General features: G+C 40.0%; 1 protein-coding gene, 2 non-coding genes and 1 pseudogene across 3 annotated transcripts; all 4 read right to left on the bottom strand.

The window, feature by feature from the left end:
- Positions 1–34,337: 34,337 nt before the first annotated feature.
- TRNAV-UAC (transfer RNA valine (anticodon UAC)) lies at positions 34,338–34,410 on the bottom strand. The gene has a single exon. It is a non-coding gene; the product is annotated as a tRNA-Val (tRNA).
- A 6,382-nt stretch (positions 34,411–40,792) lies between these two features.
- On the bottom strand, positions 40,793–41,500 carry LOC137764593 (proteasome subunit alpha type-2 pseudogene; annotated as a pseudogene).
- A 39,825-nt stretch (positions 41,501–81,325) lies between these two features.
- AP1S3 (adaptor related protein complex 1 subunit sigma 3) lies at positions 81,326–134,241 on the bottom strand. Its single transcript, XM_068543758.1, has 5 exons — positions 134,124–134,241; positions 97,082–97,260; positions 94,748–94,856; positions 86,582–86,719; positions 81,326–81,690 (listed from the first exon to the last, which is right to left on the bottom strand). The coding sequence occupies exons 1-5, from the start codon at positions 134,124–134,126 to the stop codon at positions 81,655–81,657; spliced, it is 465 nt and encodes a 154-aa protein (XP_068399859.1). The 5' UTR covers positions 134,127–134,241; the 3' UTR covers positions 81,326–81,654.
- TRNAK-UUU (transfer RNA lysine (anticodon UUU)) lies at positions 81,853–81,925 on the bottom strand. The gene has a single exon. It is a non-coding gene; the product is annotated as a tRNA-Lys (tRNA).
- Positions 134,242–144,179: the final 9,938 nt, after the last annotated feature.

Raw genomic sequence — 144,179 nt, 5'->3', positions numbered from 1 at the left:
GTTGTTCCTGATCCTAAATACCGTGAACCCTTTTACCTCTATTACCGATCCTGTCCTTTCTCTCTTTATCCTTCTGCCAGTACGCCCCCTCGCTACCCTATTTTCAATCTCTCCTTCACTCCCAACTTAATCCTAATAATATGTGATTCCATCAGCATGCTCACCTCTAGCCATTTTTTTAAAAAGAAAAATTCCCCCTTTACCCTGCATCCCTACCGGCTTCCATGCTATCTGTGTTCTCTCCGTCACAGGCAAACTTCCTGAAAGAGTAGTCTCCACTTCCTGTCTCTTCTTCCTTGTCTCCAATCACACCCCAAACCATTAAACCTGGCGTCTACTCTCATCATGCCTCTAAAGCAGCCTCACCGTGCTTACTAACAACCCCCTCATCACTTAACCCAAGTCACTCTGCAGGCCATTTCCCACTTGACCTCTTGGCAGCATTGGCCACACTATTGTTCACTCCACTGTCGTTTCCTTTCTGCTTCACAGGTGGTTCCTACATCCTCTGTCCATCCCTGTGGTACTGGGGGATCTCAGGCTTCTTGCTGAGTTCTCTTGTTATATTATAGATAAACTTCCTGGGAGATACCACTTATTCTAATGCTCTCAGTGATCATCTGGGTGGTATGTAGCTGAGTGCATTATGGAATAGACTATCTGGGTTTAATTCTAGATTTTACCACTAACCATTATTTATGTAACTTAGGCAAGTTACTTAACCTCTGTAAGCCTCAATTTCCATATTCGTTTGAAAGGGATAATAGTATTTACCTTGTAGAGCTGTTATGAAAAAAGAGATAATGAATATAAAGCACTTAACAATGCCTGTATGTAGTAAGCCCTCCAATGGTAATTTTTATTATTAATTTAATTATGCTGATGACTTTCAAACTGCTTGTTTGATCCAAATGTCTTCTAAAATTCAGGACCATTTATTCAATCGCATATTCAGTAACTTGACGGTGTCTCATGGGCCACTCTAACTCAAGATATCAGAAACTAAAACGATCATAATTTTCTTTAATAGATTTATATGGGAGTATAATTGCTTCATAACACTGTGTTAGTTTCTGTTGTACACCAAAGTGAATCAGCCATATGCATACATATGTCCCCAGATCCCCTCCCTCTTGAGCCTCCCTCCCATCCTCCCTATCCCATCCTTCTAGGTCATCGCAAAGCACCGAGTTGATCTCCCTGTGCTATGCTTCTGCTTCCCACTAGCTAACTATTTTACATTTGGTAGTGTATATATGTCGATGCTACTCTCATATCGCCGCAGCTTCCCCCTTCCACCCCGTCTCCTCAAGTCCATTTTCTATGTCTATCTCTTTATTCCTGCCCTGCAACTAGGTTCATTGGTACCATTTTTTTTTTTTTTTAGATTCCATATATATGCGTTAGCATACGGTATTTGTTTTTCTCTTTCTGACTTACTTCACTCTGTATGACAACTCTAGGTCCATCCACCTCACTACAAATAACTCAATTTCATTTCTTTTTATGGCTGAGTAATATTCCATTGCATACATGTGCCACATCTTCTTTATCCATTCATCTGTCGATCAACACTTAGGTTGGTTCCATGTCCAGGCTACTGCAAATAGTGCTGCAATGAACATTGTGGTACATGACTCTTTTTGAATTATGGTTTTCTCAGGGTGTATGCCCTGTAGTGGAATTGCAATCATAAGTTTTTTTATTTTAAAAAATAAAAAATATATAAATAAAATAAAAATAATTTTTTTAAAAACCTAAAAAAAATCATGTGGTTTAAAATAATCATCTTCCTTCCCATTGCCAAATATGTACCTCTTCACGTTCCTTGAGATTGTCAACCTCATCCTTGGGATTGTCCAAGTCAGAGGTGTGAGATGCATCCCTGAGTCCTCCTACTCTTTGACCTATTCCAAATCCTCTGCAATCCACCTCCTGAGTCCCTCTCCACCTTTCCCATCATCACTGCCACCACCCTGGCTCAAACCATTATCTCTCACTTGGGTGACTGCTGCAGAGCCTTGTAAAAATCCATTCTTCACTTTGAAGTCAGAATGTTCATCTTATAACACCACTCTGATGTGAGTGTCTCACATCGCCTTCCTCCTTAGCCTTTCCCTGTTCTGCCCTCACCTTCCAGTCTTCATGAGTTTTTTTTTTGTTTCTCAAGTATACTGTGTTTGTTATGGCCTCCTCAACTCACATGACACTCTTTGTCTTCCTCAGCCCCTATCTTATGCCTACTCTTACTTCACATCTCCACTTAAGTCCCATTTCCTCTGGATGTCCTCCCTCACCACTACCCCCTGACTATACACACCCTGAGTCAGATGGTCCTGCCATTTGCCACAAAATTACCAACTATTCTTCCTTTTCAAGGCATGGATCATTTAACTTCCTTACTAGGAAACATCAGTGAGAGCAAAGTCCTTGTTCACCGTGACATCCCCGCCATCTACCACTGGGTTGGGCAATTCAGAGAAGTTGTTCAATGAGTGAGTGTATTTTCCTTCACCTTTTCTTTAATTTTCATCCTGCCTCATTTTCATTCCTCAAACCCAGAATACTCAGTTATTTTATGTTATTCCTACCCACATACTTCCTAGAAATGTTTCTTTCATCAAATTCTCTATCCTTTTAGTTCCCAAACCAGTCTAACACTAGAATCATCACAGAGCTGCTCACAAATAATCTTTCCTGGTCCTGCTCATAGACCTACCCAATCAGAACCTTCAGGATGTTAGAGTTTTAAAATATCCCAGGTGATTTCGATGACTGCCCGGTACTGAGAACCCCTTCTGTATATAATTTCAATAAGGCCTGGCTTACAGATGAATGTTTCTGGACATAGAATTGCTCAGTCAGACTAACTAATCCAAAGTGAGATACTAATGAATTAGTGTGATTCCTTTCCCAGGGGATCTAAAACAACGTAGTGCTTTATTCTAATTAAAGCCACTGTTTCCAAAAGCCACTCAAAATCTAAATTTAATGGAGATGTTTTGGGGCAGGTTGGTGGGTATTATTACACTCAACAATATTTATCTGAACAACTCTGGTGTCTTCATTTCTGGGCCAGTCAGTCAGAAATAGAAATATACAAGATGTGGAGTTTACATTGTAGGGGGAGGACAGTGACATGTACATGGGCAGGCATACTATATGGTGAAAAGACCAGAAGAAGTATGAAACTGCCGTGGAACATAAAAGTGCTATTTGGGCTGAGCCTTGAAAGGTAGGTAGTACTTAATATGTGGATTTGGGATAAAGAGTATTCAAGGCAATAATAAGGACATGAACAAAGGTCAGGGCAGTAGAAGAGCATGTTCAGGAAATAGGGAACTTCTAGATCCAATTGGAACATGGAGGAAGGAGTGGGAGTGAGGTGGAATAGAGTCTATGACAGATGGGAAATGAGACGAGATAGTTAGATTGGAGTTAGATTAGGGTGGGCCTTGAATGCTGAACCAAGGACTTAATTCTGTAAATGCAATGGGGAAACATTAAAATTTGGTGTTTTGAGAGGTAGGGGTAAATACGGGGCTATTGTAATCAGATATTTTTTTACTCAGCAAAACATGTTGAGTGCCAGCTATGTACAGCATTATTCTAGGTGTTGGACCAGTGGTGATGAACAAGACAAAATGCCTGTTACATTACAGAGTATATCAGGAACTCTAGCTTGGAGGAGGTAAACACTTGGATTACTGAGCAGATCATTGCAATGGTTTACCTGCTAGACAGTCAAGATCTGAACTAAGGATGAGAAAACAGATAAGAAAATGAAATAATGGATTGGTGTTTTAAGAATTCTTAGAGAAGTTTGCAATCAGTCAAAACCAGACTGTTCAGTGTTTCCCTAAAGAGGACATTGGAATTGATTACTATAGACCTTGACTGTTGATGCTCCGAGCCAGAGACTATTATTCCAGTGGTAACAGATATAATTACCGAAGTTATGAGTCAAACATAACTTTTGTTTTCTCTGAACAAAGACAAAAATTAATAACACTTCAGCTTTCTTTTTGGAAGTTATGGAACTTATCCCTCTTTTAGGCTGCTCTAATGGATGTGCACTAAGACACCTAAGAATAAAAATGCTCACTATAGCCTAGTTTTTTACACTAGGTAGGTGATTTTGTTTTTGTTTTTTTTGCAATTAACAATGAAAGAATGTCTTTCATTACCATATACTCTAATCCTTAGAGTGAAAGTTCACACATGTTCACACGCAAAATATGGAGTATGGGTCATTTTTAAAGATCTAACTTTAGGTAGAGATGCTGATTACTTCAAACTGAATCATCTCAGTAGATCTGATCACAACTCTGCTACTAGTGTCTATTTAATCTCAGTAGAAAATTCGTAATGAAGCTGAATAACTTGACCTGAGCATACTTTAAATTTCCACTTTATTATTTATTTATTTATTTATTTATTTTTTACTGGTCGCGCCGTGTGGCTTGAGGGATCTTAGTTCCCCAACCAGGGATCAAACCCACGCCCCCTGCAGTGGACATGAGGAACTCTACCCACAGGACCACCAGGGAATTCCCTTAAATTTCCACTTTAAAATATTTAAGCCAACTCATCAAAAAGACAAGAGATAACAAATGCTGGCAAATATGTGGAGAAAAGGGAATCCTTGTGCACCATTGGTGGGATTGTAAATTGGTGCAGTCACTATGGAAAATAGTATGGAAGATCCTCAAAAAATTAAAAACAGAACTATCGTATCATCCAGCAATTCCACTTCCAGGAACATAGCCAAAGGAAACAAAAGCACTATGTTGCAGAGATATCCACACCTCCATGTTCATAGCAGCATTATTTACAATAGCCAACACATGGAAATAAACTAAGAGTCCATGGATGAATAAATAGGTAAAGAAGTTGTGGTATTTATACAATGGAATATTATTCAACCATTAAAAAAGGACGCCCTGCCATTTGCCACTTGGGACAACATGGTTGGATCTTCAGGACATTATGCTAAATGAAACAAGTCAGACAGAGAAAGACAAATACTGTATGATCTTAGTTACACATGAACTCTAAAAAACAAATAAGCAAACTCATAGAAAAAGAGAGCAGATTTGTGCTTACTGGAGGCAGGAGTGGGGTGGGGAAATTAAACGAAGGTGGTCAAAAGGTACAAACTTCCAATTATAGCATAAATAATTGCTAGGGGTGTAATGTACAATGTGATAACTATAGTTAACATCATTGGATGGTACATTTGAAAGTTGTTAAGAGGCTCAATCTTAAGAGTTCTCATCACAAGGAAAAAAATCTTTTTTTCTGTTTTTTGGCACCTAAATGAGATGATGGATGTTCACTAAACATATTGTGATCATCATTTCATAATAAATGTTAGTCAAATCATTATACTGTACATCTTAAGCTTATACAGTGCTGTATGTCAATTATATCTCAATACAACCAGAAAACTTAGATTGAGAAAAATAAAATAAAACGTTTGGGCCAAAATGTAAAAGGCATAAGTGTATACAATTTGCTATATTTGAATGATAAAGGTGAGAGCTGTCTCAGAAACCCTATGTATGCTGATTTAATAACCAAATATATCAATATTCTGTAATAACTTAAATGGGAAAAGAATTTGAAAAAGAATAGATACATGTATATGTATAACTGAATCACTTTGCTATACACCTGAAACACAACATTGTTAATCAACTATATTCCAATATAAAATAAAAATTTAAATATAAACAAATAACCAAATACAAATCCATCATATAATCAACCCTTGCTGAGTGGTTAGTAGGTACACAGCCCTGGGCTAGACTCTCATTCAGCAATGTCTCTGCAATGGGCAGAGAAGCCAATGACTCCATGAAGTCTCCACTTCAGCTCAGCATTCATCTGTTGAGTGTCTCCTCTGCTCAAGTGCAAAAGCACACCTTCCTTTCCAACCATTTTAATAACAAAATCCATTCTGGCATTGATTAAAAGTTCCAGTCACTCTCTAGAAGAAGATTAGCATGACTCAACATTATTCCAAACATTTATCTAATTAACCTTTTTCCCAAGCAAGCTAGTTAAGAATATGGGGCACATTTGTTTGGACACAGGATTATCCAACATGTTCCAACAGCTCTTTGCAAAGCACTATAGCTTAATAAGATGGTCTTACAAGACAAATTTCCTAATAGTTTCAGAACAGTGTGAGCAAATCTCAGAGAACAATCTGGATTTTTCAGATAGATATGGCCATTTTAAGCTGAATGAACATCTGAGTTATGTACTATTTTTATCCCCATGTTACTGATGAGGAAACAGATGCAAGAAGGGTTAAGTATCTTTCCCAAAGTCATAACTTGCTTACTTTACATAAGATGTGACAGCTTGAGAAAATTGTGTAGCCCTCCTCACCTTTAGGTGCATTTGCTATAAAAAAATGTGATATAGTTGAAACTGAATAAAGGACCAAGAATGTAAAAGTCTTCAAGGGAAGTGAACAATCTTTCTCCCTCATTCAAGTAAGTGCAGATAATTCAGAGATCCGTGAGAGAAAAGAGCACTACTTGGAAAACACATTCAGCTAATCTTTCTATGGTCTTTGAAAAGCATCAGCAACACTTCACCCCTATCACTGTACAGCTGGTTGAGACTGACTCAGAGTTCTTGGTTGTATCTATTGTGGGAATGGAATCACATTTCTTTAAAACAGAAAGTTGAGTGACTTTGAAGAAGAGATGCAATCTAACCTCTAATTAACAAAAGAAGACTTGCCTGCAATGCCAGGGATCTGAAGAACAAACAGAATACATTTGCATATTGATTAAATGAGCATAACTCTACCAAATGGGAGAAAAAATTCCCCAAAAAGGCAAAAACCAATTTTTTTTCCCAAAAACCATTTTTTTAATCATCCAAGCTCAGTGCATGGCATTGGTAGACTCTAAAAAGTTCATGCGACACAGGGATCACAGACAACATACTCAACATTGAAAGCACTGAGGGTGGTCAAACAACCAGAATAAGAACATGATAGTATTAGAAGAGAGGGAGCCTGAGACAATGAGAAGAGAGATGAAGAAGATGTCAGCCCTGGAGGCTTCAGATATAAAGTACCACCAGCCCTTTCCTTTTCCAAGGACAGAAGACATCAGGAGACATTTTACCTGCAAAGATTCACACAGCAAAAAATGAAATGCATGGGGAGAAACATTTTAAAGAGTTTTTGCGTAAAGTACTTGCTACCATAAGGAGGGAGGAGGGAAGGAAAATTAATGAAGAGGAGGAAATAATCTGATAAAAACAAACACAGGTAATGTTGAGAGATGTACCCCTGGAATTCTTTGGCTTACAAAATGCTTCTCAGTATTAGGCAAGACACCCCACAGAAATAACTAATTCAGTACACATGTAGTTCCCTTTGCTCTGTGTGTCCTTGGTCTCTTCTTTTGCTTGGCAAACTTCACTTTCTTCAAGACTCTGCTCAGACATTATTCTCTCAGCACACTGTTAGTTTGCACCCTCACGAGTTCCCCAGGTGAGATTCAAAACTGGCCCCTGCATGCAGAGGGCAAGGAGAGACCAAAGAAAGAGGCAGACAGCTCCCAATTGGTAGGTGGCAGATTTAATAAACAAGGGAACTTATATATGAGTCTTGTCTTGGGCAGCTGTAACACAAGTAGATTTCTGCACCTGTTCTCCAGAATCCTAAGACTTTACATAGAGGCCTTAATGGGGTTCAGCCAGGTATTCAGTCCAGATGGTATCAACAGCACCTCTACTAATCTCCTGGTAAACTTGTATTTCAATATTTGTTTCTGTGGTTATCTGCCCCAATTGGCTGTGAGCTCCTTAAAAGCCAAGACTTGCCTTAGAAATGTTTGCATTCTCATTGCATACGTATCATATTGCTTCTCACACAGTATGAGTTCAACAACTGTTTGTGAATTATGGTGGCAATTCTATTAAAAATACAACATTTATTATAAGAAATGAGAGTGTGGATTAGGAACCAAGATGGCGGAGTAGAAGGACGTGCTCTCACTCCCTCTTGGGAGAACACCAGAATCACAACTAGCTGCTGGACAATCATTGACAGGAAGACACTGGAACTCACCAAAAAAGACACCCCACATCCAAAGACAAAGGAAAAGCCACAATGAGATGGTAGGAGGGGCACAATCACAGTAAAATCAAATCCCATTACTGCTGGGTGGGTGATTCACAGATGGGAGAACACTTATACCACAGAAGTCCACCCACTGGAGTGAAGGTTCTGAGCCCCACGTCAGGTTCCCAACCTGGGGGTCTGGCAACAGGAAGAGGAATTCCTAGAGATTCAGACTTTGAAGGCTAGTGGGATTTGATTGCAGGACTTCGGCAGGACTGGGGGAAACAGAGACTCCACTCTTGGAGGGCACACACAAAATAGTGTGTGCATTGAGACCCAAGGGAAGGAGCAGTGACTCCAGGGGAGACTGAACCAGACCTACCTGCTATTGTTGGAGGGTCTCCTGCAGAGGCAGGTGGTGGCTGTGGCTCACCGTAGGAACAAGGACACTGGCAGCAGAAGTTCTGGGAAGTACTCCTTGGCATGAGCCCTCCCAGAGTCCGCCATTAGGCCCAACAAAGAGCTTGGGTAGGCTCCAGGGTTGGGTTGCCTCAGGCAAAACAACCAACAAGGAGGGAAACCAGCCACACTCATCAGCAGTCAAGCAGATTAAAGTTTTACTGGGCTCTACCCATTAGAGCAACAGTCAGCTCTACCCACCACCAGTTCCTCCTACCAGGAAACTTGCACAAGCCTCTTAGATAGACTTATCCACCAGAGGGCAGAAAACAGAAGCAAGAAGAATTACAATCTTGCAGCCTGTGGAACAAAAACCACAATCACAGAAAGAGAGACAAGATGAAAAGGCAGAGGGCTATGTACCAGATGAAGGAACCCCAGAAAAACAACTAAATGAAGTGGAGATAGGCAACCTTCCAGAAAAAGAATTCAGAATAATGATAGTGAAGATGATTCAGGACCTCGGAAAAAGAATGGAGGCAAAGATCAAGAAGATGCAAGAAATGTTTAACAAAGACCTAGAAGAATTAAAGAAAAAACAAACAGAGGTGAACAATACAATAACTGAAATGAAAACTACACTAGAAGGAATAAATAACAGAATAGCTGAAGCAGAAGAACGGATAAGTGACCTGGAAGACAGAATGGTGGAATTCACTGCTGCGGAACAGACTAAAGAAAAAAGAATGAAAAGAAATGAAGACAGCCTAAGAGACCTCTGGGACAACATTAAACTCAACAACATTCGCATTGTAGGGGTCCCAGAAGGAGAAGAGAGAGAAAAGACCTGAAAAAATATTTGAAGAGATTATAGTCAAAAATTTCCCTAACATGGAAAAGGAAATAGCCACCCAAGTCCAGGAAGCGCAGAGAGTCCCATACAGGATAAACCCAAAGAGAAACACACCAAGACACATAGTAATCAAACTGGCAAAAATTGAAGACAAAGAAAAACTATTGAAAGCAGCAAGGGAAAAAAGACAAGTAACATGCAAGGGAACTCCCAAAAGATTAACAGCGAATTTCTCAGCAGAAACTCTACAAGCCAGAAGGGAGTGGCATGATACACTTACAGTGATGAAAGGGAAGAACCTACAACCAAGATTACTCTACTCCGTAAGGATATTATTAAGATTCGATAGAGAAATCAAAAGCTTTACAGACAAGCAAAAGCTAAGAGAATTCAGCACCACCAAACCAGCTTTGCAACAAATGCTAAAGGAACTTCTCTAAGTAGGAAACACAAGAGAAGAAAAGGAGCTACAAAGCAAACCCAAAACAATTAAGAAAATGGTCATAGGAACATACATATCGATAATTACCTTAAACATGAACGGATTAAATGCTCCAACCTAAAGACAGAGGCTTGCTGAATGGATAAAAAAACAAGACCCATCTATATTCTGTCTACAAGAGACCCACTTCAGACCTAGGGACACACACAGACTGAAAGTGAGGGAATGGAAAAAGATATTCCATGCAAATTGAAGTCAAAAGAAAGCTGGAGTAGCAATACTCATATCAGATAAAATAGACTTTAAAATAAAGAATGTTACAAGAGACAAGGAAGGACACTACATAATGATCAAGGGATCAATCCAAGAAGATATAACAATTATAAATATATATGCACCCAACATAGGAGCACCTCATAAGGCAACTGCACCTCATAAGGCAACTGCTAACAGCTAACAGTTGCCTCATAAGGCAACTGCTAACAGCTATAAAAGAGGAAATTGACAGTAACACAATAATAGTGGGGAACCTTAACACCTCACTTACACCAATAGATAGATCATCCAGAATGAAAATAAATAAGGAAACAGAAGCTATAAATGACACAATAGACCAGACAGATTTAATTGACATTTATAGGACATTCCATCCAAAAACAGCAGATTACACTTTCTTCTCAATTGCACACAGAACATTCTCCAGGATAGATCACATCTTGGGTCACAAATCAAGCCACAGTAAACTTAAGAGAATTGAAATCCTATCAAGTATCTTTTCTGACCACAATGCTATGAGATTAGAAATGAATTACAAGGAAAAAAACGTAAAAAACACAAACACATGGAGGCTAAACAATACATTACTAAATAACCAGGAGATCACTGAAGAAATCAAAGAGGAAATCAAAAAATACCTAGAGACAAATGACAATGAAAACACGATGATCAAAAACCTATGGGATGCAGCAAAAGCAGTTCTAAGAGGGAAGTTTATAGCTATATAAGCCTACCTCAAGAAACAAGAAAAATCTCAAATAAACAATCTAACCTTACACCTAAAGGAACTAGACAAAGAAGAACAAACAAAACCCAAAGTTAGCAGAAGGAAAGAAATCATAAAGATCAGAGCAGAAATAAATGAAATAGAAACAAAGAAAACAATAGCAAAGATCAATAAAACTAAAAGCTGGTACTTTGAGAAGATAAACAAAATTGATAAACCATTAGCCAGACTCATCAAGAAAAAGAGGGAGAAGACTCAAATCAATAAAATTAGAAATGAAAAAGGAGAAGTTAAAACAGACACCACAGAAATACAAACCATCTTAAGAGACTACTTCAAGCAACTCTATGCCAGTAAAATGGACAACCTGGAAGAAATGGACAAATTCTTAGAAAGGTATAACCTTCCAAGACTGAACCAGGAAGAAATAGAAAATATGAACAGACCAATCACAAGTAATGAAATTGAAACTGTGATTAAAAATCTTCCAACAAACAGAAGTCCAGACCAGATGGCTTCACAGGTGAATTCTATCAAACATTTAGAGATGAGCTAACACCCATCCTTCTCAAACTCTTCCAAAAAATTGCAGAGGAAGGAAGACTCCCAAACTCATTCTATGAGGCCACTATCACCCTGATACCAAAACCAGACAAAGATACTACAAAAAAAGAAAATTACAGACCAATATCACTGATGAATATAGATGCAAAAATCCTCAACAAAATACTAGCAAACAGAATCCAACAACACATTAAAAGGATCATACACCATGATCAAGTGGGATTTATCCCAGGGACACAAAGATTCTTCAATATACGCAAATCAATCAATGTGATACACCATATTAACAAATTGAAGAAGAAAAACCATATGATCATCTCAATAGACGCAGAAAAAGCTTTTGACAAAATTCAACACCCATTTATGATAAAAACTCTCCAGAAAGTGGGCGGAGAGGGAACCTGCCTCAATATAATAAAGGCCATATACGACAAACCCACAGCAAACATCATTCACAATGGTGAAAAACTGAAAGCATTTACACTAGAATCAGGAAAAGGCAAGGATGTCCACTCTCAACACTCTTATTCAACATAGTTTTGGAAGTCCTAGACACAGCAATCAGAGAAGAAAAAGAAATAAAAGGAATACAAATTGCAAAAGAAGAAGTAAAACTGTCACTATTTGGCAATGACATGATACTGTATATAGAAAATCCTAAAGATGCCACCAGAAAACTACTAGAACTAATGAGTGCATTTCGTAAGGTTGCAGGATGCAAAATTAATGCACAGAAATCCCTGGCATTCCTATACACCAACAATGAAAAATCGGAAAGAGAAGTTAAGGAAACATTCCGATTTACCATTGCAACAAAACGAATAAAATACCCAGGAATAAACCTGCCTAAGGAGGTGAAAGACTTGTACTCAGAAAACTATAAAACACTGATGAAAGCAATCAAAGATGACATAAAGAGATGGAGAAATATACCACATTCTTGGATTGGAAGAATCAATATTGTGAAAATGTCTATACTACCTACAGCAACCTACAGATTCAATGCAATCCCTATCAAACTACCAATGGCATTCTTCACAGAATTAGAACAGAAAATCTTACAATTCATATGGAAACACAAAAGACCCCCAAAGAGTCAAAGCAATCTTGAGAAAGAAAAACAGAGTTGGAAGAATCAGGCTCCCTGACTTCAAAGTATGGCACAAAGCTACAGTAACCAAGACAGTATAGTACTGGCACAAAAACAGAAATATAGATCAGTGATACAGGATAGAATGTCCAGAGATAAACTCACGCACATATGGGCACGTAATTTATGACAAAGGAGGCAAGGATATACAATGGAGAAAAGACAGCCTGTTCAATAAGTGGTGCTGGGAAAACTGGACAGCTACATGTAAAAGAATGAAATTAGAACACTCCCTAACACCATACACAAACATAAACTCAAAATGGATTAGAGACCTAAATGTAAGACCAGACACTATAAAACTCTTAGAGGAAAACAGAGGCAGAACACTCTATGATATACATCACAGCAAAATCCTTTTTGACCCACCTCTTAGAGAAATGGAAATAAAAACAAAAATAAACATATAGGACCTAACGAAACTTAAAAGCTTTTGCACAGCAAAGGAAACCATAAACAAGACAAAAAGACAGCCCTCAGAATCAGAGAAAATATTTGCAAATGAAACAACAGACAATGGATTAATTTCCAAAATATACAAACAGCTCATGGAGCTCAATATCAAAAAAAGAATCCAGTTAAAATATGGGTGGTAGACCTAAATAGACATTTCACCAAGGAAGACATACAGATGGCCAAGAGACACATGAAAAGATGCTCAACATCACTAATTATTAGAGAAATGCAAATCAAAACTACAGTGAGGTATCACCTCACGCCAGTTAGAATGGCCATTATCAAAAAAGCTAGAAACAATAAATGCTGGAAAGGGTGTGGTGAAAAGGGAACCCTGCTACGCTATTGGTGGGAATGTTAATTTATACAAGCGCTATGGAAAACAGTATGGCGTTTCCTTAAAAAACTAAAAATAGAACTACCATATGACCCAGCAATCCCACTACCAGGCATATACCCTGAGAAAACCATAATTCAAAAAGAGTCATGTACCACAATGTTCAGTGCAGCTCTATTTACAATAGCCAGGACATGGAGCCTGCCTAAATGTCCATCGACTGATGAATGCATAAAGAAGATGTGACACATATATACAATGGAATATTACTCAGCCATAAAAAGAAACAAAATTAAGTTATTTGTAGTGAGGTGGATGGACATAGAGTCTGTCATACAGAGTGAAGTAAGTCAGAAAGAGAAAAACAAACACCGCGTGCTAATGCATATATATGGAATCTAAAAAAAAAAAAAAAATGGTACTGATGAACCTAGTTGCAGGGCAGGAATAAAGAGGTAGACATAGAGAATGGACTTGATGACATGGAGTGGGAGGGCAAAGCTGGGGAGAAGTGAGAGTAGCATCGACATATATACACTACCAAATGTAAAATAGTTGGCTGGTGGGAAGCAGCAGCATAGCACAGGGAGATCGGCTCGGTGCTTTGCGATGACCTAGAGGGGTAGGATAGGGAGTATGGGAGGGAGACTCAAGAGGGAGGGGATATGGGGACATGTGTATGCATATGGCTGATTTGCTTTGTTGTGCAACAGAAACTAACATGGCATTGTAAAACAATTATACTCCAATAAAGAACTATTTTTTAAAAATGACCCAGATTATAGATTAAAATACAGATTCCTGGAGTCCACCAGGGAATCTACATATTTTAAAAGTGCCCCAGCTTTTAAAAATTAATGGAAAGTCAATTTGGAAACACTGACTTAGGAAGTAAAAATGTCACAAATCAACTTTTGGTAAACTAATCTGTAACTATTTAATGACTTTTCAGCAAAAAATAATCGAAGTATGTAATCTTTACTTTTAAGCAATCTTGCCACAGTGCTGAAACGGTCATATTTGAAATAGGAAAGATTTAAATAATCCATGAGATATTTTTGTCTTTGAATCACCAGTTCAACATTTTTTTCAGTCGCTTGTCCTACCTGAGTTGTTTTGAGTTATACACACACCACTTCCATCTCAATTTCAAATGACATAAAATTGAGAGACAGAAGTAAACTGGACTGTAGACTCCATAATGATATATAAGGGTTAACGCTCCTCATTACGAACTAATTAGGCTAATTGCCTTCTCAGAAATCGAGATTTGAATATACTATAAACAGTGACAGTTTATTCCCACATGACTAATGCTACGGTTGGAGTTTAATCAGCAGTTCCATTATGCTCTCAAATTCAACCTTCAAGTTCAGGCAATCTTTCTGGGCAAAAGCATTAGCAAAGTTGCAGATTGTAATCATGTCCTGCCCAAGAGTTTCTCAACTTTCAGTGACAACATGACCTAGTGCCAATAGTACTGGGAGAATTGAAGACCTAGGTCAGTGAGTTCCACTGTGCCCTTCTTTTTCTCCAGAATGGGAATCACCGAGGACCACCAGGGACAGCTTTGAAATCTGCATTTCCACAAACTACACAAGGTAATTCTGATGTGAGAACACTGCTGAAGATTCTATTTTCAACTTTGTCACTAAATGTATTGGCCAGCATAGATAAAGTACATAATCTCTCACGTCTTGATTTGCCAATCTATATATCAGAATAATGACATTTGAACCTTTCTGCTAGGAATACTGGAGAGAGAACATTAGTGAATTACATTTAGAAATTGAAACTGAGGATTATGTTTAAAAGAGTAGCATAACCGGTTTAGCATTAGAAGAATCTGGATCCAAAACTCAGTCTACTGCTTACTCACTGAACTTGCATCTAAATTTCATATCTGCAAAAAGGAGATAATAATGCCAACCTCATAGAATTATATGAGATTAAAGAAGATATTATATGCAAAGTGCTAGTCTTATGATTGTCACATTGTGGATACTAAAAAAAAAGTAGATGTTACTAAGGAGGAGAAGAGCTACAAATCTTGTGGGTTTTTATCAAGTAAGAGTGAGAAATAAAATTATGTTGTCATAGCCACTAATATTTTGGGAATGTTTGTTACCCACTGCATATAACTAGCCCCTCCTGATTGATACAAAAGTCAATTGATGGTAGAGTGTTTTGCTTTTAAACAAAGGAACTACTAGGTAGGTACAGCTTTCTTTATGAACTTTGGTCACTCTGGATATAAAACTCTTTAACAATGAACCATCTGCAAGGAAGTTACACGCTGATCCTCTGCTTATAAATATCACTTGCAGAGGCAAACACGAAGAGCCCCTGGCAGGAATACATCTCTTGCCAGATGTTAAGTTTCATATTTAACCAGACGCCCTGTTGTTTTTATTTTCCAGCTGCAATTCGTTTCTCACACTCATGAGGATGAGATCTCGAGACACCATAGAAACAAGCCTCTCTCAGTGGAGAGTTTGCCTCTACCCCGGGATCCCAGACTCTCTAGAAAGCATTCTATTTGCCCAGATCCATCAATGCTTCTACTGTGTGAGACACCAGCAGCCCAGTCTCCACTTGTTTACCGCCCTGGCAGCTCTCAACCATTCCTCCTTGAGGCGGGGAGGACCCCTTGAGTCTTGTCAACGTTTGTCACGGATGAGGAGTTTGCATGGGAAGACGCTGCCTGACGTGTGTCAGGAGAGAAAAGTAATGATAAGAAACCACCAGGAGTGTAGCATAAAGCCTATTATTGTTACAGATGAACACCAGTTAGGAAAACAGAGCAGAGGGGTTGAAGGAACACAGAATTTGGAGTCAAAAAACAGGGGTTTGAAACCCAGCTCCTCCAGTCCTACCAGTAATATACCTAACATTTGTTGAGCACTCTCTAAGCACATTACATGCATCATCTCACTTAACCTTCACAATTACACATGAGATGGATTCTACTGTATCATTACCCTGGTTTTCTAGACTGGGGAACTGAGGAAAAATGAGGTGTACTGCAGACAAAAGTGTTGCTTTCAGTTCATCAAACAATGCCTTTTTTTAAACTCCTATAATGGTCAATTCTTCTGTACATCTGCCAACTATATTCAGGGAGACAGGATTCTGAAATGTCTGTGTAATTAATTTCTGGTACAATCAAGGGACAGTGGGTCGGTTAGGAAATATCTCCTGCCAAGCAGAGCAGTGACATTTACTAAAGGTGAGATGTAAGACAGCAGTGTGTGAGTATTAGATAGAATTCAGCAGAACTGGACAGAAATAAGGCTACATCATTTACAGGCTAAAGTGAGTTGGTCAGTTTCTTCACACTGGGTTGAATGAGCATTTCCTCAGATATTTCCCTCCAAAAATGTTCCATGTAAATTAAAAATAATTTAAATAGCTCTAGACATCTTACCCTACCCATCTGAAACCTTCAACAGCTCAGTACCCAAAGGAAAATGTCCATAACCCTAAACAAGGAACCCACAGGTCTTCACAATCTTCCCCAAACGTACCCTTCAGCCACCCTTTATCTTCCCCCCAAGCACATACACTGACCCTAGGTCACAGGACCTCGTACCTCTGTTACCAGAACATGCCTTTCCCTCCATGTCTTTGTTCATGCTGTTCCCTCCACCAATTATACCTTTTTCCTAACCATTGTCTGTCAAAACAATATCCATGTGTATTAGGGTGCTAGGACTGCTGTAACAAAGTGTCACAAACTGGGTGGCTGAAAGACCAGAAATTTATTGTCTCACGATTCTGGAAGCTAGAAGTCTAAGATCAAAGTGTTGGCAGGGTTTATTCCTCCTGATGACTGTGAGGGAGAATCTGGTCCATGCCTCTCCCCAGCTTCTGGTGGTGTTCTGGTCATTTTTGGCACGCCTTGCCTTGTAGATGAATCATCCCGATCCCTGCCTTCATGTTCCCATTACATTCTCCGAGTGTGTCAGTGTCCAAATCTCCCCTTTTTATCAGGACACCAATCAAAGTGGTTTCGAGACCCACCCCACTCTAGTTTGACTTCATCTTAACTAATTACATCTGCAAACACCCTATTTCCAAATAAGTTTACATTTTGAGGTACCAAGGCTAAGGGCTTTAACATAGGAATTTGGGGGAATACAATTCAACCCATAACACAATGGCTCAATTCTTACATCAAAAACTACCACTTCATTTAAAAATGCTCCCGCCTCAAAAAAAAAAATCCCCAAATTCCAAGGCAAGTTGTAAGTTCCTCTCCTCTGAATTTACAAGGTTGATTCACATTGAATGACTTTCAAATGTCTTATGGTACATCATACACTTCTGTGTTTCCTAGTTGTTCACCATGTATGTTTTTCTCCTGAAGGTAAGATTGATGTCTTGTTGATCTTCATATTCTCTTCATGAATAATACCTCAGCTGTGTTTGCAGTATAGAATTTTAATCTCCTCTTCATTCTCGTGTAGTCACTTTTTCATTCCTGTTTTTCTACCAAGAAGCCACACTCCAGAGGGTGTTCATTCCCTGGCAACATACATCACCACAGAGCTAAGCTGGTGACATACATGAAGTAACCACATTCCTTAACATTTTAACTGATGTTTTAGAAGCTTTATCATAGCAGCACAGACATTTCTCACAAATAAAGCCACTTGGTCCAGAACACCAGGCTAGTGTCTTACACAGGTAACTATACACATGTTTAAATTCTTGCTCTACTAGCAGAATGCCACTAGACTTACCATAAAGAATTGACGTATTTAACCTGCTAAACCTGCAGCTGAAGACAAGAGCCTCTTCAGATTCCAAGGAGCCTGTGTTGTGTGGCTTTTTCTAATTGACACTAGTAGCATCTCAGACAACTAGGGGGTTTATAGGTAAGGATTGCAGAGGATTCCAGAGACTACTACTTCTAATGTTATTTCCTTTCCCTGAAAAAAATACACATTTAATCACAGCATCTACATAAATATTAATAAGTTTATGTTCATGCACGTGATGTAATACCTTAAAAGCAGCATTTAAATGCCTGCACCTAAAGCTAGTGTTTAAAAGACAAGAAAGACTGATCTATTTGAGATTCCTTACCTTTTACTCTTTATTTCTTGCATATCTGTTGTTATTTAGCTTATCTAAGGTTGCCAGCCTGTTTTACTCTCTCCGCTTTACCCATTCCTTTCACAGATTTCCAAGAGCCAGCATGGAGAGGATGGGATGTCTTCCTGCTACCCCATCTGTCCCTGGCTTCACTCTTTGTACAAGAAGCTTGTTAATCAGGAGAATCTTAAATATAAGTCAGTGATTCTTATCCCTGACTGCATATTAGAATCACCTTGGGAGATGTAAGTGATTCTGATCTCTCAACCCCAAATTTTCTGATTTAATTAGTTGTGAAAAGGGTCCATGCACAAGCATTGCTTTGATATTTTTGAAGAGCTTCCCAGTGATTCTAACATTCAGCTAGTTTAAGAACCGCTGAATTAACTTTAGCCTGTATCTCAAAACCATTGTTTCTGAATGTGTGATCCACAGACTTCCTGCATCAGAGTCATCTGGGAAGATTATTAAAAAGGTAAATTTCCAGGTCTTATCCCAAACCTACTGAATCAGAATCCGTGAGACTGAGGCCCAGAAATCTGCTTTCAACAAGTTTTAAATGATTCGGAAAACTCGAAAATGACTGTTCTAAGACAGTAGTTTCCCAATTTCTTTTGCTGGGGCTTGTTTTTGGTCAATTTTTATCACTCAAAGGCAAGACCTAGGACATGCCATGATACACACTGTTGGTTGGCTGACCCAGTAGCCAATTTTAGCCTGGTTCTCCCACTTGCCTTCCAATGTAGATGCCAGAAAAGCTGAATATTCACTTTTGTAGGATCTCTCTCAGCTACTACAAATATGATGTCACTATGACCCAGTTTGGCAAATAACTCACAAGGGGAGACCTGCTAGTGTGACTGGGAAACTCTTGCTTCTTTATAAGAAGGACTTGTGCAAGCTACATCCTCCTGGCTTTACCTCTTCCCTGTTCTTTCTGCACCTTTGAAACTGGATGCTATGCCATCTTGTGACCACGGAGGAGCAAGAGAAAAGACAAAAGACCAGCACACTATGGCTGAAGAAGTAAAACAATGGAACGACGCTGGCTGGTTGATATCATTAAGAAGTCCTCAAATGATTTCAGCATTCCTAACTGATAAAGGACTTTCCTCCATAATCCATTCCACAGAAGAACCACATTCAAAGAAGTATGACACATTAGAAGTCTCAATTTTTATTCCTTTTCAAGCATTTAATATTGTCCAAGAATTAGTCTACAAAGCCTAATATATAAACCCTTGTACCCCAGTCTCCACCTCTACTTCCACCCTGTCTAATCTTGGAGGTCTTTCATTCTACTGCCCCCCACCTCAAAAACAGAACTATCTTAGCCAAGTCATCTTGCTTCACCTTGAGGTCCCTTGAGTCTTTCTTTCCTGCTCACAATGCTCTGTCCTCTCTCGGGGGACAGAGTACATTCACCGGTTATTTCCTTACTCACCTAAGAGAATGGGAGGAGCAAGAAGAATTCAAGAAGGGTACAGAGAGTGGAGAAGCTGTGGACACTTCATTTTAATGATTTTTAACCCCTCACACAAAGAAACCTAAAATGTAAAAACGGCACAGGCTTAGAAGTTTTAAAACTGAAGACACACACCAGTCAGAATGGCAATCATCAAAAACTCTACAAACAATAAAGACCCAGCTCCACTCAACGACTAGCAAGCTACAGTGCTGGACACCCTATGCCAAACAACTACCAAGACAGGAACACAACCCCACCCATTAGCAGAGAGGTTGCCTAAAATAATAATAAGGTCGCAGACACCCCAAAACACACCACTGGACATGATCCTGCGCACCAGAAAGACAAGATCCAGCCTCATCCACCAGAACACAGGCACCAGTCCCCTCCACCAGGAAGCTACACAACCCACTGAACCAACCTTACCAACTGGGAGCAGACACCAAAAACATTGGGAACTACAAACCTGCAGCTTGCAAAAAGCAGACCCCAAACACAGTAAGTTAAGCAAAATGAGAAGACAGACAAATACACAGCAAATGAAGGAGCAAGGTAAAAACCCACCAGACCAAACAAATGAAGAGGAAATAGGCAGTATACCTGAAAAAGAATTCAGAGTAATGATAGTAAAGATGATCCAAAATCTTGGAAATAGAATGGAGAAAATACAAGAAACGTTTAACAAGGACCTAGAAGAACTAAAGAACAAATAGAGATGAACAACACAATAAATGAAATTAAAAATTCTCTAGAAGGAATCAATAGCAGAATCACTGAGGCAGAAGAACAGATAAGTGACCTGGAAGATAAAATAGTGGAAATAACTACCACAGAGCACAATAAAGAAAAAAGAATGAAAAGAATTGAGGACAATCTCAGAAACCTCTGGGACAACATTAAACGCACCAACATTTGAATCATAGGGGTCCCAGAAGAAGAAGAGAAAAAAAAAAAAAGGACTGAGAAGATATTTGAAGAGATTATAGTTGAAAACTTATGTAATATGGGTAAGGAACTAGTCAATCAAGTCCATGAAGCACAGAAAGTCCCGTAGAGGATAAATCCAAGGAGAAACATACCAAGACATATATTAATCAAACTATCAAAAATTAAATATAAAGAAAAAATATTAAAAGCAGCAAGGGAAAAACAACAAATAACATACAAGGGAATCCCCATAAAGTTAACAGCTGATCTTTAAGCAGAAATTCTGCAAGACAGAAGAGAGTGGCACGACATATTTAAAGTGATAAAAGGGAAAAAACTAAAACCAAGATTACTCTACCCAGCAAGGATCTCATTCAGATTAGACCAAGAAATTAAAAGCTTTACAGACAAGCAAAAGCTAAAAGAATTCAGCACCACCAAACCAGCTTTACAACAAATGCTAAAGGACCTTCTCTAGGCAGGAAACACAAGAGAAGGAAAAGAATTACAATAACAAACCCAAAACAATTCAGAAAATGGTAATAGGAACATACATATCGATAATTACCTTAAGTGTGAATGGATTAAATGCTCCAACCAAAAGACATAGACTGGCTGAATGGATACAAAAACAAGACCTGTATATATGCTGTCTACAAGAGACCCACTTCAGACCTAGGGACACAACAGACTGAAAGTGAGGGGATGGAAAAAGATATTCCATGCAAATGGAAGTCAAAGGAAAGCTGTAGTAGCAATTCCCATATCAGACAAAATAGACTTTAAAATAAAGACTATTACAAGAGACAAAGAAGGACACTACATAATGATCAAAGGATCAATCAGAGAAGAAGATATAACAATTGTAAATATTTATGCACCCAACATAGGAGCACCTCAATACATAAGGCAAATGCTAACAGCCATAAAAGGGGAAACTGACAGTAACACAATCATAGTAGGGGACTTTAACACCCCACTTTCACGAATGGGCAGATCATCCAAAATGAAAATAAATAAGAAAAAACAACCTTTAAATGATACATTAAACAAGATGGACTTAATTGATATTTATAGGACATTCCATCCAAAAACAACGGACTGCACTTTCTTCTCAAGTGCTCATGGAACATTCTCCAGGATAGATCATATCTTGGGTCACAAATCAAGCCTTCATAAATTTAAGAAAATTGAAATCATATCAAGTATCTTTTCTGAGCACAATGCTGTGAGACTAGATATCAATTACAGGAAAAAATCTGTAAAAAATACAAACACATGGAGGCTAAAAAATACACTACTAAATAACCAAGAGATCACTGAAGAAATCAAAGAGGAAATCAAAAAATTCCTAGAAACAAATAACAATGAAAACACGACAACCCAAAAGCTATGGGATGCAGCAAAAGCAGTTCTAAGAGGGAAGTTTATAGCAATAAAATCCTACCTCAAGAAACAAGAAACATCTCAAGTAAACAACCTAACTTTACACTTAAAGCAATTAGAGAAAGAAGAACAAAAAACCCCAAAGTTGGCAGAAGGAAAGAAATCATAAAGATAGGATCAGAAATAAATGAAAAAGAAATGAAAGAAACGATAGCAAAAAACAGGAAAACAGAAGCTGGTTCTTTGAGAAGTTAAACAAAATTGATAAACCATTAGCCAGACTCATCAAGAAAAACAGGGAGAAGACTCAAATCAATAGAATTAGAAATGAAAAAGGAGAAATAACAACGTGACACTGCAGAAATACAAAGGATCATGAGAGATTACTACAAGAAACTCTATGTCAATAAAATGGACAACCTGGAAGAAATGGACAAATTTTTAGAAAAGCACAACCTTCCGAGACTGAACCAGGAAGAAATAGAAAATATAAACAGACCAATCACAAGCACTGAAATTGAAACTGTGATTAAAACTCTTCCAACAAACAAAAATCCAGGACCAGATGGCTTCAAAGGAGAATTCTATCAAACATTTAGAGAAGAGCTAACACCTATACTTCTCAAACTCTTCCAAAATACAGCTGATGGAGGAACACTCCAAAACTCATTCTACGAGGCCACCATCACCCTGATACCAAAACCAGACAAAGATGTCACAAAAAAAGAAAACTACAGACCAATATCACTGATGAACATAGATGCAAATACCCTCAACAAAATACTAGCAAACAGAATCCAACAGTCCATTCAAAGGATCATACACCATGATGAAGTGGGGTTTATCCCAGGAATGCAAGGATCCTTCAATATACACAAATGAATCAACGTGATAAATCATATTAACAAACTGAAAGACAAAAACCATATGATCATCTCAATAGATGTAGAAAAAGCTTTCGACAAAATTCAACACTCATTTATAATAAAAACCCTCCAGAAAGTAGGCATAGATGGAACTTACCTCAACATAGTAAAGGTCATATATGACAAACCCACAGCAAACATCGTTCTCAATGGTGAAAAACTGAAACCATTTTCACTAAGATCAGGAACAAGACAAGGTTGCCCACTCTCACCACTATTATTCAACATAGGGTTGGGAGTTGTAGTCACAGCAAACAGAGAAGAAAAAGAAATAAAAGGAATCCAAATCGGAAAAGAAGAAGTAAAGCTGTCACTGTTTGCAGATGACATGATGCTATACATAGAGAATCCTAAAGATGCTACTAGAAAACTACTAGAGCTAATCAATGAATTTGGTAAAGTAGCAGGATACAAAATTAATGTACAGAAATCTCTTGCATTCCTATACACTAATGATGAAAAATCTGAAAGCGAAATTAAGGAAACACTCTCATTTACCATTGCAACAAAAAGAACAAAATACCTAGGAATAAACTTACCTAAGGAGACAAAAGACCTGTATGCAGAAAATTATAAGACACTGATGAAAGAAATTAAAGATGATACAAACAGATGGAGAGATATACCATGTTCTTGGATTGGAAGAATCAACATTGTGAAAATGACTATACTACCCAAAGCAATCTACAGATTCAAATGCAATCCCTATCAAACTACCACTGGCATTTTTCACAGAACAAGAACAAAAAATTTCACAATTTGTATGGAAACACAAAAGACCCTGAATAGCCAAAGCAATCTTGAGAAAGAAAAATGGAGCTGGAGGAATCAGTCTCCCTGACTTCAGACTATACTACAAAGCTACAGTAATCAAGACAGTATGGTACTGGCACAAAAAAAGAAATATAGATCAATGGAACAGGATAGAGAGCCCAGAGATAAACCCACGCACATTTGGTCAACTTATTTTTTGGTAAAGGAAGCAAGAATATACAATGGAGAAAAGACAGCCTCTTCAATAAGTGGTGCTGGGAAAACTGGACAGCTACATGTCAAAGAATGAAATTAGAATACTCCCTAACACCATACACAAAAATAAACTCAAAATGGATTAAAGACCTAAATGTAAGGCCAGACAGTATAAAACTCTTAGAGGAAAACGTAGGCAGAACCCTCTATGACATAAACCACAGCAAGATCCTTTTTGACCCGCTTACTAGAGAAATGGAAATAAAAACAAAAATAAACAAATGGGACCCAATGAAACTTAAAATATTTTGCACAGCAAAGGAAACCATAAACAAGATGAAAAGACAATCCTCAGAATGGCAGAAAATATTTGCAAACAAAGCAACTGACAAAGGATTAATCTCCAAAATTTACAAGCAGCTCATGCAGCTTAACATCAAAAAAACAAACAACCCAATCCAAAAATGGGCAGAAGACCTAAATAGACATTTCTCCAAAGAAGATAGACTGATTTGCAAGAAACACATGAAAGGATGCTCAACATCACTAATCATTAGAGAAATGCAAATCAAAACTACAATGAGGTATCGCCTCACACAAGTCGGAATGGCCATCATCAAAAAATCTACAAACAATAAATGCTGGAGAGGGTGTGGAGAAAAGGGAACCCTCTTGCACTGTTGGTGGGAATGTAAATTGATACAAGCACTATGGAGAACAGTATGAAGTCTCCTTAAAAAACTAAAAATAAAACTACCAAATGACCCAGCAATCCCACTACTGGGCATATACCCTGAGAAAACCATAATTCAAAAGGACTCATGAACCACAATGTTCATTGCAGCTCTATTTACAATAGCCAGGACATGGAAGCAACCTAAGTGTCCATCAACAGATGAATGGATAAAGAAGATGTGGCACATATATTAAATGGAATATTACTCAGCCATGAAAAGAAATGAAATTGAGTTATTTGTAGTGAGGTGGATGGACCTAGAGACTGTCATACAGAGTGAAGTAAGTCAGAAAGAGAAAAACAAATACCGTATGCTAACACATATATATGGAATGTAAAAAAAAAAATTGGTTCTGAAGAACCTAGGGGCAGGACAGGACTAGAGACACAGACGTAGAGAATGGACTTGAGGACACGGGGAGGAGGAAGGGTAAACTGGGACGAAGTGAGAGAATGGCATGGACATATATCCACTACCAAATGTAAAACAGATAGCTAGTGGGAAGCAGCCGCATAGCACAGGGAGATCTGCTCGGTGCTTTGTGTCCACCTAGAGTGGTGGAATAGGGAGGGTGGGAGGAAGACACAAGAGGGAGGAGATATGGGGATATATGTATATGTATAGCTGATTCGCTTGGTTATACAGCAGAAACTAACACACCATTTTAAAGCAATTATACTCCAATAAAGGTGTTAAAAATAAATAAATAAATAAAAAATTTTAAAAAGGTACTAAATGCAGAGTATAATTTCCATAGGTAAAAAATGTCATTAGTACCAGTTATTAGTTCATCTATTTTAGTAAAATGATTCTCCTTAGAAACTGATTTTCCTTTGTTAAACGTGCTGAACCCAAATAAAATTGAGGGCTTGTAATTACCAGGAGAAGGAAAGATCAGCTGCATTCATACTGTTCCATAGGCTGTCCTTTTCATTTCTTCCTTGTGAATCATATGAACTTTAGTGCGATCTCACACCCATGTTTTTCATTAAGGAACAGCTGATGCATTTAGCTTTCCTTTTATGACTCGGTCTAGAGAACACTATGATCTGGCCCCTGGGGTTTCGAAATAAACAAACTACTTTCTCATCAATATTGAGATAACCTCAGAGAAGCTGAGAGATAGGTTTTACTCAGCATAGGAAAAAACCAGTACATTTTACAAAAACATATATATATATATATATATATATATATATATATACATATATATACACACATACATACATATACAGCACGGTGATAGAAGTTGTCTGCCAAGATGTGTGACACAACACCCACCTGGGCTTGCAGGTCAGGAGGGTAATTTTCTCTGACACAGCATCTTCCAGGGTCAACTCTGAGAGGGAGGCTAAGGACTGATTTATCACCTGCATTGGGAGTACTGATTCCCACTGCTCTCCCGATTCAGGCAGTAAATCACCTATACGTTTTGTACCCACATTATCATCTGAGGCACAATTTGATTCTAACTACAAGGTGAGCAATACTCAGGACTCTGTGGGGCTGAGGGGCCGGGATCTGTCTCCTTCACTGGTGGGGCAACATATGTATAGCCCCCCATCCCCATAACCATCTATATACTTTCCCTTTATTTCACAGTCTTGCTTTTCCTAAAATATTCTCAACATAGCCTTCCCTGTTGAGTTAACACATTACTCTTTTTTTAAATAGCTTTATTGAGGTACAATTGATATACAAAAAACTGTGTATATTTAATGTATACAACCTGATGAGTTTAGACATATGCATATACGTGTGAGACCATCACTACAATTAAGGTAATAAACATATCCCTCACCTTCAAAAGACTCCTCCTGCCCCTGTGTGGTTTTTTCTTTGTTGTTATTGTGTGTGTGTGTGTGTGTGGTAAATACACTTAACATGAGATCTACTCTCTTAACAAAAGTTTTAAGTGCACAATACAGTGTTGTTAACTTTAGACAACATATTATTATAAAAATATTGTTGAAAAGGAGCTACATTTGCAGAGTGTGCTCAAGGAGAAAGACTGTTTATCCTGCTCTTCCCCTAGCAGTGCTTCTTCTTGTCATTAACAGATTTTAAATGGTCACTAAATCATGTCATCACTGTCCTAAAGAAAGAGAAACTATAGGATGTATTCTTTAAAATGACTTTGTATGGACTCTTGGAACAAACTGAGATCTAAGCTATATGGACCCAAAGTCTTATCCTTTCCCAGAGGTTATTTCTTACCCCTAAATGACATTCATTCAGATGAAGAAGGCAGGGTTTTTTGTTCATTACAAACAAGTACAAATACTGTTAGAAAATATGTCCCAATCTATTCTTAGCACCTTTTGAAGTCTCTCAATTTCATAAAATCTAGCACACATTGTTTCTACTCTTTCCTTGTCATTCAACCAAATTTTCTCTAAGGTCTCCTTCTCCAACACAGGAAATGGAGATTGACTCAGTCTGCACACACATACCAAACTAATGTCTTTATCATCCTGACTACAATACAAGAATGAATTCAAGTCATCTACGTCTCAGACTCCTGCCTCTGTGTTTTGAATCCAGCCACCTTGTCCTCTTAGGAATGGCTTTATTATCCCATCTCAACAACTAGCCCTTCTCGCTGGTAGAGGGGCATTAAGATGTGACAGGGGAGGAAATTATTGTTTTGGTGCAGAAGCTAAATCCAGGAAAGAGAGGGATAATTGTCAGGTAACTTGAGGTAGGTAACAATTGAAAGGGAGTGGATTTTTGACTCAGTTGTAAAACTTGACCTCAATTATGGGAAAATTTCACATCAGTTCCAAGCACAAAGTTAGTTTACTTGGATTGTGTTAGAGGCAGAAAAGGGGATGTGAAAGTTAGAGAAAGTTTAAAGGAGGACAAGTATGTAAGAAAGGAAAATGAGGAGAAAGAGCCTGAACCATTCAGTTAATGTTTAATGATAACTCATGGTGCAGCCCATGAGTCACTTAATATATTGTTGAAAGAAAATGAAGATGCATTTAGATACCTCCCTACCTAGTTAAAAAGAACATAAGGTACTTTGGAGTTCATCATGAGACATCTTGCGTGGATATGATGAACAAAGATGAGTTATGACTCAGTGACTAACTAGAGGAAATGAGTCATAAGATGGAGCCTGTAGCTGTTTGAGCTTCTGCACCAAAATCAGCCAATATGACATTCAGTTTGTAAACTTACTGAACACTATTACTATTGTTAATATATTCATTTATCAACATAACATGCATTTCTTGATCCTGTAACTTGAGATCCAACTTTATAATGAAGTTTTCTCTCAAGAGCCAAGAGATTTTTATTTTCTTTTGTTTTTTTTTCCAAGTAAACATCTGCATTGATCATGGAATTTATTCAAATTACAGGAAACTCATAAATACAATGAAATAATCTATGCTCTCTTCCTGTGGGGCATAAAAATTCATATGTATTAAAAAGAAGCCAATCATGGCAGCTATGTCACAGCCGCATCATAAAATATACAACCTCAGGGTCTAGAAAATGATTCATAATTTATCCAATGAAATACAAAATACTAAATTTTTCATGTTAAAGGAAAAGATGGTCTTAAATTTCTGCTGCATTTGGTTCTCTTATATTCATCCAAACACTTGGATTCGTATTCATAACGAATAAACATCTCTTTTTAAAGCAAAGTGAGACCCTGAAGATAGAACATATTTTCTTTTTTCCAGCTTTATTGAAGTATAATTGACAAATAGGATTGTACATAAAGTGTACAACTTGAGGAATTGATAAATATGTATTATGTATCAATAGCCATAATCAAGTTAACACAAACACCCCCACACAAATCTATGCTGTGTGTGTGTGTGTGTGTGTGTGGTGAGAATGTTTAAGATCTACTCTCTTAGCAAATTTCAAGTATACAGTACAATATTATTAACAATAGTAACCATGCTGTACATTACATCTCCAGAACTTATTCATAACTGGAAGTCTGTACGCTTTGACCAACATCTCCCCACTTCCTCTCCCTCACCTCTGACAACCACCGTTCTACTCTGCTTTATGAGCTTGACCTTTTTTTAAGATTCCATATATGAATGTGATCATATAGTATTTGTCTTTCTCTGTCTGGCTTATTTCACTTATAATGTGCTCCAGGTTTATACATGTTGTCACAAATGGCAGATTTGTTTTTTTCCTGGCTAAATAATATTTCATTGTATATATTATACCACATTTTCTTTATCCATTCATCTGTCAAGACAATGAGGTTATTTCCATATCTTGGTTATGTATAATGCTGCAACGAACACAGAAGTGCATGTTTTCTTCACATATAAACTCAGAAGTGAGTTTGCTGGATCTTATGGTTGTTATATTTTTTTATCTTTTGAGGAACCTCTGTACTGTTTTCCATTATTGTTGCACCAGTTTACATTCCCACCAACAGTGCACAAGGGTTCCCTTTTCTCCACGTCCTCGACAACACTTGCTTATTTCTTGGTTTTTTTATAACAGCCGTCCTAACAGGTGTGAGGTGATATCTCATTGTGGTTTTGATTTGTATTTCCCTAACGATTAGTGATGTTGAGCACATTGTTATGTATGTGTTGGCCATTTTTATGTCTTCTTTTGAGAAATGTCTATTCAGGTTATTTGCCAATTTGGATTACTTGGGGTTTTTGTTTGTTTGTTTGTTTTGCTATTGAGTTTGAGCGCCTTATACATTTTAGATATTAACCCCTTAACAGATGTATGGTTTGCAAATATTCTCTCCTATTCTATAGGTTGTCTTTAAATTTTGTTGATTGTTTCCTTTGCTGTGCAGAAGCTTTTAAGTTTGATATAGTCTCACTTTATTTTTGCTTTTGCTGCCTATGTCAAGGATATTTATCCCTATGTTTTCTTCTGGGATTTTTATGGTTTCAGTCTTACATTTAAGTCTTTAATTCGTTATGAGTTAATTTTTGTGAGTGGTATAAGATAGGGGTCCAGTTTCATTCTTCAGCATATGGCTGTCCAGTTTTCCTAACACCATTTATTGCAGAGACTGTCCTTTTCCCATTGTGTGTTCTTGGAGCTCTTGTCAAAGATTAGTTGACCATGTATGGGGTTTTATTTCCGGGCTCTCTATTCTGTTCCATTGACCTATGTGTCTGTTTTTAATCCTGGTACCATACTGTTTTAATTACTATAGCTTTGTAATATAGTTTAAAATCAAGTGTGATGCCTCCAGCTTTGTTCCTCTACCTCAAGATTGCTTTGGCTATCCAGGGTCTTTGTGGTTCCATATGAGTTTTAGAACTATTTTTTCTATTTCTATGAAAAATGCCATTGGGATTTTGATAGGGATTTCATGAAATCTCTAGATTGCTTTGTGTAGTATGGATATTTTAACAATATTAATTCTTCCAGCCATGAATGCAGGAAATCTTTCCACTTATTTTTGTCTTTTCCAATTTCTTTTATCCATGTTCTACTTTCCAGTGTAAGGTTTTTCACTTCCTTTGTTAAATTTATTCCTAAGTATTTCATTCTTTTTGATGATATTGATGAGGTTGTTTTCTTAATTTCCCTTTCAGATAACTCATTGTTAGTATATAGAAACACAACTGGTTTTATATATTTACTTTGTATCCTGCAACTTTACTGAATTTATTAGCCCTAACAGTTTTTTGGTGGAATCTTTGGGGTTTTCTATATATAAGATCATGTCATCTGCAAACAGAGACAATTTCACTTCTTCCTTTCCTATTTGGATGCTTTTTATTTCTTTGTCTTGCCTAATTGCTCTAGCTAGGACTTACAGCACTGTGTGAGTAAATGTGGTGAGAGTGGGCACCTTTGTCTTGTTCCTGATCTTAGAGGAAATGTTTTCAACATTTCACTGTTGAGTGAGCTTTTCATATGTGGACTTTATTATGTTGAGGTACATTCCTTCTATACCTAATTTGTTGAATTTCTATCATGAAAGGATGTTGAATTTTGTCAAATGCTTTTTTCTGCATCTATTGAAATGATCATATGATTTTTGCCTTTTATACTGTTAATGTTGTATATTATCAAATTTATTGATCTGCTTATATAGAATCATCCCTGTATCCCAAGCACAAATCCCACTTGATTATGGTGTTTAATCCTTTCAACATGCTATTGAATCTGTTTTCTAATATTTTGTTAAAGTGTTTTGAATTTATGTTCATCAAAGATATTGCCTGTAATTTTCTTTGCTGGTAATGTCTTTATCTGGCTTTGGTATGATGTTAATGCCAGCCTCATAAAATGAGTTAGGAAGTTTTCCTTCCCCTTCAATTTTTGGAAGTTCAAGACGGATTAGTGTTACTTCTTCTTTAAATTTTTAGTAAAATTCACCCAGGAAGCCATCTGATCCTGGGCTTTTCTTTGTTTGGAGACCTTTAATTACTGATTTGATCTTACTAGTAATTGGTCTTTTCAGATTTTCTATTTCTTCATGGTTCACTCTTGGTAGGTTGTATGTTTCTAGGAATTTTTCCATTTCTTCTAGGTTATCCAATTTGTTGGTGTGTAATTGTTCATAGCAGTCTCTTATGATCCTTTGTATTTCTGTGATATCAGTTATAATATCTCCTCTTTCACTTCTAATTTTATTTATTTGAGTCATCTCTCCTTTTTTCTCAGTTTAGCTACAGGTTTGTCAACTTTATTTTTTTTAAAAACAGCACTTAGTTTTGCTGACCTTTTCTGCTGTTTTTCTAGTCTGTATTTCATTTATTTCTGCTCTGATCTTTATTATTTCCTTCCTTCCGCTAATTTTGGGCTTAGTGTATTCTTCTTTTTCTAGTTCCTCAAGATGTAAATGTAGCTTGTTTATCTGAGATCTTTATTTTCTCTTAATGTAAGCATTTTTCACTATAAACTTCCGTCTTATAACTGCTTTTGCTGTGTTTCATAAGTTTTGGTATGTTGTGTTTCCATTTTTCTTTTTTTAAGATACTTTTCGATTTTCCTTTTGATTTCTTCTTTGAATCTTTGTTCAGAAGGGTGCTATTTAATTCCACATATCTGTGAATTTTCCAGTTTTCCTCCTGATTTCTAGTTTTATGCAATTGTGATCAGAAAACAGACCTGATATTTCCATCTTCTTAAATTCGTTAAGTCTTGTTTTGTGACCTAAAATACGGTGTATCCTGGAGAATGTTCTCTGTGTGTTCAAGAAAAACGTATATTAATGTTACTGTTGAATGGAATGTTCTGTAATGTCTGCTAGGTCCATTTGGCCTAAGTGTAGTTCAAGACCAGTGTTTCCTTACTGAGTTTTTGTCTAGATGATCTATCCATTGTTGACAGTAGGGTATTTAAGTCCCCTGCTATTATTGCATCACTGTCTATTTTTATCTTCAGATTTGTTAGCATTTGCTTAATATATTTGGGTACTCTAATGTTTAGTGCATATGTATTTACAATTTTTGTATCCTGTTGTGGAATTGACACCTCTGTCATTATGTAATAACCTGTTCTGTCTTTTGTTACAACTTTTTATTTAAAGGCCATTTTTCCAATATAAGTATAGCTACCCCTACTCTCTTTTAGTTTCCATTTACATAGAATATATTTTTCCATCCCTTCACTTTCACCCAATGTCTGTTCTTCTTTTTTTTTTTTTTTTAAATCTTTGGCATCTAGAACTAGGTGAATAATTCTTTTTTTTTTTTTTTTAAACTTTGGGTTATTTATTTATTTATTTATTTATTTATTTATTTATTTATGGCTGTGTTGGGTCTTTGTTTCTGTGCGAGGGCTTTCTCCAGTTGCGGCAAGTGGGGGCCACTCCTCATCACGGTGAGTGGGCCTCTCATCATCACGGCCTCTCTTGTTGTGGAGCACAGGCTCCAGACGCGCAGGCTCAGTAATTGTGGCTCACGGGCCCGGTTGCTCTGTAGCATGTGGGATCTTCCCAGACCAGGGCCCGAACCCGTGTCCCCTGCATTGGCAGGCAGACTCCCAACCACTCCGCCACCAGGGAAGCCCCAATGTCTGTTCATAAAGGTGAAGTGAGTCTTGCAGGCAACATATAGTTGGGTCCTTTTTAAATCCATTCAGCCATTCTCTGTGTTTTGACTGGATAAATAATTTATTTACATTTAAAGTAATTATTGATACGTAAGGACTTACTATAGTCACTTGTTATTATCCTTGTCTTGTTATTTGTCTTCTTGGCTTCAATATGCAACATCATATATTGAATATATATAATTTATTTAAAATATTTGATCAATCTTCATTACCTAAAGATGTTGGCAGGATGTACAAATTACTTTTGATAGGTAGAAAATCAAATAGCTGCTCAAGATTTTTATTTTCCATTCCTGATCTCCATGGCTTGACATCTCCTGAGAAATGTAACCTCATCTGGTGTAGAAAAAAAAAAATGATAATGACCCAAAGATTCACTAATTTAAATCAGGAATTGGCAAATTGGCATTTTCTATAAGTGATCAGATAGTAAATATCTTAAGTTTAGTGGGTTTTACAAGCCTCTGTCACAGCCTCTGTCACAACTTCTCCGCTGTTGTAACACAAAAGCAGCCATAGACTGTATTTAAAAGAATGGACCTTGCTGTGTTCCAATAAAACTTTATCTACAAAAACATGTGGTAAGTCAAATATGGCCCATAGACATAGTTTTTCTGACCACTTATCTAAATTATCACAGGTGATTTTACATGTCCTACTCTTCATTAATCAGGTAGTAATGAGAAAATGAAAAATATAAAACAGTAAAATTTAGTCATGAAAATAATCCATAGGACTTTAATTCTCAGAGAATAACATGACAAACATCTTTTCCTCCATATTTAACTGATAGTAATGTCTTGAACTAGTAGATGGGTTCAAAGTATACTTTGGCAAGAGAAGCAACAGCAAATAGGACTCACTAATGTGAAAGAGGAATCAGTGATGACTCCAAACTTTTCAGCATAAGTAAATGGTGATGCCATTTATTAAAATAAGAAAGACTAGGTAGGAATATACTTGTGGCTGGGGTTAGAATTAAAATTCTAGATTGGAATGTTGATTTTGAAATGTCTATAAAACATCAAAGTAGAACTGCCAGGTAGGCTGTTGAATGTACTCAGAGAAGAGGTTTTTGACTAAAATAAATTTGGGAGTCATCAACTCATTGATGGCATTTAAAGACATAGAAATGGATGAAATTAGGCAGAGGATGTAAAAAGAGAAAGCAAGACAAGGAAAGATCTTGATGTACTTTCTGAATCATCCAAGAAAGAACTAATCACGTTCAGCATAGTTAACCAGTGCTAAGAGGATTTTATTGTACTCTCAATCTTGGTGAATCTATAATATGTGAGTGGCAATAAACCCACTTTTTTATTCCCCAAATCATTTTTTTTCAAATTTATTGAATCACATAACCTTTTTCCAAGAACTGTCTTGGTGTACATGTTCATCTAAACAAAATTTGGGAAATGCTTATAATTGTGATTAGTGTAATATATTTAATATAGCTTTTTTTTTTTTTTTAGTCACACAGTGCAGTATGCAGGAGCTTAGTTCCCCGACCAGGGATTGAACCCATGCCCCCTGCAGTGTAAGTGCAGAGCCCTAACCACTGGACCACCAGGGAATTTCCATAGTATAACATTTTTTAATAAATTCATTGTCTTATACACATCACCTATTTTTTTCTAGTCAAAGGGATAATACTAGCCTTCCCAGCATGAAGAAAAGCTGCTGATTTCAAATAATCTCTGCAATTCAGACTTGCACTGCATTTTTATTTCTATCTATATAGCATACTCAATGCACTCCCTCTTTTGGTGTTACCTGCCCAGAGATATAGGTAAATTCCCTGCAGTTTAATAATGTGAAAAGGACAAAAAAGAGTGGATACTTTCTGTCATCTGCTCAAACATTCTACCCTTCACATGTACAAGACCACTCCCTATTTTTAGGAAGGCAATAGGAAAAGGAAAAGTGAATAATAGGTGAGCGAAGAACAAAAATGCTCAAGACAATGAATTTTTTGCAAACAGCCATTCCATTTTCTGGAGAATGGGGAAAGAGGTGGTGTAGTTCTACTTTCAGTATGGTTGAGTGGCTCCTATCAGACCAACCCTCCAGGAAATAACAACTACAAACTCTGCACAAGGTTTAAAACAATTAACTGAAGGTACTGAAGGGTGAACAGAAGCAGGCAGAAAATGGAGTGGGGTCAATACTTGTAAAAAGAGAATGGCACTGGGTAAAATTTTAGTTTTATAACTTTCTGATGGATGGGAGTCTTAAGGATAAAAGAACTGAATTGAAATTTGAGCTGCCACCTATTGCAGGAGAGACAAAAATTTTCAATTTCAGTTCAGCCAAGTTACCAACCTGATTCTTTTTTTAAAAAATCAATATTCTTCAAAGGAACATAACAGAATCAAGAGTTTCTATAACACATTCTTCACAATGTCCAGGATACAATACAAAATTTCTCAACATATAAATAAATAGAAAAACATGGCCCATTCTCAAGAGAAAAGACAATATAATATAGACCAGTCCTGAGATGACTCTGATGTTGACATTAGCAGACTAGGATTTTAAAGCAGCTACTATAATTATGCGCAAGGATGTAAAGGAAAATACTCTCATAGTGTGTAAAAATTAGGACATCTCAGCAGAAAAATAAAAACTATAAAGGAATCAAATATAATTTCTTCACCTAGAACATGTTATATCTGAAATTAAAGTGTTACCAGATGGGCTTAGCATCAGAGTGGAGATGACAGAGGAAAGATCAGCCAACTTAAAACTAGATCAGTGGATGTGACCCCATCTAAAGACGAGTAGAGGGACTTCCCTGGTGGTCCAGTGGTAAGAAATCTGCCTTCCAATGCAGGGGACACGGGTTCAATCCCTGGTCGGGGAACTAAGATCCCACATGCTGTGGGGCAACTACTGAGCTCACACACCTCAATGAGAGAGCCTGCTTTTCACAAACTACAGAGCCCACTCACACTGTAGCCTGCGTGCCACAACAAAGAGACCGTGTGCCACAACTAAGACCCGACGCAGCCAAAAAAATTAATTAAATAAGTAAATAAAATAAATAAATATTTAAAAAAAATAAAGACAAGTAGAAAAGAAGATTGAAAATACGAAAGGAACAGAGCCTCAGGGACTTGTGGGACAATATCAAAAGGCCTACTATATGTGTAATTGGAGTCCCAGAATGAGTGAAGAGAAAGTATGGGGTAGAAAAAATTTTTGAAAAAATTTTCAATTTCAATAGTTGAATTGTTTTCAAATTTGGTCAAAGTAATAAATTTACAGTGAACACCAAGCAGAATTAATGCAAAAAGAACTATTCCTAGACCCATCATAGTCAATCTGGTGAAAACCAAAGAGAAAATCTTAACAGTAGACAAAGAAAAATAACACATTGCACACAAAGGAAAAAGAATCACTGACTTCTCATCAGAAACAATGATTTTTAAAGTGCTGAAATGTTTTTTTTAAATAGTGAATGCAAAATTTTATCTCCAGCAAAATTATCCCTCAAAAATCAAGATCAAATAAGGACATTTTCAAATAAGAGAAAACTAAGATTTCATGGCCTGCAGACCTGCACTGCCAAAAATGCTAAAGTTCTTCAGGCTGAAGGGAATGGAAACCTAAATCTTCAGGAAGAAATAAAGAGTATGAAAATTGAAAAATATATGAAAATATGTAAGAGATTATTTTTCTCTTAAATTTAAAAATACATATGACTATTTAAAGAATCACATTGATCCAAATATTTGAAGATAGAGAGAATTTTTCACTTTTCATCTAAATGTTATCAAGTTTAGATCTTACAAGGTCATCAAATGTGTCCTGGCATGAAACTGACATTTGAATATAATGTAGTTATTATTTTCTGAAATTAAATATATGTTTTCTATCAACATTTACTTGTCACATTCATTCTATTTACATTTTTTTCTCCCCTTTGTAGAGAAATGTGTCTAGAGTTAACAAGCTTAGCAAGCTTCTAGCCTAATAGGATTATTCTCAGAACATCTCTTTTGAAAGGGAGACATTTCTTAATAGACTTTCTTTTAAAGAGATTTCTGAGTTGTGAATCAATGAAGCAATAAATAATGAACAAACTCCTGTGTAGTTAGAACTCCTGGGTCCCAGAACATGTACTTTGTTCATTGACTCTGTTGACATTAAAGTTAAAATAAAGATCGAAACATGTTCAGATAAGGGTAAAATTCTTAGAGGAAAACAATAAAATTTATACCCCCTGGAAAAGAATTATAATGTAAAATTCCTCCAAAAAACAAAGTGTAATTTAAAAATTAAGTTAAAAATGCATTCAAATGCTGGTGGACAGAAGAAGGAAATTATATACTATTTAAAATCTTGAGCAAAACTATCCAAAATAAAGTCATCAAAATCATATTATATTCAGAATCTTTTCCTAGTTTCTAGAGGTAAACAAAAAAAAAATTATTTTCCCAGTTCCTGCATTTGCCTGCTGGACATTTGCTCTGGGTGCTCTAACAATGCCTCAGTATCTATATATCAGCAGTTAAAGTCACCTTCTGTCTTGAAACGTTTTCTCTCCTAACTTCTCACTCCCTAGTTTCACCATTGTCGTTGCCTCTGAAGTCCCAAACTTAAAAATGAGCTTTGGTTTCCTCTTACCTCTCATAAAAGGATTGACCATGTCCTGACTATTTTTTAATTGCAAAGTTTCTCTAAACTAAACTTTTCTTTCCACTGCCCCTGCCTCCAATCTAATTCAGGCTACAGAACATGTCACTTTGGGCCAAGAAACCTGGATTTGGGATTAAAGAATAGAGAGGGAAAAAAGATATCGTCCAGGCCTTAAATTAACTGGTATGTACTGAGCATTTAAATTAATTCATCTAATCTTACTACAACTCTATGAGGGAAACATTATTATTACCCTAACTTTAGAGAAGACTAATATAGAGAGAAATTAAGTAACTTGTCCAGGTAATGCATATATGTACAGTAGGCCTAGACTGAAGTCAAGTCAAAACATAAGTCTTAACCAATACTAGTGTTGCCTTCCAGGGTCAGGTACTCAGGTCATAAGGTAACCTGACGGCATCACCATGCTTTTACTCCAGGACAAGTCCTCTCCAATCAATTAAGTTCAATGTGCCAAAACACGGTAGTCATAGAAATTTGTTCCATGGATCAATACCTGTTTTTTCTGTTATCCTCTCCTTCACCTTCAACTTTAGAGGAAAGATAAAGATGGAATCTATCTAGCTAATTGGCAATATTTTCTTGTGTAAGGGGACCAATCTATCCTATATCCCAGTGGGTTCAGCTTCTGCTGGATTGGCCCTATTTATTTATCGCTTCCCTGCTCTCAGTCGCTAAGGTCCCTCCTATCCAGAGGAAGAAGCATAAGATGCAAACAAATTTTTTTAACTTTTTATGTTATATTGGAGTATAGTTGATTAACAATGTTGTGATAGTTTCAGGTGTACAGCAAAGTTATTCAGTTATACATATACATATATCTATTCTTTTTCAAATTCTTTTTCCATTTAGGTTGTTACATAATATTGAGCAGAGTACAGTATAGGTCCTTGTTGGTTATCCATTTTAAATAAGATGCAAAAATTTTAAAGCAGCTGGAGTTTAAAAGTGTCCCTGCCAGACCTGGAAGAAGATAAAAGAACCGTTGCTACTGAAAACACCAGTACCATCAATAGAAAGCTATTCTTCCATGATCCTGAAGATACAGAAAGAGAAGAGCTGGAGAGGGAGAGGAGAACTTATGGGGCTGCCAAGGCTGCCTCCATAACTGGAAATTTTTCCATTGCCTTTTGGGATGAACTTTCTTAGTATGAAATCCATCTTCAATTGTGCATGAGGCCTGTGGTGGAGGAACTCTCTTCCCCTCTAAATCTGATTATCCTATTAGCACAGATTAGGAAGAGGGTCCCAGAGACTGGGCTAGGATAGCCTGGAGGTCAAGGAGGATTTGCTCCACATGGGAGCCCAGGAGCAGAACATTTCGTCCAGCCATCTATTCATCATCTCCGCAACCAGTGTCTGCAAGCAGCTTTCAGCCAGAGCCACAGCTTAAGGGGCCATACTCCCGGGTGAAATTGGCAGGATCTGAGCTTTTAGCCTGTCAAAATCCATACTGGCTGGCCAAGAACAGAGATTCCTTTTAAAATTGAACATGTCAGCCAAATTAATCCTATTAAACTCTAAATGACCCTCCCTTGAGGAAAGCGCATTAAGAAGATTGTTGCTATATTACAATTCCTTCTCTACCACAGAAATCTTCTTAGGAAAAGAGAATGTTTTGAAATGTCATAGAATGTCAGAGGCAGAGGTAATCTTGAAAGACTATAGACTGCCTTAGTAATCATCCCATCCAACCATTTTATTTTACAAATGCTTGGCATAAGGAGAAAGAAAATTCATCAAAGTATGTGAATCACCTAAGGTATTTGCCTTAACTGAAACATAAAATACATACAATATATCTATAATTTGGTTTATGAAATAAAATAATAAATTCTGATGATTTTAGTCCCTTAAAATAAATCTCAGTATAATCTAATCCAAAGCCTCTTCTAAGGATAACTTGAAATACCACTCCTGTGTTGATGCAAATGTCTCCTCTGGCCAGACTGATCTTCTCTCCACCATTAGAATAAGCCTTACAAAGCATTTCTTTCTGAGCTCTAACCCACTCTTGATCTATTTTCACGGGTTGAGTGCACTGTCTTCTCCCCTGTATCACTATACATATCTTGACTTCCTTCTTCCCTGTGGACTTAATTCTAGGTTGAACTTTTAACATGGCAGAAAGTTCTCAAACTACAGGTTTTGGGCTTCCAGTGTCAATCAGACTTTAGGAAAAACAAGCAAAGTCCAGCATGAGATACACTATTGCCAACTATCACTAATAGTAACATTACGGCTAATATGTAGAGAGTGCTTAGAAAGTGTGAGACAACTTAGTAAGTGAATTACCTCATTATCACGGCACCTGAGTTTATCTGGAGGTTGGTGATATTAAACTCTCCATATTTCCTACAAAGAAAGAGGCTCAGGGACTTCCCTGGTGGCACAGTGGTTAAGAATCTGCCTGCCAATGCAGGGGACATGGGTTCGAGCCCTGGTCCGGGAAGATCCCACATGCCGCGGAGCAACTCAGTGCCTGTGGCACAACTACTGAGCCTGTGCTCTAGAGCCCGTGAGCCACAACTACTGAGCCCACATGCCACAACTACTGAAGCCCACGCACCTAGAGCCTGTGCTCCGCAATAAGAGAAGTCACCACAATGAGAAGCCTGGGCGCCGCAACGAAGAGTAGCCCCTACTTGTCGCAACTACAGAAAGCCTACGTGCAGCAACAAAGACCCAATGCAGTCAAAAATTAATAATTAATTAATAATTAATTTTTAAAAAAGAAAGAGGCTCAGAATTAGGAAATTCTCCCAAGGTCACATAATTAGAAATAGTAGAACCAGAATTTTAATCCTAGCAGTCTGATATCAGAGTCCTCTCTCTTAATCACTATGCAAACCTGCCTATAAGCCTATGATGGACCATAGTGAGAGACAAAGCTGGAAAATAATTTGTGATTAGATTTATTGGGAGGCTTCAAATTTTGTGCTACAGGGCTGAATATAAGAGGGGCACCTAGCCCAGCCTGGGGGGAGTTCCAGGAAAATTTCATAAATGAGTTTCCTTCAGAGCTGAGTGTTGAACAAAAAGTAGGAGTCACACACTATGGCAGAGGTGTTCTCTAATCAGTGGGAAGACCACTGAGGAAAGAATGGAGGTATAAAAGGGTGTGGGGGACTTTTTTTTAACAATTTATTATGATTTGTGTGTCATTTTAAAAATATCAGTCCATTAAACTATGTAGAAATAAGTATGCAAAAAGTTGACAAGACAAAGTATAATTTAGATATGTTTAAGTAGATAGATTATCTGAAATTCTGGATTTTTCAGTCACTTTATTATTATGCTAGGGCAGCTAAGTAATCCTTAACTTCAGCTGGAGTAAGACGTGTAAACCTGGCTTCACTGAAGATTCCAACTTCTATGTAATCTTCTGTCCTTTGCCCTTCCAAACTTTCCTTTAGCATTAATTTGGCTATATGAGTGGCATCTTCAAGTTCCAGATCTTGGTTATGTCTTTTCTCAAGGAAAGGTTTCCCATTCACATAGTTCTTTCCCATTGATGTGACTTTCCAGGCAAAGTAAGGTCCAGATGGATCTGACTGAAATAAATATGGCCATCCCTCATTCCAACCACAAGTAATGAAAAACAAAACCTCCAAGTGGAGACACACCACCTGACTGGGTGTATTCTTGCATCACAGAAGTTAAGCTCTGTACTAGCAGGGTTGTGAGAATGCGTTCTTGGTAAACAAGATAGATTGCTGAACTAGTTTTCCAGCTCTGCGCACCCGCGCTCTGAGATCTGGACTTATGCCACCGTACACCAAACCTCTACGCTCGGTCATCACTTCCACTTGGTGCACGTTTCACTCATCTTACACAATGGATTTCTGTTTCTTCTCAGTTGCTGATACCACACCATTTGCAGCTATAATTCCCACTGAAGGGGCTCCTCCAGCTACAGCAGACAAAGCATATTCAATCTGGACAAGTTTTAGATACAGGCTGAATTCGGTCAGTGAAAAGCTATAAATGTGCCCCACCATCTTTACCTGGAGATCCCTTTTTTGTCGTTTATAGTAGCTTTATTCATAATTGCCAAAAACTAGAAACAACTCACATGCCCACTCATCAGTGAGGAAAGCAGAGTGAGTTCACTGATTGTTGAGTAGGCAGTTGGTGGGTATCAAAGGATAACATTAAAAACTCCCAAACCAGATAGTGAAGATTAAATAATAAAAAAACAGAGGAACGGAGGCCTTTCAAAAAGATAACAGTGCAAAAGTAACTACTAGAAAAGTAAAACCTTCCTAAATATCAAAAGGAAAAAAAAATTAAAGAAAAAAAACACATCACGTAAAGAAACACAGAAAACAGTATAGTACCTAGAAAATAATTTGAAAAAGTTAAGACCAAACACAAAAACCCTATCAATAAATGTGAATGGACTTAACTCACCTATTAAAAGAAATAAATCTCAATTATAGTCACAGAGCAAGACCTAACTTTATGCTGTATTCAAGGGACACATGTAAAACAAAGCGATACAGAGGTTTAAATGAAATGGGAAAAAATATACTAGGAAAATGGAAATAATAAGAAAGCAAGTTTTCAGATTCTGATGTCTCAAATAAATAGAATTCAAGCCAAAATTCATTAAAGATAACCAAGGTACATATAAATACTGTCTTAAAATTCACAAAAAAGATCAAACATCTCTGAGCATCAAAGCACTAAGTAAGGTAGAAGCTAGTTTTATTAAGCAAAACCGTAGGAGATGCAAAGAGAAATAGAAACATACTAATAATAGGAGATTTCCACTCTCAGTACAAGATAAATCAATAGACAATAAATAAATATATAGAAGACCTAAATAATATATTTAATAAGATAGCTCTTACAGACGTATACTGAACTTTAACCCTGATAATAGAAAACACATTTTCTTCTCAGGAACACATAGTCTATTTACAAAAGTGATCAAATATTAGGTCACAAGGAAAACAATAGTAAGTTGCATAAGACAGAAAAATAACTCTCTGATGACAATGCAATAAAATCAGTAATTATTAATAAAGTATTTTTTAAAAAGCTGAAAGACCCTTCCTCCTGGAAATTTGAAAGCTGCTATTTAACTGGCACAGGCCAGAGGACACTAAGGAGATATGACAACTAAATGTAATGTGATCCCCTGGATTGGATCTTGGAACAGAAAGAACATTAATGGAAAACTGAAAAATCCAAATACAGTCTGGAGCATCGTTCACAGTATAGTGTACCAATATTGGTTCTCAGTTTTGACAGATGTACCATGATAACCTAAGATATTAACAACAGGGGAAATTGGTTGAAGACTATATGGGAACTCTGTATTATCTTTGTAACAGTTCTGTAAATATGAAATCATTCCAAAATAAAAAGTTTGTTTTAAAACTTTTCAGGGCTTCCCTGGTGGCGCAGTGGTTGAGAGTCTGCCTGCCAATGCAGGGGACACGGGTTCGAGCCCTGGTCTGGGAAGATCCCACATGCCGCGGAGCAACTGGGCCCGTGAGCCACAATTGCTGAGCCTGCGCGTCTGGAGCCTGTGCTCCGCAACAAGAGAGGCCGCAATAGTGAGAGGTCCGCGCACAGCGATGAAGAGTGGCCCCCGCTTGCCGCAGCTGGAGAAAGCCCTCGCACAGAAACGAAGACCCCACACAGCCAAAAATAAATAAAAATTTAAAAAAAAAACAAACAAACAAACTTTTCAATTGAAAAACACTGCTATCAAATAGCTATTAAGTACAAAGAGCTTTATAACCGAAATAACAGAACTTCTAAAAATTATTATATTATTTTTGACTCAGATATTTATTACTCTCTAAGACATGACCAAATGGGCCTACTTATCATTCATAAAACCTCCAAAAATCTACTAAACTTTCTAATGTCTGTACACTGAAATCAGTATTACAAGCCATATTATTAAAGAATTATGATAGCAAAACTGAGTGCTTGAGAGATTTTGATATAGAACCTAATATATAGGTAAGAGAAGCCAAAAGAAGACTCACCATTCCTCATTAATCTTTTTTTTTTTTTTTTAATTTTTATTTATTATTTATTTATTATGTTTTTTATTTTTGGCTGTGTTGGGTCTTCGTTTCTGTGTGAGGGCCTTCTCCAGTTGCGGCGAGTGGGGGCCACTCTTCATCGCGGTGCGCGGGCCTCTCGCTATCGCGGCCTCTCTTGTTGCGGAGCAGAGGCTCCAGACGCTCAGGCTCAGCAGTTGTGGCTCACGGGCCCAGTTGCTCCGCGGCATGTGGGATCTTCCCAGACCAGGGCTCGAACCCGTGTCCCCTGCATTGGCAGGCAGATTCTCAACCACTGCGCCACCAGGGAAGCCCCCTCATTAATCTTTATAATTGGTTGAAACACTACAATTCAGAATCTGTGGGATAAATTTAAATCTGTTAATAGAGGAAAATTCGAAGTCTTAAATACTTTATCGATATAAAAAAAATTTTTTTTAAAGCTGAACTCCCAACTCATAAAAGCCAAAAAGAAAAAAAAAAAACCCACCACCACTACAACAATAAATAAACCATGGGCTTCCCTGGTGGTGCAGTGGTTAAGAATCCGTCTGCCAATGCAGGGGATACGGGTTCGAGCCCTGCTCTGGGAAGATCTCACATGCCACGGAGTGACTAAGCCCATGCACCGCAACTATTGAGCCCGTGAGCCACAACTACTGAAGCCTGCACATCTAGAGCCTGTGCTCCGCAACAAGAGAAGCCACCGCAATGAGAAGCCTGCGCATCGCAACAAAGAGTAGCCCTTGCTCGCCGCAACTAGAGAAAACGTACGCACAGCAACAAAGATCCAACACAGCCAAAAATAAATAAAATAAAATAAATATTTTTTTTAAAAAGCTTTAAAAAAATAAATAAATAAACCAAAATATAAAATAAGGAGAGAAATAATAACTATAAAAACAGAAATTAATGAGGGAGATGACAGAAAAGCAGCATATCTCATTAGTAAGACAAAATATTATTTTTTAAACATTAACAAAATGAATAAAACACTAACTTAATTGTAGGAGAAAGCACACTTATACAAAATTAATGCATTGGGGGAAATAATCATTGAAATAGAATACTTTTAAAATGAGATTAATTTGCAGACCTCTATACAAATACATTTGAAAAATTAGATGAAATGGATAATTATGTAGGAAAATACAGTTTTCCAAAACTGACTCATTAGATAGAGAGTTCAAAGAGATATATTGCTGTAGAAGAAATATAGAAAGTTTATAAATTGCTTGTATAAATTAAAATAAATAAAAAGAACAAAAAAAAACTTTTAAAAAACTAAAAAGGTGAATTCTAGACTCCCCACCTATTCTGAAGTTCTTCACTTTGATTCATTTTATTTTTTTCCTGGTACTATCTTCTGCCATTTCCCTCCATATTTTTCAGCTTGAACACTGGTTCAGAAAGAATTTTCTCATGTAAATTTCTCTTTTTTGGCTTCAGTGCATATTAGGAGATCTCCCAGTAACTTTATCAATAATGTAATTTCAGTTTATTGTTCTTACATCTAATCTCAAATGTCAAATATAACTTTCATATGCCCTTCTGAAAATCTTATTGCTGCTTAAAATATTAATTTGTTAAAGGCTAGGAAAAATTCAAATTCCAAACAAGAGATTTGGCTTTACGTTTGAAATAGGTCTCTTCACAATTGGACTTGATCAATGTCTTACAAACTGTCTTTGAATTCAAACCTGTCATGTTTCCTTCTGAGCTCCTCTTAGAGGTACAATCTGATCTCTCCCCTCAGAAGCATTTCTCCTTCTCATAAACCATCACTTGAGTGAGTAAACAAGTTTCTTTTTGTCATTTCCTCACTTTTGCCATCATTGTGATATTGGGTGTTTTTTCTCTGAATTCCATCAGCCCTAGTGGAAATCACTGGCATGAACGATCAAAACCATTTATGTGATTCACAATGAATTAAAGTAATTCTTATTTTAATGGGAATAATAAAGTACTGAATGACCTTTGTTATCAAATGATAAAAAATATTGCTATTGATTATTCTTTGATTCTTTGATTATCCTTTGATTATTCTTTCTTTTGAGTTTGATTATTTTTTTGTTGAGCCAGACTCTTGAGAAATAATGTTAATTGGACCAGTGCTATTTTTTCATTTATATGTTTCATGCTGTCAGCAGAACTTAAAATTTTAAAGAAAATCAAGCTTTTCTTCTAGAGGAGTTATAATGAATGTACAGATAACTCTGTATAAGATTCAGTTGAGACTGTGTCTTTTTAGTTGCAAAGAGGAAAATACAATTATTTATCATTTTTTCTTAAATATTCTCAATAGAATAAAAATTTAAAGATGCTAGAAAGTGTCCTGGTTTTATCTTTCACTTCCCTCTGCTATCTCTCTTCAATTTCCTTCTTTCTGTGACTTCTCTTTTCTTTTAGAGCTTAAGACAAATTTTGTTTTTCATCATTATCTTGGGTTAAATTCAGTTGGGAAAGAAATGAGAAGCATAGGAGTTGATAAGCACAAAAATTCAATTCAAATAAAACTAGCTTTTGCATTTTTCAGTCTTCAAAGAAGAGTCACAGTTAGGTTTGGGAGGGACGTTCATTCTGCTGCAGTATTGATACCCACTTCTTATTCAGTAAGTATATCTTGCGTGCCAACCACTGGGAAGGGGTGTTGCTGGACTCTGGGGATAAAATGGTGAGAAAAACAAGACAGAAACCTGACCTCACAAAGTATAGAATCAAGTCAGAAGATTAATTAAATAATCATGTAAATTAATGTAAGTTTGGAGCATGCAAGAAAGGAAAGGTAGGTGGCCTGATGAGCACATATTACAGGGAGATTTGGAGCATTCCATCAGGGTCAGATGAGGCTTCCCTAAGGGAATGGCATTGTGGTTGAGAGTTGAAGATGGGTGGTAACTAGGCATGGGGTAGAGGATGAGCAGAGTATTCGGGTAGGGGAACGGACTGTACGAACCTTCTGTTTTCTGCAGAAGGTTGGTGTAATAGGAGCCATAAGAAGTGCTTCATAATATAACGTCACAGTAATGCATCAGTCATTTTGAGGGAAAAAATAGAAAAATGGGTCACAGTACTTAGCACAGAATAAGTACTAAATAAACTTGGGCTTCTATTATTATCATTTTCCATTTCAACATGCCAACTCCCACCTCTCTCCACAGCTGCAGCTCTTCCAGCCAGCTTCCAAACAGCTTCTGAGCATGACAGAACTGTACTCTCAGCCCCCAGGCGAGAACCCCTTGTGATGCATATTCTATATTCTGTGACATAGCAGAAGTCTTCCTTGAATACATAAAGTTAATGTATTGTTCATTTAGCAAATACGTGTTAAGCAAGTATGTGATTAACAATAAAGACAGCTAACATTTGCTGAGGATGTACTCTTGTGCCAGGGATATCTTATGAGTAGTGAGCTCTTCAGAACAATTTTATGAGGCAGGAACTTTCATGGCCATCATTTAGCAATGGAGGACAGAGAGGTTAAACAATTTCTCCAGGGCCACATACCTCGAGAGTGGCAAGGCTCGACTTGGAATGCAAGAAATCTGTCTCCAGGATGTGAGAGCTCCATACTGCCTCTTTGAAGACAGACAAGGCATTTGCTCACCTAGAGCTTACAACCTACTTGGAAAGAGGCAGGGAGGTGGTGGAAATTCAATAAACAAGTAAATGAATAAGCTGGATAATTGCCATTTGTGATTAGTCTTACAAAGCAACTAAACTGAGTGATGTGATGAATAGGGATTAAGGGTGGGCAGGGGAACACTGATTTAGAAAGAGTATTCAGAGATGACTTCTTGAGGAAGGGGCCTTAGAACTGACACTTAAAAGATGGAAAAGAGACAGCTCTTTGAAAAGGGGAAAGATTCCCAGCAGAGGAAATAGCAGGTGCAAAGATTTTGAGGTAGGGCAAGAATGGTGCATGGGAGGACTAAAGGAAGCCAGAGCAAGAAGATGAAAGAGGAGGGAGATAAACCAGATCATGTAAGACCCTGCTGCCATGATGGGAGGTTTGAATGTCACCTGAAAAACAATGGGAAGCCAGTGGACATTTTAAAACAAGAACCAGGGTAAAAAGATCTGGTTAATATTTTTAGAGTTTCACATTAACTTTCACAGTGGAGAACAGATTATAGGAGTCAAGAATGAAAGTAGAGGACTTCCCTGGTGGTGCAGTCATTAAGAATCTGCCTGCCAATGCAGGGGACACGGGTTCGAGCCCTGGTCCGGGAAGATCCCACATGCCGCGGAGCAACTAAGCCCGTGCACCACAAGTACTAAGCCTGAGCTCTAGAGCCTGTGAGCCACAACTACTGAGCCCACGTGCCACAACTACTGAAACCCACGTGCCTAGAGCCCGTGCTCTGCAACAAGAGAAGACACCGCAATGAAAAGCTCGTGCATCGCAATGAAGAGTAGCCCCCGCTCACGGCAAGTAGAGAAGCCTGTGCGCAGCAACGAAGAATAAATAATAAATAAATTAAATAAATTTAAAAAAAAAGAAGAATGAAAGAAGAGAGACCACTTCAGAGCTATGGCTGTCAACCCAGTGAGAAGTGGCGATGGTTTACTTTAGAGTATTGACATTGGACATGGAGAGATGGAAATAAAGATATAAATTTAAAGTCTTACTCATGAATTGGATGTAGCGAATGAGGCCAGGGAAACCAAAGATGACTCTTAGACATTTTGGCTTAAATAACTACAAATGGTGGTCCCTCCTAAGGGAGACAAGGAAAGAGCAATTTTGGGGCAAAAGTCATGAGTTCCACTTTGAATATGAAGACTCAAATACCAATCAGATCTTCAAGTAAAGGTGTAAAGCACAAAGTTGTATATGCAGTTGGACCCTAGGGCTAGAGAAAGAAATGTAAGAGTCATCGACATGTATGGTCTACAAAGCCATAGAGATCCCCCAAGAGGGTAAAGAGGAGAAGAAGGCTTAGACCATAGTTCCTCGGTATCACTGGCTAGTTCACCATCCCTTTCTGGGTCTCAGATTCCCTACCAGTTCAATGGAAGCAAAGCAATAATGATACAACCTGTCTCAGGCTGGAGGAATTCCTTTTATTCATTCTTGATCATTCCTCTACATTGCTGGCGAGTAAGGAGATATTTTTATTCTTTTCCCTAACAGGTTCTCAAATAGGTTGAAAGATTGATGAGGGCTTTGGAGCAAAACAAAGAATTATTCTTAGAACACAGTTCAATTTTCCTTCCACTGAATGTGGCCTGCAGATAAAGCTCCAGAAAAGTCCTTATTCATTTTGCTTTCAGAATGTTTATGATAATGGAGCCAGGGATGTTATTAACTTCTTTATGTAAATCTGATGAACCTGAGTGACATTCCATGGCTCTAAGGAGTAAATAAGCACAAACCTCTGTATTCCAACCACATAATCATACCTGAAAACTCAGTTTCAGCACCAAGATTTACAAGGATCCAGATGCTTTTGTCAGTCAATCAACAAGTATTTACTGTGTGCCCTTAGGGTGCCTGGTAGTGGATGAGACTGTATATGTGAGCAAGCAAGTGGGTTCTCTGCTTTGAAAACAGAAATTTAATCTCTTTTTCATCCAACCATTTCCCTTCAGCTTTTCCAATATGCCCTTTTTTGTGAATGACTAACAGAATAGCTCCTGCAAAGGCAGCCTGCAAATCCCAGGCAGAGTCCCCAAGAGGAAAGATGATTCATCTGCACCTGACATCAAAGCCTCTGTTCCTTTCAGAGGAGTAGGAAGAGAATGGTAATGGCCTGGGTAAAATGACCCAGATGCCCTCATGAGTCTGTGTGGGTCATGACGGCTTACTCCTCCCCCGCCTGATGATGATTTCAACCCAAAGAAAGTTTAAGCTGTGAAAACTCCAACTTCATTGTCAAGTTGACTGGAAAACTAAAAACAGGAGTTTTTCTTCCTGTCAAGTAATAGCCAATCTTTGTTGTGAGTTTTCTTCTCTTTGGAAAATGCTGAAGGAATGCAGTCCCTTTCATGGTGTGTTTTGTATTGATTTGTGTCTTAGTTCAGGCTACTGTATCAAATACCACCAACTGGATGGCTTAAACAACAGACGTTTATTTCTGGGAGATCCAAGATCAAAGTGCCAGCAGATTCGGTGTCTGACCAAGACCACCTTTCTGGTTTGCAGATGGCTGCCTTCTTGCTATATCCTCATGTGATGGAAAGAGAGAGAGAGAGAGAGAGAGAGCTCTGGTCTCTTCCTCATTTTTTAAGGACACTAATCCCACCTGGGGGTTCACCGTCATGACTTCATCTAAGCTTAATGAACTTCCAAAGGCCCCACCTCCAAACACCATCACACTGGCGGTTAGGGCATCAACGTATGAATTTGGGAGGGACACAAATATGCAGTAAATAATAATTTACTTACAACATATTAAAAGTGATCATTTCCAATTTGCCTTTTACTTCCTGATTTCCAAGGACTTTACCAGGTTATGCACAGAGCCATTCCACTATTTAATCATACTTATTCAAACAGAGGTTCAAGTACACCAAGTAACCCCTGGGTCACAGTTCAACGAAGCTCTGACAATAGTCAAAAAAGTCAAACAAATGTGCCCCTGGAAACTTTCTGGCCATGTCACAGTTCAGCCCCCTTTGATATTGGTCCTGGGGGCTCCCACCCAGGCTGTCTCACTGTTTAGTCCCCTGGGTCATCTGATCTATTCTAAATCCTTCTCTTCTTTCCAGGGAAACTAGATATCTAATTAACAGATCAAGCCTAAATTGATGATTGCTAACGGGTTACTTGGTCTTCCTCTGAAATCTCCATTCAAGTAACCGTCCACTCCAACACCCACAGATCACTTGATTCTCTGAATTTCTATTTCATAAAGGTCTTTGCCACGCCTTTCAGCATTTTTTGATATACTATTAAGTTTTCATTGTACCTTATAGTTTGTTTTGTGGCTCCTGAGAGAGGTAAACTTACTTTATCGTCATCCTAATTTTTCTTTTGTTCTTTTCCTCAGAGCACCCATCACAATGCTTTGCACTAAAAGTTCACCCAATAAGAGTTTTTGAGGTTAAATATAATTTACATGATGGTGACTTCTGGAACTATAGTCTAATGGCATAAATCTAATAGTAGCATTTCAGATATTATAGTAAGTGGGTAAGAAAGATAATTTGGGGTAAGAAGGACTTTTGGGGCCTCTTAACATATCCACCTATACACTATTGATGTGGGAAACTAATTAATTTGATGCTAGTCCTGCCCCAGCTTAAGCCTCATTGTAACATCATCACCCAAATTCACACAGGACTGATTAGTAACAGAAAACCAGTTGTTAACATCATGAGAGAAGGACCTAGCCTATGCACGACAAAACTAGCAGAGGGCACTTCCTAGAGTACAAGTTTGCTAAGGAAAGCAAATTACAACAAAAAGTAGATGCCTGATGAATATCGGATAAGAGTTAAACAGAGATATTCTCAACAAGCTTTGGAAAGCTGATGAATTGCCCTGTCGTTCTCTAGACGGATAAAATTTTGGTCTCTTGAAATTGGAACCCCAATCTTTGGGAAATGCCTAGAGTCACCAAGACCAATTCTTGTTCTCTGACTCCTTTTTCTAAAGTTTATGTAAATCTGTATCTTCTGAATTCTATATCTTCATTTTATTTCAAAACTCTCTTCCTTTCCCCCTGTCTTTAGGGGGGTCATTGCTGTGCTGGTTGTTACTATTATCACTCTCATTGAGACTCTGACTAATAGACCCCTGAGGAACATCTGCCTGGTAGCCTCTAACCCTTTGTATTCAGTATTCAATCTGGAATGTCCCAAGTTTGGGTGTGTGTCTAGAAAGTGAATCAGTTACAGGAGTTCATCCTAAAGAGATCCAAACTCTCGGCATCTACTGGGGAAAAAAGGGAGAGTCATAAATAATTACTAGAGTATATATATAACTGATTCACTTTGCTGTACAGTAGAGACTAACAACATTGTAAAGCAACTACACTCTAATAAAATTTTTTAAAATAATAATAATAAATAAAACCATGTATCATAAGATAATATCATTAAAAATACTGCAGTTTTTCAATTCACATTCAAGAAAACAATAGTATTCTAGCTATATTCATATATCATCCAGGTAAGTATCTTCATCATAAAAAAATTATTATTAGAGATCAGAAAAAGACAGGTGGTTCATGGTTATTATACGGGAGACCTTTAGGGAAAGAGCAGGCCCAGAATGAAGCATATGATAAGTGCAGAAGGAATAATGGCACTTCAATTTTAACTCTATAAAATCAATGTGTGATGGTGTAATAATAATCTCAAGGTTTAATCATGTGAGTAATGTCACAGCTTGTGATAAAGCTGAGATTTGAACTAAGTTCTTGTCTGGCTCAGATGCTTCTCTATATTTCCCACCATGTGCTGGGCCCGTGGGTTGCTGCCTCTCACCTCCAGGAATCAGTCACTGTATTTTTATTGACTTTCTACTTGTTTTCAGTAGGCATTTCATCTCTGCCAACATCGATGTTAAAGTGGAATAAAAATGAGCTATATCTGCATGAAATATATCTTACATTTTCTTGAATATTACCTCATTTTATATATTTACTTCTTCATCCCATTCCTGAAATACATCAAGTCAAATAAATTTCCCAGTATGGTCTAAGTATGAACTGATGTTCCAACAGCCTTGAATGAACCTTCATTTTCTGTCCAACAATAGTTCCTACTGTTATTTCTCTCATTCTTCCATTGGTGGAAGGTCTGAATGTCAGTAACTCTGCAGGGCCACCGCTTCCACCAACTCCCAAGTCCTGAAACTCGTCAGAGGCCCAGGCCCAGGTCTGGAATATTCCTCCTCCAAGATTCTAGATTCCAATAACTCCAACCTCTTTCCTCTTTTCCATAAGACTGTGAACTACCTCTGTGACACAAGATGATTCCCTTTTAGCCTTTTCAACCTTCCATCCTGTCCAACAAATTCTTTATATTAAATTCTTTCTGCTAAAATGATGGATATCTGTTTTCATGACTGAATCCTAACTGATACAGTTATTGATACCAGAAACTGAAGTTCTTTCCCACTCACTGACTCACATTTGTTTTAGTAACGTACCTAAAGTAACTGGTATTTCCTGTTCACCTAAGTCCAATGGGCACAATGTCATTGATGTTGTAGACTAGTGTATTATTTTTTGGAATATCAAGATGATCAACATCTCTGCATACTACATTGTGGCAGACAGTAAGGGAGTGAACACAGCCCTGAGCCTATACAAAGAAGATATACTTTTGGCCCTGTCAGGTAAAAGCAAACTACGTCTAGTAGTCCTTGCAAATTGGCATAGGGACAAAAGCAGTCGTGAGGTCAATCACTGCATACCAAGCGCCAGGGGCTTTCTGATTTGCTTCAGTAAAGATACTACATCTGGAACAGAGTCTACAATTGGAGTCACCATCTGATTAAGTTTATAATAATCCACAGGCATTCTCTCACATCTCTCTTCCTTCTGCATAAGCCCAATAGGCAAGAAAAATGTGGATATATTAGATTTTACCACCCCTGCATTTTACAAGTCTTTGAGGTCATTTTGTGAAAGGCTTAGGGAAAGATTTAGAGTATATACCTGTGATTCTGTGTGTGTGTGTGTGTGTGTGTGTGTGTGTGTGTGTGTTTAAATCAATCAGTAATGATATTTTCTCAGCACTACTATGTATCAGGCACTGAGCAAAGGATGAAAAGATGATGAAACAAGAGGGCTGCCCTCAAGGAGTGTTTTTTTCTGGAAGAGGCAGTCCAGTAGAAGTACATGTACACAGATAAACTGTAATACAATCATTAAGAGGGTATGATGATGTACAAAATTAAGTGAAGTGGGACTACTTTATATAAGAAGAAAGCTACCATTTATAGAAAAGATCCTTGAGAAGGCTGTAAATACATTATTTTGGAACTGGCTTGAAGCCAGTATTAGTAGTATAATCCAGATCTTCCTGTTAGAGTAGGATAGTGAGAAGGATTCATTTTCTTTTTTTAAATTAAAATTTTTTTAATTTTCTAAACTCTCTCTAATAAACTTACACTTGTTTTATAATTTGAATAAATCTTGTTTAAAAATCCTCTCAGGGAATTCCCTGGTGGTCCAGTGGTTAGGACTCCACACTTCCATTGCAGGGGGCATGGGTTTTGATCCCAGGTCAGGGAGTTAAGATCCCACAAACCACGCAGCATGGCCAAAAAATAAAATAAAATAAAATAAAATAAGATTAAAAAAATAAATAAATAAGATCCTCTCAAAAGAAAGCCCTATCCTATTTAATAGCTACACAATAATCCTCCTTCATATATAGTCCCCAAAGCCAGATATAAGTAATGGTGGTAATAATGATGCCTGTGACAATGATAATCCAGTTTCACTACTTACTTACCAGCTGTGTGATCTCGTACCCTCTGATTGTTCCCTCAAATGTTAAATGGAAATGATAAGAATATCTACTTAATAAGATTGTTGTAAGAATTAAATGCACAAAGAAATACAAAGCCCCTAGAAAAGTGTGTCCCACATAGTAAGAACTCAGTAAATAGTAGCAATAAAAACAGCAAAAACAAAATAATTGCAACTAGCATCTATTGATCACTCACTGTATACCAGGCACTGTGTTAACCATCTCAGTGGATACTGTCATTTGCTCTCCCAGCCAGATGTAACTAATGAAGATGAGATTTTAATTTCAACTGCCTTAGTTACCCACATTCACAGTCTTGCATTAGAAAATTGTGCACAGGTATGAACAATTCATTACTCCATTAGCTACTCATGTCTATAATTCTTTTCAGTCTTTCTGCTTAGAAAACAATAGGACAGATCACATCGTCACACCATGACCTTGGACTTTTTCCCAAAACTGAACAAAAGCTTTGGACTCTTCCAGGGCAACACAGACTTGCTTTTACGACTTGCCCTTTGGAATAGGGACTGACTTCAGCATGGACCTTGGTTAGCAATCTCACTGTCAAGTGATCTAATTACTGTCATGGTTGTATTTCCACTCGTTTAATGAGGCTTCAGTGGCCCAAGAAGGAGGAGGAGGAGGGGGAGAAGGAGAAGGGGGAAAGGGGGGAAAGGGAGAAAAGAGAGAAAAGAGAGGAAGGAAGGAAGGAAGGAAGGAAAGAAGGGAGGGAGGGAGGAAAGAAAAAAGAAGGAAGGAGGGAAGAAGGAAGGGAGAAAGGAGAGAGAGAGAAGGAAGGGAGAAAGGAAGAAAGGGAGGGAGAAAAATGACAAAAACAAACAAACGAAATCAGCTTTGAATATGTTCTGTACTGCAAGTCACAGGTGTAGGTATTTTTTAACCTTAAATGAGGATATCTTTAATAAAATGCTTCTTACTCCCAGTTTATCCAGATAAAACCAGATTAAAAGGGACAGGCTCGAATGGGAGCTAGATGGAAACCCTGAGATAAACTTTTGGCAATCTCTCTTATAAATTGCCTGGGGCTTTTGAAGCTATATTCAGTCTTCTGAATTCAAGTGCACATCATAAATACAGTAACTAAGAGGAGCCTGATGTAACTGATATGCAGGCTGCTGAGTGTTTTTGAGGGGTATAATTCACACATCAACACCAGTTATTCTTATTTTTCTGCGTCATTCCTTCTTCAGGGACAATTTTAAATCATCTGTGGGTAGACAGTTCAGCCAACTAAAAGTAACTTTTTCAATTTTTATAACATAGATCCTTACAATAAAACAAATGAACATAAGGGCAACTTATTCTCCTTTTTGGGGGTATTTTTCTCTCTATTTGCATCCTCCTTAGCACAATAGACAAACTCATTCATCCTGGAAAAGACTGTGGGCTGAGTATATACTCATACCTTCAGAAAATATTTAGCATCCATTGCCATATACAAAGTCTTGGTGCTAAACTCTAGGGATAAAAGGACAACCAACACAGAGCCCCTGGTCTCCAGGAACTCATTGTCTAGAGAAGAATACAGATAAATAGACAAGCAGCATAAAGTGCTAAGCCAGGGAAGTACTAGAGAGTAAAGAAGTACCAAGCCTGAGTATATGAGTACATTACTACTGAGTAGGGGGAATCAGAGGAGGCCTCCTGAGGGTAACATACAGGCTGAGGTAGAAGGAATTTAATATCAGTCCTTTATTCAACAAATATTTATTGAGCCGCTTATCTGCACAACCTTGGGGATACAGTAATGAATAAGACAGAACCCCTGCCCTCAGGTGGTTTATTGAGAGAGACTGACAATAAATAAGTAGATAATAAACATATACTATCACTTTAGGTACTGATAACTGCTAAAAGAAACTAAAGCGAGGTAAGGAAATAGAAAGAACTTCTGAAGAAATATAAATAAGGTAATAATATAAATAAATAAATTTATTTTATTAAAAAATAATAATAAAAAAATAAAGAAATAGAAAATGATGGAACAGTCAGAAACAACCACTTTGAGTAGGAGACATTCAAATATAAATGAGTAAAGTGAGGAAGTCAGACAGTTGGCTTTTTTTTTAAACATTCCTTTTTTTTAATTGAAGTACAGATGATGTACAATATTATATAAGTTACAGGTAAACAATATAATGGTTCACAATTTTTAAAAGTTATACTCCATTTATAGTTATTATAAAATATTGGCTATATTCCCTGTGTTGTACAATAACAGATAATTGGCTCTTTATTGCCAAATGGTGCCTATAACAAACAAGCATGGAACCTCTGTGGAATATAGCACTGAGCTTGTGTTTCCCACATGTCCAGGGGGCTTAGCTAGGTGTCTGCTGATCTTGGCTGGGCTCCATCACAAATCAGGGGTGAAAGCCAATATGGCCACAGTAAACCAAAGGGGAGAGCAACCTGAAGGTAGAGATGTTGGCTTGAGCCAGGTTCATGCAGATGATGATAAAGAATTTGAACTTGATGTATGTGTGATGGGAAGCTTTTGGAGGCTTTTGAGAAAAGAAGTGTCATGATGTGATTATTATTTCAAAAAGATCACTCTTATTGTTACAGGATGAACTGTAGTAAAGCAAGAATGGAAATAGCCAGCTAAAGGACCTTTATGATATCCAGGCAATAAATTTTGGTGGCTTGACAGACTCAGATATAGAGAACAAACTAGTGGTTACCAGTGGGGAGGGGAGGGAAGGGCTATATAAGGGTGGGGGAGGGGGAGGTACAAAATATTGGGTGTAAGATGGGCTTAAGGATGTATTGTACAACCCAGGGAATATAGCCAATATTTTGTAATAATTTGTAAATGGAAAGTAACCTTTAAAAATTGTATAAAATTTTTCTAAAAATTTGGTGGCTTGAACCCAGGGTAGTAAAGGCAGAGGTGACAAAAATAGTCTGAATTTTTAAAAGCTTTTGAAGAGACATCTGACAGGTCTCAGAGGTGAGCTGGAGGTGAGGGAGAGGGATAAGCAAAGCCTAGAAGCAGATTCTGCAGGCTGGACTCACCAGTCAGCCCCACAGCAACATAGATTGGGTCCCCTTCTTAGCCCCTCTGACAGTTGTCCAGAGAGGTGACATTGCCCCTCTCCTCCACTCTGACAGGGGGCATCAGCAGATTAGACATAAAGCGGAGTGTCCCTCACCCCTGATTGCCAGTGGGAACACTGAATCCACACCCAGCAGGCTCAGGGTCAGCAGTCTTGGGATTAAACCCTGTCTCTACAGTCTCTGCAAAACTACTTCACCTCTTGAGTCTTAACTTCCTCTTTACAATGGAAGTAATGACTGACAGCAGCAAGTGCTGGCAAAGATGTGGAGCAACAGGAACTCTCATTCATTGCTGGTGGGAATGCAAAATGGTACAGACAGTTTGGAAGACAATCTGGCAGTTTCTTAAAAAACTAACATACTCTTACCATACAATCTAGCAATCACACTCCTTGGTGTTTACCCAAAGGAGTTGAAAACATAAGTCCACACAAAAACCTGCACACGGATGTTTATAGCAGCTTTATTCATAATTGCCAAAACTTGGAAGCAACCAAAATGTCCTTCAGTCAATAAATGGATAAATAAATTCCAGACAATGGAATATTATTCAGCATTAAAAAGAAATGAGCTATCAAGCCATGAAGTCATGGAGGAAACTTAAATACAAATTGCTAAGTGAAAGAAGCCAATCTGAAAAAGCTACATACTGTCTGAGTCCAAGTACATGACATTCTGGAAAAGACAAAACTACAGAGAAAGTAAAAAGATCAGTGGTTGCCGGGATTAGGGTAGAAGCAGAGCACAGAGGACTTTCACGGCAATGAAAATATTCTGCATGGTATTATAATGATGGATGTATGTCTTTATAAATTTGTCCAGGCCCATAGAATGTATAACACCAAGAGTGAAGCCTTAAGTAAATCATGGACTTTGAGTAATTATGATGTGTTAATGTAGGTTCATCCTTGGTGAAAAAAAGAAAAATGTACCATTCTGGTGAGTGATGTTGATAATGGGGGAGGCCATGCATGTGCTGGGGTAGGGAGTATATGGAAAACATCTACACCTCCTTCGATATTTTATTGTAAACCTAAAAATGCCTAAAAAATAAGAAAATTCAATGGGGGTAATAATGTCCACTCTGTAGGGTTCTTGAGCTCTAAATGGGAAGACCGTGTGGACAAGCACCTACCATGGTGTGACCCCCTCCCCATCGGAGCATCAACTTTACATGAAGCCAAAGCAGCGTCCTCCAGGAAGCATTAGTTCTCTGGGTTGTTAATAAGTACTTTCTGGAAAAAATGTTTCTATCACTCAAATACAACTAGGAAACACCAGATTCAAAGGTCTCTTTGCAGTAGGAGTTTCCCAAGCCTTCAATGGGCTCAGATGTACTGTGACTCGCCACGAGGGAGGAGAGACTGCAAAATTTCTGAATGTTTCTAAAGCATTTTTCATCACAGGACCTTATTTTCTTGAGTATCTCCTGCAAAGACTTGGATGTTTCACACCTAGGGGAGGAGCGGGGTAAAAGCAGAGTAGTCCAAGGACCCCCTAGTAAATACTCAGGAGAAGAAACCATTAACCCACTCACCTTCTCTGCAGGGAAGTGGGTATGATGAGGTCCAGTCTCAGCCTTCAAGCTGCTGGGAAGGGTGGTTCAGAGGAGTGGACTCCGAGGCCAATTCCAAGAGGTCAAATACCAGGGAAGTTTCTGGAGCCACACGGAACTGGGAGGAGAATGCAAGCAAGGAACTGAGGTCAGAGGTCAGAGGTCAGAGATGTAAAAACCCCACCTCTATGGGCCCCAAAGCTGGGGGCAACAAAAGAAAAGAGGGAATACGGAGCCAGGGATGAGCACAGGTCGACATAGAGGGAGCCATGTTCAGTCTTGGCTCAAGGCAAACCTTGTGACTATGGAATTGTGACCCTGTGTACCTCCCCTGCTCTCTGGCTTGGCATGTTCTATTTGGGCTGGGGCAGGGCCTCTTAGAGGCAAGAACTGCTTAGATGATTGGGATGTTTGCATGGATTTGCCAACGGGACAGAAATGGGTCACTTTGCACCAAGGTCGGGTACCTCTGCTGGAGCAGCAAACATGGAGAGACCCCTTGGAGAAGGTTGGGGACAGGGAGGGACTCCAGGCAAGAGTCTGCAAAGAAGAGCCGGGGATGGGCCGCATGGTGAATGGCTTGTTTCTCAGTGTTGCACGGGCTTAGCTTGAACCCACAGCGATTTCTCTCACTCTAGGTCACAAGTCCACGGAGGACCCTGTGCAGGATCCTGTGTATCTCCAAGGACATCCAGAACTTGGAAGCACCTGAAAGACACAACCACATTCCTCTCTTGCCCTCCTCCTTCTGGTCGAACTTCCATTCTTCCGTTTTGAGCACATTCTTGGCCAATCTAGGAATAGGCAGGAATCCATTTTTAAAAACACTGAGAGCCAGGAATTTGACCTTTCACTCAGCTGTTTCTTTGGCAAAGTTCCTCAACACATTTCTCATCTGCCTACTCACCAGCACCCCGGACCAATTTACTTTCTGACTGCAGTGTGGCTGCCTCAGAAGAATGTCTGTCACTGCAACAGCTCAGTTCCACTCATTCAAGCACCCATAACTGGCTTTAGCTGACATTTATTGAGGACTTTCTGATTGTTAAGCATTGAACCAAGCTCTTACAAGCTTTCCTTCATTTAATTCCCACAACAACCTTAAACAAAAAGGGGATGTTTTTCCCCTCAGTTTCACTGATGAAAAAATTGAGAAGTTAGGCAAAACACAAGGTCCCACAGAGAATAAGTGGCAGAGCTGAGATTCAAACCCAGCTCCAGCTTCAATATTAAATATGTTAACTATGACATTGAATAAGGAATTCTAGTCTAAACATGGCATTGAATAAGGAATTCTGGTCTAACTTCAGCACTAAACAAGAAATCTGGAGATGTGGGTTCCAGCTCCAGCTCCGCAATTCGCTATCCAATAGGAAAGTCACTTGCTGAAAATAAATTTATTTTAAACTTATTCGAAAGCTTTTCAATTATAATAAAGACATGGGGTACGGGAAAGTGTTAATGGTGAGAGAGCTAGATTGCAACTTAACTGGAGTGATCAACAAAGAACTCTCTGAGGAGGTGACACGTAGGTAGTAAGTTCCAAACATGCAAAATTGCAGAAGAAAGCAAGAGCTTATCACATGTTGGAGGTGCAGTTACATGGGGTGTACTGTGATCACTGAGGTAGAGAGACTGGGACAAGACCTCGTTCCACGCCAAGGAGTTTGGACATTATCTTACTGGCACCAGGGGGCCATGGCAGGGTTTAGAGTAACAAAGGGAAAAGTATCTTAGCTGTGCTTTGCTCAGTCCCAAAGAAATCACTGGCGCAGGACCTGAGTTAGAAAATTCCTCTCAAATTCTTCATTGGAAAGACTGAAACAATCAACGACTCTTTCCCTGAAAAAGGGCAAACAGGGGGGTCTGGGCAAGATGGCGGAAGAGTAAGACATAGAGATCACCTTCCTCCCCACAGATACATCAGAAATACATCTACACGTGGAACAACTCCTACAGAACACCCACTGAACGCTGGCAGAAGACGTCAGACCTCCCAAAAGGCAAGAAACTCCCCCCGTACTTGGGTAGGGCAAAAGAAAAAAGAAATAACAGAGACAAAAGAATAGGGACGGCACCTGCACCAGTGGGAGGGAGCCGTGAAGGAGGAAAGGTGTCCACGCACTAGGAAGGCCCTTCGCGGGCGGAGACTGCGGGTGGCGGAGGGGGGAAGCTTCGGAGCCACGGAGGAGAGCGCAGCCACAGGGGTGCGGAGGGCAAAGCGGAGAGGTTCCTGCACGGAGGAGCGGTGCCGACCAGCACTCTCCAGCCCGAGAGGCTTCTCTGCTCCCCCGCCGGGGCGGGCGGGGCTGGGAGCTGAGGCTCGGGCTTCGGTCGGATCGCAGGGAGAGGACTGGGATTGGCGGCGTGAACACAGCCTGAAGGGGTTAGCCCACCACAGCTAGCCGGGAGGGAGGCCGGGAAAAGGTCTGGCGCTGCCGAACAGGCAAGAGACTTTTTCTTCCCTCTTTGCTTCCTGGTGTGCGAGGAGAGGGGATTCAGAGCGCCGCTTAAAGGGGCCCCAGAGATGGGCGCGAGCCGCGGCGATCAGCGCGGACCCCAGAGACGGGCATGAGACGCTAAGGCTGCTGCTGCCGCCACCAAGAAGCCTGTGTGCGAGCACAGGTCACTCTCCACACCGCCCCTCCCGGGAGCCGGTGCAGCCCGCCACTGCCAGCGTCCCGTGATCCGGGGACAACTTCCCCAGGAGAACGCACAGCGCGCCTCAGGCTGCTGCAACGTCACGACGCCTCTGCCGCCGCAGGCTCGCCCCGCCTCCTCCGTACCCCTCCCTCCGCCCGGCCTGGGTGAGCCAGAGCCCCCGAAGCAGCTGCTCCTTTAACCCCGTCCTGTCTGAGCGAAGAACAGACGCCCTCAGGCGACCTACACGCAGAGGCGGGTCCAAATCCAAGGCTGAACCCCGGGAGCTGTGCGAACAAAGAGAAAGGGAAATTTCTTCCAGCAGCCTCAGAAGCAGCGGATTAAAGCTCCACAAACAACTTGATGTACCTGCATCTGTTGAATACCTGAATAGACAACGAATCATCCCAAATTGAGGAGGTGGACTTTGGGAGCAGGATATATTATTTTTATCCCCTTTTCCTCTTTTTGGGAGTGTGTATGTGTATGCTTCTGGGTGAGATTTTGTCTGTATAGCTTTGCTTTCACCATTTGTCCTAGGGTTAGGTCCGTCCGTTTTTTTTTTTTTTTTTACTTAAAAAAAATTTTTTTTTTCTCAATAAATTTTGTCTTAATTTTTTTCTTAGTTTTTATTTTAAAAAATTTTAAAATTTTTTTTCTTAATAATTTTTTCTTTTTTATTTTAAAAAATTAAAAAAATTTTTTCTTAATAATTTTTTCTTATTTTTATTTTAAAAAATTAAAAAATTTATTTTAAAAATTAAAAAAAATTTTTTCTTAATAAATTTTTTCTTAATAACTTTTTTCTTATTTTTTATTTTAATAGCTTTATTTTATTTTATCTTACTTTATTTTATTTTATTTTATTTTATCCTCTTTCTTTCTTTCTTTCCATTTTTTCTCCCTTTTATTCTGAGCCGTGTGGAGGAAAGGCTCTTGGTGCTCCAGCCAGGCATCAGGGCTGTGCCTCTGAGGTGGCAGAGCCAACTTCAGGACACTGGTCCACAAGAGACCTCCCAGCTCCACGTAATACCAAACGGCAAAAATCTCTCAGAGATCTCCATCTCAACATCAAGACCCAGCTTCACTCAACGACCAGCAAGCTACAGTGCTGGACACCCTATGCCAAACAACTAGCAAGACAGGAACACAGCCCCATCCATTAGCAGAGAGGCTTCCTAAAATCATAATAAGGCCACAGACACCCCAAAACACACCACCAGATGTGGACGTGCCCACCAGAAAGACAAGATCCAGCCTCATCCACCAGAACACAGGCACTAGTCCCCTCCACCAGGAAGCCTACACAACCCACTGAACCAACCTTAGCCACTGGGGACAGATACCAAAAAACAACAGGAACTACGAACCTGCAGCCTGTGAAAAGGAGACCACAAACACAGTAAGTAAGGTACGCAAAATGAGAAGACAGAAAAACACACAGCAGATGAAGGAGCAAGGTAAAAACACACCAGACCTAAAAAATGAAGAGGAAATAGGCAGTCTACCTGAAAAAGAATTCAGAATAATGATAGTAAAGATGATCCAAAATCTTGGAAATAGAATAGACAAAATGCAAGAAACATTTAACAAGGACTTAGAAGAACTAAAGAGGAACCAAGCAACGATGAAAAACACAATGAATGAAATTAAAAATACTCTAGAAGGGATCAATAGCAGAATAACTGAGGCAGAAGAATGGATAAGTGACCTGGAAGATAAAATAGTGGAAATAACTACTGCAGAGCAGAATAAAGAAAAAAGAATGAAAAGAACTGAGGACAGTCTCAGAGACCTCTGGGACAACATTAAACGCATCAACATTCGAATTATAGGGGTCCCAGAAGAAGAAAAGAAAAAGAAAGGGACTGAGAAAATATTTGAAGAGATTATAGTTGAAAACTTCCCTAATATGGGAAAGGAAATAGTTAATCAAGTCCTGGAAGCACAGAGAGTCCCATACAGGATAAATCCAAGGAGAAACACGCCAAGACACACATTAATCAAACTATCAAAATTTAAATATAAAGAAAACATATTAAAAGCAGCAAGGGAAAAACAACAAATAACACACAAGGGAATCCCCATAAGGTTAACAGCTGATCTTTCAGCAGAAACTCTGCAAGCCAGAAGGGAGTGGCAGAACATATTTAAAGTGATGAAGGAGAAAAACCTACAACCAAGATTACTCTACCCAGCAAGGATCTCATTCAGATTTGATGGAGAAATTAAAACCTTTACAGACAAGCAAAAGCTGAGAGAGTTCAGCACCACCAAACCAGCTTTACAACAAATGCTAAAGGAACTTCTCTAGGCAAGAAACACAAGAGAAGGAAAACACCTACAGTAACAAACCCAAAACATTTAAGAAAATGGGAATAGGAACATACATATCGATAATTACCTTGAATGTAAATGGATTAAATGCTCCCACCAAAAGACACAGACTGGCTGAATGAATGGATACAAAAACAAGACCCATATATATGCTGTCTACAAGAGACCCACATCAGACCTAGGGACACATACAGACTGAAAGTGAGGGGATGGAAAAAGATATTCCATGCAAATGGAAATCAAAAGAAAGCTGGAGTAGCAATTCTCATATCAGACAAAATAGACTTTAAAATAAAGACTATTACAAGAGACAAAGAAGGACACTATATAATGATCAAGGGATCAATTCAAGAAGAATATATAACAATTGTAACTATTCATGCACCCAACATAGGAGCACCTCAATACATAAGGCAAATACTAACAGCCATAAAAGGGGAAATCAACAGTAACACAATCATACTTGGGGACTTTAACACCCCACTTTCACCAATGGACAGATCATCCAAAATGAAAATAAATAAGGAAACACAAGCTTTAAATGATACATTAAACAAGATGGACTTAATTGATATTTATAGGACATTCCACCCAAAAACAACAGAATACACATTCTTCTCAAGTGCTCATGGAACATTCTCCAGGATAGATCATATCTTGGGTCACAAATCAAGCCTTGGTAAATTTAAGAAAATTGAAATCGTATCAAGTATCTTTTCCGACCACAATGCTATGAGACTAGATATCAATTACAGGAAAAGATCTGTAAAAAATACAAACACATGGAGGCTACACAATACACTACTTAATAACGAAGTGATCACTGAAGAAATCAAAGTGGAAATCGAAAACTACCTAGAAACAAATGACAATGGAGATATGACGACCCAAAACCTATGGGATTCAGCAAAAGCAGTTCTAAGAGGGAAGTTTATAGCAATACAAGCCTACCTCAAGAAACAGGAAACATCTCGAATAAACAACCTAAACTTGCACCTAAAGCAATTAGAGAAAGAAGAACAAAAAAACCTCAAAGTTAGCAGAAGGAAAGAAATCATAAAGATCAGATCAGAAATAAATGAAAAAGAAATGAAGGAAACAATAACAAAGATCAACAAAACTAAAAGCTGGTTCTTTGAGAAGATAAAGAAAATTGAAAAACCATTAGCCAGACTCATCAAGAAAAAAAGGGAGAAGACTCAAATCAGTAGAATTAGAAATGAAAAAGGAGAAGTAACCACTGACACTGCAGAAATACAAACGATCATGAGAGATTACTACAAGCAACTCTATGCCAATAAAATGGACAACCTGGAAGAAATGGACAGATTCTTAGAAATGCACAACCTACCGAGACTGAACCAGGAAGAAATAGAAAATATGAACAGACCAATCACAAGCACTGAAATTGAAACTGTGATTAAAAACCTTCCAACAAACAAAAGCCCAGGACCAGATGGCTTCACAGGCGAATTCTATCAAACATTTAGAGAAGAGCTAACACCTGTCTTTCTCAAACTCTTCCAAAATATTGCAGAGGGAGGAACACTCCCCAACTCATTCTACGAGGCCACCATCACCCTGATACCAAAACCAGACAAAGATATCACAAAGAAAGAAAACTACAGGCCAATATCACTGATGAACATAGATGCAAAAATCCTCAACAAAATACTAGCAAACAGAATCCAACAGCACATTAAAAGGATCATACACCATGATGAAGTGAGGTTTATCCCAGGAATGCAAGGATTCTTCAATATATGCAAATCAATCAATGTGATACACCATATTAACAAATTGAAGGAGAAAAACCATATGATCATCTCAATAGATGCAGAGAAAGCTTTCAACAAAATTCAACACCCATTTATGATAAAAGCCCTGCAGAAAGTAGGCATAGAGGGAACTTTCCTCAACATAATAAAGGCTATATATGACAAACACACAGCCAACATCGTCCTCAATGGTGAAACCCTGAAACCATTTTCACTAAGATCAGGAACAAGACAAGGTTGCCCACTCTCACCACTATTATTCAACATAGTTTTGGAAGTGTTAGCCACAGCAATCAGAGAAGAAAAAGAAATAAAAGGAATCCAAATCGGAAAAGAAGAAGTAAAGCTGTCACTGTTTGCAGATGACATGATACTATACATAGAGAATCCTAAAGATGCTACCAGAAAACTCCTAGAGCTAACCAATGAATTTGGTAAAGTAGCAGGATACAAAATTAATGCACAGAAATCTCTTGCATTCCTATACACTAATGATGAAAAATCTGAAAGTGAAATTAAGAAAACACTCCCATTTACCACTGCAACAAAAAGAATAAAATATTTAGGAATAAACCTACCTAAGGAGACAAAAGACCTGTATACAGAAAATTATAAGACACTGATGAAAGAAATTAAAGATGATACAAATAGATGGAGAGATATACCATGTTCTTGGATTGGAAGAATCAACATTGTAAAAATGACTCTATTACCCAAAGCAATCTACAGATTCAATGCAATCCCTATCAAACTACCACTGGCATTTTTCACAGAATTAGAACAAAAAATTTCACAATTTGTATGGAAACACAAAAGACCCCGAATAGCCAAAGCAATCTTGAGAACGAAAAATGGAGCTGGAGGAATCAGGCTCCCTGACTTCAGACTATACTACAAAGCTACAGTAATCAAGACAGTGTGGTACTGGCACAGAAACAGAAACATAGATCAATGGAACAGGATAGAAAGCCCAGAGATAAACCCACACACATATGGTCACCTTATCTTTGACAAATAAGGCAAGCATATACAGTGGAGAAAAGACAGCCTCTTCTATACGTGGTGCTGGGAAAACTGGACAGGTACGTGTAAAAGTATGAAATTAGAACACTCCCTAACACCATACACAAAAATAAACTCAAAATGGATTAAAGACCTAAATGTAAGGTCAGACACTATCAAACTCTTAGAGGAAAACATAGGCAGAACACTCTATGACATAAATCACAGCAAGATCCTTTTTGACCCTGCTCCTAGAGAAATGGAAATAAAAACACAAATAAACAAATGGGACCTAATGAAACTTAAAAGTTTTTGCACAGCAAAGGAAACCATAAACAAGACCAAAAGACAACCCTCAGAATGGGAGAAAATATTTGCAAATGAAGCAACTGACAAAGGATTAATCTCCAAGATTTACAAGCAGCTCATGCAGCTCAATAACAAAAAAACAAACAACCCAATCCAAAAATGGGCAGAAGATCTAAATAGACATTTCTCCAAAGAAGATATACGGATTGCCAACAGACACATGAAAGAATGCTCAACATCATTAATCATTAGAGAAATGCAAATCAAAACTACAATGAGGTATCGCCTCACACAAGTTGGAATGGCCATCATCAAAAAATCTACAAACAATAAATGCTGGAGAGGGTGTGGAGAAAAGGGAACCCTCTTGCACTATTGGTGGGAATGTAAATTGATACAGCCACTATGGAGAACAGTATGGACGTTCCTTAAAAAACTAAAAATAGAACTACCATACGACCCAGCAATCCCACTACTGGGCATATACCCTGAGAAAACCATAATTCAAAAACAGTCATGTACCAAAATGTTCATTGCAGCTCTATTTACAATAGCCAGGACATGGAAGCAGCCTAAATGTCCATCATCGGATGAATGGATAAAGAAGAGGTGGCATATATGTACAATGGAATATTACTCAGCCATAAAAAGAAACGAAATGGAGTTATTTGTAGTGAGGTGGATGGAGTTAGAGTCTGTCGTACAGAGTGAAGTAAGTCAGAAAGAGAAAAACAAATACAGTATGCTAACACATATATATGGAATCTAAGGGATAAAAAAAAAAAAAAAAGGTCATGAAGAACCTAGTGGCAGGACGGGAATAAAGACACAGACCTAATAGAGAATGGACTTGAGGATATGAGGAGGGGGAAGGGTAAGATGTGACAAAGTGAGAGAGTGGCATGGACATATATACACTACCAAACGTAAAATAGATAGCTAGTGGGAAGCAACCGCATAGCGCAGGGAGATCAGCTCTGTGCTTTGTGACCGCCTGGGGGGTGGGATGGGGAGGGTGGGAGGGAGGGAGACGCAGGAGGGAGGAGATGTGAGAACATATGTATATGTATGACTGATTCACTTTGTTATAGAGCAGAAACTAACATACCATTGTAAAGCAATTATACTCCAATAAAGATGTTTAAAAAAAAAAAGGGCAAACATTGTGAACTATATCTGATGTTTTTCAACAGAACAAAAATGTGACCATGATTATATTCCTGGTCAAGGCTCTGAAGACAGACTTTTACAGAAATAACCACAAAAGCCACAAGAAATGAGATATATGTAACAAGCCTTTCAGTATCTGGTTTCAGAAAGACATAAATCAATTAAAGAGCGTATGAATCCCACGCACCCACAGCATACTCTGTGGAAATGTGGAGGAAGGGGTCCTGAGGGATGCTGGGAAAAGGAGAAGCTTCTTTAAGAGAAAATGAAGAATAGAGTGTCCTGAGCTTGAACACCTCTCCAAGTAAACTGTGCAACCCTGGTCACCTCCCTGCTACAAGGGTCCTAAAAGCCAGAGCACAGGTATCAGGAGCTGTCAGGTCTATTCCTTAAGTTCAAGGCAGAACATCCTCAAATTTTTAAATGTGCAGTTTATCCAACATCTGCATTGAGCACTTAGGAGTGAGAAGACGTGGGTGAGCCATGGCAATCCAGAAAGCGTTCCTAAGACAGACAAAATTCACAATCACAGCCCCGTGGCCCTCACTAGCCATCACTTTATTGGTGGTCAAACATCCTCACATGAATTACTTAATAGCTACATAACTATCCCTCTATCCTAGGACTAATAGATCTAAAGCTATCCATTTAGATTGGTCCTAATCTTTTGAACTATTGCAAAACTATTGCAAAGATCATCCCTGTTCAAGTAGAGGCCCCATATTTTGGATTATTCCTTAAGTAAGATCTGGAATAGGCAAATTTATTGTGGAAAGGGCCAGATAGCAAAAATTTTAGGCTTGTGGGGCATGCAGTCTTCCTCCTCCTCCTCCTTTTTTTCCTCTTTCTTCTTTTAATGATTCTTTAAGACTGCACATCCATCCTTACCTGGCTGTTCATACAAAAAGAGTCCTTGGGTTGGATTTGGCCCATGGACCAGTTTGCCAACACCTGCATTACATTCTCAAAATTCCTGGGTCAAAAGATATGGCCATTAAAATGTTATTTACATGCACTAACATTGCTTCTTCAGCAATGTACGCTGTTCACCTGTGGCATCCAATATTGGGTGTTATTTTTAGTTTTCATTCTTTTTTTTTGCTAAATATCACTTGAATTTTCATTAAAGAAATTTTGCCAGAAATTCTTATCATTTCAATTTTACTAAAACTTTTAAGAGTTTGGAAATGGAGCCCATGGCCCCAGAAAAATAAAATGCCTCCTTATGCCTTTCTTTTAACTGTACCGTGGAGAGGCAGCCTAACCATATCATAGAAGGTAGCCGTGTCACGTCAGACCCTCAGCACACTGAGGATATTACGCTCCAAGATTAGCCTGTGGCCTTTCCAAGCTATGTAAAAATTAGCTTTTCATTTGGGAATTACCCTGAATATGTCAAAGGAAGAGACTATTTTAAACCTAGAGTTTGCCTATGATTAAAGCTCGTCCTGTGTCAAATTTGTCCTCTTGGCCTCAGGGGTGATATTAGTCTCACGCTCGCTTTGTCCAGTGAAACAAGAAATTCGTCCTGGCCCCCATCACAGCTGCAGGCAGGAGTCCAGGAAGGACCCCACGGGGAGAGGGGGAGGAGGAAGACCACCACGTTTGCCTTAAAGGAATCCTCTTCTTTGAATTCAATATGTAAGAACTGGTATTCAAGTGCAATTTCTGTCATCTCTAATTTCTGTAAACTCACAGGATGCTCTATTTTTTCTTCCATGAAGCTATTTTAGGCAAAACAAACCACCTCCCCGACATCAGAGTTGGGATAGCTCTTCTGCCACTTATCAGATTGATCTCAGATGGCCTGGATCGGCAGCAGCTTGAAGCAGGATCTCAGTTCCCCGACCAGAGACTGAAGCCAGGCCACAGCAGTGAGAGCCCTGAATCCTAACCACTAGACCATGAGGGCCAATGGCTAGCGACAAGGCCCTGGCTTGTCTGCTTTGTAGAAATGAATTTCAACAAAGAGACGGAAAGTAGTGAAGCAAGTAAGGTGTTTAATGGGAGGAAAAAGAGTATAGTACTTGTGGATAGACACACGGGCGGATTCAGAGAGAGAGTCACACCTCCATAGTAGTTTGAATCACTTATATGGGGCATTTCTTCCGGGTTTCCTCTGGCCAATTATCTCGCTTTGCCTGGCTCTGAGTCCGCATTTGGTTTATCTCAGGGTCCTCCCCGTGCGTGTGTGCATCTCTTAGCCAAGATGGATTCCAGCCCAGAGAGAGGCCTGTGGGAAGGTTGACATCACCTATTATGGGGGGGGGGGGGTTCCTCCTCCCTTTTTGGCCCCCGAGGAACCTTTCTGCACAAGTGTAGTCAGGAAGTTCTCCTTGACCTCAAGAATGAGAAATATGTGGTCTGTTTATCTCTCATCTGGGCAGGACTCAGCTCCTCCTTTCCCCCACCATTGTCTTTATCTTGGAGTATCTGTCTACAGGGGACAGACTTCACTGCTCAGCCTGGGGCCTATCTATCTCCTACCTCAAGATGATCCAGAAGAGAAACCAACACCAGCATTGACTAAGCACTTTCGAAGTTCCAGACCCTGTCCTGAGCACAGACAGGAAATTGAGGCCAGTGGAATATACCTGCCAAAGTCACACAACTGGTGTGTGACTGAATCCTGAAGTTCCAGGTCCAAAACCCACCTTACTAATCAATTCAGAGATTCTAGGTACTAATTTCAAGAGTTTATAAAATGGAATACGTAAAGAGATTCCCCTGGTCTTAGAAGCTGAGAAAGACCCACCTCTCCCCTTGCTCCCGTGCAGGTCTGCCTTTCCTGACCCTCAGAGGGACCAGTCTCAGCAAGGCTGATGGACAACCTTCCCCGGGCAGAGTTAGAACCCCAAGTCTGCAAAATTGTCAGTTCTACTTACTTACCTTTTGTTTACCTCATCTTTTTCCCTTGGGAACGTGGAGATGCCTCCAATGTCAGAAGAAATAGAGCTAAGAGTCTTTCCCCAGCCACTTCAACTCTGGCTCTAACTATGTAATCCCAGGAAAGAGGAAAGACCCAAACTCCTCACAGGACCCACTACACTCTGCCCCCAAAACACCTTCCCTGGCTTTCCCCTTACTGGTCTCCATAATTATTTGTTTTCAGTACCATACTCCTAAGCAATAACATCTGACTAGGGATGTTGTCGGGGGTCTGCAAGACCAACCTCAGGCTCGATAATTCACTAGGACTCACAAGTCTCAGAAGCTATGAGGCACAGTTACAGTTTATGGCAGTAAAAGGATAAAAAATAGAATCAGCGAAGGGAAAAGAGATGTGGGGCAAAGTCCAAGAGAAACCAGGCACAAGCTTCCATGTGTCCCCTCTTGGTGGTGTTGAAACAGGAGGGAAAGGGGCAGGGCACAACTTTTAAAAGAATGACATAGCCCAAGGACATGACATAAACTGATTAGAACCAAACAGGTCCAAGATGGCAGACGAGTCGACTTCCACTAGACCTTGAACCTCAGTATATGCTCATTGTAACACATCAAGAAGCTAAATGACACACCCACAGGCTCCATGACAGTTCCAAGGCTGGCCATAAAGGTCTAAAAGCGGGCAGTGGCCCAATTCCTGGAAATCCTCACCCCTTCCCCAAAATAGCTGGAATAATCCTCCCACTCATTAGCCTATGAAATGACCCACCCCTATAAAAACTGACAACCCCATACCCTGGTGCCACGCTCGCCTTCTGAGATGGCCCACACTCTGTCTGCGGAGTGTGTTTCTCTCTAAATAAATCCACTTCTTACCTATCACTTTGTCTCTCACTGAATTCTTTTTTTTCAATATATAGTGTAATATTTTATTGAGGTATAATTGATATATAACATTATATTAGTTTGGGGTACAACATATTGATTCAATATTTGTATGTATTGCACAATGATTATCACAATAACTCTAGTTAATCTCTCTCTCACTGAATTCTTTCTGTGATGAGACATCAAGAACCTGAGCTTCATTAAGTCTTGTTACCAGGTGTGTGATCTCAGTTAGAGAACCATGGGTTCAAGACCCAATCTGAGTTGCACGGTTTCAGTGTCACATGGGAATACGCTTAATTCTCCCAGCAGCCATGTGCACAAAACATGCTAAGTGCTGCCAACTGGGGATGCTCACCGGGCCTTGGCATCCAGGAGTTCTACTGGGGATCAGTCCTGAAGGAGGGCAGAGCCCATGTGACTGATCTCAGGTACTCAGACTTCAGCCCCAACCCAGAGTTAAAAAAAAAAAACAGGTGTTCACCATCAATCACATTGTCAGGATAAACTGTCACTCTGCGGTAGCATGGCCCAGCCCTCAGGCATAAAAAACACTCTTATCAGGCAGAACACTCCAAGGGCTCAGAGGTTATCTCCCTAGAGCCAGCCAGCTGGAGGCAGGTTTTTATTTAGAACTTGCAGGGTCTGAGCAACCCAGACCTGCTGAATTAACCCTTTCCTGTACTAGTTGTGATCTGAGAAAAAGATATATATATATATTTATAGATACATAAATAAGGTTACTTTTCTAAGTCCTCTCTCTAAGGTCAACTTTGTAAGGCTAGTTTTTACTGGGTAGTTTATGGCAGTTTCCCAACATTTTTTACATCATAGCACTCATAAAAAATAATCCAACTCGGCTCTCAGACCTCCTTGACAATTTTTGCTCATTCTAAATTCTTATGCTACTATTTTTCATCTATTAACAGGAGCATGAGATGAGAGAATCAATAAATGGAGAACCTTTACATTTACCAACACAAAATAACTTATTCTCTTTTATGCTGCCTGTCCTTCCTTACCTGCTCATCTGTTCTAAATTTTTAAAAGAAACTGCCTTTCTTGTCCCTTATAAGTAATATCTTAGCTAGGCCTAGTGTGAACTGTAGTTTATTGGTGGTTACCATTCCCATGGCAAATACCACCTTCTGCTATAGTAAGCTTCTTTGAAAGGTGTTTTTCCATTTCTGTTTACCAATGTGCCTTCATACCTTTGTTTTCACATCACTTGCATCTGTACAGATCTCACATGGTATCTAAAAAGCAAGTCAACTCATTTTTGGAGCAGAGGGCAAAGGAAGGCTGAAGAGACAGAGAGGAATTAGCACATCACTGCTTTCTACTCCATGAGTTAGAAAAAAATAATCAGAAAGGGAGGTTCCATTCTAACAAAAAGCCAACCCCTGTAATAATCACGTAGAAGAGTCATACATTGTCCATGTGACACAGTTAAAAACACAAAGAGTGTACACCTTTGGCTAGAAGTGAACCATATATATATATTTTTAGGAGGCTGTTCTTCTTTGTACAACCTCATCAACAAAACCCTCGGGTTCTCTCACCTCGCTGGTAAGAGCTGGTGATGGGTTTGCCACCCAGATGAATGGCTTCAACATAAAAGCTCAGTGTCACTCACATAAAAGATATTGAATTAATGCTGACCTGGAAATGTGATAGTTTAACTTCCGGTCCCAACTCACTTGTGTTCTTTTCTTGTTTCTTCTTTCTCAAGAAAATAAATATATCTTTATGGTACCACCACTAAGCGCTCAGTTTTAAACTTAAGTCACTTTACTATCACAGGAACAACTGCAGCCAATTAGTTGCCATATTGAATTTAGTTTTTTGTCATCCAGTTTCATTTAGCAAACATTTATTGATATTTTACTGAGTGTCAGGCACTGGTAAGATTTCTGGGGACCCAGCTGCAGACAGCAGTGCAGCAGTGTCACCTGAAGTTTTGGGAGCCTGTCGTGCTTCAGAAATACAAGATTTTAATGCTATTTCTTATTTATTTGTTTGTTTGTTTGTTTATTTAGGCTGCACCGGGTCTTAGTTGAGGCACGTGGGATCTTCGTTGTGGCATGTGGGCTCTTAGTTGCAGCAAGCACGCGGGATCTAGTTGCCTGTTGGACCGCCAGGGAAGTCCCTAATTTCTGAACTCAAGACAATACAAGAGATAGTACATCTTGATCAGAAATAAGCTATTCTGGTGATCCTCTAGAAATGAGCAGACTGCTTGCTGGTCTAATGAATTTCTTTTTTGTTTTTTAATGAATTCCTTAAGGTTCTTCAAAAACATTCCAATCTGGGAGTGTTAAGGAAAATATACCTTTTTAATTTTTTTTTTTTTTTTTTTTTTTGGCCACACCATGCGGGTTGTGGGATCTTAGTTCCCCGACCAGGGTTTGAACCCAGGCCCATGGCAGTGAAAGCGCCGAGTCCTAACCACTGGACCACCAGGGAATTGCCAAAAAACATACCTTTTTAAACGGGGGAGTTTCAGATTCTGGTTTGATATCTATAGGTTTCCTCCATTATCCGAAAGCAGGGTGTCCTATGAAACATTTCATAAGCCAAAATGGTATAAAAGCAGATAAAGCACAGATGCTTATAGACACAGTTCAAAGCTATGGTGGCTTGAGGCTGAGATGCTGACTGTAGCTCCTGGGGAAGGAGCTTGGCAGCGCCAGTCTCCTGTTCAGGGTGCCCGCTGCCTTTATAATGGCTCCCCGCAAAACACGCACTGAACCCTATTTCGTTTTCTGCTTTTTTGTAAAATCAAAAATCCTCTTCAGATTTCTTTTGGTTGTAGAAAACAGGTACTAATGCAGGTCTTTTGTAAAAGCCAAGGGGCGTAAAGCGAACTTTCGAAAAGTAAGGAATAACTATATGAGAAATTGTGTCAGTGAATATAAGACTTTAACAGGCCCTTTAGGAGATTCAGAAAAGCAATCTTTCTCTGGCTCTCTGTCTCTCACTCACACACACACACACACATAAACACACACATACACACACACACACACGGCTCTCAAGGATTGTTCATGTCAGCAAGAGATAGGGCACGTATATAAATATTTATAATATAATACTAAAAATAAGTACCCTGGGAGGTACAAATATAAAACAAAGGGGTTTTAGAGGAGGAAGGAAGGCTGGAATAAGAAAGGAGCCATGAAAGTGACACTTGAGCTGGGTATTAAAGAATCTGGACATAGGGAGGGGGTAAATAACATTTCAGGTAAAGGGAAAAAGTAGAACAAGCAACAGCCAAGAAGAAGAGTAATACATCGACCTGTGAAAGGATGGGATATGTGACTTGGAATTCAGATCATGGAAGGTCTGAAAAGCCAGACTAAGAAGCTGCATCAGCAACCACAGAAGTAAGGTAAAAATTTAGTACAGGGTGACAAGTATGTAAATCGGTGAGGTGGGGAGGTATAGTGGTGGGGACTGTAGAAGTCAGCAGTGCACACCCTCCAGCTTCAGTTGATTATTGCATGCAGATGTGCAGGCCCTAAGTGGCCAGTCCTTACAGTTTTTCAAGAGAAGGGGGAAAAAATCCAAGTTTTATATAAAATCACAAAATTGATTCCATTTTTCATACAGTGAGGGCCAAACAAAATTTGTATGCAGGCTCAGGGTAGCTTGTGGTACCCAATTTGTGCCTCTACAAAACTGACTTCTTGTGTGGATAGTAACATTATCTTTCTACTTCTCAGCAGCCACAATTCTTTTTTTTTTTTTTTAATAAATTTATTTAGTTTTTTTTTTTTTTTCATTTTCATTTTTGGCTGTGTTGGGTCTTTGTTGCTGTGCATGGGCTTTCTCTGATCCCACTGATGGTAGCCCACGATTGTTTCATGTGTCAGGGTAGGTTCACCGCCCTAACCAACAAATCCAGGAGTTCAGGGACTTAACACCATAGAAGTTTACTTCTGTCACATATGTTTACTTCTGTCCAGTGTGACTATTCCTGCTTGGTTGGCTTTCCTGACAGCCGTTTTTAGGTTCCTTCCATCTCATGGCTCTCTGCCTTCTCTGGATCCTAGAGTATTTTCCTTTGGCTATAAACCGGGAAAGACAGAGAATGGAGGGTCACACGTGGGAGTGTTTTAAGAGTCAGACCTGCAGTTGGGCATATGTTACTTGGACCCACATGCCACTGGTTATGATTCCATTATGGATAAACCAAACTTCAAGAAGGGTGGGAAGTGAAGTCTAGCTGTAAACCCAGGAGGAAACAGGAAATGGTCTGGTAAACGAACATCTGGTCTCTATCATATTTTCCAAGCAGTGCTTTGGTTTCATCCAGCACTGGCTCCTTGACTCAGAACTACATGTGAAGGTCTTACTTCACAGTTAGGTATAAACAAGGTTGAAATGACAAGCTTTAGCTGAATGCAAGAAATGTCACATAATTCAATGACTTTTCTAGATCATTAGTCCCTTTTATTCACATTAGCCAAAAAATGTATTGCTCTTCTGTTCTCTCCTTTCACCTAAAACACGTAAGACATTCCACCTCCAAAATTCACCAATGCAACCTTGGTGATTCACTCTTTATCTGTAATCCAAGAGCAGCTCTTCTTTCTACTCCTATAATGGCACCCTTCATCTAAAGTGCACTCAATATACTTCACTTGTATCATTTAAAAGGGTGAAAAACATGCTTGAATGTCATTAGGCTTTTATTTCATACCAGGAAACAAGCTCATCAAATACTTTCATGAGGGGCTTCCCTGGTGGCGCACTGGTTGATAATCTGCCTGCCAATGCAGGGGACACGGGTTCGAGCCCTGGTCTGGGAAGATCCCACATGCCGCGGAGCAACTGGGCCCGTGAGCCACAGCTACTGAGCCTGCGCGTCTGGAGCCTGTGCTCCGCAACGAGAGGCCGCGACAGTGAGAGGCCCGTGCACCGCGATGAAGAGTGTCCCCCGCTTGCCGCAACTGGAGAAAGCCCTCGCACAGAAACGACGACCCAACACAGCCAAAAATAAATATAAAAAGAAATAAAAATGCAATAAAATTTAAAAAAATACTTTCATGAGGTAACACCTTTGATCAAGGCAAGATTTAATTAAGCAAATGATTAGCACTGGGACCTGATCAAAATATAAATGTCAATGTAGTGATTATTCTTTCTTCTTCTGTATAATGAGTGGTTCAGACTAGCTCACTTCCGTGATCCCATCTGATTCTGCCATTCCATCCATTCCAAAGAGCAAGTGCATGAACCTTGTCAGTGGTACATGCAGGACAAGCGTGAAGGCTCCCAATCCCTAGTCCATTTTGATGCTCTAAACATCATTATGACACTTAGTCTTATGTCTCAGAACATCCCTACCAGAGAGAAAACCCACTTGCTTGCTCTGAGACTGATGGGTGACAATCATATACAGAAGTTTTAGAAATGATAAGCAATTATTTCCCATCGATTCAAAAGTTCACAGGAGTTGAACTTATATTTGAATAGCATTTGGATGGCTGCCTCAGAAAAATTCCTAAATTCAGTAATTATGCTCATATGATTTTGAATACAGAAAGCACAGAGAACTGATAGGGCGTAAATAAAATATACACACATGTAACACTTCCAGATGAGGTAGTCTGAGTTTTGCTTTATGATTTATCATTCTTGAGCTTCTTTGTGTGTAGGTAAAAAATTTAAATTTTCTTCCAACTTAATTTGCTCTCTGCTCTTACATTTTTAATGAAGTGTTCAACTAATAGTGGAAGTATGTATACATCATTTTCTTTACAACTATTACTATCATCATATAAGATTAGACATTTTAAGTAGAACATAATTGATTTTATCCATTTTTCTTATTATGTGCCTTGGTTTATTCACTCATCCATCCATCGTTTCAGTTTTAGCTTTTAATATTATAATTAGCCAAACTCTGACCCAATAAAAGAGCATTAAAATTTGGCTTCAAGAAATAAAAATACTTATTTCTAAAAACAGGAAAATATAATCAATCCTTTAAATACAGATTCTCCAAAATTATTTAATCCTACATAAGTGAAAGTTATGTTTATAATTTAAGACATTTTTAGAAGTTTATTTTATTAAAGGGAAATTAATATTTTAATACTTCCAACACTGACTGCATTCATCTTCAAAATTATATTTTTATAATTTTAAAATTTATTTTTGTACCATTCTTAAACACATAAAAACTTAAATTATTTTTGAAACAATTTTCGACCATAAACCCCTTACAAGTCCGTTAGTTTTTTTTCTTCACATTTATATAGTCTCAAATTTTACAGATATTTTTCTACCATAGAGGAAAAATTTTATTAAAACTGGAGGCTTCACAAATTCAACAGATTTCTCTCCCTCCAAAAAACAGTATAAAAGAGAGTTTAAAGTCACTATTAAAGCCGTATGAGGATTATCTCACATTTGGAACCAAGTGTTCTCGTAATTTTTCCTCTTCTTCAGTCTAAATGTCTTATTTACTTCAAAATATTATCAAGTAAACTATGCTGGCATCTTTCTACTAAACATCCACTTTACACAAGATTAACATTTTAAACATGCACAAGTATAAAATAAGAAGCAAAGTTCTCTTATAAATTATAGCAATATCAGGTGTAGCTCATAAAGCTAGTTATAAGATCATGCTAACAACAGCAAAAGCCCACATTAACTCACACAATTGCATAAATGCTCTCTTTACCACCCTCCATGGAAACACTCACTATTTTCCAAGGGAATGAGTAAAAATTACCACTTTGGAATAATACTATTAGTTAAACAAAGGACATGTCAACGACATGAAAACAACTCTATCTAATCTAGAAGACGGTTAAGTCTACCCTTGTTAGGAACTATGCTGTTAAGCCCTGAAGGGAAATGCTTAGAACGTTCAATAAGGATTAAAAAAAAAAAAATTTAATGACCCTCCCTTCACAAATTATTGAAAGAGTCATTGGCTTACTCACATTCCAGAGCATCTACTGAACTTAATTTAAAATTGCAGGGACCATGTGAAAAAAATATATTAACACTTACCAATAAAGTTTATTGATTAAAACTTAGAAAAGTAAAGTTAAAGACAGTTCTGAGTGACATTTCATGGGTATTATAATACAAATCCTGAAGAAGAATTACTAGCTGTAGAAGAACAACATTTGTTGTATGTTTGATGAAAAAGCTTTATACTGTTTTAGAAGACTTGACATGGGAAAAAGTTTGAATTAACAATTCACTTGGGCTTCCCTGGTCATGCAGTGGTTAAGAATCCGCCTGCCAATGCAGGGGACACAGGTTCGAGCCCTGGTCCGGGAAGATCCCACATGCCGCAGAGCAACTAAGCCCCTCTGCCACAATTAATGAGCCTGCGCTCTAGAGCCCTCAAACCACAACTACTGAGCCTGCATGCCACAGCTACTTAAGCCCGCACGCCTAGAGCCCATGCTCTGCAACAAGAGAAGCCACCGCAATGAGAAGCCCACGCACCACAACAAAGAGTAGCCCCCGCTCTCCACAACTAGAGAAAGCCTGAGCGCGGCAACGAAGACCCAATGCAGCCAAAAATAAATAATTTTTTTAAAAAATTCACTTGATTTATCATAAGAAATGTCAACTTTACATTTGTTAATGAAAGAAAAGTAGTAGATTTAAAGGGTGATTGAGTCATTAACTACATGTAAAGAGATCAGATTATCAAAATGTGGGTGAATGGTGAGAAAAAAGTCAATAGGAGCAAAACAATAAATTCTCTTCTCTCATTTGCTGTCACCTGCTTATGAAGTTCCACCTTGATAGGTAATTGCCTAGAAAATGAAGAGGTTATATTAGAAGGACTTCACCAAGAATTATGGGTAGCAATTTCAAGCATAAAATCTGATTAAAAAAAAATTATATTCATAAAAACATGCTCAAGTTCCTCAATAAAAAACTTTAAAAAAAATGAAGAGGTTATATTAGAAGGACTTCAACAAGAATTATGGGTAGCAATTTCAAGCATAAAATCTGATTTAAAAAAAATTATATTCATAAAAACACACTTAAGCTCCTCAATAAAAAACTTAAAAAAAATTTTATTTGGAAGTTTTTATACAAGTTTAATATTTCTTATCTTTCCTTTCCCTTGGTGGTTTTATTACAATTATATGATATAAAGAAAACATAATGACAATTATATGATATAAAGAAAACATAATGATTATTTTCACCAAAGTCCATGTAAGATGTCCCCCAAATCCCTCAAATTTACCCCAGAGTGCCATATCATTATGTTCACGCTCTACGTGTGTTGTTGACACGAAGTCTGAGGAGGCCCCGCTATAACTAGACAGTGTCTAATATGGAATTCCCCAGAATATGTGGAGTATATTTGAATGAGATTCAATCAATACCTTCATCCAAAAATGGTGGAGAGCTTCAAAAGGACCAGAAAAGCTTACATCAATTTACATAAAGTTTATCTTTACACGATGTTTTTTAAAATAAAGAGTTCTGCCATATTAAAAAAAAAAAAAAGCTAAAGCACAAAATCAAAGATCTAAAGTAAACAAAGTGATAAAAATGACAAACTTCAATCTGATGCCCTAATTGTAAATACATGATTAATTTGAGGAAATATTAGATATTAAAAGCCCCATAATTACTTCATATACTAACCTGAAGTATTTCCTTTTAATAATGGTTATATTTTGGAGTTGGTCAATTTTTCCTCATGTTCTTCTACTCTTGTCTTGCCATCTTTCCCTAAATACGTCCGGCATGATGAATCAAAGAGGACATTTTCCCCTCATCTTGGATTCTCCAACAGCAAGCACACTCTTCTCTTAGGAAGAATACTAGAAGGTCCCTAACCACTGCAACATGATGACATTTGACCTCAAAATAACATTGAAAATGCACAGGGAAGACATCAGAAGTGGGGCACCAGACGGAACAGTACAAGCTATTTCCCTAGAATGTCTGATCACTTCTACCACCTGGTTATATAGAACTTTCCAGGAAGCATGAATGCGACATAGTCGTAATAATAACAGTCAGCAGCAAATATTTTCTTTGGGAGATGAGGAAAGAAGAAGGAGGAAAGGTACCTACTATACAGGCTGCAATAATATTAAATGTTCCAAGTAAGCCTAATAAACAGTGTCTTCAAATATATTAGATATACATGAAAACATACCGGAAACAAAAATCTCTCAAGCAACTAAGGGTGCTTGTAACATAAAAGATTATTAAAATAATAGTATTAATAAGTATTATTGCTATTGTTATTAATCTTTATTATACTATTTTTATAGTAAGGGAAGTTATAGACACTTTTTCAGATGTCTCAAAACCTTAATAAATACATAGAGTTTGTACAAAACACAACCTTATTGGAATGCCCCTTATATTCAATTAAAAGGTAAAATTAAAACCTCAGCCTAGATAGCAGCTTCCAAGGCATCAAAAACACTTAAGGCCTATACTATCTTTGGTTGTTGCCCTTAATTCCAGCTCTGAAAAATTAATGAATTCAGGACATTAAAATCAGATACACTGTATCTGGACTGAAATTACAGTACTAAGTGTATTAAAAATGTCTAACGTCATGTATGAACTCTGAACTATTAACATAATTTTGAATCATTATACAATTTAAAAAGCTAAACATTTAGAAAAAGTATTATCGATACAAGATATACTTTACATTCAAAATCATGGATAATGACAATATAGTTTACACCCTGTCAGTAGAGGACCAAATGCAACAAAATAAATGTATTTAAATTAGCTCAAAAATATGACATGGAGTTAAAACACTGCAAACAAACATTCAGCCTATTGAGCAATGAAGCAGTTGTTTTAACATCCAAGTAGTCATATACAGTATAATACAGACACGAATAATGATAAATACATTATGTTAAACAACTTTAATTTTTGCTAATTAAAAAAAAATCCCTTTTAAGTTATTTTTGGCATGGTGCCAGAGGCTCTGTCAAATAACTGGATGCAAGGCACTGCTTATTTACAGGTTCACAACATGTAGCACTTGGAGTCTTCAAGTAGATGCATGGTTAAAACGTAGGCTTGTTCATGTATTCTTCCATTGTCTGAAAGAGAACCATAGATTAGAGCAATTTTCCCTTAAACCACATCCTTTAGCGGACTGTGAAAATTCTTCATTCTCTTACTCATTTATTTTGCCATTAGAGGAAAGAAGTTTTTGTTTTTGTTTTTGTTTTGGCTGCACCACGCAGCTTGTGGGATCTTAGTTCCCCGACCAGGGATCGAACCCAGGCCCGCAGCAGTAAAAGTCCAGAGTCCTAACCACTGGACCACCAGGGAATTCCCAAAAAGAAGTTTTTGAAGTGTACATGGTCATAAATCTTTGCATTCTAATCAAGAAAGGTGGTTCAAAGTTTGAGTATAATTTGTATACACATCCATATGGCTGGAATTAAATAACTTTCAACAGAGAAATGGCTAAGCTTGACCATAAAAGGAATGTCTGATAAGAGAAATGCTAAAGCAACAGCTGCGAAGCTATCACTGTTGACTTCAGAAAAATGTGCCTGCTAAAATAACCATGAGGACTACCTCCAGACACAGGCATTAGAGAAATCTGAATTGTATTTGTATAACGTATGTATCATTACACATACAGAACATCTTATTGCCAAGACATAAGGGATAAACAGACCATAATTCTTAAGAATTTCTTTCACGTATTTTGAAAAGGCTTTCCTCCAAAGTACATAAATTATGTTTCTTCATCCTCCTCATCACTTACCAAGTTTGTTAACATGCCACAAGGCCCTAATTTTTTCCCAGTACTTTAAAAAAAATGTTTAAATGGATTCACAGCCACAGGCAGAGTTCAAAGTTACAGTCATGCTGCAAGCCCTTTATTATGCATGATGGATGGACTTCCTCTTCCACTCTCTCCTGTTATAAACATATGTTTGTGTAACAAATATATTTGTGTAACAAGGCCCCTGGGTTGAATCAATCAGGGAGCTCAAGGGACCAGCCCTTGGTAACACCCCTACCTCTTCCATGGAAGTCACAGCACAGCCAGCAATGCTTAACCTGTTCTTAAGCTTGAACCCCAGGAGATGTGATTCACGTGCACCTGCCAGGGAAGACATTGACCAGCCTTGCCCAAAGAGACCAAGACCATGGCTAAGCAAGACTGCTCAGAAGATACTAGGGTTAGAAATCAGGTTTTCTAACTGTGTTCACCAGCTCTACGTAGAACTCCAGTCCTCCTCTGCTGAAAATACCTGTGGTCCATTATCCACACTTTCTTATAAAGCTCTTGAACCTCCTGGATGAGCAATGGCCAAGAGAAGCCCACACCTTAAGACCTCTGCCCTGTCTCTCCTCTTACAGATACTGCCCATGTCTGTCAACTTGGCAGGGGTATCACATTGGCCAGGGGCCCATGACTGTTTCTTGGTACCTAGAGTTTATCCCATTTAGAAGAGTATACAAAATTACAAATATAAAATTGGGTATAAAGTTTACTTAGAATGAGAAAAAAATGAAAGTAGATTACAATTTTGTTTTAAATTACAAATATCACAAAATCCAGAACAATAGCAGAATGGGTTTTATTCATTAAGTGCCTGACACACTTCTATAATATCTTATATGTTCATTATGCGGCCACAAATTCTTTGCAGCTGAGCTATCTTACCTTTGCAAATTTGACCATATGAGCCTGCAGCCTTAGAAGGGGTCTGGGCCAGGAAAGGCCCTGGAGTTGTCACTTCACTGGCTTCACAGTTCATTGGCCTCTAGCTATTGGCACTGCTTCACACCACCGGATAAGTCAATCTGCCTGAGACTACGCTGGCTGCCCTTTCTGAGCTGTGCTGTTACTTAGAGTTACATGAGCCAATGACATACGAGGTTGGTACTTTCTTGGGCTTGCCCCTTTAAAAGCTGGAACAGACTTTTAAGGCTGGCACAAACTTAAAGAGCTCTGCCCTAGCCTTTCACAAGAGGACTAGGGTATCTTGGGACCCCAGTTATCCATCCAGCACAGCAGTGTTTCTTGTGCATTCAGCACTATGCATGCTACGAGTTTTTATTGCATTATGGTTTAACCTGGTTAAACCATAATGCAATAGCTGTTTAACATGGTTTGTGCTTTTAAGGGTGACAGTGTTGGGGTGCACCTAGCCAGTTCTCATGAATCCACACATACACATATGAGGAATCCCATTGCTTGACCTAATGAGGTACCATTTGACCCTCCCTTCTTAACTTGCTTTCTTATTCTGTGGTCGGAACATCTTCTGTTTGTCGCCCCCACTGGTGATCCCAAGAATTGCAACCTCTGTATTTAAGGATCACTACCTTCTCCTTTCAGAGTTTCTTTTTCCTTCTAATCATTTTTGCACCATTGTCCACAGGTACCTTCAAAATAAGGTACCTCTTAAAGTCATTCCCAACCAATTAAACTGTTCCTTTCTTTCCATATTATCAACATCTAGCCCCGGTACACTCAGAATAAGCTCTGAGCATTTAGGGCTTTAAGACTATGTATCTTCTTACTAAAAATGTAGAGACAGTCTTTTTATTCTAAAAAACTTTTATTGGGTAGGGGTCAGGGAAAAGACCAGGGCCTACTCTGAGATTTTCAGTTGTGCTAAAAGTAAAAGCAATATTACAAAGGCCTCCCTTAAACTTAAGCAACTAAGTTTGTATTCAATACAAATGCGTGCTCAGGTCCAAAGGACAGGGAAAAAAGAAAGCAATAATTTTTTTCTCTTTATACAATTATATTACTTGTGCCTATTCATATGCTCAACTGCTCTGACCAGATATACAAAGCAAACCATATATACAAAGTCAATTTTTCAGCCAGCTCCCCAGATGTTCATTGACTTAGCTGAAGTACCAGATCCCAAGAGAACACCGGTAACACTGTTTCTATTTGGCAGGTGCTGTGAATTCAGTGAAAGATTTAGAGGGCAGTCATGATACTGCCTGCCCACTATGGGGACACAGCAGCTAAATGGAGGGTCCCCTGAGACCCACCTATCAAGACCTTCCACTCAATCACCAGGGACACCAGGGAATGACCAATTAATGTTTAATTGTGAAAGGCCTCTCTCTTGAAATAGCAGTCAATACCTGCTTCCCAGATTTAAATGGAATTAGAAGCACCAGATAACCCACAAGCCCTTTAAAATTCTACTTCCTACAGAGGGGAAATTCAAAATAACCCAGGTGTATCTTGGCCCTAATTCAAGGAGCTTTAATTACTGAAGTGCCAAAGACCCTGTTAAATGTCTCTTTCTCCTATAAGGTGACTCCACAGTAAGGACCCTGAGGATAGAATTATAAATAACCCCCTGGCATATTTTAAGAAAGGTTATGTAGAATTTCCAAACCACTCGATTTCTCAAGTACCTTGTAAAATTCCCTTCCTGTGTCATTTGGAGAGAGCCAAGTGAACATCAGAAAGTTTAAATGCATTTTTTTGAGGTGATAACACGTCTAGAAATAAATGCATCAGCTTCCTAATAGGCAAGCACAGAGGCTCAGGGGTACCCTGTATCTTTCTTGGTATCCATTCACCTGAGGACTGGTTCCCTAGATGGGCAGGAGCAAGTAATCAGCTCAAAGATGTGCCAAAACTGTTGCTTGGAAGTCGTGTCTAATGTTTTATTAACTGAAGCAGGCTCTTGTTTCCAAACAGCAGCAAGAATGGCTTTAATGCCAATTTTTAAAAGACACTTGATAATGCTCTGGAATCTTCCGACCAGCTATCATGAAAATAGAAAGATAGATTCAATGATGCTGTGAGAAGAAGAACCTAGAGGTGGCAGAGCTGGGATGGAACCCAGCTCCCCAAAGGCATGCTGGGAGGGCAAAGTTCAGTGGGGTGAAGCGCTCTTTCTCACAGTGCCCACGGGAGGACTGAAGGGGTTAATGTAGGTACGTTCCGTTATTAGGGACGATGCAAATCTGGACTGTATCTACAAGAAAAGCCCCAGTGTATTTTATACAAGTATCACAGAGTCAGGACATGACCAAATGGCTGCTGCAGGGCCCATTTATCCCTTGACAAGCAAGCCACAGAATTCCCAATTTATTTATGCAAATAGGAGCACACATACAGCCTCCCAGGAAGGTAGGAAATTTTCATTAATATGATGATCGCCATCTTCAATAATAAAGCTCTAGTATCCCTGGCAAGTAAAATCATGATGTATTGCTAGTCTCCTTTCCCAGGGCAGCACAGATATTTTAATGAAAGGCTTTTTATACCTCCCATAAAATTATTCTTGAAAAGAATAGCACCAAGTATGCAATCCCTTTTCGATAGTGTGGTATCCTCACTGAAAAGCTCAGACATGAAGAGCAAAGACTCTGGAGCCCAATTACCTGGGTTCAAATCTCTAACCCATGCTTACTAGCTGTGTGAGGTTGAGCAGTCATTAAACCTCTCTGTGTCTTAGTTTACTCATCTTTAAAATGAGGGTAACAATATACCTACCTCTTAGAGTTGCTGTGATAATTAAATAAGTTAATACACGTAACTTACTTAGAAACTGTACCCTGGGACTTCCCCGGTAGTCCAGAGGTAAAGAATCCGTCTTCCAATGCAGGGGACTCGGGTTCGATCCCTGGTCAAGGAACTAAGATCCCACATACCACGGGGCAACTAAGCCTGTGCGCCACAACTACTGAGCCTGCACGCCTCAACTAGAGCCCACGTGCTGCAAACTACAGAGCCCATGCGCTCTGGAGCCCACGTGCCACGACGAAAGGTCCCACATGCTGCAACTAAGACCCAATGCAGCCGAAAATTTTAAAAATAAAATAAAAATTAAAAAGTAAAGAATTTATCTTAAAAAAAAAAAAAACTGTACCCAGCACAGAGTAAACACCCAGTAAGTGTCAGCCAATCTATCACCACTACCACCATCACCATCACAGAACCACCATCATCTTTTCCCGGGGCATGAGAAACTGTGTACTGACCTCCTGTAACATATCAGAATCCTCAATGGCTTTAACAGCAGATTTCTTGGATGTTTCCTGAATTTCTCCACCGATTATAAACTCGTCCAGGATAAAGTAAGCCTTTTCAAAATTAAAGATAATATCTAGCTCGCAGACCTGGTAAGACAAAAACGAATATTTTGATAAACTTGCAGTAGTATCAGGGGAAACATGGGCCAGTGATTCAAGCTTTTCAACAGTGACACCCACGTGGCACACCAAAGATAAAAATATCAGATGGTATTTTAAAGCCAGAAAAGTAGAACTACGGAAATCCGGGCCCTGAATAAAAGTAAAACCACATTCTATTAAAGCAGAGCATGTCCTTAGATAATATTGTTTAATGTCACAACAGGAAATTTGAGACTCAGTCCAGGAGTCAAGCTGCCCAGCTCATCTCTCCATCCGCACAGATAAAAGCTGAGCCGCCCTGCGTTTCAGGCACGAGGGCAGTGCTTCGTTGCTCCTGCCCTCTGGTCTGTACATTTGGCTCCTAGCTTTAGAACTCTCAGAAGCTCATTCTTCAGAGGCAAATTAGCTCAACTGTGTTAATTTTTCTCAAAATTATGTCCCAGGCCGGTGCTTCTCAAACTACAGAGTATATCCCAATCACCCAGAAAGCTCATTGAAACACACACTACTGGGCCCTACCCTGGAGTTTCTGATTCAGTAGGTCTGGGTAAAGCCCGACAGCTTGAACTTCTAGTGGGTTCCCAGGTGATGCTAATGATGCTGGTGTGGGGACCACACGTCGAGAACCGCTACCACTGTCACAGACCAAAGCAGAGTCTGATAGATTTGGTTAAATGTAGCAAGTAGCAAGACCACTCCCCATAATCCAAATAAGGCTCAATTCCAATGTTTCAACCAGACAGCCACTCAGGCACCATCCTTGCTGTTTCCCTTCTCACATATCCCTCAACTCTTGCTTTCCACACCTTACGGAAGGTTTGCTCACTGAAAGTTTTCAGTCCTCTCCCACCTTTATGGCTCAACAGCAACTGATACACTTCACCCATCCCTTGTTTGAAAATCTCCTCTTGCTTACTCCCTGATGTTGGCAATACCACTCAGTGCCCGTTTCCCTCCTCATCATTTCTGATGATCATCTCTGATGATCCTTCTCAGGCTCCTTGGATGATTTATCTCCCCCCGGAAACTTGCATTCATTTAAGAAGTATTTACAGAATGCTTGTGACACATCAATCGGCAAAACAAACATCTCTGCAGCAGGATGCTTACATTCTAGGGACCCACCTTCTTCTTAAAGACTGGTGCTTCCCAAGAGAGCCTCTTCTCTTTGCAACATGTACATTCTCCTAGATAACCTCATTGACTCTCTACATCTGGGTCTTCCATGCAGGTGGCTTAACAAAGTGAGATCTTTGTCTGGGCCTGATCTCCCTCTGCAGCGCTAATCCAATATTTTCACCCACTCACCAGACATTTCTGCCTGGATATTCCTCAGTCTACGTCCCCGTATTCCAAACTGAATCAAGCATATTCTTTTCCCTTTAGTCCCTATTTTGCTTAGCAGCTGCAAGCTCTATCTCGTGGCTCAATCTAATTCATTCTACAGTCCAGCTTCAGTTCCCCTCCCTCTCATTCCTCTCTCCCCCTTGATCTCATCCCTCTCAAATTGATCACCAATTTCTATTGATTCCATCTTGTAAATGAACCCCTAACCTCTTGTCCATTTTCGCCCTTGCTCAGGCCTGCAATGTCTCTCGCTTGGGGTGCTGCAGTGACTTTCTAGGTGGTGTCTACCCACGTGAGTCCAATGACCACTAGCACTTTGCTAAAATGCTGATCTGGGTCCTTTCCTGGGTGAGGTCTTCTGTTCAGGACAGTTTTGATTCCTCAGCATGGCATATAGGAATCTTTACAGCCCAGCTCTCTGGCTTCCTGTGCCGGTACTCACACCATGCTAAAGCTACACATTCCACAAACTCACCCCGTTCTTTCATGCCTTTGCCCTTTGCACATTCCAGAAATCCTGGAATGTTCCCCAAATGTCTTTTCCTTTATTCTGCTGGCAAAATCAAACTCATTTTTCAAGGCCAAATTCAAAAGGTATGAGCACAATGATTCCCCCAAATCCTCTTTTCTCCCATAGAGATTCTGCATCACTTCCTTTGTGTTCTCTTACATCTTGTGTGCCCAAGTATACGTTTACTTATCAATCACTTCCCCTTGTATTGTGAGCTCAGGTACAGAAATTGTCTTAGTCATCCATATACCTCTGGAGCCTGGCACATAGTAGGATGCAATAAATGTTCGCAGGATAAATGAATGAGTCGGCCACCACACAGGCCTTATTTTTATGATGCTGGGGACTAATGGCTTCCCAGATCAACAATCCTCTGATCCTGCTGAATTCTATGACTTTACATAAAATGGATGCCAATATTTTAACAAATTGCTCCATATATTTAGGATTTAGGTCAATAAACTTGCAGACTCTCCAAGGAAAATGGTTTATATTGACAGATCCAACTGAATCTAGAAGCATAAGAACAAATAAGTAGAAAACCACTATAATAAATCGCCAGCTCAGAAAAACTAATCTAATGAATCTGCAAAGGTTATGGTCTCTTCATTCGTTAGAAAACAGCATCAAATCAACAAGTGTGTATGTGTGTGTGCATGTATATACACACACACACAGCTAATTTCCCCCTCCCTACAGGGTCTGTCTCTTTCTCTCTCTCTCCACACATACACATACACACACATATATGTGTAAAACCAGTTAAAAATAAGAGTGTATTCACTGGGACATGATACTATAATCCAGGACTTCCCCAGAACTTTAGGGTTCCCTCTTGAGAACAACCATCAGAAAAAGGATGGCATCACAGAAGGAAATATTCTCAGCTTATAAACCCCTTTATTTCTAGAACACTCACTCCAGGAATTTGAATGAGACTAGAATTGAGCTTCCCAGGCAAAAATGTAGAGATCAGAGTACAGGTTAAAAGTACAACAATGGATTGGGAATAGTATTTGCAACATATATAACAGAAAGGAAAGCATAGTATCCATGATATAGAAAGAATTCTCATGAATCCCTAAGATAAACACCACAACATAAAAAATCAAATAAAGGCTGTCAAGAAGCAATTAATAGACAAGGCAAGAAATGGAAAAGGCCAATGCACATCTAATAATATATACAGCCTCACTAGTAATCAGAAAAATGCAAATTGAATTAATGACCATCTGACTATTAAGAAGAGATAATATCCATTGCTGGTTAAGTGTATGGATAAATAGGTACTCACACTCACTGTTGGTGGAATTTGTAAATTTTATAGGCATTTTGAAGGCTCAAATTGTAGTGTCCATCAGTTTCAAATGTATAAATCCTTTGACCCAATAATTCCGCAAGGAATTTATTCCTATGCTATACCCAAACCAGTGCATAATAATATATATTAACAACAAGGATGATGGCAGCATCATTTATAATAAAAATTGGAAACAACTCAAAAATCCAGCCATGATAGAATTGCTTAAATAAAGTATGGTCTACCCCTACTTGTGTATCATATTATATACCATGGGAATTCCATGAATAAAGTTGGAAAGAATGAAGTAGATTTCCATGAATAGACGTGGAAATAGCTCTAAGATAGACTGGTAAGGGGAACAAAAGAAAGTTGCAGAATAATATGCATAATACAATACCATTTTTTATTTAAAAAACTGTATATGTCTAGAAGGATATGTAACAATACGCATTATTTTGCAATTTTAAACAATATCGATAAACAGAAAGCACAGTAGATTAGACATTCATGCACATTAAAGAAGGTACAAGAAGTAAGCAGTTACCAGAGATCAGAAGAGGTGGGAAGTCAGGATTTATAGTAGCAAGAGCTGGGGAGGAACCCCAGAGTTCAAGGCAGGTGTAGACCAGGAATCCAGGACAGACAGGAACCTCATGAGAAGAAACGAGCAACCAGAATCCTGCAAAGTGAACTTGACAGATACTAATGCAAGTTCTCTGGGAACTTCTCATACCTCACTCTCCTCTCTCCTAGCAGCAACCCATCCCCAAGGCTGTAGGGCTTGCCAATGGCCACGGGGCAATTAATTTACTGCACCTAGTTTCAAGGGGTAGGGATAAGGTTAGGTAATATGCAAAGCCAGATACACACACACACACACACACACCTTGATTATACAGTTACTATCTCCAGATTATAAGGGAAATGGCTACACAAGTTCTACTGGCCTTATAGAGAATGTTACAAACAAGCTAGTCATTCATATACAGCAACTTCAAAATACGACTCTATTTGCTATTGAGTCTAACCCCAAGGGGTTATTGTACCTGAGAGTAAGAAAAGAAAACACCTCAGAACCTGAGACATAATGTAGATTTCTTTAGCTACTGTCTAATTATTCAAATACTACTTCTAATTCTACCTTCGGGGCACTGACCCAGTATATCAGAAATGTACCCTTGATGCTCAGATGACTGCACTCCATCTAATTCCGCAAAAGCACATGGCTTCTGTGTTAATAAACACATGAGCCTCTTTCCTTATTTTTTCTCATTTTCTCATATCTCTCTATTCTGGAAGAAAGCTTATAAAAGGAAAAAGCAGTGGTAATTTAATGTTATCTTTGATCTCCTAGCCTTGTGCTTTACTACAATTTTACTATAATTTGGCTTGAGGGACTTCTGTTATAGCATAATACATGATGTAGTGAGATTATTTCTGGCATTTAAATAACTAACTCTTTTTGGATAGAATCTAAGAGGGACCTTCCCTTACTGAATTCTGTTCTAAAGTAAGTACAAAAAGTTCAAGTTATGTACAGCAAATGCATAAAAGGATGTATAAAATAATAATGCAAAGTACAGTTACATAGCGATTGACAGTTTATAAGTATTGTTAATTACACTATGTCTTTGATCCTCATAATAGCCCCCATGAGATGAGCAGAGTAAATATTTCTATTCAACTTTTTGAATGTCATTTTTCTTATCTGTGAAATAGAGATCTATGATGAGTCAAATCATGGGTTTGGTGAGAAAGCCAGCTGACACCAGGATCCAGCAGGACATAGAGCACCCCTCCCCCGACAACAAGAAAACTCCCTGAATCAAGACAGAACCTCTCCAGCACAGCAACCTCTGCACCGTCTGGGGGCATCAGTAAAACCTCACATAACAGCCTGTAATGGGAAAATATGGCAGGTGTCTAAGTCCTCAAACTGACCCTTATCTACTGTGAGACTCTGAGGCATTGGCCTCTTAGCCTCTATAAACTGGGCTTCATGCTACTTACTGAAGACCGAAAGATTAACTAGTTAATCCTTGTAAATCTCCCGGGAATTGAAAAGTGCTAAAAAAAAAAAAAACATAAATTAGTAGACAGAGATTTTGATTTATCTGTCATAGGAAGGTAATATTTTCTAGTCTTATGAGAAACTCAGTACAGAGTTTTTTTCTGGGATAATATAAGGGCAAAATTCAAGGAAACCTTCAGGATTAACACAAGAGGAAAAGAAAACCAAAGAGAAATATATCATTCCTGAGACAATGTCATAAGAATCAGTATTGCTGGGCTTACTCATCACAGCGAATTAATAAGAATTGAACATGTACTGGGCACAGAGGCTTGAACTGCTCTTAGCTGCTCTTAGCTTAATGAAAGATTCATTGAATTTTTTTTAGTGAATTAAATTTTGGTTCATGACAAAGACAGAGCTTCTAAAGGTATGCCAAAATAGGATGAAAAATTAATAATATTAGAGAAATAGGAATGCATCCTGATTCTACTGACACTTTAACTGGACTTAGAATTAGTGAAGTTGATTCAAATTCTCTCGAGAAAGCAACGTGTTCTGAAATATCTGATATTTGGTCAGATAAGATTGAGATAAAATTCAATCCCAATTCACATGATCACAGTTGGATAAATCTAAGAAAACACAACAGGTCAAACCAGAGTGTGGAAATGAGGGGGGAAAGGCAGGCTATGGGAATCTCTGGGCCTCAGGAGAACTGTTTCAGGGTTTTGCTAAAGGCCAAGTCTGCGGTTTATTTCAAAAGAAAGTACTGCAATGTCAGAATTCCTCTGAATAATTGAAAGCATAAAATTAAATAATCTCAGGTTTGAAAACTTGCCACTATATATTTGCAAATCTCTCTTTAAAAAAATGAAAATAAACTTGGTGAACCAGGAGAGAGCAAAAGAAAAATGGTCTGTCTTATTATTTCTATACGCTGACCAACAAACTGAAATCTCTGAAGCAATATTTACGTCTTATAACATAACTTACAAAGACAAAAAAAAAATAAGAAGAATCAAAGAGAGGGAGAGAGGGAGGGAAAATTATTTCAGAAACCTTTCAGGTACTCATCCTTGTGAAAACTGTTGCAACAAATCTGATAAAACCTTAAGCAATACTTCAACTGCTGTTCATTCCATTATATAGAATACAGTACAGAAAACTCTTCTGAAAGCAAATTCTCCTAACAGCACTTAATAAAAATCTTCAGTGAGCCAGGAAATAGGGAAGAGAGTATTACTGAGAAGAAAACATTTTCCTAATCCACTGATTCATTTCTTGAGACTGTGAACTAGATAAAATGTTTCTGGAACATTCTCTAAAATCTGGCCCAGAGCTGGTTCCAAGTGTTGAAAAATCGAACAGATAAGTCCCAGGTCATGATCTCGAGATACTGGCAATTTGGTGGTCAGGCAAATCCTGTACAAGTTGAGGATGATACAAGGCTGCTCCGTGTCGCTGGAGCCCTGGATATGTCAGGGGTAAAAAGACAGAGAAGTGAGAAGGTTGGAGCAGTGGTCTGGGACCAGTGTTTACAATGAGTAAATGCCAAGCTAAGAAATTTGAATTGTATTCATTAAAGATGGAGGAGAGTGACTGAATGTCACCAGAGATCTATCTGTGCATTGGAAGGAAAATGGTAACAAACAGGCCAGGAAAGGCAGGCAGAGATGAGCCCAGAGGCAGAAAGGGGGAGAGGTGAGGTTTAAAGGAAAAGCAAAACTGTAATCCCAAGTGAAACTATACTAGTGAGAGTGAAACGAGATGAATTTTCATCCAATTTGAATAGACAGAGGCAGACTTAAGTAAAGGGTGGAGAAATATGTAAGGAACACTGTCCTTCTGCATTGAAAGATCCTAGGACATAATAATTTCAAGCACAAGACTGAACAGGTTTTCAGGAGCTGATTTTTTCTTGTCACGCGAAGACTGAGGTGACTGTCAGAAGCCCAGTGAAGACCGTCATCAGCAAAGTGAAGAAGAGTCATCTGGTGATGGATTTCCAGGAGAGAGAGTCTAGTAGACACACAGGAGAGAAGAAAGAAAGAGGAGGAGGGCATTTAGAGGGCAGGGGGAGGGAGGGAGCTGGGGAAGAAACCAAGTTGGGGCCTTCAGAAACACAGGATGAGAATTAGCAGAACTCAGTGTCAGGGCAAAATAAAGAGGAGCAGATTTAAAGAAAGGATTGCACTGAGCAAGGGTCCAGTGTTGCAGAGAGGTTAAGGCAGGTGAAGATTAAAGCAGCATCACTGGTGTTGACCATTATGATTTCCTTGGAGGAGTAAAGATGAAGCCAAGTCATAAGCTGCCGCAGAGTGAATGTGTTCTGGGGATCAGGGCACCTCGTAGAGTGTATTCCTTGGCAGTAAATGCATGGAGACTGAATAGCAATGTGAAGGAAAAGGATTTTGGTTTTGTTTGTCTGGTGTTTTGTTCTTTTTTTTCTTATGTATAAATAATATTAAAGAACACTTGGAGCTTAGTAAAAGAAACCAGAGAGAGGATAAAAAGTCACAATAGAAAAGAGAAGACAGTCAATGGGGAGTAAAGAACAAAATATCAAGGAATCCTTCACAATTAAATTCTAGTTTATTGAAACAAGGTGTCTAGTGTGGCTGTGGTCTGGACATACACATACCACCTGCCTCTGGAAAGCTCTGGATCTTCCATTTACTAAGAATTACAGGAAAGGGGGAAAGCCTTGCATTCTGATCCTCGGTGCAAATGCAGTTCATATTTTAGACTTGAGAGAGAGAAGGAATGTGATGACAGACAGAACTGAAGTCAGAGCTGGGGTGGAGACTGACTCATTCTAGAGACCAGGACACCACTTACATTTCCAAAGTATTTGTCCAGCATCTCCACATAACGATGCACAATCTCTAGTGTCAAGAGCTCATTGTCCTGATTTTCTACTGCACAGCAAAAATATAAACTAGCATACCTTGAAAAGAAAAGAAGATAACGTAAAATATAATGGCACATTACACAACCTGAAGATGGTTTTTTCCATGAATATGCAGTTACCACTTCCTCTCCGGGGATTCTCCTGTCCACATCCAAGAGGGAAATCATTATTCATCATATCCAATATCCTCCCAAAATGTAAAATAGAATGTATAAAAAATATGGTGGGGATTGGGTTACTTCTGTTAATTATGTGAAAGGTCCTCAAAACTTTACCTTGAGGAGCTGTGATCAGGGGACAGAGTCCTTTGACCCATGGCAATCAGGGTGCCCGTTCATGCCCCGCCCTGGATTGTGAATTGTCCTTTCTAAACTCCAGAGCCCTGACCAAGGGGCCCAGGGGCCCACGTGCCCACCCTCTTACTTCATACTGTACTGCAGTGTGTCTCCCATCCTCAGCTTATCAAGTCCTCCCCTCCCATGTGTGTTTCTTCTGCCTAAAATACTCCTCCTCACCCCATACATGTGGCTCACTCCTACTTCTCCTGTAGCTCTGAGCTTGGATGTCCTTTCCCCCAGGAAATCTCTGTCCTCTCTGACTGCACTGGATGCCCCTGCTATGCATTCCTGTGCCTCCCTCACAGAGCATCCAGAGCTCTTTCTTTTTCTTTATAAATTTATTTTATTTATTTATTTATTTTTGGCTGCGTTGGGTCTTGGTTGCTGCACGCGGGCTTTCTCTAGTTGTGGTGAGCGGGGGCTACTCTCCGTTGCGGTGCACGGGCTTCTCACTGCAGTGGCTTCTCTTGTTGCGGAGCACGGGCTCCAGGCATGTGGGCTTCAGTAGTTGTGGCGCGTGGGCTCAGTAGTTGTGGCTCGTGGGCTCTAGAGCGCAGGCTCAGTAGTTGTGGTGCATGGGCTCAGTTGCTCTGCAGCATGTGGGATCTTCCTGGACCAGGGATCGAACCCATGACCCCTGCATTGGCAGGCGGATTCTTAACCACGGCGCCACCAGGGAAGCCCGCATCCAGAGCTCTTCGTTCCGTATTTCATGGCCTGTCTCTCCCCCACTAAATCAGTGGCTTCCCAAAGGCAGGTACTGAGTCTGAGTTGTTCACCGTTGTTTACTCAGTAGTTATAGATATCTGTTGAGAGAATTGCTGAAGCCTATTCTTCATGTAATGGTTTAAATCACAATTGAACCCCAAGTTGTAGAAACCAGGCAGAGAGTAGGGACAAGCCTTTTGTCGGCAAGTATTTCTGGGACTCTGTCTTTCTATCCCTGGGATGCTTATCACTATAAGGGGCCTTTGCTGACATCTCCCACGATGCTAGTACGAAAAGTTTTGACCCTGGGCCCAGCAAGAGAAGCTTGCTCCAGGCACTTCCTGGTAATTTACTCCATTGAATACAGCCTTTGATGTTACCTCTGTCTTTCCCCTTCCAGTTTTATAAACACACCTTGTGAGAGCAAACACATCCCTTTCTAATGTGTGTTTTCCCTCTGAAAGTTGCAGTATGATGTTGGATGCAGGGTCAGATCGGCTGTGTTCTGGTCCCGGTTTAGGCATCAGTTATCTGGGTCTTTATGAGCAAAATGGCTTTACCTCTCAGGGCCTCAGTTTCCTCACCTAGAAATTGAGGTCCCTTTCTAGTATGGTCTTGCCATGGCAAGCAGGTACAGTAAAGAGAGGATATACAGTCTTTAAAGTCAGAAAAATCTGGATTTGAATCCTGACTCTGCTGATTACCACTCAATTACTGTGACTGGGAACTAATTACTTAAACTCTCAGCGGCTTCAGTTTCCTCATCTGCAACGTGAATAATAAAGAGCTGCCATCTCTCTATCATGTTAACCTTTTTTCTATAGCATTTGTTACTAACTGAAACTGTTTTGTTTGCTTAACAGATGAATAAGTTCCAAGAGAGCAGGAATGTTCTGTGTCTTGTTTGCTACTGTATGCACAGTCATTAGAACAGTGCTGGAAATATAATAGATGCTCATAATTTCTTGAATGCATGTGTGCATTATCAACACATAAATTAAGTATCTAGAATAAGTATCTAGAATCCATCCTGGCACATGGAAAGCCTTTCAATAAATGAGAGTTCTCTTCTATTTAGTCTACTGGTACAAACATTTGGGCTCCAGCCTTCAAAGATTTCAGCAAATGATAGAATTGGTGTTGCAATCTAAAATGCTCAGGACTAAACAAACCAAATAGTAATAAGAAATTCAGTTCTCATAACGTTACTCACACCTTTTATAAACAAGTTTTAGCTCCTTCCAATCAACAAAACTGCTTGTCCTCTGACCACGAGAGAGAATAATCTGAATGATTTCCCGGGTGATCTTTTTCCTTTCCTTGTCAGGGAGAGTAGTGTACCATTTCTGCAGCCGTAATTTCCCTTGTCGACTGAAGAGCAATATGAAATGAATCTAGAGCAAATAAAGGAGAGAAGAAAAAACAGAATTTGGTCAGCCAAATCATTCTACCATAGATATTAAAATACAGCAGCAGGGTTTACAAAGGATTATTCTGAACAGAGGAAAAAAATAATTACCAGCATGAAAACTATCCCATCTGACACTTACATTTAACCGAAAAAGAACAAAGAAATGTATACACCACAAACATAGCTTATTTATACTATAGGAGAGAGATAAGTTTTCTTTTATGAGTCACAGACTCATAGTGAGAAAAAATATATCAAGGCAGAATAGAACTCTTTTGAGAAAATATTAAATTCTTCCTTCACAAGCCAAAAAAAAAGTTAAAAACAGTAGAAGGGTTTACTTTAAAAATTATACTCTTGTTTCATATCACAAGTATAGAAACCAAATGATAATATAGACATAAAGAAGAGAAGGGAAGGAAATAAGGATGAAGCAAGGGGGAAAAGTGAGAAAACTAGAAGGGGACCATATTCTAATTTTTTAATAAAAATTATATATATATTTAAGGTGTACAGCATGATGATTTGGTATACATATCCATGGTGAAGTGATTACTATAGTCAAGGTAATTAACATATTATCTCCTCACACAGTTCTCAGTTTTTGTGTATGATGACAGCACCTGAAATATACTCTCTTAGCAAATTGCCTGTATTCAATGTAGTATCATAAACTATAGTCAGCATGCTGTACACCAGATCTCTAGATTTATTCATCTTACATAACTGCAACTTTGTTCCCATTGACCAGCATCTCTCCATTTCTCCCACCTCCCCATCCCTTGTAACCACTGTTCTACTCTCTGCTTCTGTGAGTTTGATGTTTTTAGATTCCACATATAAGTAAGATCATGTAGTATCTGTCTTTTTGTGCCTGTCTTATTTCATTTAGCATGATGTCTTCTAGGTTCATCCACGTTGTTACAAATTACAGGATTTCCTTCTTTTTAAGGCTGAATAATATTCCATTGTATGTGTATGTACATATGTATACACATACACACAGCATACTTTCTTTATCCATTCATCTGTCAATGGACACTTAGGTTGGTTACATGTCTTAGCTATTGTGAATAACACTGCAATGAACATGGGAGTGCAGATATCTCTTTGAGAAACTGATTTCATTTCCTTTGGAAATATACCCAGAAGTAAGATTTCCCTTGGAAATATACCCAAAAGTACTATCATATGGTATTGCTATTTTTTAATTGTTTGAGGGACCTCCATACTATTTTCCATAATGGCTATCCCAATTTACATTCCCACAAACAGTGTGCAAGGGTTCCCTTTTCTTCACACCTTCACCAACACTTCTTATCTCCTATCTTTTTGATAATAACCATTCTAACAGGTATAAGATGATGTCTCATTGTGGTTTTGATTGGCATTTCCCTGATGATTAGTGATATTGAGCATATTTTCATATACCTGTTGGCCATCGGTATGTCTTCTTTGGAGATATGTCTATTCAGGTCTTTTGCCCATTTTTTTAAAATTGGATAATTTGTTTTCTTCCTATTGACTTGTTTGAATTCCTTGTACATTTTGGGTATTAACCCCTTAACAGATGTATGGTTGCAAAAATTTTCTTCTATTCCATAAGTTGTCTGTTTACTTTGTTGTCTCCTTTGCTGTGCAGAGGCTTTTTAGTTTGATGCAATCCCATTTGTCTATTTTTGCTTTTGTTGCTTGTGCTTCTAGAGTCGTATCCAAAATATCATTGCCCAGATCAACGTCAATGTCAATATCAATGTCAAGAAGCATTTTCCGTAGGTTTTCTTCTAATAGTTTTACAGTTTCAGGCCTTACATTTAAGTCTTTAATCATTCTAAGTTGATTTTTGTATGTGAAGTGAGATAATGGTCCAATTTCATTCTTCTGTGTGTGGATGTTAGTTTTCCCAACACCATTTATTAAAGAGACTGTCCTTGTCCCATTGGGCGTTCTTGGCACCTTTCTCAAGTTCAAACTAAGTCTCAAATGTAAGCTCTTTACTCCACTTTGTGGGTTACTTGGCTGAGAGTTTTAGAATCAACCATCTCAAGATACAGTTTGGCATCACAATAAATGTTTACAATATAAATAGTGTGTTGACCACATTAGGAAGAAACCTGATTTTATTTTCAATTAAGTTTCAAAGTGTGTATTTGAAATGCACATTCCTATTTCAATGAATTTTGAAAGCTTTCAATGAATAGAAGACGCTGTAGAAATTTACCGTGGAGCCTGGGAGGTACGGAAGATTTGTTTTTCAGAAATTGTCAGATGGTCCGATCTTTATTTTATGAGATTAAGTTTTCTCAATCCACGGTATGAGAAGATCAAGTTTAGAATCACAATTTATTCTGTGGCGTGTTTCTTTTGTTTTAAAAAAAATAAAATTCATTATTGAGGTTAATTGTGTCATGGAGGGAACAATATATACTAGGAGCCAAAATAATTAAAATTTTAAAACTTTCTACAAATAAAATATTCAACTCTTTTTATTAAAGAGATTTGGCTCTGAGTGTCACAGCACAAATCATACAAACTCAGTCGGTGGATAATATCCAAAGACCAACAGACCAAGCTCTCCCCTCAGAGCATCCCCTCCCCCAACCTATAGAATTCGAGGTCTTCTTAATAAACTATTCTTTCTTAGAAAGGAAACATCTGTTAATAAGGACTTGAAAACCAAGACATGGCCAGTGAAAAGAAAGCAAGTTAAAAAGCCCTGCTCGGGCTTCCCTGGTGGCGCAGTGGTTGAGAATCTGCCTGCCAATGCAGGGGACACGGGTTCGAGCCCTGGTCTGGGAAGATCCCACATGCCGCGGAGCAACTGGGCCCGTGCGCCACAACTACTGAGCCTGCGCGTCCGGAGCCTGTGCTCCGCAACAAGAGAGGCCGCGATGGTGAGAGGCCCGCGCACCGCGATGAAGAGAGGCCCCCGCTCGCCACAACTAGAAAAAGCCCTCGCACAGAAACGAAGACCCAACACAGCCATAAATAAATAAATTAAAAAAAAAAAAATGCAAACCTTAAAAAAAAAAAAAAATTAAAAAAAATAAATAAATAATAGTGCTGGCAAGAAAGGAATAATGGAGAGGCTGATTGGTAATCCTCTTCTGGGAAACGCCAACTCCAGAAACAACCATAACATCCAACGAAGTGTGATGAGCAAGGCTGACTTCTTACATTTGGCCCAAATGCTCTGGCCTTAGGTAAGGCATCTGATTTCACTGACATCTCCCCTCCCTCATTCAAGGTTAACCTAAGACAATCGCAGAGGAAATAATCACATTGGCAGCTGAATTAATTGTATTTTAGAGACCTTAGGACACAGATCATTTATTCACTCAACGCATATTTACTGAGGGCCTACTCTGTGCACTATGAACCTACAACGTAAAACTTGGTTCTTTACCTTGAAGTGCTTTTAATCATGATGAAGAATACAAAAAAAAAAAAAAAAAACCCAAAGTAAACATATTGAATTAAACCACAGGGCTTTATCTCCTCTACCTCCCAAAATGTCACTAAAATGACAACAGTAGAAGTTTCTTAAATGCATTAACCCTCAAAGACTAGGAGAATGACAGGGGATGTGATAGCAGCCAAGAGATTTCAACAAATCTTTGGAAGATGGAAGGAGACAGAAGAGTGATAACTAACTTAGCAAAATAAGGAAAATCGTAGCTTAAGAGGCAGATTACAAAGACAAACCAGCCAACTCTCCCAGAGAAAGCCTGAGGGCAGCACTTGTGGGTACCATGGCTCCACAAAGTTCTAAAAACAGGGACACTGGCTAAAGGTCTACCTACAGAGTGGTTGGCATGGACCACCCGTGGCATTTCCAGGGGATTACAGCTAAGTGAGGACACTCACGCATGTGTACACACATAGCACACATGCACATACAAACACTCCTCAGTAAGTTCCCAGCTGCTTTATTCAAGGGCACAGAAATTTAGTGGAGGTCATGCAGTTGAAGCACCTCTTAGCTCGGCTTCCTCTGGCCCCCAGTCAGTAATGGATAGCAAGCAGCTGCCAATGATGATCCAAACAAGGCACGGTTTACTCAACCTGAGAAGCTCAAATTTGTGCAATGCCGTATTTCTTCTCTACTTAAGGCTCTCAGAGACCTTACACAAGCAGTCTATGCCTGTAAGAAGAAATATTTAGAGACACCTGCAACCCTCCTGGATCTTAAACGTAATTCAGAGCCTGCAAAGCTATATATGTATCTTCACTAAGAGAGAAACATGTCCCTGCACCTCTACCACCAACTTTGTTGTATAAAAAAACCCATCTCCTAATCAGGAAATGGAATGATTCCTCCCGGGAGACACTAAATGGCAGAGAAAAGACCTCTATGTACTAACAATGGAGCTTTTCAGGCCACCTGACTATGCCCTCAGAACTGCCTATTAGCATCTTAGCACCCACTTTTAAATATGAGCAGAGGCCAAGGATTACCAGACATTTGAGAATAGTCTCTAATGTCAAAGAAAGAGACTGAAAAAAACAAATAGAAAAAAATTAAGCACTGGTACAGTAAGAAAGCACGGAGCAGAACAAACTGTTACACACACACACACATATACACACACACGAACATGAATATGCTCAGAGAGTTCAAAGAAGATGGAGTTCCTATATCAATAAAACAAAAACAGCATTCTATTGGGGAAAAAAGAGAAAAAACTCTTGCAAATTAAAATAACCAAAATAAAGTCAGAGGATTCTCTAAGAGATCGGAACAAACAGAAAAACAGATGGAAAATTAGAGGAAAAAATAAAACTAATAAGGGGTCAACCCAGAAGGTGCAAAATCCAGAGAGCTACAACAGAGATAATGGAGAGGAAGAAAATCTCAAAGAAAGAATTCAAAAAATGTCCTAGGTCTAACAAGATGAGACTTTAGATTAGAAGGCTCATCACGTGCCCAGCACAATGAATTTTAAAAGTACATTGCATGAAACTTCAGAACAGTTATGATAAGGAGAGCAGCCTAAGAGATTCCAGGAGGACAAAAAGTTCACACTCAAAAAAAAAAAAAAATAAGTTCACACTCAATGGATCAGCAATCAAAAGAGCATCAGGGGACTACCCTGGTGGTGCAGTGGTTAAGAATCCACTCTCCCAATGCAGGGGCCTGGGTTCAATCCCTGGTCAGGGAACTAGATCCCACATGCATGCCGCAACTAAGAGTTTGCATGCCACAACTAAGGAGCCCACATGCCGCAACGAAGGAGCCCATGTGCCACAACTAAGGAGTCCACCTGCCGCAACTAAGACCCAGCACAACCAAATAAATGAAGAAATAAACATTTAAAAAAACAAAACAAAACAAAAGAACATTGGACTCCTCACCTGCATTTGTTGGAAGACTACAGGCCTACATCCAACCAAATTATCAATCGAGTGAAAGAGGGGAAACGACCTTTGAATTTTCACACTTGCAAAGACTAAAAATAAAGAGAGAAAAATAAAGAAATTCGCACTCAGTATATCTTTCTTAGGAAGCCACTGTAAGACGTCTCTGAGCAAAGAGTAGAAAAGAGTTAGATATGGTTACCTAGGGCACAAGGAACGCAAAGCAAAATGATGCTGAAAGGAAAGGCCAGAATGACAGCCACATATCAGACCAAGAAAGCCAGCATTCCAGACGGAAGTGGCGGAGGCTGGAGGAGGGGGAGGGGAAGGGAGAAATAGAATTTATTGATCATTTCATTTCTTTTTACAGTTGGAAAAAATATTGATAGCCATCTGAAAGATCTGCTAGTGCATTGGTGGGAAAAAACAGGGATAGATACATAGAAAACCAGGCCAGTGGAAAAAATATAAACTCCAGAAAAAGAAATGATACAAGCAAGAAATCATCATCCTTAAAACTACTTTGGGAGAAAGAGAAGTGAGGAAATACGTGTGTGAGAAGGAAGTAAATGCCCAATTACCATGACAGGAAGGCAGGAGACAATGTAAAGAATTAGGAGTAGAAAACTGCCAGCGTAAGCATATTATTTAGAAACGTAGACGTAACTACCCAAAGAAAGACTGCAATTATTGAAAGTAATTACCTCTAGGAGAAGAACGTGGTAAACGAAAAGAGCTGCTGTGTTTCATTATAAATATGTCTGTTTGATTTTTTTTAACTATGTACCTATATTACTTAGATTTTAAATTTTTTTAAGGAATTAAAAATAAATAAATAAGGGATGGTGGAATGCCTGTATTTGACAGTGACATTAAAAGCATATTCTGAGGGGCTTCCTTGGTGGCGCAGTGGTTAAGAATCCACCCGCCAGTGCAGGGGACACGGGTTCAATCCCTGGTCCGGGAAGATCCCACATGCCACGGAGCAACTAATCCTGTGTGCCACAACTACTGAAGCCCATGTGCCTAGAGCCCGTGCTCCGCGACAAAAGAAGCCACCGCAATGAGAAGCCTGCGCACCGCAACAAAGAGTAGTCCCTGCTCGCCGCAACTAGAGAAAGCCTGCGGGCAGCAAGGAAGACCCAATGCTGCCAAAAATAAATAAATAGAAATAAAAAATAAATTTAGTTTTAAAAAAACGTATTCTGAGATATTTTCTCTTCTCCCTCCTAATATTAAACTCTGAAATTTAGAGGGAAAAATCCTTAAATACATTAACTATTCTAAACTATCAGTTATGAGCTCTCATTTGATTTTATCTGAGGCAGTTTTATTTTTCAACCTGTACCAGTTCATGAATAAGAGTGCCATTAGTTTACTAGCTTCCAGGTGGAATAATACATTTTATGCCCTGATTTTACTTCAAGCACATAACATTTGACCAGAATTTTACTGTTCCTAATATAAATTTTAAAAAGAGAGGATGGATTAAAAAGTTTTTGCAGATTCTGTACCTATCCCTTCATGTACTAACAATTCACTATACATCCCCCTTAGCTTTCACCTGTGCAGCAAAGACATTCACCTCTGAAGCTTCTTTTCATACCATGGGTTTCTCAATTCCCTTATCATTTTGCATGTTTCTTTCTGGATCATGTCTAACTCCACTTTTTGCTCATAACAGGGACTTAGTAAATATTGGTGGAAGTGTTGAATTTTGAGAAACGGCAACTAGCCCTGCATTAATATTCTGAGGAGAGAACTGGGTTTTCTATAAGGGTTAGAGAACACTGTGGTTTGGGGTTTTACTGGGATCATATGCTTGTAACTGGGATTACTTTTCTCCAGATGCAATAAACTCAACTCTCACTTGCTGTATTTGCCAGATCTTCTGGCAGCTTATCCTGTCCGGCTTAACAGTTCTCTGGCCGGAAGAGCTTAATAGCATTTAAAAACCAAGAGCTCCCGCTGCCCTATTCTCTCTGCTAGATCAGTTGTAAAAAATGTTACCCACAACTGGTCTGGGCACTCATTCCTTCGGGGTCCCACAGTTTATACTTGCACGTAGGAATGATCCCTTTAACAATTAGCCTGATTTCCTTCCTCTAAGCCTGCTCTGAAAGCGACAAGACCAACCCTCCAAGGCTGCTGCCTCTCATGCATCTCCCTTTGGTCAGAACCCCTATCAGAGGGGTTTCCAGAAAGTAGAAAGAAGGGATATCCACTGCTTCTTCACCAGCCTCATGTATTCACTTTCTCATTGGGCTCCAGTTCCCTCTTCCACAAGCCAAGTTTCCTTCTCTCTAAAAAGGTCATTTGCTTAAGCTTCCAGTGATCTACCTTTATTATAGATGTTACCAGCATGCCCCAGGTGGAAATAAGAAGATGATGTCAGGGCTTCCCTTGTGGCGCAGTGGTTGAGAATCTGCCTGCCAATGCAGGGGACACGGGTTCGAGCCCTGGTCTGGGAAGATCCCACATGCCGCAGAGCAGCTGGGCCCGTGAGCCACAATTACTGAGCCTGCGCGTCTGGAGCCTGTGCTCCGCAACAAGAGAGGCCGCGATAGTGAGAGGCCTGTGCACCGCGATGATGAGTGGCCCCCGCTTGCCACAACTAGAGAAAGCCCTCGCACAGAAACGAAGACCCAACACAGCCATAAAAATTAATTAATTAATTAATTAATTAATTTAAAAAAAAAAAAAAAGAAAAACCGCAATTTGAAAAAAAAAAAAAAAAAAAAAGAAGATGATGTCAGACCACAAAGTTTCCCAGAAGTCATTTACTTGTGTCCTTAGGACAAAGGTTCATGGACAACTGGCTAGACCTCTAACTTAGTGACCCTTTGAAACAAACTAGTTGCACGCTGGAAATTTTTTTTTTTTTTTTTTGGCCGTACCACACGGCTTACAGGATCTTAGTTCCCCAACCAGGGATTGAAACCAGGCCCCTGGCAGTGAAAGCACTGAGTCCTAACCACTGGACCACCAAGGAGTTCCCGGAAATTTAAATTTTCGTTTTTTCAAACTCGCTATATGCCACCCAACCCAAATGGTGTGCCTCCACCGCTGTTTCAGATTTGATCCAGGACATGCTGTGCGTTTACCACCAGGCCAACCCAAATTGGATTCAGCACATGAAGAGCATTTATCACTAGGCCAGGCCTTGGCCAGGGCTGGGGGGCAGTAGAGCAGGTTGGTTGTTAAGTGGGAAGACTCTGGTGATAGGCAGCTTGAGAGTTTGCATTTGAATCCTGGTTCTGTCATTTGTGAGCTAAGTGGACTTGGACAAGTTACCTGACCTCTCTGGTCCTCAGTCTCCTCATCTATAAGATAGGGATGACAACAGTAATGACATCAGTAATGTTAGAGGGATACAATGATGTCACACGTCTACCTTTTAGTGCGGAGCCTAGCACAGAGTAAGCTCTCAATAAATACTTGCTATGGCTAACGAATCATCCAGGAGTCAGCCCAGCCCATTTACAATCCCATTTATCTTCATTGAGGCAAGCAAAAAATTCCCTGCTTCCATCTTTGGAATCACTCCATGTCTACCCCGTCACTTTTCCACTCATTGGTCCCCACATTCTGATGGAAAGTGTCTGTGACAGCCATTTCATAGGTACCCAGAAAGGCATTCTGCTGTTTCTCTGGATAATAAACCATCCAATTTCTAGCTGATTTGCTACCTTGCCTTCTCAGTCACTCTGTCTCATCAACCACCTTCTCAATGCTTAAATAAGGAGTTTGGTCCAGAGATAGCCCAAACGTGCAGGTAGTCCTTTAGGGTTCCTTTCTTTCTTTGGACTGCTGACCAGTGGTATTCTGATCATGTATTTGTTAATTCTCTCCAAGTTCCCTGTAAGGTGTTTACTTGGGGGTTCCTCATTTTTTCACTTGTGTGTCTGTGTATGGCTCTAGTTTCTTTTTCTATAATTGAGTAACAACAGGCGTTCAGGTTTTTCACCTTCCCTCCTGACTCTTTGTTTGAACTGCATCACACTTCTGTGGTGGGTCACACTCACACCTTCCCCACCAGTTTCTCTTTCACGGGGCAACAGGGCTCAGCGGGAATACCAGGGCAGGTGTGGCACTGAATCCGCTGTCAGCTCCCCTCTCTGGGCCTCATCTCCTCCTCTAAGAAACAGGAGAGCAGGGTCACGTATTCAAATACCTTTCACAGGCTGGGCAGAGGCAGGCAACATTTTCAATGAGAGTAAGGGTTCCGTATTCAAAAGGGGTGGAAGACACAAAGTCAAACTGTAAATCACAAGTTCCAACTGAAGGGACAGACTCAACTCAGCCATAGGAAGGTATTGCCAAGAAAAACATTCAGCCAGTATTGCCAGGCCTTCAGATATCTTTTCTCTTTTCCAGAAGAAGCCTGAAACCTGGATGATTACGTGAAATACTGGGATTGTTTTAATATTGGCAATTAATAGGAATAATGATAACAAAACCCCGTGCAAGCCAAACAAAGCACATTGTGAGTGGCTGTGGTCTGTGAGCTGCATTTGGGCTGCAGGCCTCATTTGAAACCGCTGAATTAAATGACAGCTGAAGCGCCTTATTTCACGAATGCCTTTCTACAGCTTTATTGCGCTCAACAGATTTCCCCTTTTTTTGTGGTTTCTGAATCTACCTGTTTGAGGAAGTGGCCCTCAGACCCCAGAATCTGGCTTCCACCTCTCAGCCTACTATTATTGTTGAAACTATTCTCAGATCAGTGTCTCCTGTTAGCTCTTATTCATCAAAAATTTTAACTTTTTTTTTCCCTCAAGATTTCCAGCTCAGGTTTCTGCTTCCACAGTACAGGAAGAGAAAATGTATATAGAGAAGTAAAATCTACACAATCTCAGGATCTCATTTTTGGCTTATTATGTCAACTTTCTTCTTGAGATAAAATGTTGAAAAGCTGCTACATCGGCCAGTGTGTTTCAAATCCTTTCCCAGGCCTTGCACACCATCTGGTGGCAGAACTATCTATTTATAACAAGTGAAATGCTCAGTGAAGAAGGAAAATTAGGTGAATTGGGTGAAGAAGAAAGAGTTAGGAAGAGTAAAGTAAGAGGGGCAGCAAGAGAAAAAAAAAAAAAAAAAGGAAATGAGATTGAAACAAAAGTCATGAGTAAGCCACAAATTAAAAAGTCAACTGCTGAGAATTAGCTCAAGATCATTTATGTAAAGCTTTAAAGATGCTTCTAAAATTGTCTGTTATCCATCTGCTTGTATTACACAGTAATGTTTATTGGAAGAAAGGAAGGAAGGTAAGAAAGAAGGATGGAGAGATGGATAGTTATACAAAAAGGACAGGATAAGCAGCCTGTTAGGGGTTGAATTGCATCACCCAAAGATTCATATGTTGACATGCTTCCTAACTCCAGCACCTCAGAATGTGACCTTGGTCACTGCAGATGTAATAAGTTAAGATGAGCTCATACTACAGTAGGGTGGGCCCCTAATTCAATATGATGGGTGTCATTATAAAAAAGGGAAATTTGGACAAGACATGCACACAGAAAGAACACCATGTGAAGATAAAGGCAGATCGAGGTGATGCAGCAGAAGTCAAGGATCACCAAAGATTTGCAGCAAAGCACCAGAAACCGGAAGAGAAGCATGGAACAGACTGTCTCTCAGAATCCTCAGAAGGAACCAGCCCTGCTGAAACCTTGATTTTGGACTTCCAGCCTCCACAACTATGAAACTATACATTTCTATTGTTTAAGCCGCTCAGTGTGTGGTACTTTGTTACAACAGCCCTGATATACAGCTTGTCTCTGGCTTTTCATTTTGTCTTTTTTTTTTTTTTTAAATCTCAATATCACCACCATTGTTTTCTGTCATTACAATTCAATATCATAAAACTAAATCATCAGGACTTCCCTGGTGGCTCAGTGGTTAAGAATACGCCTGCCAATGCCGGGGACATGGGTTCGAGCCCTGGTCTGGGAAGATCCCACATGCTGCAGAGTAACTAAGCCCGTGCATCACAACTACTGAGCCTGCGCTCTAAAGCCCGCGAGCCACAACTACTGAAGCCCGCGCGCCTAGAGCCCGTACTCCGCAACAAGAGAAGCGACCGCAATGAGAAGTCCGCGCACCGCAACTAAGAGTAGCCCCCGCTCGCCACAACTAGAGAAAGCCTGCATGCAGCAACAAACACCCAACACAGCCAAAAATAAATAAATAAACAATTAAAAAAAAAAATACGAGGGATTCCCTGGTGGTGCAGCGGTTAAGAATCTGCCTGCCAATGCAAGGGACACAGGTTCGAGCCCTGGACCGGAAAGATCCCACATGCCGTGAGCCACAACTACTGAGCCTGAGCTCTAGAGCCCGCAAGCCACAACTACTGAGCCCACGTGCCACAACTACTGAAGCCTACGCGCCTAGAGCCCGTGCTCCGCAGCAAGAGAAGCCACGAAAATGAGAAGCCCGCGCACCACAACAAAGAGTAGCCCCCGCTCACCCCAAGTAGAGAAAGCCCGCACACAGCAACGAAGACCCAATGCAGCCAAAAAATAAATAAATAAAATTAAAATAAAAAATACGATCATCTCAATAGATGCAGAAAAAGCTTTTTAAAAAAATCATCTACATTCCAGAGATAAAGTCAGCAGATTCCATTCAACTTAGCAAATATTTATTCAGTGTCTACCCTAGTGAGGTATTTAAAATGAAATAACCACTCATTCCTGGACTCACAAAATGCTAATACCGTTAGAAAGGACAGCAGAGCTGATTTGGTGCAAACCTCATCTTAAGACAGAGAGCTGGTGACTGGACCCTCAGTTGGGTAGTTAGCAAGTGGCAGAGTTAAGACAATCTCCTGGCTCCCAGCCCAAGGCTCTTTGCGCTTGGCACCTCAAACCACTTTTTTCCGGCAAAGCTAATTAACTACTACTTTTTTTCCCATTTATGCAAATAATTACAATAGGCAAGTCTTATGCTAATCCCAGAGACCTATTTACAATGACTGGCATGTGTTGAACACGTGCCAACACCATGCTAAGCACATTACATGCAGTACCTCATTTAACCCTCATTAAAACTGTAATATGTAGGTACTATTATTACCCTCATTTGATTGGTAAGGAAACTGGGTCCCAGCAAAGTTAAGTACCTTGCTCTGAGTTAATCAGCAAGAAGGTTCCAGAGGTGGGCTTTGATTCTGGAGCCCACTTTTTAAATTGCTCTGCAACATCACCTCATGGGGAGACAGCACAGATACAGACACAGGCACCAATGAGGCTGGATTCACCCACTTCTAAAGTCAATATGATATTGACCATCTTTATAACTAGAAGGTAGTCCTTGAAGCTCTCCCTGCCCTATCCAATACCAAGAGCTTCTGTAACAATTTTAAAAATGAGCAGGAAGGGCCAAACGATCTGTACTTATAGAAATCAAAATAAGAGAAATAAATATTCAACTGAAGATAATAATGACGTTAGCACTGAATCACTCTGAGTCACTACTATTAAACATATTGCAGCAGTGACATCAAGATGGGTAGAGAAAGTATTAAGCGAAGTTTATTGGACTGGAAACCTTTTGCTAGCAGAGAAAGATCATCTAAAGCCATCTGTGCAGTTTAGCTAGATCCAACATGGGCCCGTATCACTTCTCATATAAATGGGAGCAATGAGGAACTTGAACTTGGGAAAAATTTGCATGGATAGCTCTACTCAGGGTCTGTAACATTAATGAGAGGGAAGGCCATTACTTCCTTTGAGGTGATAACTAAAACAGGGCCTGTATTGGTAGGGAAGTCCCTGTACCTAACAGAAATGGGGTAGGAGGTAGGGAGGAGGATGGCAAGAAAAGAGAGGAAGAAGGTACAGCTGCTGCCTGCTGGGCTTGCTTTCTTATTGCAAATGCATAGAATTTTACCTTTCTTCCTTTGTTTCCTTCTTTCACATATTCATTCAGCAAGTATTTACTGAATATCTACTATGTGCCAGGTACTGTGTCAAGAGATGAGGATACCACCAAGAGCAGAACAGAAAAGTTCCTACCCTCATGGGGCACACCTTCTAACAGAGGGAGATGGACAACTAAACAGGATGAATTCTATCCGAGCCCGACGCGTTAAAGCACAAGTAGCACAAAGAGCTACAGGAAAATAAAATAACCTTGTCTAACGGTCAGGGAACCCTTGGGGAAGTGACATTCAAGATAGGATCTGAAAGATGAAGAGGATCAGTCAAAGGGAAACAGGGAAAGGAAAGGGTAGAGCTAAGTAAGAATGACCAGGCAGAGGGAACGATGGACAGGAAAGCCACAGGAAGGAAAGGCTATGGCATCTTCTGCAAACTGAGGACAGCACATATGGCTGGTTGACTGGAGAGGAAGAGTGGGGAGAAATGGCACAGGAGAGATGGCAGAGGCAAACAGAAGGAGGGTCTTGTAAGCCAGGGTAAGGAGCTTGGACTTTAGTCTAAGGGAAAGGGGAATAAAGAAGCCCAAGAATGGAGTAACACGTGCAATAGATGACAACAGTGGCCTCCATCACTGTAGCAGTGAGGATGGAGAGAAGTTGAAGGAGTCGAAGCTATTTAAGTAGTAGAACCAATGGGACTTAGTTAGCTGTGGGTGTGAGAGGGAGAGGAGGGTCAAGGATAATTCCCAAGAGTGGTAGCAAATTTTCTGAGCCAGGGAACCCAGAAAGAGTAGGAGATAAACCACCAAAGAGGAGGGGGCAGTCATGGTGGTGGCAACAGGCTTGGAGACTCAACCAGGTCATTCTTCAAGATCCTCTGGAATGTAGAGACTGTTCTCCAGCAGAGGCTTAGAACAAATTTAAGCGAGAAGAAACTTTCTAAATCACTGGCTCTGGGGCTTCCCTGGTGGCGCAGCGGTTAAGAATCTGCCTGCCAAGGCAGGGGACACGGGTTCGAGCCCTGGTCCGCAAAGATCCCACATGCCGCGGAGCAACTAAGCCCGTGCGCCACAACTACTGAGCCTGCGCTCTAGAGCCCGTGAGCCACAACTACTCAGCCCACGTGCTGCAACTACTGAAGCCCACGCGCCTAGAGCCCGTGCTCCGCACCAAGAGAAGCCACCGCAATGAGAAGCCCGCCCACCGCAACTAGAGAAAGCCCGCGTGCAGCAACAAAGACCCAACACAGCCAAAAATAAATAAATAAAATAAATAAAATTTTTAAAATAAATAAGTAAATAAATAGCTCTAATCCCATGCTTTTAAATAAAGAAACTGAGGCACAGAGATGGGAAATGACTCACCAAGACCACAAAGGAAGTGAGTAATATCAGATGTAGTATCCAGCCCATGTCAACCAACCTACAGTGCTTCTCATGAAGCAAGAGTCAAACTCTTTACCCCTTCCCATCACCTCCCTAGAGCCAATCTGTACAACCTGGAGAGAAAGACGGCATTAGTTATATCCTGTGCTGCTTATCTATTTCTTTTTAAATTTTGGATTCACTAAAGAAGAACATTTCAAAATGTCTCAGAAAAAAAAGAAATAATACTATGTCGACTGGGAGTGTCTCAGTATTTCACAATAATGAACCACTTTCCAATAATAGACCATGTAATCAGCAATGCTTCTATGCAGGGTCCCAATTAATGTTATTTTAACATGTAAAAAAAATTCATAGTGATTTTTGCTAGATTGTTATAGCCATTTCAAAGGTTTTCAAAATAAGGACAAATAAAAGTATTTTCTTATAAAACACAATGTAAAAATTACTAACAGTCTTTTGCCTTTTTGATTCCCAGTAATGAATCCCATTTTTAAAAAACAATTTCCAAAATCATACATTACATTCTTAAGCAGTATGTGAACTATGTTAAAGAATAGTAGCTCTTACACAATTTTAACCAAAAAACCACACAAATCCCAAATGCAGCAAAGACAGTTTTCCTCTATTGAACCTGTGTCAAGTAAATTAAGAGTTTCATCAATGGTTTCAAAAAGGAGCATTTTTTGAAGTGTTTAGTCCTCTCCACCATCCACAGTTCTCAAAAGAAATATCTTTCTGCAATATAGATAATCCAGAAATATTTTTGAACAATTAAGCATTTTTTTATAGACGAAACTGCAATAAATAAGCATCTACATCCTTGGCTATATAAACCAGTATATGCTAGAATCAAAGTAAGATGGTTTTCCAGTTATTGCAATCTATTTAATTGTGTTAAAGTCTGAACATTTCCATCAATCAAAATTTCTGTATTGGCTGATAGTTCAGACCAACCATTTTCTATGACTACTTGAACCCTGTTTAGGGTAACTTTAAACTGCAATGATGTTATCAAATGCAAATAAACACACATCAGCAGTCAAGTTTTTTCTTCATGTAAATCACTGGTACTCAGTGAAGACAATCCACCCTAACTCCAAGATCTATCCTCAAACAGGTCATAAATTCACTTATCAGTCTCCTCTTTTAGAAAGCTAAAGCTTTACTCAAAGTTGAATGCAACCAGTTAATTTTTAAAATTTATATCCAAAGTGATCAAGAGGCACCAAAATGGCATGCAAAAATTAGAGACTGTTGGTAATGTTTATAATGCCCCAATTTCATGGTGCAAGTTTAGTGTCACTAAATGTTACTGCTCAGCATTCCATATGTAAGTGCTTTCACTTCATGCAACAATTAATTGGTTTTACCCTAATAGCATGGCACCTAGCATGAGGGTAAAAGTGACAGGTCAGACTCAAAGAAAATTGTTCTTAAGAAGTCCCAGGATGGCAGGTCACTGATTATCTGGTTTGAAAATTAGGTATCCAAAGAATACTTAATAATGAGTACAATTTCCCTGACCTTTGAAAGGTGGAATGGACAGCACAAATGTGGAGTGTAAGGATGTCTATTCAAACTTAAGTAGAATGTTGATTTTGACCCAACCTACCCTGCATCTCCCCTTTTCCATAGGCTGAATAATGGCCCTTTTAACAAAAAACAATGTGTGATGAGAGTCAGGTAAAGCTAGACGTGGAGAACCTCCCAATTGACGCCTAGGTTCATGCCCCTAGATTTAGGTCCCACCCATGACTCTAGCATGACACAGCAGCCAGTAGCTGAGCACACATCCCAAACCCAAATTAGTGGCTGCAAATCTACGCTGCCAACACGGAGGTGGAACCACTAATTATCTCCACAATGCACTCTCAAGTGAGCATGTGTGCTTTGCCAATGCCATAATCACCTTTCTTCCAGTTTTCCCGGTCCCTGATTCCAAACTAGGGGAGGTTGGAAAAGACAAGACTCTTCTGGATCAAATGAAAGGAAGGGGAGTTTCTAAAGTAAGGATATTAATGGTAAAATTTACAAATTGCGTTTGTATGTATGCCCATCTTGAATACTGAATCTTAGGTGAAGTCTTAATTTTGCAGCAGTGTTGTAGGGAATGGGCACTTTGTTTCTAGTTAGTTGAAAACCACCTTAAACTAACAGCTAAAATTATACAGGCGTTAAGCTCATACGTGTACAAGTCAAGTAAAATGAACCTGTGAGAAAACATTCCTGGAGAAACAAGTGAAGTAAGGATCTGCCTCTGAGTGGCCAGCAAAGAAAAGGCCAACGTTGAACAGAAGCCTTTAAATCCGTCAGTGGGCATAGGAAGTAGGAAACAGTGACCATTACAGCTTTAACATATGTTGATGTACAATTTTCCAAAATACTTCTGAAGATTGTGCCTTTATATTTACAATATATGGTGCTACACTTCTGGTGTCAAGACAAAATTATTTAGTCTCAGAGTTTATTCCGCTTTAAAGTATCCATCGGATACTTTAGATGTGTATTTAATACCATTCCAAATTACTTTAACAAATATATGCTTAATGCCTCGTTGTCATTCAGAGCTACATCTGACTTCTTATACTTCTAAAAAAGAGTATTTTGGTTTCTCACAGGCTGTTCCTCGACCTACTTTGCTTTGAAGTCTCAGAGAGGGTTTTCTTTCCCCCTTTTGCTTTACTTGTTTTACCCAAGTAGTATACATAATTGAGTTACAATTTTTTTCAGAACTTTTGCAAACGATGGTGAATCTGAGGTTAAATTTGAATACTTTCCGTGCCTTCACTAGTTTAAGTATACCAGAAACCTCCATTTCTAACACTGATCAAGTACAGAATCAAATGTTACAGGAGAGTTGGTGGTACTAAGTAAAGGTTTTAACAAATGAGAGACAGAGAAAGAATGTCAAACTTTTAACTTCTAGAAAAACAAAAATAAAGACCAACTTGAGTACAAACACTAGAAAAACTGCATAGCTCTCTAGCAGGTATGCTTGCCAAGTTAAAAAGAAACCAGACAGGTTCCAACTGAGTGGATGCTTTCACTTTTGAAAGTGCCAAACCCAAATAACCCCTCCTGGTAATCACGCCAGTAAATGCAAAATGCACGTCTTGTGAAATTCATGGTCATATTTCAGTTTTTGGTATAAGGGAAGAATTATTTTTATATCATTTTAGCTGTATATATTTTCATATCATTTAGCTGATTGTTTTTATATAATTTTATGTCCTTTAGCTGTATTTCATATCATTTTAGCTGCATATCATTTTAGATTCCCCTTTTTTCTTTTCTTATTTTTGGAAGTTAACTTTATACTTTCACTATTCAGAATATATGTAAATACTTATATATAGATATATAATATATATATGCCGAGATATTGTTCATGTTTACTTTTTATAGTATTTGAAGAAAAAAGTAATAGTATAAACAACATTGCAGTGGTTCTCCCAAGGCATCATTTCAGGTAGTTTTTATTTTCTTCTTCACATTTCTGGGGTTATTTCCAAGTTTTCTATAACAATTATGTATTAGTCACAATTTTAAAAAAATTTAAGTTACAATTCCTAGGGAAATATAGAATATAGTAGCTAATCCAACACAGGAAGGGAAGAACTGGGCTTTCTGGAATGCTGGATAGCTAGAGGCAGAGCTATTACTCAGGGACACAGGAGCAAGGACTCTGCCACACACCCCTGCCCATGCCCCAACACACTCCAGCCAAGAAAATATGGCTTTGCTGATGTTTGGCTTACGTCAAGAAAGAGACTAATACTTGTAAGAATTTCCTTAATCAGAACTGAAAAGAGGCTTCCCTGGTGGCGCAGTGGTTGAGAGTCTGCCTGCCAATGCAGGGGACACGGGTTCGAGCCCTGGTCTGGGAAGATCCCACATGCCGCGGAGCAACTGGGCCCGTGAGCCACAACTACTGAGCCTGCGCGTCTGGAGCCTGTGCTCCGCAACAAGAGAGGCCGCTATAGTGAGAGGCCCGTGCACCGCGATGAAGAGTGGCCTCCACTTGCCGCAAGTAGAGAAAGCCCTCGCACAGAAACGAAGACCCAACACAGCCATAAATACATAAATAAATAAATTTTTAAAAAAAGAAAAAAAGAAGTGAAAAAATCGGTAACATAAATTCTTCCCAATGGCAAGATAAGGCCTGAGAACACAAGAAGGTGACATAGGTAGAAAGGGCTTCAAGGATTTGGAGAAGCCCATCTTGTCACCCTGTCTTCACCAGCAGCTGCTAACCAACATCATCCCTGAGGGCCACGGAAGCCAGGCTGAGGAGCTCTGCTTCTGCTTCTCCCTGTGTAGCCCCATCACTTTGGATGAGTTTTAAATTCCAGGCTAATTAATGGGGATTTAACGCTACCTAGAAGGGGGATTTTTTTTTTTTTTTTTTTTTTTTTTGTCATTCCATAGGCCGCTGGAAGCATTACAGAAGGAAGGACTCTTTCCAATCACTCTTCATTTGAAAGTTGTATGATGTATAAGTTCTAATTTTAAATGACATCTTTTCATTAATGCAGACCTAAACAGGCCCCTACATTTTGATTCTTTGATGGCAAATCAACTAGAATGCACTAGAATCATGAACTAGAAAACAATGCAGCTAAATTTCCTTGGAAATATTCAACATTTTCTTTTCAATAAATTTTGACAGGCTGGTGAAGTTTTAGGAGAGCTCATTAGGAAGATCATAACAATTACTTCCACCATTGCCCCCTTACCATCTGTTCTTAATTCAGCAGCCAGATCGATTGTAGGTCAGAGCAGGTCATTCCCCTCCTCAAACCCTTCTCTCCAAGCAAGAGCCAAGTCCTTACCATGACCTACACGAGGCCTTACTCCACATGCCCCTCTCTACCTCTGAGGTCATCATCTACTCCTGCCCTCAGCTCAATGCTCCCTTCCCCCAAATATCTGCTTGCCTCACTCCCTCACCTCCATCAAGTCTATTAAAAAATCTGCTTCTCAGTAAGGCCTACCCTGAACACTCCGTATAAAACGCGCCACTCTCACTACCCTACCTCAACACTCCTACCACTGAACCCCGCTCCATTACTTTTCACAGTATTTTTGACCTACTATTTTACTTATTATGTTGTTGCTACTCCACACCCTACAATGTAAGCTCCAGAGCCAATGATTTTGCCTTTTGTTCACTGTTGTTTCCCACTCTTCCAGAACAGTGCCCGGCACATAGTAGGTCCTCAAGAAATACCTTCTGAATGAATGGATGAAGTTCTATGGCAGATCAACTCTTGTGTGAAGATGATAAAGCACCAATTTACTTAATAGTAGTTCCATAATACAAAAAAGAAAATATAACGTGTAAAATGTAATTACTTAATTAACTTACAACACAACTGTGAGAATTCAGAAGATTAATGTTTAGAATATTGATGGGTTTCGAATTATGTCTAAATCCATTGCTGCCTCACATTTTAATGGCAGATTTTGCCTGTGGGAGAGGAGATAAATTAATTTTTTCTGGAAATTGTTGATGTACTATCAGCATACAAGTATATTTGGTGTCAATCTCTGATGAATAATTCTAGGACAACATACTAAAAGCAACATGAAAACACTATGAATTTTCCTTCCTGTAAATGTCATTGTAAAAAAAAGATTCAATGACCCATCATAGCAAAGTCAAAAAAAATCTCCCTTAGCCCATTTATTGGTAAGACTAACAATCATAAAGTAACTGCCATGGGGACTGAACATTTACTTGAACTCAAAACGAAGAAATGAGCATTTAACTTTTCTAACTGGCTATCAAATATCTGTTTTTCCAATACATTCAACATCGTCCCCTCCTAGAAAATGAGACAGAGACAATAAACAATCAGAAAACAAATAATGGCCAAAAGAAAAGTTTTGACAACACAAAAGTAGACTAGGCTGTGCATCTGGGATGCACCTAGATTATGAGAATTCCCACTGTACAAAAGCAGAAAACAAGCCTCTACCTATGGACACTTGAAACTGTAGGTAAGTATGAATTGAAATTTAAGAGTTTTCTTAAGGACATTATTAGAGGTAGCCATTTTACGTTTTTGTTTTTCTGGAAAACCTTAAGTTTTAATTTCCAAGCCACTAAATTCAGAATGGGGATCCAAGCCTTTGTCATCATCCATCTCCTTCTCTTCTCCTTATGATTTTTCTAGGTGTCCTTCAGGTCCACCAGCAGCAATGTCCACCAGCTGCAGAACGCTAGAATGAGTGAATAACTAATTCCATCAGCACTAGAATCAAGGGCTTCATAACAGTTTTCCCAATAATGCTTCTATCAATAATACTGAGAACGATGTAATAGAACACCTTCTAAAATCAAGAGGCCTTTACATCTTTGACCATGGCCCTTCTCAACTCAGGGCTATTGACTGAGTCCACTAGGCTTCCTATAGTTCATTCAAAATCAATCTTGGAGTTTTTTTGGTTTAGAAATTAGAAAAGAGCTATATGGATCAAGAGCAGAGAGCAAAATCTGTGTGAGCGATTTTTCTATGACTTTCAAAGCCTGTCGTTTAGAATTGATACCTAGAGATGGAGTACAGCATCTCCATGTGGTATATTCCTGGGCCTTCATCTCCTACCTGAGCCCAAGAGCAAGAGAACAAATAGATTAAAATCTTGAGGAGAAGAGTAAATAGTACAACAAATAACAGTAATTTATCACCATTATACATTATTCGGAATATTATTTGCTACCAGTCAGTTTCCATTTCTTAAGCTGGGGCAACTGAGGAACAGAGAGGTTAAGTAACTTGCCCAAAGTCACACAGCTATAGTTGATAGAACTGGGCTTGGAAGCCAGGCAGGTTGGCAGCAGATCCCCAACTCTGAATAATTTTTACCAACTATAGCCCTGTTTGGAGGACACAGCCTGGCTAAGCCCACTCTGACACAGCCCCTGCATGCCTCTTGTAAGCCATTTTCCAAAATATGGACACTATGAGTGCCAATGTGTGGGACAGCAAAGACAGACAAATCAGCCTCGGAATCGGAGGTAACCCCACTGAATGAAATTTAGAATCATGCATTACTCAGACCGTCACAGAAAAAACCCAATGAGTCTGAAAGAGGCATTCTTTATGTGGCTATAAGCTTGTATCCCACTACCAGTTCAAGATCCTGACATACACAATGAATCAATATATTTTTATAAATCCTTAAAATATTTTGCAAAAGGCAAAATGGAAGTGCACAGAATTTTATGAACACTGCATGTATTATCTTGTTAGGCATAAAGTTTGAAAAGGTGCCACAATACTTATAGCCTTGTTTGGGCACTTCTTTGTTTTGTCACATGCCAGTGGCTTTAGACTGTGGAAGTGGCCTGGGCTTTGCGCCCCCTCTGCTTCCCAGGCTCTAACCCCCTGTGGCTCTCATTGCCAGGAAGACTGCACTGGGCAAGTCAGAGAAAAATCACAGGGAAGAGACCACGGTGGACACAGCTGGCGTCATTGAGTATCCCACCCTCTGTTCTTTGTTTTCATCCGTTAACAATGGTAAGCAGCTGTTCTCTGCCTTTCCTTTTCTGTTCTGCTCTGTTTAGTTCACAGCCTAGGAGCAGAGACCATGCCCATCAGTACTGAGCTTAACAAAGAGGCAAAAATGACAAAGGGCTGGCCTTTCTGCTTCTCAGACATCACCTAATTCTGAAACTGAATATGCTTGGAAGCTAACATTTAAACCATCCCTGGCCGCCCTCTAGGCCACAATAATCAGGGGCATGTGGCCAAGACAGGTTTTCCAATGACCCTACCAAACAGCACAAATAAAATTCTCACTGATCATGTAAACAGCCACCATTTGCAAAATATGTAGTCTCATGTTTCAAATATAGTTGTACTTCAATCAAAACGAGGCTTGTACATTAAACAAAAAAATACTAAGACTGTATAGGAGATTTCAGGCTGACAATAATAACAAAGACCCAATCTTTATTTTAAATGAATGTGATTTCATTTTTGATTTGGACTTTTGGACTTTTAATTCATTCTACCAATAGGATAGATAAAGTTAGGAAAACAATACCATTGATTCTGAAAGTAAATATCAACGTTCTATAAACCACATTGGAAAACCTTTGAGAATCTTTTGCTATAAAACTAGGACATTCATTGGTTCTCCTTGGTTGGTAAATTTCAGTTGTGGCCTCCAGTGTAGGTCATATTTTCTTTGAGAGGAAGAGTCTGAAGGAACTCATTCTGGAAGAAACCATCCAGGGTTGATTTTGGATGTAATTCAAGGAAAGCAGAGACTGGGTTAAATTCTAGACAGACCCAAGTAATGATTCTTCAGGGTCTGACTCAACTCTCAGATAACAATCACTTTCCCTCCTAAGTTTATGAACTAACTTCAAATTCCTAAGGACTGTGGTAGAAACAAGCCTAAAATGAATATTGCATAGATTTGTGAAACCAACCTAACATGTGAACCTTGTAAGAAAAACAAAGGCAATGGGTCCTAGTTGACTAAAATCAAAAATTTTTTTAATTCCACAGCAAATAATCCAAGCGCATAAACCATTCTTATTTATACATTATTCTGCATTCCATAGAACACAATACTACTAGAATGAACTTTGTCATCAGCTAGGTTAATTGGTTAAATTAGGAATGTAAGCAATATATTCAATGATAAATCTCCATGACAGATAGTAGATGATGATTTTTTCCATCCCCATGCGTTTGAAAAACCTACTTCAGCTGGTCACTTGTCAAAAGCGAATCAACAGATCAGATGGCCCTTTGTGCACAAAGCCAGGGTTCCAGGCATGAACACGCAGCACTGCTAAAAGAAGCAGGAAATGTAAGTAGTCACAAGCCATCACCATCAAGATAACCACCAGCAAGGAACAGATAGTGAGTGTTCATTTGAGGGCATGGATAGATGCACCATAATACCTACATTCATGACTGAGCTGTAAGGCTAGTAAATGGCAGAGAGGGATTCCAACACAGATCTGACTGTAAAGCCTGAGGTGTTCCCGTTATCCACACATCAGTCCTTCCCACAATCAAAGGCAGTCTTCATATGTGCACAGTGTAGATGGGACTGCTTTACGCTACATGAGTCTTTTGAGGCTGTGTTAAATAGATGCATAACACTAGGCTCAACAATACTGCAGACTGTTCACAAATGACTACGTGCACTCCCCATAACTTGGCAATTAAAATAAAATAGTCCATAGGCAGCGTGATTAGCCCTCTGCAGAAGACATGTTCCAATCAACACAACCACGGTGTGGTCAGAGGACGACATGGCTGGAATGACAACGAGAAAGTGGCTCCAGGATCTACTCTACAGGAGCCCGTCTGAAGAAAGCTGTGTTAACAGCAGTGGTTTGCTTAGAGTCCTTGAAAAAGAAGACAGTTTGGAAGAATTTGTGAACACATCTCCAGGGGGCAAAGTTACCCCCATCTGGCCTCTGTGATTATCTGCTGTTGACTTCTCTACCTCAAGTGGAGACAGATGCAACAGCTATGAGTTGTATGACACTAGAGACATTGTCACCGGCCCACCAACTCTCACTACTCCGGTCCTAAGCCCCCCAAAAATCTTCTGGTCATCATCTAACTTCTCGGGGGGCCTTTCCTCCAGGAAGATGTGAATCTGCTGACCAACTAAAATGAGTGCAGTGTTCCACATGACAATTATAGTTATCAGTAAAAATGGCCCACTGCGTGGCAGGCACAATGCTGGGTATGTTTATATGCATTATATTGTTTAATCCACATATCGAGGCAATGTACCAACATTAAAGACAATAATAATAATAATAATAAATTAAGTTTCTGGCACTTAAAAGACTTTCCCGGAGTCATCAAGCTATAGATGGCAGGGCTAAGTATTGAATTCAGGTAGCATTCTATAGCTTTACAAGAAATGTCCAAGGTCTAAGCGTAATCTGGAAGAGAAAGGTAGACTTGTTGGCAGACTTCCTAAAAGTATATTTTGGATTTATGAGCATTGCTCTAAGGACAAAGTGCAGAAATTTTAGCAGATTTCTGAAAGGATTCTTATCCCAGAAAACTTTTTAAGAATCACCAGCTGCTTTGAAGAGGATATTATTTAATAGTCACAGATTTAAGCTTCAGTCATGGAGAAATAGTTTAAATATATTTTAATTGCCAACAAAGTAATTTCAGGGCAGTTACATGATAGTGAGTCTGGCCTTCTGCTCAAATCTCATTATATAACCCCTTTCTGGGCTCTCTCTATTCTTGTAACGTGATGAGACTAAGGCTGGGCAGTAAATAAACGCGCACCAGCTAGAGTGCACCCGTTCTCTACCTGGCGGTCTCCGGCTCCCTACACAGCAGTAGCTCAGGGAACACCAGACCACACCCAGCACTGGCCTGGCCCATCTTGGGTTCATGGCAATCAGCCATGTGCAGGCTGAAGACGGACTTGACATCTTCAAGTCTGAAAACTTGTTTCTTTTTTCATTGGACCTGACAAATAGTATGACTTTTTTAAGGGGAGGATGCGACAGATATTTTGGGGTCACTTTTGCAGGAAATAACCATTCTTTACGTCATCCAGCAGAGAAACAGGCAATGAAAGGAAAGCACACTCTATTTTTCTCAATTCTTTCCCTTGCCTAACATTTTAAATACTCATTTAAAATTCAGAAATCTAACCTAATTTTAGCAATGTATAACTACAATATAAACTGTAAAGTCATTGGCACCCATAAATAAATATGGCAGTTGGCAGTAAAACTGATATTTAATTATAAATCTTTCAAGGATGTTACCAAAAAAATACCACTCCAAGATGCTTTGGTCTATTATATCTCAGTAAAACTGGGAAGAAAAAAGAAGCTTTGGAAAGAAAAGTTCTATTCTGTTTGTGATTATTTCACAGTTAATTAAAAAAGAATTTGTGCCTTTTTTTTTTTTTTTTTTTTTGGTCACTTTTTCAAGGTCCAAAATTTTTAGCTTCCATATCTAAGACTCTAGTACAGAATATAATTCTAAATTGGAAGAATATTATGGAAGCATTCATGTTGTAAATATTTGCTAAAAATATAATGATTATCGCAGTTAGTTATCTTAAATATTCTGTTCTTGAGCGCTGACTGATAAAACACAATTGTCTTCACTGGTTATAAAAAGGAGCTCAGAAAAATGAGATTTAAAAGCTGACTTTGTTTTAAAGTCTTGACATAATTCTTTTTAGAAAGATTTAGTGCGGTCTTTAAAGTATCAATGTTTTGATCCCAAAACTGACTTATGTGCAGCAGAGATGGCGCTAACGCAAATTTTATTGGCATAATGTTTGCTAAGCAGTTGCTCCAAAAATTACTGTCATGATTTAAAAGGCATTTTTGATACTGATTTTACTAATAAATATGGGTCAACATCAGTTAATCACACAAGCCCATTATTACAAAGCAAGTCACTTTAAAAAGGTTTTTTCTCAGACCAAAAGTTATTTGTCTTACAATTGACATAGGGTAAGTCTTTTTCCAAATGCTTTACACAGGAGCAAGAGTTGAAGTTTTCACATTGGTCCATTATGTTTTAAAATATTTTATTCTTCAATAAGTGTAATGGTTTGAATTTAAACAAGCAATGACATATAGCTGCTCAATAAATAAATATATTTGGCCTGAATTTCCTTAAAATAATGACCATGGGTGTTAACTAGACATATTGCAGTGATCATTTCACAATATATACATATACTGAATCATTATGTTATATTAGTTGCACCTGAAACTAATATAATGTTATATGTCAGTTGCATCTCAAAAAAAAAATTTTTTATAGCAATTTGGCATTGCCCCAACACCCAAGCTCATGATCAGGAGGTTCATCTCAATAAAGAGGAAAGAAAAAAGAAAAAATTATGAAAGATAGATTCAAGTTTTTCTGAGATATGGGTGTAGTTGTTCAACTTACCTACTATAAAAGAAAATGAACATAAAACTTTAAATTTCACTTTAAAATCTTTCTGAACAGAAAACAAAAAAGCCAGACCTTCCTCAACTGTCCTCCCAACAAATGACAGGGAGAAAATCTCCTCTGGCATTCAACATCCTCCACCAAATGACTCCACTTTTTCTCGGGAACTAGGTTTCTGTGTGTGTATGTTTCCCAAACTGATTCCCAGATGCAGCCATGCCAATCTGCTTGCAGGCCCTGAAACGCGCCTTGTTAGAACCCATCTCACACCCCAGCTCCTCCTTCCTCTCCCGTGCCCGAAATATACTCCTCACCCAACCAAGTCTATAACATCCTTTCAGAATCTCTCATAAAATTTACACTTTTCCCCATGTACCCTATCCCATCCTAGCTACATCTCTATTTTCGACATTCTTGAAAGAAACATGCAAGTTGTCCTATTTATGTTTTCCCTCCCTGTGGGATAAGAAGCCTAATTATTTCTGTCTCCTTTATATCTCTTAATAATCTCCAATTCCGGGTACAGACCACACAGTGGGTATTCAGTAAATGTGTACCTACAGCAAAATAATAATGCTGTGCTTCTTTTACACTTGACTTGATTGAAGCCAAAAGTGCGCTTAATCCTGTGCCTAAACACACACACAGATAGATGTGTGAGCAATGCAATGATTCGATGTAAAGTTACGTGAGCTCTGTGGGTATGGCCTTCATGGTACATGACAACCCCACCTGCAAGCTGCGCTTAAGAGGAGCCCAGCTCCTGATCAACAGCAGCAGAAGAACGTATGAGCCAACAGTTCAGCAGCAGGCTTGCCCTGCTTCTGAATCTGACACATGCAGAAAATAATGTATATTGGGTTTGGAGAGGCATATGACTTTCTTGTAGCTGATTACAAACTGTGAGAGCCAGAAAGGATTTTTGAGATTCTCTCTCACCTCAAGTGACAGCTGAGGACTGGCCCCGGGAAGTTAGGTAACGTGGTAAATAAAGGTCATGGTTATTGGCATAGCTGGGTACAGGACCCGAATCCCCTTATCTTCCTGTCTAGGAATCCTTCCAAGCGTCATGCTCTTGTGTCTTTCTAGTGATGTTTGTTTTAGGCTGCTATTAAAATAAGCTTTCCTTTTCAAAACATTCATTAGAGTGATGGAGGAAGGTAACAGCAATTGTTTCTTAGAGATACACAAGGAAACTAGCCCACTCAGAGACAAAACACACACACACATCCCTGAACACACCTGCAACTTCAGTAACATTGTTTCTTGGCTGCTAAGAAGGCAACCCATCTCCAAAACTATGCAGCTGCGTGAAGTGAGGTTCCTCCTGACTCTGGACAAGCCTAGAGCCCATGCTCCGCAACAAGAGAAGCCACCGCAATGAGAAGCCCGGCACCGCAACGAAGAGTAGCCCCCGCTCGCCGCAACTAGAGAAAGCCCGTGTGCAGCAATGAAGACCCAACACAGCCAAAAATATAAATAAATAAATAATAAATAAAATAAAACTGATTAAGAAAAAAAGGTGCATCTTTAAAAAAAAAAAAAAGAAAGAAAGAAACCAGTTTGTCATGGTAGACTTTCAGCAGGCCCTCCTCCAGGACTTACATTTTCTTAACACCACCTTTCCGTGTTGTCTACTTATTAACCCCATCCCACTCACATACATACCAGACACACACACCCTTTTCTAAAAAGCTGAAGGCAGGGTCACCTGCTCTTCCGGGCTCAGCCCCACGCCTGTCTCTCCCATGAGCCCCTCCCATGTCCTCCTGCATGGAATTCCTGCAGCAATTATGTAATCTGAACGACATACTTCACAGCTTAATTATCTACTCCCATACTCATCTAGGTTTCCTACGCATGTGAGAAATTTCTTCCCAACAACACAAGTTTCTTGTAATCAAGAAACAGATCTCACACTTGTGGGGTTTTCTTTTCTAATAACCTCCTTGGTTAAGAACACAAGGATTAACAAATGAAGAAGAAAAAAAAAAACCCTGAAAAGTGATTCATGTACTATTTCTCCATTCATCATTTCATCTGGACAAGGTAATCAACTTAGGGTATATCAACAATACCTGTCGGTGGTTTAATTTTGTCTTATAGTCAAGATGTCCCTAATTAGGTTTTCTCCTGGAGTCTTTTGAGAGGCAGACTGGCCTTTGGTTCTGTTTCAAATCATTCAAGGAGGAAAAGGTCCTAGAAATAAGGAGCAGAAATTCCAAGCAATTTTCAATTCGCCTTTGAAGTCGAATGAAAACTTAATAACTTGGGACCCCATTCATATTTCATAGTGATGCTTATTTGATCTTTCTTAATGTGAATTTTTTTGTGGCCGGGAACAACTTGCTATGATTACTGTGCTAAACTCAGCGCCCTGCATCGTAATGATCACTTAAACGTTTATTAAGAACCTTCCTTTTTCTTCCTATTGCAGCCTATACTCCACACTCATTAAGAATCTGTCCCCAGGGCCTTTATACCTCGACAACCACGCCAACGGTTGTGCACAAAATTTAAGAGGTGGGAGATTGCACATCCATCACACTCTTTGAAAATTCAGGTTCAATCTGACAGACAGACCTGCCTTGTTATATAGTCAAGCCTCCTCTTTTCCCCTTATTTTTTTACAAAGATTGTCAACGTAGACTAGATTTTCTGAATTCTTAAAGTATCCAAATCGTGAGGCCAAACAGACTTAGAAAGGTAGGACTCATACACAGGACACTTTGAATTGAGGACCTGACTTCTTACAAAGAAACTGGAGGCAAGCAGTTGTTTCAGAAATAAAAGGAAAACGTTCTGTACACACTCTGAGTTTAGAATCACATTTTTTTAAGTGTGGTATTACAATAACCCTTATCTTCTCCCACCTCCCCAATATCTGCAGTCTGTGATATTTTGTTTGTTTCATCTGTTCAAATAAATTTCTCATTAAAAAAAAAAAAAAAAACTTAAGAACTATTTTTAAGTTTTTCATTAGCTTTTTCCTATTTCCCTTAAAAACGTCCTGGCTAACGTTTATGGAATGTATGCCAGGTGCCAGCCCGTGAGCTAAGGGTTGAACTGGATTGGCTCATTCAATCTTCAGGGAAATTTAGGAAGCGGGCCTGGTTACAAGAGCAAAGAACAGAGCCTCCCAGATCACGGAGCCTGCACCCAGGAGCCCAGGGCCGTCTGCCTCACCACCACGTCACACCTGTATCCCACACCTGCCTTTGGAAATGAGCACAGGCAGGCTTCCTGAAACGCTGTAGGCATGTCACCTCCACAGGCAACGTGTGGCTCAACATTTACACAACAGAGATGTCTCCTCCAGCAGCACTTCTGCCTCCCGAGGAAGTTCTGACACTTCTCTTAAAAGAAACAGTCATCTTCTTCAGGCCTCTTGTAGCCTCACCTGCATAATGAAAAGTTGCTGCCTGATTTTTTTTTTTTTTCAGGGAAGCCGAGAGAAGCTGTAGGTGGGCAGCAGACACTGAAACTGGGGGCTGAACTATTCAGTCGCAATCTGAATCTGGTACTGGGCTTGACTGATCCTTCCTGACTCTTTCAGGGACAGGACTTCTCAATCTTGCTAGAATGTTCCACTGTCTACTGAACACAGTGAGGCCAACCCTAGTTCATCTGACAAGCATCTCTGTGCTTTCATGGTTCCGTCCTGTGAAGTGACTAGCAATATTATTTTACCTTTTTACCAAAAGTTTTCAGAGTCGCTGAAGTGAGAAAGATGGATCACATTTTTTTTCCCCTCAGCTAGTCTCGATTCTCATTCAAAAGCAAGGTACAGGGCTTCCCTGGTGGCACAGTAGTTGAGAGCCCCCCTGCCAATGCAGGGGACATGGGTTCGAGCCCTGGTCCGGGAAGATCCCACATGCCGCAGAGCAGCTGGGCCCGTGTGCCACAACTACTGAGCCCACGTGCTACAACTACTGAAGCCCGCACGCCTACAGCCCGTGCTCCGTAACAAGAGAAGCCACCGCAATGAGAAGCCCGCGCACCGCAACGAAGAGTAGCCCCCGCTCACCGCAACTAGAGAAAGCCTGCGAACAGCAACAAAGACGCAGTGCAGCCAAAGATAAATAAAATAAATAAATTTATATATAAAAAAAAAGCAAGGTACAAACAGGAGTCCTGGAAGCCTGACCAAGAGCCCAAGTTAAAGAGAATAGAAGAAAGTGTCCATGTGTGTACATGTATGTATGTGCACATGTATGTGTGTGTACATGCATGTGTGTGTCTGTGTGTGTGTGTGTACGTATTTTAAGGAAACTTCTGCTTCCATCCCAATTCCAGACACATCCAGGCTTAAGAAGTTACAAAACATGGGGAAAAACAAAGCAGAGTTTTGCTGGAGAAGTAATATAAATGGGAACATTTTTTAAGTCATTTTTCATATAATTTAAAAGGTGCTACGTTCAAATACAAAAAAAAACTGAGATGTCTAATAGAACACACAATAAAAAGTGACTCTTTTTACAACACCAGATGCTTAGAGCCCTTCCCAGAAACCATCACTGTCTCTAGCATACCCTTCTACAAGTTTTCTATTTATTTGCAGGTATATCTGTGTCATCATTTTACACAAATTTGTCTAAGCTGACAAATTATACCACACCTGACAATCAGGGCAGACCCAGGAAGAGCTGGGGAAGCCATGGCATCCCGTGCCCCGGGCTCCGCTGGGACGTGGACAAAGGCAATGAGAGTAGCAGAAGCACTAACCCAAGGATCTAACCTGCAGCAAACGTGGGGAGACGGATACGGCTGAGAACTCCCCATCCAGTCAGAACTGGCTCAGGAAATGGCCAAGCACAGTCCGAGCCAGCCGGACGAACGGCCCCAAGACCTCAGGACAAGAAGGGAAGGGGTGGCAGGGCCTGACGTAGCCACCAGGATTAGCACTGCTCGGGTCCCCATGCCACCTGCCTGGGAATCATCTACAACTTCCATGAAGTAAAAATGAGATGATGACGAACCAGTGCTTTAGAGTATAATCCTCATCTGTATGCTTGATACAAAATACATTTAAGAAAGTTTAGAGAACTTCCCGCCAAGAACGTGGGCTCCAGGAGAGCAGGAGAGCTTCTGGCTTGTTCAATACAACCTCTGGGGCCTAGATCCAGGGCTGGCTTTTGTGGACACCAGAGCCCTGGGTTCACAAAGGGAGCATCCTTGATTTAATGCTCTGCTGCCATTGTCTTGAAATTCCCAATAAATTCTGAACGAGGGATCCTACATTTTCATTTTGCACTGGGCACCACAAATTATATAGCCAGTCCTGCCTGGAACACTGCTTGTCATAGGGCAGGTGTCCAATTTATTTGTCAAATGTACACATGAGTGAATTAATGGAAGTTGCCTGAAAACATGGGTCTACAGAACAAACTCAGCCTCCAGGCCAATTCTGGCCCTCCACCTCTTTTGGTAAATAAAGTTTAATTAAAACACAGTCACAAGGCTTCCCTGGTGGTGCAGTGGTTGAGAATCTGCCTACCAATGCAGGGGGACACGGGTTCGAGCCCTGGTCTGGGAAGATCCCACATGCCGCGGAGCAACTGGGCCCGTGAGCCACAACTACTGAGCCTGCGCGTCTGGAGCCTGTGCTCCGCAACAAGAGAGGCCACGACAGTGAGAGGCCCGCGCACCGCGATGAAGAGTGGCCCCCGCTCGCCGCAACTAGAGAAAGCCCACGCACAGAAACGAAGACCCAACACAGCCAAAAATAAATAAATAAAAATTAAAAAAAAAAAAAGCTCAGCCCAGTGCTAAATGGCCTCCGTTTATTTTAAAATAAATAAATAAATAATAAATACAGTCACAGCCATTTGCATCTTGTCCGTGGCTCCTTTCACTCTACAACAGAGGGGTTGAGTAATAGTGACAGAGACTGTAAGGCCCAGAAAGCCTAAAATATTTACAATCCGGCCCTTTACAGAAAAATGTTTCTGACACCTGCCTTAGAACACTGTCTCAAATTTCTCTTCCCAAATAATTAGAACTGCAGAAAAGGCAGGTAGCCTTGTGAGACCTGGAGGTTCAGCCTCACGCAACTAGCCATAAACAAACTATTTCTTAGGTTTTTATCTTTAAAGTTTATGTGAATTTTGCCTCTTGGACCCAAATGCATTGACGTTTTAATGCAAAAACAAAAAAAAAATTTTTTTTAACCTATAATGAGCTGGATGAGTTGCTTTAACCCCTGGAGGTCTCCCCTTGACAAGGGTGAGTATACAAAGGGCAGAAGCACCACAGTTTGCAGACTGTGGCCTTAGTTCCTCCTCCTTAATAGACCCAGTGTAGAAGGAAGTCTCCAGTAGCATCTAAGTGGCCACTGAACCTTGCCACACACCCATCATTTCTTACCAGCCCAGAAGCCCTGCTAGAGAAGATCCAACAAGGACATTAAAAATGGAATCCTGCATGCCTATGTTCTTGACTGAATGTAATATAGGTCTATGCCCCATCGCACTGAGGGACTAACAAGTGGTTATATTATTTTTCCCCAGGCAGTTTTCAGAAACTATTTAGAGAGAGCTATTTCAGAACCCAGCTCTACCTGTTGGGAAGTGTTCAGACTTGGGACTTTGTGGGAGATTTTTTGAAGGAAGGACAGCTTCCTCAAAATGGTCAGTGGCATTTCATTTCTAACTGAAACAGTGTGCAGTACCCCCTTTCCACTGTAAAAATTCTTAATTTATCCCACGTTAGCAGTCATGCAAGAAGTTCATTTTCTCTTGTTAGTCAGAGTGCTGGCAAGACAGTTTAGTACACCCCTGAGAAGATTTTAGGGGGGCTTGCCTCTGATCTCTGCGTACATTCTTTTACATCACAGGATCTGGAAAGGGAGCTTCTCCTGGGTAAAGGGCTAGAAAACAAAGAATTGCATCAGAGAAAAACAAGATTCGTGAGAAAGGGAGACTATTAGAGAGGCAAGGGGACTTTCCCTGGTGGCGCAGTGGATAAGACTCCACACTCCCGATGCAGAGGGCCCAGGTTCAATCCCTGGCCAGGGAACTAGATCCCACATGCATGCCACAACTAAGAGTTCACATGCCACAACCAAGGAACCCACGTGCTGCAACTAAGGAGCCATGAGCTGCAACTAAGAGGCCCATGAGCTGCAACTAAGGAGCCCACGTGCCGCAACTAAGACCTGGTGCAAACAAATAAATAAACAAATATTAAATAAATAAATAATTTAAATAAAATGGTGTAGCTGCTGTGGAAAACATTAAAAAAAAAGAGAGAGAGAGGCAAAGACAGGCCCCAGGAAAGAAGGAACACCAGTGAAATCTCAGCTCACTCGGAGAATCTCTGTACAGTAACAAGAAAATAAAATTGAAAGAATGATTCATAGAGATGTCAAGGAATGCTAATCTTTGGGGACTCATACAGGAACTTTCTTTATTTGTGTTAGGGGAAGGGGTGACTTTATCCATTATGTCTTCATCCGTAATAAAATAATTCATGGGACCCAAAAGGACAGACATTGGAAACAGTGGGGCAAATACACAATCTGCTGACCATTTCCTGCCAGCTGTTGTCAATAAAATACCACACAAAAATCATAACCTGCTGACAGTATGTGTCACAGAAACCAGTAATGGGAACTCAGAAGTTAACAACCCTGGGGAGGGGTAAACACAAGTCTCACTGGTGCTGTTGGGAGGCCCGTGGGAAGGGCCTGTTGCGGGTGAACCCTCTTGGGAGAACTGAACACCGCAGAGGGTCTCTTCCCAACCCCTCAACCCCACATTAAGTGCTGGCCAGCAGCCCAGACCACGTCTCAGTGGAGGACGGCGCTCGCTACCGCTGCCATAATAGGCTTCCTCACTCTCAAGCTGGAATTTAAACCACCAAAATAACAATACATACTAATCACAATTTACTTAAGCCTCAGACAATAAAATTGATATATTGGGTGTTGGAGACGGGGTCACATGCAGGATCTCCAGGTTCAGAGTTAGATATCTCCACCCTCACCTTCTCGGCTTCTCACCGTTCCTATTTCTCTGTAATACAGTGAGATTATGATGAACGTGGGAAACTTGGAATTACCCTATTTAGGAAAAGGAAGCACTCATGCTGTTTCTAACATAAATTCAGATAAAGAAATAACTTCACAGTTCAGCTTGGGAAGGTGAATTTACTGTATTGTATTGCAAATTTAAATAGAGAAACATTTTAGATACTTACTGATTCACTTAAAAATTATAATCAACCTATTACACATTATCAGAAACAACTCTTTAATGAACAGTAACAATATTTTCCAAAGCAAAAAAAAAAATTAGTCAGAAGAGTGGCACTGTTTTACTTTTTGGCAAATTTCCTTAATGTCTGGCTCAATAGGAGACAGCTGGACTCTGCTACCGCTTTTGCATTCACTCTGTTGCACTCTCCCAGGTCACGTTAGCCTTGAGAAAACTTCATGTACAGTCATGTAGGGATGAACGTGTAAAGGGCAAAGAATATCTCTGTGCTATTATGAAAATCGTTTTGGCCTTGTGGACCTCTAAAGTCTTGGGGACGCCTAAGTGTACCCAGACCACACTTTGAGAACCACTGCCTTATGAGTTGGGAACAGTTATTATCTCCATTTTACAAATGAGCAAACTGGCATAGAGAGGTCAAGTCATGGTCCAAGGACACATTGCTGGGACAGGTCAGAGCAGGTAAAATACAAAGACCATGATACCCTCATTTGGTTGTTTGTTGCAAGAACTGACTGAGATCATGAAGGTAGAGAGTTGAGCATCCGCCTATCACAGGCACTCAACGACATCAATATTTCCCACTGGGCTAGATCTAGTAGAAAAGCTAGGGAAACTGCACATTTCTGATCAACTCATCATTTGACACCAGCAAGAAAAAATAAAATTCCACTGCAGGTGTTGTCCAGAGCATGGACCCTACACAAGCTCTCGGGATGGAAGATTTTTGCTACTCAGAAACTCCAGGGCCTTACTCCACCCTCCATTAGGCAGAAAATGTGGCGGGCTGTACACATGTCACCTTCTTCCTTGGGAAACCTGAGCAAGCCAGGAGAGCTGCTCCATTATTTACAGCCTCCTTTTTGCAGCATGCTATATTTACAAGGAACCCTCAACAAACAACAATGGCGCCTCCAGTCTGTGCAGCCAAACCTCTCCTTGGAAAGCATCTGTGGTCTTCCCGTCCAGGGGCTCGGCACTCCACATCTCTCCTTGTCCATCAACTATCATAACCCACATGGCCCTCCTCCTCCTGCCTGTGGTGGGTACTCAAGCCCAGAGTGCAGGTCACTTCTGTTCCTCCTCTGAATGGGAAGTAAGCTCAGCTGGGGAAGTGGAACTCGTGCAGTTCAGGCCACCGAACTCTCAAAACACTACCCTAAACAGAAGGCAAGAACAAGAGGTGCCTGAAGCTATTGCTTCCATCCAAGTGCAGGCAACCAGGATCTCTCACCTGGAGCACTGCAGACTGGTCTCCCTGTCTCCACTTCCACACCTCCTCACACACGTACCCCAGGCTACTCTCCACAAACAGCCAAAGCGATCTTTAAAAAGTATAGAAGGGATAAAGTCAGTTTTCATGCTTAAACCGCTCCCAAGGCTCCCCCACTCAGTGGAAATAAAATCCAAACTCCTTCACTTGGTTTCTTAGGACCTGCCTCATCTGGCCCCTGCCTACCTTTCTCCCTACAAGCAAGGGTCCCTTCTCTCTGGCCTTTGCTCTCTCTGCTCCCACTGCCTGCAGAGCCCCCCCTAGGCCTTCCAACAGCTCAGAGGTCACCTCCTCAAGGAGGCCTTCACTGCCTGCCCGCTCTGCAGCTGCCGCCTCTCCATCCCTCCATCCGGTTGTACTTGAGACTTTAGAGCACTTACTCTAGGAAGTTATCTTCATTTTACTGGTATATTACTCATCTCCCTCCTTCCACATCGTCCTCCTAGAAGGTAAGCCGCCAATAGCAAGGGCTCCACCTGGTCCCCGCGACATCTCCAACCGCCTGGCACCGCGCCTGGCACAGACTAAGCGCTCAGCAAACGGTGGAATGAATGAAGCGGCAGTGCCCGAGAGTCCCAAGCTGGCGTCCCTAGCGCCCCGGGCGCATCCGCACCGTCCGGGCGCCGGGACTACAGGCGCGGGCGGGCCGGCGGGGCTGGGGGGCCGGCGGGGCGGGACGAGGCTGCTCGCCCACCCGGCCGCGCGCCCGGCTCGGCGCAGCAGGTGCCTCCCGGGAGCGCGCACACACACGTCCGCCCTGGTCCGCGCCGCCGCCCCGCTCTCCAGCACTAACCATGGTGGCCGGGCCGCCGCCGCCGTCCCCGCGGGCGAGAGACGAGCGCGGTGGACTCGAGGGCGAGAGACGAGCGCAGGAGCCGGCGCGGCTGACAGGTGAGGTGCCCGCCTCAGACCATGGCTGCTTCCCACAATGCCCTCGAAGCGAAAGTTTGCAGACTCCTCCCCGCGCCTCTGCCCTCCCTCCCCTCCTGCTCCTACCAGCTCCCTCCCTGCCCCTCTCCCTCCCCCACCTCCCTCCTCCCCCCTCCCCCTCCTCCCCCCTCCTCCCTCCTCCCCCCTCCTCCCCCCTCCTCCCTCCTCCTCCCTCCTCCTCCCTCCTCCCCCCTCCTTCCTCCTCCTCCCTCCTTCCTCCTCCTCCTCCCGCCCCGCCCCACCCCGCCCCGCCGCAGCTGGCCCCGCCCCGCGCCGCGCGGGCTGCCCTAGGTGCGAATACACCTGCGCGCGCGCCTCTGCCTCCAGCCTCTTAGGCCCAGGCGCCGGGAACCAGAGCCCGCGGGCTCCGCGCTGAGCAGCCCCGCGCGGGGAGCGCCGAGGGGGCTGCTTTCCTGACTCTGCGAGCGAGTGTGTCATTTATTCATCCCACAAACGTTGATCAGACCTGGCTAAGAGATCTCCCGAGACACTTGCGGGAAGTGTCACTGGTTGTCTTGTCCTAAACCGCATAAGGGGGGGAGCGTTTGGCAGATCTGGAACTCTGCTGGCAAGAAGCGATTTCTTGCCTCGGATTTCTTTCTTTTCATATATATATACATAATCACACATATTCATGCATTATATATATATATATATATCTCTGCAATCCAAGGGCATAGGTCATTTTAAACTGGCCCGGTTTTAAGAGGTCTCTCTTAAGACTGTGGCGTGGAGCCTCTAATCTCTCTCCTTCTCCCCTTGGTTTTTCTTAAGTCTGGAGTTTCCACCTGGGCCGTTAGGAGTCTCCAAACCCCGAAGTTGTAAGCAGAGTTATGAGTGCATTTTTATGCTCGTTTGGGAGAGTCGGTTTTATCAAATACCTAAAGAGCTCTGTGACCCTAAAAAGGTTAAGAACCTTTGCCTGAGTGGTTTCTGGAAGCCAAAATTGGTGAAAATCCTCAGATCTGCCTTCTGCGGTGTGGTCCAGCCCAGGTGACCTGGAAATAAGGGAAGCTCCATCCATCTGTGCGTTGATGCCACATTAATCAGTGCTTTCTCTGTGCAGAGTCCAACAGAAGGAGGGTGGGAGATCCAGCTGGGGACAAACAAGCGCTTTCTTCTGAAGCTTATAATCTCTTGTGGCTCAACAAATAATAAACAAATAAATAGATCATTACAAAGTAATGAGTGCTAAGTAGGTGAGAAGATTACCAAGAAGATGAGTACAGGTCGCTGGGACAGGCACAAGGGAAGCTACGTTTATTTAGCTGGGGTGTCAGGGAGAGCCTCCCCCTGAGGAGGTGACTTGAGATGTGGAGGTGAGATACCAGTGCACTGAAGGAAAAAAAAAAAAAAAGAAAGAGTTGTCCTTCTCAAAAGACCCCAAAGAGAGCCTCTGTGTCTGGAGTTAAGTGAGAGGAGGTCAGAGGGTGGGCAAGAGGGAGTGGGTCTTCCCTACCTTAAGGCAACCCATGCACTAAAAAGCCACCAAGACAACCCCAGTCTCCAACCTGGAAATTCTCAACTAGAAGAGGATTATTTAAGCAATAATTAAACCCCAGGCTATGGGATGATCTGCAATTTACTGTAAATTTAGGAGAGCTGCTTTCTAAACTAATTCTACCCCCAGGGTACATTTTCTTCCTTTCTTGGGCATTTTGGCTTCGGTCTGAACTTTGTGCCTCCTCCTTTCTATCTGACTTCAGGGCAGGGCCCAGCCCTGTCCCACCCACCTTGCCCATTCTGTGAAGCTTCTGCTTTAAGGATTTTGTTGCTAGTGGAAAGAGATGGGAATGCTAAAGGTGAGGCTTAAAGCTATAGAAATCTCTATGCTCTTGTAATGGCAGTTAAGTAAAAGATAAAAGCAGAAGAAAGTTCCCTTACTGTGTGGCCCAGGTTAGGAAAAGCTTGGGTCAAGAATAGGAGCATCTTTGCCTTCCCTCACGACCTTGCTGAGATGGGCAGAGGACACGCTCCTGAGCTTCTGCCCCCTAATGTTCTTCCCTCCAAATTCCCACATCACAGCCAAAATCACCCTCAGGGCAGGACACTTCCCATAGGTGGTCTTATCTGGCCTTCAAACAACCTGTAAAAGAGGGGGTGCTGGGCTTCCCTGGTGGCGCAGTGGTTAAGAATCCGCCTGCCAATGCAGGGCACACGGGTTCAAGCCCTGGCCCGGGAAGATCCCACATGCCATGGAGCAACTAAGCCCGTGCACCACAACTACTGAAGCCCGCATGCCTAGAGCCCATGCTCCACAACAAGAGAAGCCACCGCAATGAGAAGCCCGTGCACCACAACGAAGAGTAGCCCCCGCTTGCTGCAACTAGAGAAAAGCCCGCGCAGCAACAAAGACCCAACTCAGCCATAAATAAATAAATAAATAAATAAATAAATAAATAAATAAATAAAAAAGAGGGGGTGCTGTGCCCACTGTACAGATGAGAGCCTGAGTCTCAGAGGCAGTGAGGCCAAGACAAGCATAGACAGCTAATGAGGCTGAGCTGAGCCTACAATCAAGGCACCAAGGTGAAACAGGAGGAAAGGAGGCAGGGCACAACATTTGAAAGAATGACATAGCCCGAGGACATGACATAAACTGATTAGAACCAAATGGGTCCAAGATGGCAGACAAGTTGACTTCCACTAGACCTTGAGCCTAAGTATACGCTTACTGTAACACATCAGCAAGCTAAGTGACACGCCCACAGGCTCCATGACAGTTCCAAGACCAACCATAAGGATCAAAAAGTGGGCAGTGGCCCAATTCCTGGAAATCCCCGCCCCTTCCTGAAATAGCTGGAATACTCCTCCCACTCATTAGCCTATGAAATTACCCACCACTATAAAAACTGACAACCCCATACCCTGGTGCCTTTCTCACCTTCTCAGATGGCCCACACTCTGTGGAATGTGTTTCTCTCTAAATAAATCCACTTCTAACCTGTGACTTTGTCTTTCACTGAATTCTTTCTGCAATGAGACATCAAGAACCTGAGCTTCATTAAGTCCGGAAACCAGGTGTGTGATCTCAGTTGGAAGACTGTGGGTTTTGGCTGGGTTCCAGTCCCAGCCACGTGGGTTCAAGTCCCAACCTGGGTTTAGGCTGGGTTTGAGTCCCGGCACATGGGTTCAAGTCCCAATCTGAGGTGCACGGTTTCAGCTGGCGACCACGAAGGGATAGTGATTAGGTAAGAAAATGTTGAGAGTTTGGTCTTGGTTCTAAAGAGGCCCATGGGACGCCACGAGCCAGGCACACTGCGGAGGACGCTCTGTCGATTGTCTGCTCGTTTTTGACCGGCAGGTCAACCCCATATACTTAGGCACATCCAACAGCAGAGCCACGACAGAACTGTCAATTCCTATACTCTTCTCCTTGACTCTGAGGTTTTTCTCCTACATTCTTGCATTCTTGTTCATTCCTGCTCTATTTCTTTCTTTCTTCTATTAGCCCCAGAAGACCTGTGAGACCACCAAGGTGTACTTTTTATTACTTTTACTCCCCTCCCTCTGACCCTTACAAGTGCTGACCCTTCATTCCCAATTTATAGCTAGACCAACTCCCGCTCATCGTCAACACCATTGGGGACGTCTTCTGTGCCATTTCTTTGCAACTTTTGGGGCCCTAACCTGGTTGGGAGACTACCTTGGAAAGGATAGCATCTAAAATCATAAGTGCAAATCTTGACCAAATTGTGCAGTGGATTTTGACTTAAGAGTGGAATTTGGATAGCTCAGGAGTTAGAGACGTCACCTCAGGCTTATCTGAAATGGGCCAGGCTGCATCAATCCCAACCAATACCCCCTGGACCATATACTCCGGGACTGGGAAAGATTTGGACAACAGTAATTAAAAGGAAAAACTTAGTAGGTTATGTAATCAGGTTTGGCCACAATATGAGTTAGGAAATTTAAAATGAAGTACCCTATGTTCAAATATTCATGGCCTTGTATCTAAGCAATGAAACCCAAAAGAAATCTAAGGCGTGTGTAGCTCAGACGGATAACTCTAGGAAGGACACAGAGGACTTTTTAACTGACCTACCCTACAGGGCCATGGATCCCAAACGAATGTGGATCCCCCTTCCCCCGAGGTACAGGCCCTTTTGGCTATGCATTTCATAGCCCAGTCTGCCCCAGACATCAGGTGCAAAATTCAGAAAGCAACTGCTGGTCCTCAGACCCCAATGAATGGTTTGTTCCAATTGGTTTATTTGGTTTTCAGTAATAGGGATGTGGCCAAAAAGGCTGAACACACCCAGAGAAATATGCAAAAGACCCAAATGATTGCAGTAGCTTTGTCGGCTCAGAGACCACCAAAGGGGAAGCTGCCTTTTCTGGGCCAATCTGGCCCTGACAGACCCCAAGGCCCACGGGTACCCATATAAGGCCAGTGTTACCCTGTGTGGACAAAAGGGGCACTGGAGGGAGGATTGTGATTGATGTGCCCTTTGCAAACAGCCAGGGCATTGGAAGAGAGAATGCCCCAGATGCCAGAGAGTGATGGGGCCCCCTCCTCCATTGATGGTTTTGCAATCAGAAGACTGAAGGGGCCCAAGGCCGAAAGTGGCTCTGCCTAGAGATACCATCTACATAGCTAATGTCGAGCTGGGTGGTCATTGATGTGGCAGGCCACTTGATAGAATTTCTTATAGACACTGGTGCAAGCTTCTTGGTCTTAACCCAAAGGATTGGAAACCTTAGCGATCATAAGGAATACGTAAGGGGGTTGTCAGGGAAGAGACAGGGACACACTTTCCTGGAACCCCTTTTGTGCAAGGTCAATGGCCAGCTGTTTTTACATTCCTTTCTGTTCATGCCTGACTGTCCCATCCCTTTAATGGCAAGAGATTTATTAACTAAGTTAGGGGCCATTCTGTTTCTCGAGGGGCAAGGGAACCACCCTCATCACCAAATGGTTCTAACAAAAAGCAAAAAGGAAGAGATAAAATCTGAAGCTAAAATAGAAGCCTTAGTAGACCCTGGAATGTGGAATATCGAGGTTCCGGGCTTGGCCAAAGATATCCAGCCAGTGATTATTAAGTAAAAAGTGTTATATAGTGTCTGAATATAAGGTACAAATTTCTTAAACCAAGGGAAGATCCTCAAAGATGTTTGTGAGTAGATTACCAAAATAGGAGGCCACTGGTCTGACTAAGCTGACCATAGCTGATATTCAGAGCCTGATGGGAATTTTGGAAGAGGCCTTCTCCCCTAAGCTAAATGAGGAAAAGTAAAACTTAGGTGAATGGGTATGTCAGTCCTTCAGTATCATTGAGGTAACCACCCAATTCTTTGAAAAAGAAAACAAAACTGGGGACTTCCCTGGTGGCGCAGTGGTTAAGAATCCTCCTGCCAATGCAGGCGACATGGGTTCGAACCCTGGTCCGGGAAGATCCCACATGCCGCGGAGCAACTAAGCCCATGCACAACACCTACTGAGCCTGCGCTCTAGAGCCCACGAGCCACAACTACTGAGCCCACGTGCTACAACTACTGAAGCCCGCTCACCTAGAGCCCGTGCTCCACAACGAGAAGCCACCGCAGTAAGCCCACGCACCGCAACAAAGAGTAGCCCCCGCTCACCGCAACTAGAGAAAGCCCATGCACAGCAACGAAGACCCAATGCAGCCAAAAATAAATAAATAAAATAACTAAATTTAAAAAAAGAAAACAAAACTGTCCTTGTTTGACAAATGTAGTCTTCATAGGACCAGAGGTGTGGCTCCAAAAATAATCCAAAACCCACCAGTCCTTTTACCACTCCCAAAACATTCCCTATTTATTTTAAGAGGCTTGTAAGTATTAAACAAAGGGGAAACAAAGTCATCCTAGGAGGAATTTGCCTGTACCTTTGAGATGAAAATGTCCTATCTGGTCTTCTCAGGAAGCCTTATCTCTGCCATCTTTTTAAATGCAAATTTTAAAAAAGAGGGTAAAGTAATTTAGAACTTGACTTGTCAAGGATAAATAGAAATCTTAAGTGTCTTTTCTGTAAACACTAGTAAAAAGAGTTTAGCCATCTAGGTAGGTGACCTTGATTTTCCATCTGCTAGAAACCCAATTTGAATCCAACCCCTTGTAACTGATGCTTTTATGCTGTACCTGACTCAGGGCTGAAATTTTGGAATGGGAACTATGAGGCCTCTGTGTTTGTGTGTTCATATGTATCTATATGTGTGTTGTAGGTGTGTGGTATTGCCAAAAATGAATTTGTAAAAGAGCTCTACTTAATTGGCTTTAAAAAAAAATAAGCAATTATATAAATACTCAGAAATAGAAAATAATCTGGCCAGAATGAATTTCAGGTTCATGTCATCTGGAAAATATTCAGTACTAAACTGATATCTGGTATTGAAGGTGGCTTAAGCTTGTTGGTTTGATTAATACAGGCAAGTTAGAGTCATCAATGTTGAGTATAATACTTGTGTTGTACCTAGGTTTATTAGAGGTCAAATAAGACCTTATTCTGTTACAAATTTGTCAACAAGTAACTCAATGTGAAAAAAAACTTCTAAGAAAAGTAAGATATGCGTTTTTAGTAAAAGAAAGTGTGAAGAATGAAAAATACTGAAAAGAGTTATGCATGATCAGGATTTTCTAAGACTGGATTGAATTTAGTTGAGTAAATGGATTTTGTTAGGAATGCGCTGGAACAAGACTGGATTTGGTTCCTCCCTCCAAAGTATTCTTGAAATTCTGCTTTTGACGACAGATTGTGTGAGTTTCTTTGCTTTTAAGTGACTCGTATTTGCTTTTGAGATCTTTTGTAACTTTGGTTAAGGAATAAGTATTGTCTCACAGTGACTTATGACCTTATTTGACCAAGTGTTTTAAAACTTTTTGACAAACTTCCCAAGTATCAATTTTTAATTGTTTCTTTTGATTTCCAGCTAACTTTGGGGTACTTTAGAGGTCCCCTGAGGAATCTTAAAGAGAAATATTTAACTAGGATTATTTGGTGTGTTAAGTTAAATGTAATCAGTCAGAATTCTGGTTATTGTAACCAAGTTTCTTTATTGATTACATTGTAATCAGATGTTTAACCATGACTTTTAAGTCTTTTGTCATTTATAGATATTCTTGTAGTCTGATGCTGTTACAAAAAGTGCTTTATCATCAAGGAGATTCATAGAAAAGCTATGGAAGCAGTTACAACAGTTCCACACCAAGATGATGGCTATGCGAGGATTACAGCCCATACTGACTTAAAACAAGGAGCTGCCCTGCCCCTGGGGCCCCTGGATCAGGCATCCAGAGATTTTTACTCCCTGACGGGCAGGGTCCACACCCGCACTCAGCCCTGAAGCAGTTACATAAGACAGACCATCGCCCTTCTGCTTCTCATAAGAATATGGGAGTAAAATCTCTGAGGGGGGAATGAAACAGGAGGGAAGGAGGCAGGGCACAACCTTTGAAAGAATGACATAGCCCGAGGACATGACATAAACTGATTAGAACCAAATGGGTCCAAGATGGCTGACAAGTCAACTTCCACTAGACCTTGAGCCTCAGTATATGCTCACTGTAACACATCAGCAAGCTAAATGACATGCCCACAGGCGCCATGACAGTTCCAAGACCAGCCATAAGGTTCAAAGAGTGCGGGGTGGCCCAATTCCTGGAAATCCCCGCCCCTTCCCGAAATAGCTGGAATACTCCTCCCACTCATTAGCCTATGAAATTACCCACCCCTATAAATACTGACAACTCCATACCCTGGTGCCTTTCTCACCTGAGATGGCCCACACTCTGTCTGTGGAGTGTGTTTCTCTCTAAATAAATCCGCTTCTTACCTATCACTTTGTCTCTCACTGAATTCTTTCTGCAATGAGACATCAAGAACCTGAGCTTCATTAAGTCCTGAAACCAGGTGTGTGATCTCAGTTGGAAGACTGTGGGTTTTGGTCGGGTTCAAGCCCCAATCAGAGTTTTGGCTGGGTTCAAGTCCCAATCTCAGGTGCACGGTTTCAAAGGCTCGAGTTGATTCTCGCTGAAGCCTCACACATGGCAGAGCCACTCAGGACACTCAGTGGGGGACAAGCTGTGTTTATTCAGAATACCCATGGATCTTAGTGGAACTACTTGCATTTTTGAGTCTTGACTTCCCTATCCCATCTTTGCTCCCTTTTGAACTCCACAGCAGGTCCACCAATAATGAGGCCGACCCCGGGGAGGACCCAGAGATCCTGTATATCACGGTACTCCACCGGGAAGATGGTCCAATCCTGAAGGTGCCTTTGATTCCAAATCTACTGCCATAAGCAGAAGCCAGGGAGCACGGTGGGTGATGTGGTTCAGATCAGTCCATCTCTGAGCAGATTGGTGTGATTCTGTGCACAGAGCCCTGGTATTAGGTCAACTCGATTTATGAGTTTCACTTCTCAGATCACTCTATAACTACATAGTAACAGAAAGTACAGAGAATTCAGTAAAAGCCACCATGGAGTCCATAGAGGGGAAGTGGGGTGGGTGAGGTTACAAATCAGGGACATGGGAATAAAGCAAAATGATGACAGTCTATAAACCAGAATATCTAGAAACTGATATTCTAGAAATTGAGGAAAGTAAAGCTACAAGTTTAATAAAATAAAAGAAGCGGACTTCCCTGGTGGCGCAGTGGTTAAGAATCCACCTGCCAATGCAGGGCACATGGGTTTGAGCCCTGGTCCGGGAAGATCCCACATGCTGCGGAGCAACTAAGTCCATGTGCCACAACTACTGAGCCTGCGCTCTAGAGCCCGCGAGCCTCAACTACTGAGCCCGTGTGCCGCAACTACTGAAGCCTGCGCGCCTAGAGCCTGGGCTCCGCACAAGAGAAGCCACCGCAATGAGAAGCCCGCGCACAGCAATGAAGAGTAGCCCCTGCTTGCCACGACTAGAGAAAGCCCGCGTGCAGCAATGAAGACCCAACGCAGCCAAAAATAAATAAATAAATTTATTAAAAAAAAAAAAAAAAAGAAGAAGAAGCAAAGGAGAAGCCAAGTTCAAAGCCAGCCTGTGCAATTCCTGCATGGCAGCACACGTTTGATTGAAGCCTGGCCCTGCTGTTCTTCAGTGCCTTCCCATTAGTGTCTTAAGCAATCAACATCTCCAGTAATCCCCTCTGCAGTGTTCAGGAATTCACCTCGTCACGGGGAAACTTGTGGTTTGAGGACTTATGTTTTTAGGAAACTTCTTTTCAAAACTGGACATTTTTTATTCCAAATTAAAGAACCCTATCCAATATGTTTCTAAAGAATGTTTTTAGAAAATTTTCAGTTAAAAAATATTATAGGTTCACTGTAGATTTGGAAAACACAGGAAAGTGTTGTTTTAAAGCCCCACTCTTAATCTTACCATGAAGAAATAACCACTGTTACATTTGGTATATTTCCTTTCAGACAGATTTCAGACAGAGGAGAGGAGGGAAATTTAGTTTTTAAAACAAAAATTGGAATCCTACCATATGTACTGTTTTATATCCTACTGATATTTTTTTGTTTGTTTGGGGCTTTTTTTTTGGTAACTGAACAAATATTAATTGAGCATCTGCTTTGTGCCAAGAACTGTGTTGGCTACTGGGCATAGAACAATGAGAAAAAAAAAAAAGGCATGGTCCCTCTCAAGATGAGTATGCACTGCTATAGGGAAGACACTTTTTTCTGTAACTAACATACATAAATGTGTGATTATCACAAAGGAGATAGTGCTGTGCAAACATGTAAAAAAATTCCTAGCAGACATTTGTTGTTTGCCTCTCCAGGATCCAGTCTCCCTGCCTCCTGAAGTCCCAGTTTAGGTTTGGGGACCCAACACACACATAACGCTTAGCCTTAGGGGTAGCACATGGCCTGACAGTGTCCTAGTGGATCAAGGCATTGCTTTCCCATGGTGACGATGATTGGTTCTAAAATGGGCATATGCTTGGAGTCAAGTA

The sequence above is a fragment of the Eschrichtius robustus genome, chromosome 5 (assembly GCF_028021215.1).
Source record: "Eschrichtius robustus isolate mEscRob2 chromosome 5, mEscRob2.pri, whole genome shotgun sequence".
In the NCBI taxonomy this organism is placed as follows: domain Eukaryota; kingdom Metazoa; phylum Chordata; class Mammalia; order Artiodactyla; family Eschrichtiidae; genus Eschrichtius; species Eschrichtius robustus.
Note: the sequence above shows the minus strand (reverse complement) of the source record. Positions and strands in the feature narration are given on the sequence as shown.

What these genes read in the sequence shown, in the direction of transcription:
- AP1S3 (XM_068543758.1), bottom strand. An exon ending in CTAAAACTTGTTTATAAAAG is followed by an intron (nt 94,857 to 97,081) that starts GTGTGAGTAACG and finishes TTTCTTTTCAAG; the next exon opens with GTATGCTAGTTTATATTTTT. An exon ending in TGGACAAATACTTTGGAAAT is followed by an intron (nt 86,720 to 94,747) that starts GTAAGTGGTGTC and finishes TTGTCTTACCAG; the next exon opens with GTCTGCGAGCTAGATATTAT.